This window comes from Hemitrygon akajei, chromosome 16 (assembly GCF_048418815.1).
Source record: "Hemitrygon akajei chromosome 16, sHemAka1.3, whole genome shotgun sequence".
In the NCBI taxonomy this organism is placed as follows: Eukaryota; Metazoa; Chordata; class Chondrichthyes; order Myliobatiformes; family Dasyatidae; genus Hemitrygon; species Hemitrygon akajei.
In genome coordinates, this window is record NC_133139.1 from 72432069 (window position 1) to 72576247 (window position 144179).

Genomic DNA, 144179 nt, shown 5'->3' on the forward strand with positions numbered 1-144179 from the left:
TACTCGTTTTGAGAATGCTACTTCTCGCAAAGTCACTGATGGTTTTTTTTTGGAATTATTATGAATAAGCTCTCATCGCCGTACTTCCGCACTTGGGTTCTGATATTGCCAGAGCACATCGTGAAAGCAGGACGCTGATAAATAATAGACCCAGCATTTTAACATGGGCTGGCTTTAGGTGAAAATGCCATCTATTCTCAAGTCCACGTGCTGAGTTTTTCCAAGTTAACGTTCCGAGTGTTTCCAGTATACTTTCTAAGTCTCCCCACCCGAGCTTCTCAAGTCTATGTTCTGTGTTTCTCTGGTGTCTGTGCCGAGATTCTCAAGTTGTAAGTACCTGGGTTCCCAGCTTCAGGGTCCCGTGACTCAGATCTGCATCGCGCCACGAGCAAGCTTGTTGATAAAGTTCGTTTGATTCAACAAATCAGCATTCAAGTCAACGGTGTAAATTTTATAAGAACTTGCCCTTTCCTGATGTTGTTCCTTGCAAATAACTCTATCAAGAGCAAGCTGCCTTATATTTAACCTCTTGATGAAAATCATGGTACAGACTATGAAAACTGAACTTTCATACAACAAATGAAACAGTAATTTGTGATTGCAACCCGGAAGAAGAGCGTGACTGTGTGGTCTCCATCTGTAAGTGTCAGAGTACAGCCCTGTATCAGGTTGTGTGTGGATCCCAGGTACGTGGGCACCAAGTACCACTACATGCCCAGGTTCTACCTGTCGTCTTGGCTATGAAGGATTGGTCTGGCCCTTTTCCCGCGCAACACCCCTGTCAGCTGGTCGTTGCCGCCATACCTTTCCTTCGTAGAGAAGTTCTTTCAGGTCAACACCTTTGACCACAGGGCCATCAGGCAGTGGTCAGCTCATAAGGTCCTGCAGGCACTGCAGGAGAAGGACGAGATGGACACGGTGGGGTGGTTCCCTGAGCAGACCGTCCAGTTCATCTCGTAAAATGCCTCATCGCCAGACCTCACCAACAGGCACCAAGACCTCGCCTGGCTGGCGGTGAGAGGGGCCCTCCCAGTCCGATCCCTCCTGTATGCCCGGAACATCGTCTCCACACCCCTCTGCCCGTGGGAGGACTGCAGTGAGGAGGAGTCGGTGACCCACCTCTTTGCACACTGTGGGTTCGCGGAGAAGGTGTGGAGGTGGATGGAAGGGGCAATGTCGAGGTTCATCCCCAGCAGCTGCGTGACAGAGGACTCTCTGATCTACGGGCTGTTCCCGGGGACACACACTGAGACCAACTTCCGGTGCTGCTGGCAGATCATCAACCCGGTGAAAGACGCTCTTTGGTCGGCCCGAAACTTGATGGTCTACCAGCACACGGAGATGTCCGTGGGGGAATGCTGCAGATTGGCACATTCTCGGCTGCAGGAGTATGTGCTGAGGGACGCACTCAAACTCAGTGCAGACACCGCAAGGGCCCGGTGAGGAAGGACCACAGTCTAGGGTTCTTCTCCAATGGGAGTTGAGGGGTAGGGGGGTTGGGGGTATACCCCCTGAATGTAAATAGGAAAGAACAAAGTGCCACGTGGGTGGCAAAACTTTTGAACTTTGAAAATGTAAAAACAGTAATGGTACCAACTGTAAAGAATTGAAAGTCTTGGAATGTTTATTGTATTTAATTTTAATTTTGAATAAAGTATATTTTGTTAATTAAAATATTTTGAATAAAGTATATTTTGTTTAAAAAATTGGACGATCCGGCGGCGCCGACGGCAGGCTGGATAGTTCCTCCAGACTCCTGATGGAAACTGTTAAGACAACCAAGCTGTGCGACGCCTTTGGCACCCCCACAGGTGGAGCTCAGCCGCAAGCCAGCTGGACACGATCGGACGGCTCAGCCTTGTCCTCTCAGAGTCCGTCACGGTCATGCTGGTGATCTTCTTTGACCACTGCCTCCTGCGAGCCACCTGTCACTTACGGGAGGACCGCAAGACAGGCAGGGAGGGGGACGCGGAAGCTGAACGTCAAGCTGCTGACCCCAGAGAACATCGAGGAACTAAAGAAGGAGTACACAGGTTGGAGAACCTTGAAAGCCTTCTTTGATTCCCTGGTTCAATGGTGGGAAGCCACCAAGGAGAACATCACGAGGTTCTTCATCCGCAAGGGTATCTAGAGAGCAAGGCAGGGGCAGAGGGAACTGCGTAAACTCCAGTCAGAGTTGCAGCAACTCCTCCTTCTGCAGTCAAGGGGGGTGGATGTCAGGGAAGAACTACGGCAGGTGAAGGGCCGGCAAGCCCAGCACTTCGCCGCCGAATCCTCCAAGATCATCTTCCGATCGAGGGTCCGAACTGTGGAGCAGGACGAGACATGCTCACGATTCTTCTTCCAAAAGGTGCACGGGGGGAGCTCTGTGATCCACCACCTTAAGGAAGAGGACGGCTCAGTCGCGTCCTCGCAGACAGACATACTGAGGATCTGCAGGTCCTTCTATGCCGGTCTGTACGGAGAAAAGGCCACAGACTCCACAGCCTCCCTGATGCACCATCAATAACTCACTCTGAGACGTAAAAGCGAGGTATCGGCTATTATTGACTGGAAGAAGGAACAAGCAGTGGTTGACCACCATACTACATCCTGGAGACAGAGAGGCCGGGCTCAGACCTCAATCACCTTCATACAGGGGTCTGTGGGAGGAGCCACAGGAGCAGTCAGCAGGGGGCGTGTCCAGACTGGTATATGTAGTTCACCACACTCCCGCAACTTCCTGTCGTCTATCACACAGGTCTTAGACGACGGCAAGCGGGAGAGTTTGGAGCAGCCACTGACCCTGGAGGGGCTGACAGGCTCCGTCCGTTCCTTTGGGTCGAATAAAACTCCCGGAGGCAACGGCTTACCGGTTGAGTTGTATTCCGCTCTGTGGAACCGGGCGGGCCCCGACCTGCTGGAAGTGTACAACGCTACGCTTCTGGCCGGCTGCATGTCAGAATCCATGAGGAAGGGCATCATCACCCTCATCTACAAGCAGAAGGGGGAGAGAGAGGACCTGAGGAACTGAAGGCCCATATCACTCCTGAATGTGGACTTCGAGATCCTGTCCAAGACTATCGCCAACAGGGTCAAGTCTGCACTGGAGCAGGTGATCCACCCGGACCAAACCTGTGCTGTACCGGGCAGGAAGATCTCAGACAGCCTCGCGCTGCTGAGGGACACCATCGCCTACGTGCAAGACAGGGGGGTGGATGCCTGCCTGGTCAGCTTGGGCCAGGAGAAAGCCTTAGACAGGTTATCACACATGTACGTGGCGGATGTGCTCTCCAAAATGGGATTTGGGGAGAGAATCAGGAATTGGATCAAACTGCTCTACACAGACATCCGTAGTGCAGTCCAGGTCAATGGGTGGGAAACAGACAGCTTCCCTATCAAGTCTGGAGTCAGGCAGAGCTGTCCTCTCTCCCCTGTCTTGTCTGAATGCTGCATAGAACCCTTTGCCGAAGCTGTCGGGAAGGATGAGGGCATTAAGAGGGGTGACGCTGCCGGGCAGTGGAAGGGCCCAAGTGAAAACCTCCCTGTACATGGACGACGTCACTGTCTTCTGCTCTGATCCGAGGTCGGTTCGCAGGCTGATCAGTACCTGCGAACAGTTCGAACTGGCGTCGGGGGCCAGGGTCAACCGCACGAAGAGCGAAGCCACGCTCTTCAGCAACTGGCCCGACCGATCCAGCGTCCCCTTCATTATCAGGTCTGATCACGTGAGAGTGTTGGGGATCTGGTTCGGAGGGAGGGGGCGAGGCGTGCAATAAGGATTGGCTGGAGTGGACCGCCAAGGTAAAGCAGAAACTGGGACTATCGATAACGGGAAAGAACCTGGTCATCAGGTGTGAGGTGCTCTCAGGGCTGCTGTACTTGGCGCAGGTGTGGCCAGTACCCCGCTCCTGCAGCTCGGAAATCACCCGAGCCGTCTTCAGGTTCATCTGGGGATCGAAGATGGAGCGAGTCAGACGGGCCACCATGCACAAGTTACTGGACAATGGGGGCAAAAACGTCCCCAATGTCGCCCTCATCCTAAAGACCAGCTTCGTGTGTGGCTGTATCAGGCTGTGTGTGGAACCCAAGTACGTGGGCAGCAAGTACCACTATGTGCCGAGGTTCTACCTGTCGCCCTGGTTACGAAGGATGGGTCTGCCCCACTACCGCGCATCGCCCCAGTCAGCTTGTCGTTGCCGCACTACTTGTCCTTCGTGGAAAAGTTCTTCCAGAACAATGCCTTTGACCACAGGGCAGAGGTCAACACGGAACGTCCTGCAGGCACTGCAGGAAAAGGACGTGATGGACACGGTGGGGTGGTTCCCTGAGCAGACCGTCCAGGTCATCTGGCAAAATGCCTCATCGCCAGACCTCACCAACAGGCAACAAGACCTCGCCTGGCTGGCGGTGAGAGGGGCCCTCCCAGTCCGATCCTTCCTGTACGCTCGCAACGTCATCTCCACACCCCGCTGCCCGCGGGAGGACTGCAGTGAGGAGGAGTCGGTGACCCACCTCTTCGCACACTGTGGGTTCGCAGAGAAGGATGGAAGGGGCTGTGTCGAGGTTCATCCCCAGCAGCTGCGTGACAGAGGACTCTCTGATCTACGGGCTGTTCCCAGGGACACACGCTGAGACCAACTTCCGGTGCTGCTGGCAGATCATCAACCCGGTGAAAGACGCTCTTTGGTCGGCCCGAAACTTGATTGTCTACCAGCACACGGAGATGTCCGTGGGGGAATGCTGCGGACCGGCACATTCTCGGCTGCAAGAGTACGTGCTGAGGGACGCACTCAAACTCGGTGCAGCCACCGCAAGGGCCGGGTGAGGAAGGACCACAAATTAGGGTTTTTCTCTCGTGGGAGTGGGAGGGGTTGGGTGGCGGGAAGTTTACCCCTCAAACAATGGTTGTATGATATGAACCATCAGAGTGCCACGTGAGTAGCTGAAATTGTTGAACTGTATACAATGTAATGGTAACGTCTGTAGTCAGAGTTATTGAATGGTTTATTGTAAATAAGTTTATTGTGAATAAGGTATATTTTGTTAAAAAAATTAGCTCTGGAAAAATAGTGAAGAGTAAAACACTGAACAAGCTCCTCCCAGGATCCTTCCCTAGATTTCGAATTTCACATTTTCAAGATCTCAATTTGCTGGGTCTTGGAGCTCCCTCTGTGTCTGAGCATTCGGCCCAAGTGTCCAGACCCAAGCGACCCAGCCCAAGCGTCCATACCCAGGCGTTCTAGCCCAAGAGTCCAGGCGTAAGCGTCCAAGACGCTCAAGGATCTTTAGGTTTTCCAAGGACCTTTCCCAATGTTTTTGATTTTTTTTTCAAAGTTTCCGAAGTATTTCTTTAAGATTTCCAAGCTGTTTTTAAAGTTTCCAAGATTTTTCAATGTTTCCGAGGTTTTCTGTCAAGACTTTCAACGTTTTCTTTCAATGATTCCAAAGTTTTTTCAATGTTTCAACTATTTTTTCCAAAGTTTTTTCAAGATTTCTAAGATTTTTTTCAAGATTTCCATTTTTTTTTGATATTCCAAAGAGATTTTTCAATGTTTCCAAGGTTTCTTCAATGTTTCCAAGGATTTTCCCCCAATGTTTGCAAGGAATTTCCCCCCAATGTTTCCAAGGTTCTTTCAAGAGTTCCAAGATGCTTTTTATTCAAGCTTTTCTGTGTTTTCCCCCCAATGTTATTTATTATTGAGTAAGCCCTTTCAGCCCTTCAATCCAGCAAACTCCGATTTAATTGTTGCTTAATCATAGGACAATTTACAATGATCAATTAACTTACCAACTGGTTTGACTTTGGACTGTGGAAGGAAACTGCAGCACCCGGAGGAAACCCACGCGGTCACAGGGAGAACGTACAGGCAGCGGTAGGAATTGAATTCAGGTTGCTGCTACTGTAAAGCGTTCTGCTCACCATCATGCTACCGCGCCACTCACGTTCCCAAAGTTTTCCCCCCAAGATTCCCAAGGTTTTTTTCAATGTTTACTAAATTGTTTTTTTTCAATGTTTCTTAAGTTTTTTAAAAAAATGTTTTCAAGACATTATTCAAAATTTCCCAGGCCTTTTTCTTTCAATGTTTCTACAGCATTTTTTTTTAATGTTTCCAAGGCTTTTATTCAAAGTTTCCAAGGATTTGTTTTCAATGTTACCACGGTTTCCAAGGTTTTTTTTTCCATGTTTCCAACTTGTTTTAAGTGTTCTCCCTGTCTCAAAGGCTCTCAAGCCTCCCTCTTTCGGCTGTGCACAAGACTCCTTGGTTTTGCTTGAGGTTCCCAGGTCTCAGTCTCTCGTGGCTCCTAAGTGTCTCAACCTCTCAGGGTTCTCTCGCCTCTCTGCCTCTTGGGGTCCCCAAGTCTTTCTGCTTTTCGAGGTCCACGGACCTCTGCCTCTCTAGATCCCTCCTGAGTTTCCCAGGTCTTCCGAGTTGTCCCTGGATTTTGAGTTTTCAGGTCTCCCTGGGCCTGTCAGGTGCCAGCCATAGGGAGGGGGCCCCTGTAATGAGTTCTTCGGACCTGTGCAAGGCACAGGAGAGCATTGGGCTCTGAGCTTTTTAGAGCATCTGTATTGGTTAATTGTTGTTTAATGCCAGTTGTTAATCATTTAGACTTCCTTGTGCTTATCTTGAGTAACTCACTCCTTGTAAGGTGGTCTCCTGGTGCCTTCTGTTTAAACTCGTTAAGTTCATTTTGATCTGTTCAGGGATTCCATGTTACTTGTATGATTTAAGTGGATGCCCAGTTAGTGCTAACTACAGGGTACTAGTTTTGAGATTGTTACTCCTCGCGGTGTCGCTTCCCAAGCCACCAATGTTCTTTTAGAATTATTACGAATGAACTCTCGTCACTGACTCTACCAAGTCTGTCATTCCTCCGCACTTGGGTTCCGCCAATGTCAGCGTACATGGCGACATGTGGTATATGGTTTAGAGGAATTTGGTTCATGGGTCGGAGGGGCTCAGAAGAATATGGATCCAATGTGGACAATTGGGACTTGCATCTGGGTTAGCTTGAATGAGCTAGGCCAATGTGCCTGTTTGCATGCTATCTGAGTTATGTCTCTCTGACCTTTGATGCCAGGATTTCTCCTCGCAGCCGGGATATGGATAACTTGTCCTCACCTTCCACTTCTTCAGTTCCCACATTCAACACACTGTAACATCCCTACCTTTCCCACCTTGCTATTCTGAAAGGCCTGTTTGCTGTGAGACTCCCACCTTTGCCCACTCCCTTTGCCATGTTGTCATTGGAGGGGCAACATTTGACATTTTATCCCTCGCTTTGCATCTCGCAAGGATCCAACACTGAGTCCTGGTGAAGGGTGTTGGCCTGAAATACCGACGGTCCATCTCCCTCTACCGATGCTTTCTAACCTGCTGAGTACCTCCAGCTCCTTTTGGTCTTGTTCCAAACACTCCTTCTCTCTGAAGCCATTCGCCAACCTTCCCCCTACTTTGGTGTACTGGTGATCTCACAACACGCTCCCCTCTGTGCCCTGGAGAATTTCAAGTCTCTCCCAGCCCCGTGTGTTGGTGCCTGCTTCTCACCCTCTCCCCACAGCCCACAAATTAATTCATCTTCCTCCCATTTGAACACTGCAGTTGAATCTGCTCCACTAGACCCCCGACCACATATTCCAGACTCTAATTGCTGCACATCTCTCCTCTCCTTTGGTCCTTTTCCTTAACTGTTATTATTTGATATCTCTTGGTTGCTGACATCTCTAACAATGTCCCTCTCCCCTTCTCTCTCTCCTCCCACCTCCCCTCTATCCCCCATTCCCTTGTCGTAACCACTTCTTTGCCCCACCCCCTCACCTGCACACTCCCTCCGCTCCCACACCCCTTTGCCACCCCCTCTCTCGGCCACCCACACCCTCCACCACCCCTGCTCTCTGCCCCCCCATCCTCTCTGCCACGAAAAAACGTTTCAGTTCTAAGACCCTTCAAAAGCCAATCTGACAAACGATCATTGATTTGAAACTCTTCTCTTTCCACAGATGGTGGTGACAGTCTCCAGGATTTTCTGCTTTTCACTCAGATTTCCATCACTGCAAATGTTGTTCCTTTTGCCACTAACAGAGAGTTCTGTGGCACAGAGGTGCTGTCTCTCAGCCCCAGGGACCCAGGCTCATTGTGATGAAGGCCCGTCACTGATTTCGGACGGCACATGGCACATTCAGTAAAACACTCCAGGGGTCATCCACACACATTATTCCGCTCTGTCACTGTGGTGAGTGCACCCATCACGATAAAGCAACAGTCACAATGTTACACTCATCCCCAGCAGTAACAGGTATGAAAAAAAGAAACTCACTATGTCACAATTTAATTATCTCAGGTCAATTTATTCATATTCATCTTTCCAATAAGTGTTTTGCCGAAGTGTCGTGATAGTGTGACGTTTCTCTCCTCCACAGTCACTGGGTCTGAAACAGAGCTGCTGCATCGAGCTGTCTGATATCGAGGCAGCAACATCCTGCTCAAGAGTTATGTTACCTAATTACTCATCTTGTGGTAAAGTTTTGGGGTTCATTTAAGTTATTTAATCGGGAAATGGTGACTCCTATAATGAGGTATGTGTGTCTATTGTGAGAACTGGCAGTAGAGTTTCAGATTGTGTGACATGGAAGATAATTGAGTTAATTAGCTTCTGGTTGGTCTAGGGGGAGGGGCTTAGCAGGTATGAGCCTCGGGTTACCAAGGCTTTGGGTTGTTTTTTTCTGTTTAGTCTGAGGGTGGCTGTTAGCCAGACAGGTGACAATTGCAAGCTGTATATATATTGTATCTTTTTTTCATTCTTTTTCTTGTTTTGATGTGGACGTCCAGGTTTTTGTTTTTCCACTATTTTTGTAAATAAAAGCACCTCAATCTATTTTTTGCGACTCAAGCCATCTGGTTATTCTTCTAAGGCAGTTGACCCACGGTTATTTGTGACACCCATGCTGAAGTCTATGACAGTCTGGGTAGTTTACACATACTGTGATGCATGGGTTCGTTCTCACCCCCTCCCAAAACTGAGCAGATTAATTGGCCAATGTAAAGTGCCCTATGCACATAGGAAAGGGTAGAATCTGGGGCCAGATGTGGGGAGGATAAAGATGAAGGTGCAGATGGTGGACCTGCTTTCATAGATCTCTAGGATTAAATGAATCCTGTTGAACTGAAATCATTGTCTTGCAAGTCGAAACTCTTCCTCTCACTCTAGTCCTTGAGCCACTCAATGAGCCTACTGAAACCAAAACAACCCTGCAACATACGTGAAATATTATGACCAGTCTCTCAAGCAAAGGTGCACCACGCCTGGAAGAAAATGCACTGAAAATTACAACTGAGAAGGTGCTCAGGAAGCTTAATGGTCTGAGGGTGGATAAATCTTCTGGACCTGATGGAATGCACCCTCGGGTTCTGAAGGAAGTAGCTGTAGAGATTGCAGAGGCATTAACGATGATCTTTCAAGAATCAAGATTCTGGCATTGTACCAGATGACTGGAAAATTGCAAATGTTACTCCGCTACTTAAGAAGGGTGGGAGGCAGCAGAAAGGAAACTATAGACCAGTTAGCTGACATCAGTGGTTGGGAAGTTGTTGGAATCAATTGTTAGGGATGACATTACAGAGTATCTGGAGGCACATGACAAGATAGACCAAAGCCAGTATGGTTTCCTGAAAGGAAAATCCTGCCTGACAAACCAACTGCAATTCTTTGAGGAAATTACAAGCAGGATAGACAAAGGAGATGCAGTAGATGTGGTGTACTAGGATTTTCAGAAAGCCTTTGACAAGGTACCATACACAAGGCTGCTTAGCAAGATAAGAGTCCATGGAATTACAGGGAAGTTACTAGCATGAGTGGAGCATTGGCTGGTTGGCAGAAAACAGAGAATGGGAATAAAGGGATCCTATTCTGGCTGGCTGCTGGTTACCAGTGGAGTTCCACAGGGGCCGGTGTTGGGACTGCTACTTTTTATGATGTATGTCAATGATTTGGACTATGGGATTAATGGATTTGTGGCTAAATTTGCAGATGATACAAAGATAGGTAGAGGACCGGGTAGTGTTGAGGAAACAGAGAGCCTGCAGAGAGACTTAGATAGTTTAGGGGAATGAGCAAAGAAGTGGCAAGTGAAATACAGTGTTGGAAAGTGTATGGTCATACACTTTGGTGGAAGAAATAAATGGGCAGACTATTATTTAGATGGGCAGAGAATTCAAAATGCAGAGATGCAAAGGGACTTGGGAGTCCTTGTGCAAGATACCCTAAAGGTTAACCTCCAGGTTGAGTTGGTGGTGAAGGCGGCGAATGCAATGTTGGCATTCATTTCTAGAGGTATAGAATCACAGGGATGTGATGTTGAGGCTGTATAAGGCACTTGTGAGACCACACTTGGAGTATTGTGTGCAGTTTTGGGCTCGTTATTTTAGAAATGATATACTGGCATTGGAAAGGGTTCAGAGAAGATTCACGAGAATTATTCCAGGAATGAAAGGGTTACCGTATGAGAAACGTTTGGCAGCTCTTGGGCTGTATTCCCTGGAGTTCAGGAGAAGGAGGGGGATCTCATAGAAAGATTCTGAATGTTAAAAGGCCCGAACAGATTAGATATGGCGAAGTTATTTCCCACGGTAGGGGAGTCTAGGACAAGAGGGCACAACTTCAGGATTGAAGGATGTCGTTTTAGAATTGAGATGCGGAGAAATTACTTTAGTCAGAGGGTGGTAAATCTGTGGAATTTGTTGCCACGAGCAGTTGTGGAGGCCAAGTCATTGCGTGTATTTAAGGCAGAGATAGATAGGTCCTTGATTAGCCAGGGCATTAAAGGATATGGGATGAAAGCAGGGGAGTTGTGACGACTGGATGAATTGGATAGCCCATGATTGAATGGTGGAGCAGAGTTGATTGGCCAAATGGCCTACTTCTGCTCCTATATGAAATCAGTACCTCAGGTAGCATCTATGAATAAACAGTCAATGATCGGGCCAAAACCCTTTATGAGGACTTTGCTTGGAATTATTGAAGACAGAAGGGCAGTCAATGAACGATAGGTTGATGTGTGTTACTGTCCAAATGCTCCATTGATTAATGTAAGGCCAGGGAGATGGATTCCAGTTAAATGGCAAATGGCAGTGGGTCAGGATGTTTGGAAGGCCGAAGTAGGTGCATGCCATTTTGAGCGTACACAGCCAGACCTGTTGAATATTTTAGTATTCCATCCCTCACAGGGATCTTCCTATGTCAATTTGTGGCCCATTGGCGTTTCCAGGTAAACCTGTTTCTCCGGTTCCAGCAGAAGGGCATGTGATCCCAGCTGCATGAACCGCACTCTCTGATGATTGATAGCACAGTGGGCAGAGGGGCCTAGATTGGCCGATCATCAGTGGCTGAGGGAGGAGAGGCAGGTTTCTGATGGGTGGTAGGATAAAGGGGTGCTGATGGTTAGGAGGAACCTGGGGTACTAGGTGTGGAGGTGTGGTACTAGGTCATGGATGTTGGACTCTGGTCATGTGGGTGACATTCCTGTCAGGCGGGAGGGGCTCTGGCCCAGTGGGCGGAGTTCTGGATTTAGGGGGCGGGGTTCTAGCCCAGTGGGAAGAGTCTTGGCCCAGGGGGCGGGGTTCTGGCCCAGTGGGCGGAGTTCTGGATCCGGGGGCGGGGTTCTGGCCCAGTGGGCGGAGTCTTGGCCCCGGGGGCGGGGATCTAGCCCAGTGGGAGGAGTCTTGGCCCCGGGGGCGGGGTTCTGGCCCAGTGGGCGGAGTTCTGGATCCGGGGGGCGGGGTTCTGGCCCAGTGGGCGGAGTCTCCGCCCCGGGGGCGGGGTTCTGCTGGAGAACGGAGCGGCGGGAACGGGCTCGGGAGCAGCTGCTGTGAGTAACCGGAGGGATGGGTGTCAATGTGGCGTTGCGCCGTGGGGCTCGGGTGCAGGAAACGGCTCAGTCGCCCTGCCGGAGTCGGGAACGTTGAGCAACAGGTCGGCGGCACCAACCGCAGTCCGGGTCTCCCGGCCGGCGGTGAATGGACCCGACACCGATCACTGATCCGACCCCTCCCTGCACACAGACCCTTCTCACGCCCAGCAACCGACCCCACTCGCACACCGTCGCCCCGCTCCTTCACCGCCCGATCCCGCAACACATTTCTGCAGCCGGACAGTTTCAGACAAAAGAATTCACTACCCCCTCCCCCAGCTCCTTGTCCATTCCCCCCCCCCCCCGACCTCGTCTCGACTCCCTCAACACCGTCTTTCTCATCGATCCAGTCCTTTTCTTTCCCCACCATCCCTGCCGTCCTTTTCTCTCCCCACCGTTCGTCCCGTCCTTCTCTCTCCCCACCGTCCGTCCTGTCCTTTACTCTCCCCACCGTCCGTCCCGTCCTTTTCTCTCCCCACCGTCCGTCCCGTCGTTTTCTCTCCCCACCGTCCGTCCCGTCCTTTTCTCTCCCCACCGTCCGACCCGTCCTTTTCTTTCCCCACCATCCTTGCCGTCCTCGTTCCCCTCTAACCTTCCCTCCCGACCATGTCTCTCCCCCCCCCACCTCCTCCGTCATTCCCGGCCTTGTCTTCCCCCTCCCCCACCGACACTGTGTCCCTCCCCCGTTCCAGCTTCCCCTCCCTCCTCCCAAACCCACAACCCCTCCACCCTACCCCATTGGTTCCTGCAAATTCTGTTTCAGTATTTCATCTTTGTGATGTGCTCTCACAGCAGCTAAAGAGACTTTTGGTCCTAACTTGTCCATGCCAGCTAAGGTGAACTCTCCCAGTCCCTTTTAAACGCTCTACCTGCCTCATCTATTTTCACTGGCAGCTGCTGCCACGTTTATACCACCTTGTCTGTCACTCTGGGCAGAGATGTCTCAAGTGCTGTTGCCTTTCTTTGGGAAATGCCTATTTGTTCTCCTGGGCATTGGTGACCTTGGTGGAACAGGCCAGTGGCTGGTTGAGCTGAACCAGTTATTTGGGATTTTCAGAATGTGTTTGTACATTATTTATTTTATCGCTCACATTCCCTCAAACACAGACTCAATTATCAACAAGCCAATGGGTCTGCGGTTATCCACCTCTGGCTGATTTACTGGTGGGCTCTGGTGTATATTTTTATTTGGAGATGCAGTGCGGAATAGTCCCTACGAGCTACGCTGCCCCAATTTCACCCTAGCCTAATCACAGGACGATCTACAATGGCCAAGTATCTGGTACGCCTTTGGTCTGTGGCAGAAAACCGGGAGCACCCGGAGGAAACCCACGCATCCCATGGGGAGAACGTACGAACTCCTGGGATCGAGCTGCGAGCTCTGAGCTGTGATAGCGCGAGTCCGTGGTGTATTCTGTTGGCAAAGGCAGGAAACAGTTCTCACAGCCCAGTGTGTCACCTCCTGAGATACTGAAAGACTGAGTGAGCTGGGGCTTTCCCCTTTGGAGTGGAGGAGGATGAGAGATGACTTCATAGAAGATTGCGTGACCATAAGAGGCAGAGATAAAGAGTGGGCATCTAGCACCAAGGGCGTCAGTGGACAATACCGGGGGAGGAGAGGAAAGATCTCAGAGGTAGGTCTCTGCACGCAGAGTGGTGGGGAACTGGAGTGCACTGCCAGGGTGACGGTACAGTATTGGCTGATGTGATGGGAACATTTAAGAGACTCGCAGAGATGCAAGAGAAATGGAGAGTTTGGAGCTGTGCAGGAGGGGAAAGGTTAGATTGACCATGAGGGTGAAGAGTTCTGCACAGCATTTTGGGCTGAAGGGCTTGTACTGCGCTGTGTGATGTGTAACTGTTAAATTCTTCCGTTCTTTATTCTACCTGAAACAGGGTGTTTATCCAAAAGTTCAAAGTAAATTTTATTTTCAGTGCATATATGCCACTGCATCCAGCCCTGAAATTCAATTCCCTGCAGGCACAATCAGCAAATCTATAGGCCATCAACTATAACAGGATCAATGAAAGATAACCCGGAGTGCAGAAGACCACAGACAGTGCAAATGAAAATATAAATAAACAGCAAGAAATAACGAGATAAAGAGTCCTTAAGGTGAGATCATTGGCTGTGGGAACAGCTGAATGGATAGGCAAGTGAGTGTAGTTAACACCTTTTGTTCAAGAGCCTGATGGTTTGTGGGGTAGTACAGGTTTCCCCCGCAATCCGAAGGTAGAGTGTTCCTATGAACCCGTTTATAATCCGAAATGTCGTAAAACGAAGAAGCAATTACCATTAATTTATACGGGAAAAATTTTTGAGCGTTCCCAGACCCAAAAAAAACCCTACCAAATCAAAGCAAATAACACATAAAACCTAAAATAACACTAACATATAGTAAAAGCAGGAATGATAGGATAAATTTACACCCTATATAAAGTAGAAATATTGTAGGTACAGTGTAGTTTCACTTATCAAACTCAGGAAGGCAGCTCCAATGTGACTTTGACTTGACTTGGGCCTTCTTAAAATTTTCATTACTAACCGTATATTCAGATTAAGATTCATAAAGTCTATCATTTAATTGTATATGGTGTACTGTCTGATATTCTGCGTTGTGGGTTTGTAACTGGGGGGGGACATTACACCGCATCCACACAAACGCGATTACCCAGTTTGGCGGGGCCGATCGCTGTTTTCCTAGATGAACGTGAGCCTGAGGGTTACCCATCTGTAGACGTTTTTCAAAGTTTTAGATGTCATGCTGAATCTGCAGGCTCCTAAGGAAGCTGCCGTGCTTTCTTCACAATTGTACTTGCGTGCTGGGTCGCCAATCAAACTGATTTCTAGGAGTGAATTGAGAAGGAGTTGGTTCTGTTGGTTCCACTTTACCCAATCATTCTTCATACTTTGTTCCCTGCCCCAGCAACTTGTGTTCCTTTTTGGCTGGAACTCCAAATGAAGACATCTGCAAACATCCAGCAACCCTTACGATGTTCCAAAGACCATTAAAGGGAAGTTGAGAATGCGTCCAGTGTTCTGTGCTTTATAATTAGAAGCCTCGAGTACAAAAGCAAGGGGGTTAGTGCTGATTCTGTACATGTAATGGGCTCTGCGTCAGCTGCAGAGTTGCCTTCAGTTCTAATCTCCAAATTGCAGGAAGGACGTGAAGACAAGAAGAAAAGATTATGGTTCTGTGATGGAGATCTAGGGTTGCAAGGACAGATTATAAAGGGTGGAACTTTTGTGAAAGCTGAGGGAAGATTTAATTGACATTTATAGGGATCTGGACAGAGAGGAGAGTTATGGTGGTCTGGAGGTCAGTGACCGGTAGTTTTCTGTAGTGCTGGAACCTCGTGATTAAAATGACCTGGGCCAAAATATAGTTGGGCTGATTAGTAAGTTTGCAGACAACATGAATGTTGGTGGAGCTGTGGATAGGGAGAAAGGTTGCCAGAATTTTTGGCAGAATATAGACCAATGGGAAATGAGAGCAGCGAATTTGTAGATTTTCCTGATGGGTTTCTGTGTCATTAAAGGAATGTTCTGTTTTAAACAACTTGTGCATTATTTTTTTGAATGATAACCACCATTTGTCTGCATCATACCTTCCAATGAACAAAAAAAAACTCTTGCAGAAGTTCAGTGGGTCCCGCAGCATCTTGAGCCATGGATTATTTGCACAGAAAATACTGCAAGGGGAGTTAGTGTGCTTGGAAATTTACAAATGTAAAAGAGCTGAAATGCAGGAAATGAGAGGGTTTTAACATTCCAAATATTGAAAGGCCTGAACAGATTAGATATGGCAAAGTTATTTCCCACAGTAGGGGATTCTAGGACAAGAGGACTTCAGGATTGAAGGACGTCCATTTAGAACAGAGATGCGGAGAAATTACTTTAGTCAGAGGGTGGTAACTCTGTGAAACTTGTTGCTGTGAGCGGCTGTGGAGGCCAAGTCATTGGGTGTATTTAAGGCAGAGATAGATACGTTCCTGATTTGCCAGGGCATCAAAGGGTATGGGGAGAAGACGGGAGTGGGGATGACTGGAAGAATTGGATCAGCCCATGATTGAATGGTGGAGCAGATTCGATGGGCTGAATGACCTACTTCTGTTCCTATATCTTATGGTCTTTACAGACTGAATGTTCTAGTTGTCATGTTCCAGGTTTTGACAGATAGCAGTTTGGAAGGGTGCAAATAAGACTATAACATATCGGAGCAGAATTAAGCCATTTGGCCCATCATATCTGCTCTGTAATTTTCCCCTTAAGCCCCCGTATCCCTTCATGCCCTGATTAATCAAGAATCTACCATCCTCTGCGTTAATTATACCCAATGACTTGTCCTCCTTAGCCACCTGTGGCAACAACTTCCACAGATACACCATTCCTCCTCAGCTCTGTTCTAAAAGGATGCCCCTATATCCTGAGGCTGTGCCCTCTGGTCCTAGGCTCCCCCACCATAGGAAACATCCTCTCCACATTCTCTCTATCAGGGCCTTTCAATATTCGATAGGTTTCATAATGCACCCTTGCCATTTCAGAAAGGAGGGAGAAAATGGGGAATCACTGACCTTTGGCCTCGTGAGTGGCACAGGGAACTTTGGGATCTAAAATGAAGGTTGAAGTAACAGAAAAATAATAGGACCGATAGAGTCAACGTGGACTTAAAGACAGATTCTGCTTACTTCTATGAAGATTGAATAACCAGAGTGATCAGGGAGCCAGTAGGTGTGCTGTATTGGGATTTTTGATAGAGAATGGATGGAGATGGACATTGTGTCAGCATAATGTGTTTAGTTAGGCTTTTAGTTACTAGTTTAAATAGTTTGGTACAATCAAGCTGTTGTGGGCTGAGGGGCCTGTTATAGCACTGTTCCATGTTTGGAAAGTTCCCATTAGAAGAGCGAGATGAGCAAGCCAGGAACTGATTATTGAGCAGAAAGCAAGAGTGGGGTAAGTGGATCTTTCCCAGTTTGTGGGATACTTCAGGGATCTGTGCTTATCTACAGTATTCAACGTTTGAGTGAGGATGTGGGTTGTTTGTATTGAGGGATACTGCGCACCTAGACGCCATTCCCAGAATTTTCATTTAAGCCTATGGCCTGCAACGTCATATCGGGTTGATGCTGAGAACCAGACTTAAGCAAGTCATTTTTAAGATTAACTCTCATCTCTTCTCTGCCAACAACTCTCACTGCAACATCCCTTATCCCTCAACTCGCCATTCAACCCAATCACCATTTGACAACACCCCAACTATCAACATCCATATTTCCCCAACTCTAATAACCCCTTCCTGGTTGCTAATGTACAAGCTCTCCTCTCAACCATTGCAACCCCTCCTAAATGTAGATCTCCACCACTGACTTCCCAGTGACTACCTTCATCCTGACACCTCTGCTCACTAAGTGCACCAACAACTCTGTCCAATGTTCATCCTATTCACCGTACCTCATCTCTGGACTACCTGCTTCAACTATCTTTACACAACCCAGCTTTACACAATTCTTTAATGGCAGAATATAGGACAAATTCTTGAACCTCCCATGCACTACTAAATTCCCTTCGAATGGGCCCTGGAAAAAACATCTGTTAACTATTTCATAATCTTGACTGTTTAACTAGGCTTTACCCATGCTAGTCAATTTCTACATATACATCGCCTTTCATATTTCTAAATTACAGAATTTAATTAGTACCGCACAAGGCGATTGTGAAGTAATTAACAGCTGTGAGGTGAGGGGGTAAATGGATTGATGCCGGGTTTCAGGATACTGCAGGAATCTGAGCTCATCTACTGCCGATATCGGACAGTTGATTCTGTGGCCAAAGTGTTGTATTTCCAGCTTCACTGACGATACAGCACGAGACAGGATTGTGTGTCAGGGGGAGGTTGTAACAAGACTTCACAGGGAGTGAGCATAACATGGCAGATGAAGTATTCAATGGAAAAATGTGGGCTTAGAGTCATAGTAATACACAGCATGGAACATACTGTAGTACAGTACAGCACAGGAACAAATCCTCAGCCTGCGATGTTTACACTGAACATAGCACTGAATTAAACTGAATCTCTCTTCCCTGTACATGATCCACATCCTTCCATTCCCTTCATATTCATGTGACTGTCTAACAGTCTTTTAGACACCACCACCCCAGCGGCCTGTTCCAGGAATCCTCCGGTCTCCGAGTGAAATTAAAACTTAATTGTCCGTATCTCCTGTTACCTTAGCACATAGCCTCAGGTATTTGACAATTCTACCCTGAGTAAATGATTCTGACTTCCTAGCATATCCGTGCCTCTCACAGATGTGTGCACTTCTTATCAGGTCAAACCTCAGCCTCCGGTACTAGGAAATATAGCCCAGGTTTGTCCAGACTCTCTATAGCACATGCCCTCTATCTAGACCTGCACCCACTCCAAATCCTTCACGCCCTTCCTGTAACAGGCAACCAGAATTGTACACAGTACTCCAAGAGTAAGTTTTCATGATTTCATCACTTATGTCTATATCTAACCAATAAACGCAAGCATATCATGTACCTTCTTTACCCTATCATGGCCACTTTCAGAGCGCTATGGACTTGACCCCAAGATCGCCCTACATTAATGCTTAAGGCCATTGGCTGTGCCCTTTCACACCTCACGTTTGCCCAGACCAGGCTCCATTTGCCATTCCTCTGCCCATATCTGTAACTGACCTATGTCCTGGTTTATCCTTTGACAGTCCTACATTCTGTCCACAATTACAATCTTCGTGTCACCTGCAAACTTACTAACCCACCCACCTGCCTTTTTATCCGTCAGTTATATACATCACAAATAAAAATCAGGGAACGCACCCTTCGGTCCAAGTAATTCATGCTGGCCTAGATACCTACATGAGCTTGTCCATTCTGCTTGTGTGTGGTTCATAGTCCCCCGAATCTGTCCCACCCTTGTACTTGTCCAAATGTCATTCAATATTGTAATTGTACCAGCCTCTACCGCTTCAAGCTTCAAAGTACATTTATAAGCACATATACTATATACAACCTTGAGATTTGTCTACTTACAGGCAGCCACAAAATAAGAAATCCCAAAAAACCTATTTTTAAAAAAAGGCCAACTAACACCCAGAAAGCAGAGAAAAAAAGGCACACACTTTGCAAGCAATGAAAGCAAGCAGTGGCGTTCAGATCGAACGTCTATCTGTCACTTTCTCTGGAAAAGCTTCTCAGTTCCCCTTTGAATCCTGCCTCTCTCACCATAAACCTATGTCCTTATAACAAATTTCACAACACATGCTGGTGATAATAAATCTGATTCTGAAGTTCTCCAGTTCCAACAACATGGTTGTGAAACTTTTTTGCTTGTTCACATCCTTCCTATAGTGCGGTGACCAGAGCTGCACGCAGCGTTCCAGCGTGTGTTGTCTGGTATGTCTTGTCCAGCTTGGCATGCAAATAATGTACTTGTTCAGTGGCGAAGCATTTGGCAGTGTTAATATTCAAAGGGAGTGGTGTGTGCTTGTATAAAAGTCACTGTCGGCCAACTTTTAAGAGCAGCAAGGTGTACTTTGTTAAGTGAGGAACTGAATGAAGGGATGGGGAAGTGCAGAGTTGCCTTCTTGCCAGATAGAGGACACAGACTGTGCAGTGGAGATCAGCGCAGGGGTGGTGGTTTGCAGGATGAGATGGTGAGAAGACCAGAGCTGTTTTCTCCAAAGTCAGGGATGAGAGGGAGCTTCCAGAATTCACAGTTTTGCAGTCACTTCTTCAGTCTTTCACTTATAAAATAAAGTGTTGCTCAATGAGGGGATTCTGATTTCCTTCGATCACTTCTTCCTCATGTCTCCCACCACTCGCACATTGTCTGCAACCTGCGCCGGGCCAACTCACCGACCCAGGAGGTCTCTGAGGGAGGAAAATGCAATACCTGCGGGACAGGGGCACGCCATATAGCACCAGAGGCTGCTGGAGGTCACCGAAAGTCAGGGTTAACCCTGGGTCACTGATTGTCACCAGAGGTCAAGGATAACCCTGGGTCAACGGTGGTCACCAGAGGTCAGGGTTAATCGTGGGTCACCAGAAGTTACCAGAAGTCGGGGTTAACTCCAGGCTCCTAGTCCTGTGTGGCAGCAGATTTCCCCCGATACTGAGGACCAGTGGGCACAGTTTGGGAAATGAGGGTGATGAGATGTCTTCACTTTGAAACTCTGTACCCTCGAATCTGTGGAGGCCCAGTCATTTGATGACTTTGAAGATGAGCATATGAATGAGAGCAGGAGAGAGAAATGTTCTGGAGCAGTAAGACCCAAACACTGCAGTCACTGGAAATGTGTTGTAAATACTCGTGTGATAGATAGATAGATAGATACTTTATTCATCCCCATGGGGAAATTCAACTTTTTTTCCAATGTCCCATACACTTGTTGTAGCAAAACTAATTACATACAATACTTAACTCAGTAAAAAATATGATATGCATCTAAAACACTATCTCAAAGAGCATTAATAATAGCTTTTAAAAAGTTCTTAAGTCCTGGCGGTTGAATTGTAAAGCCTAATGGCATTGGGGAGTATTGACCTCTTCATCCTGTCTGAGGAGCATTGCATCGATAGTAACCTGTCTCTGAAACTGTTTCTCTGTCTCTGGATGGTGCTATGTAGAGGATGTTCAGAGTTTTCCATAATTGACCGTAGCCTACTCAGCGCCCTTCGCTCAGCTACCGATGTTAAACTCTCCAGTACTTTGCCCACGACAGAGCCCGCCTTCCTTACCAGCTTATTAAGACGTGAGGCGTCCCTCTTCTTAATGCTTCCTCCCCAACACACCACCACAAAGAAGAGGGCGCTCTCCACAACTGACCTATAGAACATCTTCAGCATCTCACTACAGACATTGAATGACGCCAACCTTCTAAGGAAGTACAGTCGACTCTGTGCCTTCCTGCACAAGGCATCTGTGTTGGCAGTCCAGTCTAGCTTCTCGTCTAACTGTACTCCCAGATACTTGTAGGTCTTAACCTGCTCCACACATTCTCCATTAATGATCACTGGCTCCATATGAGGCCTAGATCTCCTAAAGTCCACCACCATCTCCTTGGTCTTGGTGATATTGAGACGCAGGTAGTTTGAGTTGCACCATATCACAAAGTCCTGTATCGGTTTCCTATACTCCTCCTCCTGTCCATTCCTGACACACCCCACTATGGCCGTGTCATCAGCGAACTTCTGCACATGGCAGGACTCCGAGTTATATTGGAAGTCTGATGTGTACAGGGTGAACAGGACCGGAGAGAGTACGGTTCCCTGCGGCGCCCCTGTGCTGCTGACCACCGTGTCAGACCTACAGTCTCCCAACCGCACGTACTGAGGTCTATCTGTCAAGTCTGTGTCTATCTGTGAAGCAGCATCCAGGGGGAAGTAATGTTTCAGTAAATGACCTTCTTTCAGGTCTGGTCAGTATGACACAAATGGGGAAGTGGTTTCTGTCATTATTCAATTCTGTACCAAGGCCTAAAGGCTGGAGAGTGCCTGTACATGAGCGGGTCAATAGATGTGGTGACGGGGCTGGAGACTGGTGCTGAGGGAGAGGCTAAATTATGATATGGACTGCAGGTCCTCCACCTCTGCCTGTTTCTGATGACCTCATAGGCAGTTCCTCTGGTCCATCTGCAATATTGAGCTGAGTGTTAATTCTCTATCAGATTTCCAGTCAGACCTCAGCTCCTGCACTGGACAGCAAAGACCACCATATGCTGAAGAAGTGTTTCTCATATTCTCCATTTGTAACAGGGCTGGGGAGGAATTCCTTTAGCAGAGAATGGTGAATCTGTGGAATTCGTTGCCACAGGTGGCTGTGGAGGTGAAGTCATTGGGTATATTAAAGGCAGAGGTTGATAGATTCATGATTATTCAGGGAATGAAGGGATACGGGGAGAAGGCAGGAGATTGGAGCTCACAAGAAAAATGGACCAGCCATGATGAAATGGCTGATGAGATGAGGCGAATGAGCTAATTTGTCCCATTCTGCTCCTATATGTTATGGTCTTATGTTAACCTTCCTCTGAGAACACCCCTCCGAATGTTCAGCTGTGAGCAACAAGAATTAGATAGATAGATAGATAGATAGATACTTTATTCATCCCCATGGGGAAATTCAACATTTTTTCCAATGTCCCATACACTTGTTTTAGCAAAACTAATTACATAAATTACTCAGTTCCTTCTCTGTGGCATCAAAGTTGTCGCTCAGGCCACTGTGGTCTCCTCCTTCCCAAGCTGCCCTCCCCCTTCCCCCAATTGGTTCTCTCCACCAGCCTCATTCTCATCAGTTTGTAGAAGAGGGAAAGAGGAACACTGGCCTGTCAGCTTGAGCTGGGGACCTTCATAGTCTGGGAGACATTTAATTCACTTTGTTGACCCTGGGTGGCTTTTTCTACTGCTGGTTGTAGATTGCTTGTTCTGCAGTCAGTTCTTTCTTTAGCTTGCAATGCCACTCATGCATAGGGCAACAATGAAGGTTCTCCTCATCTGGTGATGTTTATGGCTTCCTTCCTTCCTTGGGTCAGTGGCTTTCTTTCGGTTTATTGTCAGTCATGCAAGTCCCGGGTGGAAACTGAGATGTCGTGCAGAGATGTAGAAAGGTATCTCATTGTTGTTTCTGTAACATTTTTGTTTGACCAGGTCAGAATCAGAATCAGGCTTATTATCACCGGCGTGTGACATGAAATTTGTTAACTTAGTAGCAGCAATTCAATGCAATACATAATCTAGCAGAAAGAGAAAAAATAATAATTAATAAACAAGTAAATCACTTGTGTATGTTGAATAGATTTTTAAAAATTGCAAGAACAGAAATACTGTATATTTAAAAATAAGTCAGGTAGTGTCCAAAGATTCGATGTCCATTTAGGAATCAGATGGCAGAGGGGAAGAAGCTGTTACTGAATCGCTGAGCGTGTGCCTTCAGGCTTCTGTACCTCCTACCTGATGGTAACAGTGAGAAAAGGGCATGCCCTGGGTGTTGGATGTCCTTAATAATGGATGCTGCCTTTCTGGGACACCGCTCCCTAAAGATGTCCTGGGTTATGTTGTAGGCTAGAGTCCAAGATGGAGCTGACTAGATTTACAACCTTCTGCAGCTTCTTTCGGTCCTGTGCAGTAGCCCCTCATACCAGACAGTGATGCAGCCTGTCAGAATGCTCTCCACAGTACAACTATAGAAGTTTTTGAGTGTGTTTGTTGACATACCAAATTTCCTCAAACTCCTGATAAAGTATAGCCACTGTTTTGCTTTCTTTACAACTACATCGATATGTTGGGACCAGGTTAGATCCTCAGAGATCTTGACATCTAGGAACTTGAACTGCTCACTCTCTCCACTTTTGATCCCTCCATGAGGATTGGTATGTGTTCCTTCGTCTTACCCTTCCTGAAGCCCACAATCAGCTCTTCCATTTTACTGATGTTGAGTGCCAGGTTGTTGCTGCAGCACCATTCCACTAGTTGGCATATCTCACTCCTGTATGCCCTCTCGTCGCCACCTGAGATTCTATCAACAATGGTTGTATCATCAGCAAATTTATACATGGTATTTGAGCTATGCCTAGCCACGCAGTCATTTGTACAGAGAGAGTAGAGCAGTGGGCTAAGCACACATCCCTAAGGTGCACCAGTGTTGATCGTCAGCGAGGAGGAGATGTTATCACCAATCCGCACAGATTGTGGTCTTCCGGTTAGGAAGTCGAGGATCCAAATACAGAGGGAAGTACAGAGACCCAAGTTCTGCAACTTTTCAATCAGGGTTGTGGGAATGATGGTATTAAATGCTGAGCTATAGTCGATGTAATGGGTCCAGGTCCTTGCTGTGGCAGGAGTTCAGTCTAGTCATGACCAACCTCTCAAAGCATTTCATCACTGTCGATGTGAATGCTACCAAGCGATAGTCATTAAGGCAACACACATTACTCTTCTTAGGCACTGGTATTATTGTTGTCTTTTTGAAGCAAGTGGGAACTTAGCAGTGAGAGGTTGAAAATGTCCTTGAATACTCCTGCTAGTTGGTTGGCACAGGTTTTCAGAGCCTTACCAGGTGCTCCATTGAGACTTTCCACCTTGCGAGGGTTCACTCTCTTTAAAGACAGCCTAACATCGGCCTATGAGACAGAGATCACAGGGTCATCAGGTGCAGCAGGGATCTTCACAGCTGTAGTTTCCCTTTCAAAGCGGGCATAGAAGGCGTTGAGTTCATCTGGTAGTGAAGCATCGCTGCCATTCATACTATTGGGTTTCACTTTGTAGGAAGTAATGTCTTGCAACCTTGCCAGAGTTATCGTACATCCGATGTCGCCTCCAACCTCATTCAAAATTGTCTCTGCGCCCTTGAAATAGCCCTCCGCAGGTCACACCTGGTTTTCAGGTACAGGCCTGGGTTGCCAGACCTGAATGTTACAGATCTCGCCTTCAGCAGACGACGTACCTCTTGGTTCATCCAAGGCTTTTGGTTTGGGAATGTACAGTAAGTCTTTGTAGGCACCCACTCTTCCACACAGGTTTTAATGAAGCTGGTAACAACTGCAGCATACTCATCCAGGTTCGAAGATGAATCTGTGAATACAGTTCAGTCCACCAGTTCAAAGCTGTCCTGTTGGCGCTCCTGGGCTTCCCTTGTCGATACCTTCTTGGTCCTCACTGCTGGTGCTGCAGTCTTCAGTCTCTGCCTGTACTCAGGGAGCAGAAGTACAGCCAGGTGATCCGACTTCCCGAAGTGAGGGCATGGAATAGCACATTAGGCATCCTTGATGGTGGTGTAGCAATGGTCCAGTGTGTTGTTTCCTCTGGTATTGCAAGTGATCTGTTGATGGTAGTGGCTTAGTGATTTTTTTTCAGACTGGCCTGGTTAAAGTCTCCCAAAACAATGGTGAAGGTGTTAGTGTGCGCTGTTTCATGCATGTTGATCCCATTGCTCAGATCATCTAAAGCCTGATTTACATTGGCCTAAGGTGGAATGTAAACTGCTACAAAATGACCCTGGAGAACTCCCGTGGTAGGTAAAAAGGACAACACTTTACTGTGGGATATTCCAGGTCTGGTGAGCAGAATTGGGACAGCACTGATATATTCGTTCACCAAGAAGAGTTGATCATGAGGCATACTCCTCCAGCTCTCCTTTTGAGAGACTCTGTAGATCTATCTTGACAGTGTACAGTATAGTAAACCTGTTGATCTGGATCGCTGCATCCGGTACGGAAGGGGTTAACCAGGATTCTGTGGAACAAAGGACATGCGCGGTCCTCTGTTTCAGCACCTTAGCTCTATTCACCAGAGACTGCACGTTCGCCAGCAAGATAGTCGGCATAGGGAGTTTAAAATCCAGTTTCCTTAAACGCACTTGTAACCCTCATCTACACCCGTGCCTCCTCCGTGGGCACTTCTGACCACAACTGGGGTTGTTTCCATTGGTTTTAAGCAGCAATAGTTCACCCCGGAAGTAGAAAAGGATTGTTAGCCTAGGCTGAACACCTGAATGTGGAGGATCAGTGGGCATCTCTTAGTCTGGCCTCTACCTGTTTGGCATGGGTGGCCCTACCAAGAGCCAAAGCATAAAGCCCTGATTCCAGCTGGGTCAACGAAGCATGCAAGCCTCCAAACCACGACAAGGCTGTGGGACTCTTGGAGGCCTGCAGTCAGTCCGTGGTTGTTTTGGATGATCAGATGCTGATTTACTTTGCTGTGATTTGGTATAATGTGGGTGTGTAATTTCAGATAGCTGTAGATGCTGCTTCCCAGTTATGGCTGCTATAGTGGAGATTGCAAAGAACCCTATAAATATGTGTATGACTGTATATTCATCTTTAAATAACTTTGTACTTACTGGTGCGTCCTTATTTTTCAACACTTTAATTTTATTCCTCTTTCAGGATCTGGGCACATGAGGCAAGGCCAGAATTCACTGACTACCTGAAGTTGAATGTGAACTTGGTCTACGCCAATTTGGAGGGCGCTTCAGAGTTAAACATGTGAGTGGGACTGGAGTCATAGAAAGGCCTAACTTGGTAAGGATATTGGTGAACCAGAAGGCTTTCTGTAAGATTTTTGGTTAGCGATCCAAATAAACAATTTGTTTTAAATTGGGGATTTTACTCTGCAGATGGTATCTGTGGTCCCTGTAGTAATTGGGGGTGGGGTGGGTTTGAACCGGGCTTCTGAATTTATGGTCGAGGCTGCTCTCCTGCAGAATTAGTGGAACCAGTGTAAGCAGGTACGGCGTATATTTGCAGTGACTTTGAGCTGTGGGTGGGGCAGAGGGTGGTGAAGGCGTCATTTACTGCACTGTTTTCATGATGTGTGTTGGCCCCTATAGAGTGAAGCTGTGGGTTTCACAGCCACTTTCAAAAGGAATTGTAAACTTTAAGTGAGGGAAATGGAAGTCAGCTGCGTGGTATGTGTTGGCGAGAGAGGGATTTATTCTCACATTGAACAGGTTCTCCGCTGTATTTACAGCGGCCGCTGACGCCTTGTTTGCAGCATTTGTCCAGACTGGTAACTTGGCAACAGCCAGGGCTGAGCTCTTGACAGAAAGGGCCTGGCATTCGCTGTTTGCATTCAATTCATAGAGAAAGGAGACAGGTCCTTTGGCTCATCTGGTCCATGACTTGATCTGGACCTATTTGCCAGTGTTCAGCTTGTATCCTTTTAAATGAGGGGTTCCCAATCTGGGGTTGACAGACCCCTTGTTTTAATGGTATTGGTCCATGGTATAAAGGAAAGCTGGGAACCTCTGCTCTAAGCCTTTTCTATCTGTATACCTGTCAAAATGTCTTTTAAATGTTGCAAGCACGCACACCTCTATCACTTCCTCTGGCAGTTCATTCTTTGATTTCCCCCCCCCCCCCCCCCCATACTCTAAGCTGACTCTCTCAAACTTTTCCCTCTCAAATGTCAGTTTTAGACTCCCCTTTCCTGGGGTAAATAAAAACTGGCCCTTCTCAATGCTCCTCATGATTTTATAAACCTCTATGAGGTTGCACCTCACTCTCATATGCTCCAGAGAAAATATGCCATTCTGTCCACACTCTCCTTGTAAATCAAGCCCTCCAGTTCCAGTAATGTTCGCGTAAATATTCTCTGTGCCAATGCCAGCTTATATTTCCCTAGCTGAGCAACCAGACCTGCACGCAGAACTCCGAGTGTAATGTCACCTATGACTTATTAAGTTGTAACATGATATGGCAACTCTTATACTCAGTGCCCTTAATGATGGAGGCCAGTGTGCCAAGCATTTCCTTCACCACCCTGCCTACCTGCATTATTACTTGCCCGGAGCCATATACTTGGATTTCTCTATTGCCAGGGACACTGTCACATTCATTGTGCAAGTCCTGCCCAGGTTTAATTTCCCAAAATGTAACTCCTCCCACATGTGTGAGTTCAGTTCCATCTGACAAACCCTGGAGCACTCTCCCAGTTAATCTTGACCCAGTTTTAATCTTCACTCTCTACAATGCCACCAATTCTGGCATTATCTGTAAAATTTCCCACCATGTTAAGCATGTTCTCATGCAAGTCATTTATGTAGAATCCAGTCGACAGAGGACCCAGCAGCCATCTCTGCAGCACGCCCCTGGTTACAGACCTCCAATCTGAATTATCTGCTTGTCTCCTTACACCAAACCAAATTTGTTGGATCCCATGTAGTTAAACTCTCAGACCAGCTTCCCATGCTGGACCTTGCTGACGTCCGCGTAGACAGTATTCATTGCCCTGTCCACTTCAATCTTTGCCACTTCCTCAATTAAACTCAATCAGATTCATGGGGGGGTGATTTCCCACACACAAGTCCAGAGTTGTGATCAGTTCAGGAGGTCCTCTGCTGGCAACAGTGCTGTGCATGGATTAGGTGCCAGTTTCACTGTAGGGGTCAGGATGGAATGGTCCTGCCATACACTCCTTGTGTCCCACACCTCAACTGCATCACCTGACACTTAATAGAACTAAATCCCCTCTCTATTATACTAACTGATCAGTATTATCCTGTCCCCTACAACCATCCTCCTCACTCACACCACCGATTTTTTGTATTATTCCTGCCTCCAATGTAAATATGTCGACTTCCTAACCAGAAGACCACAATCTGTGCAGATTGGTGATAACATCTCCTCCTCGCTGACGATCAACACTGGTGCACCTCAGTGGTGTGTGCTTAGCCCACTGCTCCACTCTCTATACCCATGGCTGTGTGGCTAGGCATAGCTCAAATACCATCTACAAATTTGCTGACGATACAACCATTGTTGGTAGAATCTCAGGTGGTGACGAGAGGGCATACAAGGGTGAGATATGCCAACTAGTGGAATGGTGCCACAGCAACAACCTGGCACTCAACGTCAGTAAAATGAAAGAGCTGATTGTGGACTTCAGGAAGGTTAAGACGAAGGAACACATACCAATCCTCATAGAGGGATCAGAAGTGGAGAGAGTGAGTAGTTTCAAGTTCCTCGGTCAAGATCTCTGAGGATCTAACCTGGTCCTAACATATCGATGCAGCTATAAAGAAGGCAAGACAGCGGCTATATTTTATTAGGAGAGTGAAGAGGTTTGGTATGTCAACAAATACAGTCAGCCCTCCTTATCCACGAGGGATTGGTTCTGGGACCCCCCCCACGGATACCAAAATTTGCGGATGCTCAAGTCCCTTATTCAACCTGTGTCAATGCGGTGGACCTTAGGACCCAGCAGAACCCCAGACTTTATTTAACCTGTTTCAGTGCGGTGGACATTAGGACCCAGCGGTAGAGATCTGAATCCACAGTGTTTCTGTTCACGAAAATAATCACGATAACGATTGAAAATAAAGTGGAAATAATAAAGCGATCGGAAAGAGGTGAAACGCCATCGGTCATTGGAAAAGGATTAGTCTACGTCGGTCAACGATCGGAACAATTTTAAAGGATAAAATGAGAAAGGCCCTGCCCTGATGAAAGCTACAATTATTACTAAGTAATGCAGTGGTTTAATTATTGGGTTTTGGGTTTTTGATCCTCCACATCAACCCGACATGGTGGAGAGCGCACTCCGTAGCGATCTGTCACTAGATGGAACTCGGCACTGAAACATACATAATTAAGTTTTTTATATGCATAGAAAGGTGAAATATATACTATATACAAAGATAAACGTTTGACTAACTGACGCTAAATAATACCGGATGTACCTGTTCCGACTTACTTAGTAAGAGAACTTCCAATTTTTTTCGATCCCGCTTCACGATAACCCATGCACATCTTCCCATATACTTTAGGTCATCTCTAGATTACTTATAATACCTAATACAATGTAAATGCTATGTAAAATAGTTGTTATACTACATTGCTTAGGGAATAATGACAAGAAAAAAAGTCTGTACATGCTCGAACAACAAGTGCTGGAAGAGCACTTCTGGGTTTTCGCGATTCGCGGTTGGTTGAATTCGCGCATGTGGAATTCGCGGATAAGGAGGGCCGACTGTACATTCAAAAACCTCTATAGATGTACCGTGGAGAGCATTCTGACAGGCTGCATCACTGTCTGGTATGAGGGGGCTACTGCACAGGACCGAAAGAAGATGCAGAGGGTTATAAATTTAGTCTGCTCCATCTTGGGTACTAGCTTACAAAGTACCCAGGACATCTTCAAGGAGCGGTGATTCAGAAAGACAGTGTCCATTATGAAGGGTGATTGATAAGTTCGTGGCCCAGGGTAGAGGGAGTCAATTTTAGAAAACCTAGCACATTTATTTTTCAACATAGTTCCCTCCTACATTTACACGCTTAGTCCAGCGGTCGTGGAGCATACGGATCTTGGACCTCCAGAAAGTGTCCACAGCAGGGGTGATTGATAAGTTAGTGGCCAAAGGTAGAAGGAGATGAGTTATTAACTTCAAACTTTATGAATAATCACTCAGTGTGACCACAACACTTTCTTACCCTGATAAATTCTCTTGGATCATTTAGACAGATCTACCCCCAACAATAGGGCAGCATGGTAGAGTAGTGGTTAGCACAGCGCTTTACAGTACTAATGACCCAGGTTCGATTCCCGCCGCTGCCCGTAAGGAGTTTGCATGTTTTCCCCATGACCGTGTGGGTTTCCTCCGGGTACTCCGGTTTCTCTCATGGTTGTACCAGTCTGTAGGTTAATTAGGCATTGTAAATTGTTTTATGATTAGGCTAGGATTAAATTGGGGAATTGTTGGGTGGCACAGCCCAAGGGGACTCAGTGAATAAATTAAGCGTCACCTTTGATCAATTCCTGCCTTTCCACATGCAGATTAATCCTGTCCGGCTGAATTTCTTCTGGTAATTTCCCACTACTGACTTCCCAGGTCTGCATTTAGCTGCCTTTCCCCTGCTCTCAGCGCTCCTCCCCCAGTCCAGACTCCTCTCATCAGGCCGTGTCCACCTTTAAACTAGTGCATCTTCTGTCTGCTCCATTTCAAATTTGTTGTGGAATTTTACCTCACACCAGTCTCGTCCCCATCTACATCCTTCCCCTCTGATATTACTTCCACCGGTGGTGTCTGTGATTCCTTTGTCACACTATTCAAATGGTGTGACTGTGCCGGAAGGGACTGTTTACCAAGCTATTGTTTTACATCCTCTCTTAGTTACAGGGCAGGGACTCCTTCGCGTTACGCTGTTCATTTGGCTTTAGCCTGTAGTTCTTCCCCCACTTCCTGAGGGATTTTACAGCGCTCTTGATTTACTGTGGCATCTCTCTGCCTGGTCTGAGCTTGTATTGATTACCCCTCCGCCGTTCCGTGCTATGCCCTACCATCCCCCTCTTGCAGAGCTGAGCAGAATCGTTGCTTCAGCAGGGCATGTGGGTTGAAGATCTGACGAAGAGCTGACTGTGGCACTGTACGTGCAGGACTTAGCGATTCAAGGGCTTTGCCTGAGTCTTAAATAACCCAAATGTAGCATCACAAACAAGAGAAAATCTGCAGATGCTGGAAATCCAAGCAACACACTCACACAATGCTGGAGGAACGCAGCAGGCCAGGCAGCATCTATGGAAAAGAGTAAACAGTTGACGTTTCGGGCCGAGACCCTTCGTTGCACCCTGTTTACTGTACTCGGTGGGTGATAGGCTGGGCGGGTATGGAATGGATTCTGCTTTAAAGAATATGCTGGTATCCCTTAAAGCTGAGGGCAGACATTCAGAGGATGTTTCAAAGGGGAAGCTTGGAAACTGATTGAACGTCAGAACATAAAATGATGTGTCGGAAGAACTCGGCAAGTCGAGCAGCGTTTGTAGGGGAAATGATTCAGGTTGAGAGCCTTCAGCAGGACTGAGGGTGTTGAAGGGAAATGGCTGGAATCACATTGACAAAGAGATGTAGAAACGACAGTGGGAGAGAGGCTCACAGAACTCCCATTGGAGACAGCAGGAGAACTTCCTCAAGGTTGATATGTCCTAAGAACTTTGAGAGTCTTTCTTTCTGTTGTTTCTACTGCTCTTGGGCACCCTTCTCACCTGTACATACTGACCATCTCCAGTCTCCTCTAGGTCCTGATATAGGGTAACCATCCAAACAATTGGCTCACTATTTTCAGCCACCGCAGATGTTGTTGGAACTGCTGCGTCCCTCCAGAAGTTTGTGGTGTGGTCCAGCTTCCGGTGTCTGAATCCTAGAGAAATTCTGAGTCCCGGTACAGTGTCACAGTACTGTGGCTGAGAACGGAAGGTATTCGGACACGGGCTTGTATCTCAGAAACTTTGTGATGTCCCCACCCTCCCGGGGATTGCCCGGGGAGGTGGGAAAGTAGCTGTAATGACAGCGGGAGAAAACTGAGAACAAATTGACTCATGGTGCCTTGTTGATAACTGCGATATGTGAAGCAGGATGTTATCAAGTGATAATGCAAAACTGGGGCAGTTACTGCACTTGTTGAATAATTCAGTGTAAAACTGCTGTTAAAGCAATTTAGAACATAGAACAGTACAGCACAGGAACATTAGTCCCACAGTGTTGTGCCAAACCAGCTGAAAAGCAAATCAAAAATACCCAAACACTAATTCCTGCTACCTACACAATGTCCACATCCCACCATCTTTCTCACATCCATGTGCCTTTAAAAGTTATACATTAAAAGTCTCTGATGTATTTGCTTTTACTGGGCAGCGCATTCCAGGCATCCACCACTCTCTGATAAAAAAAAACTTGCCCCTCACATCCCCTTTAAACCTACCCCCTCTCAATGTATGCTCCCTAGTGTGTTAGACATTTCAACCCTTCTACTCCATCTGTGCTTCTCGTAACCGTATAAACCTCTGACAGCTCTCCCCTTGCTCCAAAGTATTTGTTAGCCTGGAGCAAAGAGCACGTCTGTAAATCTGACGGGAGTGAAGGATGTTGGGAATGGCGAAGCTGGGCCGCAACGGGAGGGGTGTGGAGTAGGTGGTCGAGGAGGAGTGTCAGGGGCGTGAGGTGGCGTGGGTGTAGACACGCCCAGCCCTGAGACATCAGGCAAGGTCATTTGATTCCCCTCTTCCCACTCTCAGTCCACAGTAGAGACCCATATCAGAATCAGGTTTCCCATTACTCTCATATATCATGAAATTTGTTTTTTATTTGTATTTATGGCAGCGGTACAGTGCAATACATAAAATTACTGCAGAACTGTGCAAAAGTTTGTTTATCTATATGGCTAAGATTTTTGCACAGTACTGTAGATTTGTGATTTAAAAGGGATCTGAGGATGGTGAATGCATGGAACGAGCTGCCAGAGGAAGTAGGTGAAGCAGGTAAGGTAGTGTCATTTTAGAAGGACTTGGTTGGTTCCACGAAGGGGAGGAAAGTGAACACAGGAAACTGGGACAAGCTGGATCGGCAATGTGGTCAGCATGGATTGGTGGGGCCGAAGGGCCTGTATCCATACCGAGTTGCTCTGTGACTGTATTGAGGCGTACAGGCACTATACATCTGTCCCTGCATTGCCTGTACATCCACCCGGCGGTGTACGTGGAGTGCTGGGGTGGACAGTGGAAGGGAGTAAGGGTTGATTTCTCAGAATGGTACCACAAGTACAAGGGTTAAATTACACAGATTGCAGAAGATAGGGCTATAATCTGTGGAATTTAGATGGAGTAATTTGTTTGGAGTTTAAGATAGCTTGAGCTGGCCCTGCTGGCCTTGGACATATGCTCGGTTTGGAAGCCGACCAAAACATCTGCAGGATGTTGGGGTGGGGGAGGTGTGGGGAGTTGGAAGAGGCTTCCACAAACAGCAGCCGATGATGAGTTTGAATTTGAGTCGGATGCGTCTCGGTTAGCCGAAGGGTGAGTTTCTGGACCAGCTATGCTATGGTATATCACTGAAATGGGCAGGCATGGCCAGCTTTGTTCCCACCCATGCTGTCATCTCTCCCACAGCAAAGGCAGAATTCACTGAAACCCCAAATGCTGAGTTTTTGAGTTTTGAGATGAATTTTGGTCAATTAGGCAACATGTTTCACTGACTCACTCATTCCAAAGGTGCTCACCCACAAAGAAATAAGGATGATTTTATTCATCAAGCGAATACAGAAAATGCTGTTAGGACTCTGCAGGGGCAGTATCTGTGGAAGTGAACCAGGGCTGATATTTCTCTCTGGCAGAACAGGGTAATCAGTACAAGTAGGAACAGGTTAGTGGGGGGGGTGATTGGATGAATTGGACAAAGGAAATCTACTTGACCGTGAAGAGCCAGGGTTATCCTGAGGATAAGCTGCAAATGAGGATGTCTGGTGGACAGTGAACTCAAGAAACTCGGAGCAGGAGTAGGCCATTCAGCCCCTCGAACTTCTTCGTCATTCAGTGCGATCATAGCTGATACATGCTGGCCTCAAATGCTCTTCTGTGTCAGTTCCCCAAATGCCATCAATTCCTTGATCGTTCGAATATTTATCTACCTCCACTTTAGATACAGGTAATGACCAAGTCTCCACCACCCTCGTGGGCAGAGAGTTCCAGATATTGACTGCCCACTGAGAGAAGGAAGATCTACACACCCCATTTATATATTGAGATACAGTGTAGAACAGGCTGTTCTATTCTACACACTGGCCAGCAATCCCCTGATTTAACCCTAGCCTAATCACGGGACAATTTTACAACGGCCAATTAACCCATCAACCACTACATCTTTGGAGGAAACCCACGCGGTCACGGAGAGAATGTACAAACTCCTTACAGAGGGTGGTGGGAACTGAACCTGGTACTGTACAGTGCTGTGATAACCACTAGGCCACTGTGCCGAACAAAATATTGACTGCCCGTTTCCCTCCACAGGAGCTGCCAGAGCATCGGAGGAAAGAGATTTGCGTTATTTATGCTTATAGAGCAACATGAGAATGTTGAATAATTTAACTTCCATGGGGTAGGCGTTGTTAGCAATCTGCAGATGCTGGAAATAGAGGCACTAAATGCTGGAGCGGTTGATAATACAGAATCTGAGGCCACAAACCAGGCACGCCCGGGATCCGCTTCAGTTTGCGTATAAGGAGAAGGTGGGAGTGGAGGATGCTATCACGTATTTGCTGCACAAATCACTCTCTCACCTAGATGGGGTCAGTTGTGCTGTGAGGATTACATTCCTTGACTTCTCTAGTGCCTTTAACACCATCCAGCCCAAGATCTTAAAGCACAAACTAACGGAGATGGGAGTAGACTCTCACATGGTGGATTGGATAGTGGACTACTTGACAGATAGACCTCAGTATGTGCGGTTGGGAGACTGTAGGTCTGACACGGTGGTCAGCAGCACAGGAGCGCCACAGGGAACCGTACTCTCTCCGGTCCTGTTCACCCTGTACACATCAGACTTCCAATATAACTCGGAGTCCTGCCATGTGCAGAAGTTCGCTGATGACACGGCCATAGTGGGGTGTGTCAGGAATGGACAGGAGGAGGAGTATAGGAAACTGATACAGGACTTTGTGATATGGTGCAACTCAAACTACCTGCGTCTCAATGTCACCAAGACCAAGGAGATGGTGGTGGACTTTAGGAGATCTAGGCCTCATATGGAGCCAGTGATCATTAATGGAGAATGTGTGGAGCAGGTTAAGACCTACAAGTATCTGGGAGTACAGTTAGACGAGAAGCTAGACTGGACTGCCAACACAGATGCCTTGTGCAGGAAGGCACAGAGTCGACTGTACTTCCTTAGAAGGTTGGCGTCATTCAATGTCTGCAGTGAGATGCTGAAGATGTTCTATAGGTCAGTTGTTGAGAGCGCCCTCTTCTTTGTGGTGGCGTGTTGGGGAGGAAGCATTAAGAAGAAGGACGCCTCACGTCTTAATAAGCTGGTAAGGAAGGCGGGCTCTGTCGTGGGCAAAGTACTGGAGAGTTTAACATCGGTAGCTGAGCGAAGGGCGCTGAGTAGGCTACGGTCAATTATGGAAAACTCTGAACATCCTCTACATAGCACCATCCAGAGACAGAGAAACAGTTTCAGAGACAGGTTACTGTCGATGCAATGCTCCTCAGACAGGATGAAGAGGTCAATACTCCCCAATGCCATTAGGCTTTACAATTCAACTGCCAGGACTTAAGAACTTTTTTAAAGCTATTATTAATGCTTTTTGAGTTAGTGATTTAGATGCATATCATATTTTTTACTGAGTTAAGTATTGTATGTAATGAGTTTTTTGCTACAACAAGTGTATGGGACATTGGAAAAAATGTTGAATTTCCCCATGGGGATGAATAAAGTATCTATCTATCTATCTATCTCAGGACAAGATTAACGACAGCTTCTATCCCACTGTCATAAGGTTCTTGAACAGATCTTTTGTACAATATGGATGAACTCCTGATCTCTCCATCTACTTCCGCCAAAAGCGGAACATCCTGGTTTTTAAATTCTGGGTTCCCATTCCCGTTCCGACTCGTCAGTTCATGGCTGCCTCCTGTGCCACGAGGCCCTTAGGGTGGAGGAGTAATCCATGTATTCCACCTGGGTAGCCTCCAGCCTGATGGTATGAATACCAATTTCTCCTTCTGGTTAAAAATAAAAAATACCCTCCCCTTCCCCTCTTCTATTCCCTATTATGGCCTCTTACCTCTTCTCATCTGCCCATCACCTCCCAGTGGGTCTCCTCCTCCATCTCTTTCTCCCACGGTCCACTCTCCTCTCCTGTCAGATTCCTTCCTCTCCAGCCCTTTACCATTCCCACCCACCTGGCTTCACCGAACACCTTCTACCTATCCTTCCCCCCCTCCCCACCTTCTTTTTATTCTGGTTCCTTCGCCTTCCCATTCCAGTCCTGAAGAAGGGTCTTGGCCCAAAATGTCGATTGTTTATTCATTTCCATCGACGCTGCCTGACCTGCTGAGATCCCCCAGCATTTTGGATGTTTCTTGCACCTTATTGTCTTCATGCACTTCACTTTATTTGTAATATATTCTATTAGAAAGTACAGAGTGCACTATATCCTGCACTCTGTTACTGTATTTCCTTTTTGTATTACCTGCATTTGGAGTTATCCATCTGGACAGTATGCAAAACCAAGCATTTTGTTTTGACACGTTGTTATTGCCAAACATATCTCAGTACATGTGACAATGGAGTGTATGGGGTGTCCAGGAGGGGTTGCAGCTCTAGTGTAGGGGCTTGTCTGGGGCAGCTCACTCATCTTTGGTCCCCACCGGGCACTCAGTTCTCACCTGTGGCTCCAAGTAGCTGTTTGCATGTGACGGGGGGCTACACCCGGATGCACCTCTTCAACAGGTGGGCTGAACCAGGTGAGGGTAGCCGGCAGCCTCGTTACCCGGTGAGTTAGGGCCATGCCTGTCCAAGCACGTGAGATCAGCAGTGTGATCCACTGGCCAGGGAGGTGGTACTGCGACGCTCCGTGGAGAGCGAAGGGCTTGACAAGGCACAGAAGACGTCGTGGTCGTCCATTGCGACCAAGGAAGACCCCAGTTTGTGATGCTTGTTCATACCACTGGACCCTGACTTCAGAGGTCGAGAGAGCGGAACTGCCCCAGTGCAACAGTATTTCCACTTTAAAAGTTCTTCCGCTCAGGAATGGATGGCGACATAGACGACCACAATAAGGACATGAAAATGGTGTTAGATCTGGAAGTGGAGCCACTATTATTGCTTTCCTCCTTTGTCGGGCAGCGACTAGTTCGGCTCGGCATCTCTCCTCCAGGTTGTTGTGGGCGATTATAGATGGCAAACCCCTTAACCTGCAGCTCTGTCCCCTTTTTCATGATACCACCCCCCCATTACCATAAACGCATCCCAACATTTACACTGCAACACCCCCTTAGTATCTTGTATATTGGACATGTCACCTCAAATTCTTCCAAACTCCATGGAATACAGACGAAAACATCTGGCAGGACACCCTTCCAACTCATTCAGATTCACTAGGAACACACACAGAATGCTGGAGGAACTCGCCAGGCCAGGCCAGGGAGGTGGTACTGCAACGCTCCATGGAGAGCGAAGGACTTGACAAAGAATCTATGGAAAAGAGTACTGTTGATGTTTTGGGTTGAAACTCTTCGACAGGACTGATACTGCCTGGCCTGCAGACGTCCTCCAGCACTTTGTGTGGGTAGCCTCCAACCTGATGGCATGAACATTGACTTCTCTAACTTCCATTAATGCCCCTTCTCCCCTTTTTACCCTATCCCTTATTTATTTATTTATTCCCCCCCCCCCCCCCCCCCCCCCGGCTCCTTTTTCCCCCTCTCTTTCTGCCTGTTCTCCATCTCCCTCTGGAGCTCCCTTCCCCCTTTCTTTCTCCCTAGGCTTCCCATCCCATGATCCTTTCCCTTCTCCAGGTCTGTATCCCTTTTGCCAATCACCTTTCTGGCTCTCAGCTTCACCCCACCCCCTGTGGTCTTCTCCTATCATTTCGCATTTTCCCCTCCCCCTCCTACTTTCAAATCTCTTACTATCTTTCCTTTCAGTTAGTCCTGACGAAGGGTCTCAGCCCGAAACGTTGACGGTGCTTCTCCCTATAGATGCTGCCTGGCCTGCCGTGTTCCACCAGCATTTTGTGTGTGTTGCTTGGATTTCCAGCATCTGCGGATTTTCTCTTGTTTCAGATTCACTAGGAATCTTGTTTGGAAGGCCTCTAGAGATACTGTATCCTTTTTTTTAAGATAAGGGGACTATGCCTTACCTGTGCACTGTATTTCCTAACACCCTGTAAAACTGGAACAAAATCTCCCTATTAAACTGCAGCCTCATTACCATAAAGACCAACATGCTGTTTGCCTTCCTTGTTGGGCCTGTTTGCTAATGTTTTGTGATTCATGCTCTAGAATACACAGTTCACACTGAACTTTACTCTCTAGCCGTCTCTGCCTTCTGTTCCTCTTACTGATGTGTGTGACCTCACACTGCCCCACCTTAAACTGCAAATGTCAGATTTATTCCTCAGTCAGTCCACCTCTGTCTGACCATAGCATCCCCTTGCACCTAATTTCATTTCATTGGCATACCTGGTTTCATCCCCCAAATCATTAATATCAACAGTGAAGGGCGAAGGGCCGAGAACCGATCCCTGGGGCTCTCCTCTGTGTTTGATTGCATTGACCTGTCCTAAATCATTGAGCAGAGACACAAGAGGAAAGATTTAAAGGGGTATGGGCCAAATACAAGCAAACTGGAGACCATGGTTGGCATAGAACAGATAGGCCAAAGGACTTCTATGATTGATTACTTCCTCTTTGATTTTTGATTCTAATATTCTGTTAACAGTGGATCTTGAACTAACTGGCTCATAATTTCCCACTTTTCCCACTTTCTTGAACAAGGAAGCCACATTGTTTGGCCTGCCGAAGGGTCTCGGCCCGAAACGTCGACTGTACTTTTTTCAGTAGACGCTGCCTGGCCTGCTGAGTTCCTCCAGCATTTTGTGTGTGCTGCTCAGATTTCCAGCATCTGCAGTTTCTCTTGTTTGCACATTTTTTTTTAGTTTTTTGGTTTCCTCCAGAAATTCTTTGAATTAGAAAATATTTAACTAATGGTTCTACCTCCTTTAAAGCCCTTGTGGCAATTTGTTTGCTGTTGGTCCCATGGGTTTCTCGAATATTGGAATTGGTTTATCATTGTCACAATTACCAAGATGCAGTCTTGTAAACTATCCATGCAGATCAAAATCATTATTCAGTGCATAGAGGCAGAACAAGGCAAAACAATAATAATGCAGAATAAAATATAAAAGCTACTGAAAAAGTAACTGAAAGCAACAAAGAGCAAGATCATAACGAGGTAGATTGTGAGGTCAAGAGTCCAACTCTTTGCCCAAGAGTTTAGTAGCAGAGTCTGATAACAGAAGCTGTCTTTGAGTTTGGGAATGCCGCTATTTTGAAATCTTCTGCCCAATGGAAAGGGAGGGAAACGTGACTCCAGGGAGGTCTTTGATTATGCTGTCTGTTTTACTATGGCAGAGATAGTTTATCAATTGGAGTTTTTAAGTTCCCGTCCCTGTTATTTGAAACTAGTCGATTTGTTATCTAGAGTATTTGTATTTATTGTGTATTCCATGGTGAAACCAATTCAACATACCTGCTTTGAATGTTTCTTTGTTCACTGCTGTTAACTTACTCCTCCTGTTCTCTGGCAGTCCCACGTTCTGCCTAGCTGCTTGCTTCTTATTTATACATTCACAAAAACTCTTACTGCTTGGCTTGGTATTTTTTCTTAAAGTCATCAATTCTCTCTCTGATGAAATGTATAGTCTTTCACTGATGGATCTTAAAATCTTCCCTATATTTCAATTTAACATTGCCTCTGACTTTTTTCTAAACCCCAGATTTTCATGGAATCCCTCCTTCCGTTTGGGACAATTCCTGCTAAGTGTGATGGACCAGATACCTAAATATCTCCCGGATTTCCTCCACAATTGTTACTAATTCTGGATTTTCTGTGTATCCTTCTGTTTCCTTTTCTACACCTTCCCGAATGACTTGTTTTCCTCTGTAACATCCTGCCACATTTCCTCTTGATTTATTAAACATCCTGGATTTAGAGCTCTCACCTCTCCTATTTAGGGTGTGTAAAGTTGTAAATCTTTGGAAAATAGTCTACCTCTTCTACCAATGTGCATAGCCATACACTTTCCTGCACTATATTCTATAGAAAATAGAAAACCTACAGCACAAAGCTGTGCTGAACATGTCCTTACCTTAGAACTACCTAGGCTTACCCATAGCCCTCTATTTTTCTAAGCTCCATATACCTGTCGAGGAGTCTCTTAAAAGACCCTATCGTTTCTGCCTCCACTGCCGTCACCGGCAGCCCATTCCACGCACTCACCACTCTCTGCGTAACAAACTTATTCCTGACATCTCCTCTGTACCTGCTTCCAAGCACCTTAAAACTGTGCCCTCTCAGGCTAGCCATTTCAGCCCTGGGAAAAAGTCTCTGAATATCCACATGGTCAATGCCTCTCATTATCTTGTACACCTCTATCAGGTCACCTCTCATCCTTCTCCGCTTCAAGGAGAAAAGGCCGAGTTCACTCAACCTATTCTCATAAGGCATGCTCCCCAATCCAGGCAACATCCTTCGTAAGTCTCCTCTGCACCCTTTATATGGCTTCCACGTCCATATCTAACACTTCTTTTTCCATTCTCCTCATCTGTCCAAGTCATTCTGCAGACACCTGCTTCCTCAACACTACTTGGCCAGAAAGCCATCAATTCGGTCACCCAAATCATACCGACCTCTGTGGAACATCACTAGTCACAGGCATCCAACCAGAAAAGGCTCCTTGTATTCCCACTCTTTGCCTTCTGCCACTCAGCTACTCCTCTATCGATGTTAGCATCTTTCCTATAATATCAGACTTAGTAGCCTCATGTGCGGTTCCTTGTCTTCTTAAAGCCCAAGTAAACAGCATTCACTGACAAGGAAATCTGCAGATCCTGGGACCTGTTGTTACATGACTTTAATGGGTAGGTTAATAACTTTGCAGTTGACACAAAGATTGGAAGTGCAGACAGTGAAGAAGGTCGTCGAAGGGTGCGGCAGGACATGGATCAGGTGCAGATATGAGTGGCGAAATGGCAGATACAGTTTCATCCGTGAAGTGTGAGGTGTTGCTCTTTGGGAGGTCAAACACAAGGGGACAGTACACAACCAAACCAATAGCCTTGATGCCAATTAATGTCAAAGCCTTCACAGCACCGATGGTCAGAGGGATTTTGGTATTCATGTCAACATCTCCCTGAAAGTGGCCACACAATTCGATATACTGGTAAAGAAGGTAGTTTAGTACCCTTGCCCTCATTCATCAGGGTTTTGTGCATAGGAGTCAGAAAGTCATGCGGCAGCTTTCTAGAACTTTGACTGGGCTGCGCTTGGAGTGTTGTATACGGTTCTGGTACAGGGAGGATGTGGTTGCTGTGGAAAGGCTGCAGAAGAGGTTTACCAGCATGCTGCCGGGATTTAAGGGTGGAATGTCAGGATATTTGTCTCAACGTCAAACTGTCACATGCTGGACGGTATGCCTTTGAGCTGAGAGGGGGGAAGTTTAAAGGAGATGTGTGGAGGAACTCAGCAGGTCAGGCAGATGATAACTGAAGGCAGGTGGGTGGGGAAGGTCAGGGGCTGGGGGAGATGATAACTGAAGGCAGGTGGGTGGGGAAGGTCAGGGGCTGGGGGAGAAAGAATCTGATAGGAGAGGAGAGTGGACTATAGGAGAAAGAGGAGGAGGAGTGATCAAGAGTAAAGTAATAGAGAGGTGAGAGCAAACAGAAGGTCAGGGTGGGGAAGAGAGGGGGTGGGGGAGAATTTGTTCACTGGAAGAAATTGATATTCATGCCAACAGGCTGGAGGATACCCAGAGTGAATATAAGGTGTTGCTCCTCCACCCCGAGGGTGGCCTCATCTTGGCACAGGAGGGGGCCATGGGACATCAGAACGGGAATGGGAATTAAAATGTTTGTCCACCGGGGAATCCCGCTTGTGGCAGATGGAGTGGAGGTAGTCTGTGAGGCAGCCCCCAGTTTACGACGGGTCTCACCGATGTGGAGGACGCTGCATTGGGAGCACTGGACACAATAGATGACCCCAACATATTGGCAGGTTAAGCATTGCCTTAGCTGGAAGAACGGCTTGGGGCCCTGACTGGAGGTGAGGGAGGAGGTGTGTGGCCTGGTGTAACACTTGGGCTGCTATAAGGAACAAGTGGCAGGAGGGAGATTGGTGGGATGAGACGAATGGACAAGGGAATCAGAGAGGGAGCGATCCCTGTGGAAAGTAGTGAGGGGAGGTAAAGCTATGTTTAGTAGTAGGGTCCCTTTGGAGTTTACAGAAGTTGTGGAGGGTAAAGTTTGGGATATGGAGGCTGATGGGGTGGTAGATAAGGACAAGGGGGACTGTCTCACTGTTAAGGTGGTGAGAAGATGGGGTGAATGCAGATGATCAGGAAATGGAGGAGTTGTGGGTGAAGGCAGCGTCAATAGTGGAGGAAAGGGAATCCCATTCTTTAAAGAAGGAGCACGTCTCTGTTGTCTGGGAAAGGAAAGTTGCATCCTGGGAACAGAGGCGAAGAAACTGAGAGAAGGGGAGCAGCATTTTTAGAGGAGGTAGGGTGGGAAGAGCTATAGTCAAGATATCCGTGGGAATCAGTAGGTTTATAAAAGCAGGTTTTCTTCGGCGTGATGGATGTCTGAAATTGCGTGCTGGGGGTCGATGACATAGTGATGTTGGAAAGGCTCTTCGATGGACACATGGTTATGTGGAGAACGGAGAGACACGGGTCATACTGAGGCAGAAGAGTTTTAGTTTAATTTGACATTGTGTGTTAATTGGAGACAGTATGGGCTGAACAGCTAGACTGCTTCATTGTCTCTGTCTCAAGCAAATATGGACGTATACAACTGCAAACTTTTCTTCATCAACATCACCATTGCAGAGCCTCGCCCTGCTGCCTGGACACAGAGCTGGGGGGAAGCTTGCCCCTGGCTCAGCCCTCAAGCCGGCAGGAGTTTGCAGGTGGGAGATGGAACAGCGAAACCGCAGTGTGGGCATGAGGAAATGTTACGTACTGCCCAGCTCATGTGGCCCAGACACCGCTCGTCAACGCCCAGATCTATGGGGAGCAGGAAGAACAGCCACACGACGGTGGACAGGATCAACAAGGAAACCGAACACAGCCCAGACTGGGCGAGAGTCTCTGACCCCACCACAAATTATTAAAAAAAATGAGCTCAGATTAAAATCGGCCTTATTCAGAGCCGGTGTGAAGTGCTTCTCCTGGGAGCAGCAGAACCAGTTGCAAAACACTGGGCTTTTTATTGCTCCAGTCTGCAGGCTGCCCAGGTCACCGTGATCCTAATGGAAGACTCTGCTCCTGTAGTGGCTCCCAAAAATGAACTGCCCCCCCACCCCAGCAGTGTGAAACTGTGCTGAGCGAGACCCCTGCTCACGGAGCAGCCCCGGAGCTGTCTGGGTGGCTGATTGTTCAGTGTCAGAAGTCCGCTCGCTCACTCAGAGCTGCCTGTGCAGGCTCCCCTCTGTGGCTACGTCTTTCAGTCTCGCGTCCGGGCCTAGTCCATGTTCCACCACTCCGGCAGAGCGTGCTGGCCAGGATGGGAGGAGAGGAACAAAGTGCGTAAGCAGCAGAGAAGACTGGTGACTGTAAACCTGGAAGACGTGTCCGGTGCAGTCTGAACCTTGGGCTGAGACATGACGGGAAGATTTACTGCTACAGCTACTGTACTTCTGTGTTGAGACAGAGCAAATGAAGAAAGAGGGAGCAGAGGAAAGCCTCTTGTGCCTGGGCCATGGGGCAGAAACTGTCCCAGATGAAAGCAGTAATGCATGCATATAGCATTGCCTTATCTAACAGGGAGAGAGATAGTGAGTGTTTGTGGCATTTGTGGGGGAGACCAAACTAAAGGGATAAAGATATGTGGATAAGAGACAGAAGAATTGAAGTCCAGCTGATTCTGCTGGTTGTTCAACTCTGATTATAACATCCTGTCCCACATTTACAGCTGCAAATAAAAACCGCATGTGCTGGTGAAACTTAGCATTGCTGAGAGTTAGTCATACCATTATATAGCAGAGAACTAGAGCAACACGTCCATGGTATCATCCTGTTTGTATTTGGCCCTCATCTATCTAAACCTTGCTTATCTCTGTATCTGTTCAGATGTCTTTGACTGTTCTAATTGTATTCACTATACCTTCATTCCACTTGCCCATCACTCTGCCTGACAGATTCGCTCTCAGTTGGCCTGTGCTCACCACAGCTGATGTAGTCCAAGCCATTGACTGTATCTTGACTTTCGCCTGCCTGGCTTAACCATCACCAACTTCCCTATACTGTCTTCTGCCAAAGACACCTGAAATCAGAGCCCCTGTGGCCTCGGTATTCCCCGTCCGGGTAATGTCCACCGGTCCTAGCTCTTGCAGCTTCTCTCTCGCTCTCCTCCCACTCCAACACCCCTCCACTCGCATCATCCTTCCTCCTCCCTTCCTCCTCCCTCCCCCCTTCCCCTCCCCTTCCCCTCCCCTTCCCCTCCCCTTCCCCTCCCCTTCCCCTCCCCTTCCCCTCCCCTTCCCCCTCCCCTTCCCCCATTCCCCCTCCCCATTCCCCCCTCCCCTTCCCCACCCTCTCCCCATACTCCCTCCACTTCCCCATTTCCCCTCCACTCCACCTCCCCTCCCCATTCCCTCTCCCCTCCCCGTCCCTATTCCCCCTCCCCTCCCCGTCCCCATTCCCCCCTTCCCCTTCTCCCTCCCCCACCCTCTCTCCCCTCCCCATCTTCCCCCTTTCCCCTTCCCCTCTTCCCCTTTCCCCTTCCCCTCCCCCCCAATCTCTTCCCCCACCCCCATCCTCATCTCCTCCCTATCCTATTAATGTTGTCATCCAGCTCATTTATGTTCTGCAAGTTCCAGTCGGGACAGTTATGAATGACAATATTAAGAGCAGAATAAAAACACAAAATGCTGGCAGAACTCAGCAGGCCAGACAGCATCTATGGGAGGAGGTAGTGATGACATTTCGGGCTGAAACCCTTCATCAGGAGCAGAAGTTTATTTTTGAGGTGGAGAAGAGAGAATGTCTCATCACCCATTCAGGATGGAAGCAGGCTCTTCTGCCCACTGTATCCAAACTGGACATTTGAGAACCTATCTCATTCTCCAGCACTGGGCAGTATTGTGTGTCTTTCTTTGGGTTTCCAGCATCTGCAGATTTTTCTCATGTTTGTGTTTTGAGAATACTTGCCTTTATCTTCACTCAGATTATTTCTAGATTTTAATCCCACCCCCACGTGGTGAAAATAAATCCCCTCCTTCCAACTGAACCTCCTGTACCATTCCTAACATGTGCCCTCTCTGTTGGGGGAATGTTTCCTACCAACCATGGACCCCTCAGTTAATGGTTGGGGTCCATGGTATAAAGATGGTGGGGAACCCCTGATCAAGACCATAAGACAGAGGAGCAGAATTAGACCATTCATCCCATCGAGTCTGTTCCACCATTCCATCATGGCTGATCCCGGATCCCACTCAACCCCACACACCTGCCTTCTCACCATATCCTTTGATGCCCTGACTGATCAGGAAACGATCAACTTCCGCCTTAAATATACACACGGACTTGGCCTCCACTGCAGCCTGTGGCAGAGCGTTTCCACAGATTCATTATTCTTTGGCTAAAAAAATTCCTCTTTACCTCTGTCCTAAAGGGTTGCCCCTCAATTTTGAGGCTGTGCCCTCTAGTTCTGGATATCCCCACCATAGGAAACATCCTCTCCACATCCACCTTGTCTGGAACTTTCAACGTTGGGTAGGTTTCAATGAGATTTCCCCCCCTCCCCCCACATTCTTCTAGATTCCAGTGAGTACAGGCCAAAAGCTGCCAAACGCTCCTCATTCGCGGAATCATCCTCACGAGCCTCCTCTGGACTCTCTCCAATGACAGCACATCCTTTCTGAGATAACAGGGCCCAAAACTGTTGACAATACTCCAAGTGCAGCCTGACCAATCTCCTTGCTTTTATGTTCTATTCCCCTTGAAATAAATGGCAACATTGCATTTGCCTTCTTTACCACAGACTTAACCTGTAAAGTAACCTTCTGGGAGTCTGGCACTAAATCCCTCTGCACCTCTGATGTTTGAACCTTCTCCCCCGTTGGTCTCCACTACTGCTCCTTTTTGCAAAATGCATTATCATACATTTCCCAACACTGTATCCCATCTGCCACTTTTTTGCCCATTCTTCCAGTTTGTCTAAGGCCTGCTGCAATGGCATTGCAATTCCATGATCTAAATCATTGACAAGCAATGTGAAAAGCAGCGGTTCCAATACTGACCCTTGAGGAACCCCACTAGTCACTGGCAGTCAACCACAAAAGGCCCCATTTATTCTTCTGTCTTCTGCCTGTCAGCCATTCCACTATCTATGCCAGTATCTTTCCTGTAACACCATAGGATTTAATCTTGTTAAGCGGCCTCTTGTGTGATACCTAATCAAATGCCTTCTGAAAATCCAAGTAAATGACACCCACTGCCTCTCCTTTGCCCATCCTGCTTTTACTTCCTCAAAGAACTCTGTTAACAGATATGTCAGGCAAGATTTACTTTACAGAAACCATGCTAACTGACTTATTTTATCTTTAGTCTCCAAGTACCTCAAAACCTCATCCTTAATAATAGACTCCAACATTTTTCATACCATTGAGGTTAGGCTAACTGGCCTATAATTTCCTTTCATTTGCCATCCTTCCTTTTTAAAGAGTGGAGTGACATTTACAATCCTCGAGACCTTCGGGACCATGCTAGAATCAAGTGAGTCTTGAAAGATCATGACCAATGCATCTGCTATCTCTTCAGCAACCTCTGTCAGGGCTCTGGAATGTAGCCATCTGGTCCAGGTAACTTACCCACCTTAAGACATAGAACATAGAAATGGAGAAAACCGGCAGCACAATACAGGCCCTTCGGCCCACAGTGCTATGCTGAACATGTACTTACTTCAGAAATTACCTGGAGTTACCCATAACCCTCTATTTTTCTGAGATCCATGTACCCATCCAGGAGTCTCTTAAAAGACCCTATCATATCCGCCTCCAGCATAGCCACCGACAGCCCATTCCATGCACTCACCTCTCTCTGCGTAAAAAACTTATCCCTGATATCTCCTCTGTACCTACTTCCATGCACCTTAAAATGGTGCCTTCTCACGTTAGCCATTTCAGCCCTGGGAAAAAGCCTCTGACTATCCACATGATCAATGCCTCTCATCATCTTGTACACCTCCATCAGGTCACCTCTCATCCTCCAGGCTCTGAGGAGAAAAGGCCAAGTTCACTCAACCTATTCTCATTGGGCATGCTCCCCAATCCAGGCAACACCCTTGTAAACCTCCCCTGCATCCTTCCTATAGTTTCCACATCCTGAGTTTGCCTAGCACTTTTTCCTTTGTAATAGCAATGGCACTCACTCCTGCTCCCCGAGACTCACAGACCTCTGCGAGTGTCTCCACAGTGAAGACAGATGCAAAGTGCCCATTAAGTTCATCTGCCATTTTTTGTCCCCCATTACTACCCCATCAGCATCATTTTCCAGTGGTTCATCATCAACTCTCACCTCCCTTATACTCTTTAAATAACTGAAAAAACTTTTGGCATCCTGCTTTATATTATTGGCTAGTCAGCCCTCAGAGGGTCAAGCAGAGAACTGTTGACTTTTTGGGTCAAGACCCTGCATCAGCACTCTTGTTGCTCCAGACTAACCTGTCTCTCCTCACAGCTGAATCCCTGGTAACATCCTGGTGAATCTCCTCTCCACGCTCTCCAATGTCATCACATCCTTCCTGTAGTGTGCTGACCAGAACGATGGACCATACCTTTGTTGTACCATAGCCTACCCGCTGTATAGTATATGTCCCAGCTCGTGAAGGCAAACGTTTCCTGTATGCCACCTTCACCTTATTGGTCTGTCCTGACTGCAGGGATCGTAGCACTAACACCTCTCTGTTCCTCCGGACCCGAGGACCTGTCCAATCTTCCAACACTCACCACCTTTTACATTCCTTAGGATTTCCCTGCCCATCTTGTTAAGCTCAGTCTGCAGCTGAAGTCTACCCTCCTCACAGCCAACATGGCACTAGATTTTCTATTGAATGCGAACTGAATGATTATACCTGGAGCACTTACATCATTAATGTACATTCGATGGCTACTAATAAAGTGGCCACTGAATGCACTGTAGGTTTGTTGTCTGCTGCTGTGTCCCATCCACCTCACACTTCGATGTGTTGCGCATTCAAAAATTCTCTTCTGTGCGCCACTGTTTTAACGTGTGGTTACTTGAGTTACTGTCGCCTTCCTGTCAGCTTGAATCATTCTGGCCATCCCCCTCTGACCTCTCTCATTATCAAGTTGTTTCTGCCCACCATCACTAGGTATCTTTTGTTTTCTTGCACCATTTTCTGTAAACGCTGGAGATCATCTTGAGCGCTTGAAAATCCCAGTTCAGCAGTTTCTGATATACGCAAACCACCCCATCTGGCACCAGCAATCATTCCATAACCAAAGTCACTTAGATGACATTGCTTCCCCATTCTGATGTTTGGTCTGAACAACAACTGAGCTTCTTGACCATGTCTGCATGCTTTTATGTTGCTTCCGCACATTTGACTGATTAGATATTTGCATCAACGAGTAGTGCAAAGGGCAAGGATCTCTCTGGGACATGTCTGGTCACAGGCCCCCAGTCACAAAAACAACCCTACACTGTCACCGTCTCTCCTGTGATCAAGACAATCTCAGATCGGTGTTCCATCCTGGTGATATTGATCCAGAGGTTATTTGAAAGTCAAGTACGAGGCATAAAACATTTTGCTTATTTGAGTCATTTATTGAGTGATGTAGGAAAGTATGGACAGAAGAAAATACGCAAAGAACAAAAAAAGTCATGGTTGTCCCAATTCTTACAAATGAGCTCAGACTAGACAAAAACAATACATTCCAGAGATTAGAATAACCTATGGAATAGCCAGATTTAGTGGTGTGACATCTGCTCCAGAGAAACTTCTAGAAAAATACAGAATCAGCTTATACTAGAGTTACTGAAAGCCTTGCTGAGCAATTCAGATATCCCACCCTGCAAAAATTCATTTCAGGCAGGTAGCACCGCCGCAACCCCATATCCACCCCCCCCCCCCCCACCCCGTCGACCTCCAAGGGTGTATGTAAGTATGTAAACACAAAGTACACTGCAGATGTTGGGGTCAAAGCAACACGTACAACCAACTGCAGGAACTCAGCAGGTCGGGTAGCATCCATGGATATGCTTGTTTCCACGGATGCTGCCCGACCTGCTGAGTTCCTCCAGCTTGTAGTAAGGGTGTATGTAATACTTTGTTTAGTGATTTTGTCTAATCTGTAAACCAATTTGGGTATATGCAGAAAATGTGACATTAAAGTATGTACTTATATTATCATGCAGTCGTTTTTTTTATTCTATTACAACTTTAAGCAAGTCTACAGGGAGTTCGGCCTCATCACGTAGGACATCAATAGAGTAGCTCCTTAGCAGCTAGCCAGCTAGTTTAAATAACGTTAGCTATGCTAATGAATGAATGACAGCTGTTAAACTCACCTCAACATGTCTTTTACAGTCATTTAACCCGCCACAGGTAATAGAAAAGCCACTGTTGCAAACAGTGCAGCGAGCAACACTGTCATTATCTTTTGAGGCCCGCCCACAGAGAAAACTGATAGGTCTACTGAGCACGAAGAGAGACCAATCAGGATGCTCCCTCTCGCTCTTACTCCTCCCCTTCCTCTCCCTCTCAAAAAAAATTGATTTCTGGGATATTGTATATAGTTTGCAGGCCTCAGGGAGCTCCTATCAATATGCGGGAGACTCCCGGAACTTCCGGGGGAGGTGGGTGTACATAGGTGATTATATGAAAGTACCAGCAAGCTAAGGCAGGAGATTAATTACGATTTTGCACACTGTAGTTTGTCAAATTGTCCCAGGGCGCTATCCTTTTGGACCAGTCTCCCATGTGAGGTCTGTCAAGGTCCTTTCATCAACGACTCTGCACTGACAGGCACAATCAACGCCTTGATCAAACTGGTCCGACAAGATTTTCTTGCTGACTTTTTCTGATGGATTTCATTCTCTTCAAAACGTGATTTATCCAGTAACTCCCCCAGCACTGGTGTCAGGGAGAGTGGGATGGTTTAGAATGGTTCTTTTCTAGCCCGGGGGCGCCCACCTTGCGCGCTGAGCGACACTGATAAGAGTGGACATGATGCTGTTTTCATTGCAGGTACACTTGATCCCACCTGAGAGGGAAGGAGCCATGGGGAGCTGCCACTACAACCTGACCATCCCCCTCTTCTACAAATCAGCCGGCAAAGACTTGACTGACAGGTGGCGGACGAAGGATGTGCTGGTGGTTACCCTGGGCCTCTCGGTATGTGTGATAGTCATACTGGCCAACTCGCTGGTCATCGCGGCCATAGCCCTGAACCGCCGCTTCCACCAGCCCATCTTCTACCTGCTGGCCAACCTGGCTGCCACGGACTTCTTCTCCGGCGTGGCCTACACGTACCTCATGTTCCACACGGGCCCGCGCACCGCGGAGCTGACGGTGCACACCTGGTTCCTGCGGCAGGGGCTGATCGACACCAGCCTGACGGCCTCTGTCGCCAACTTGCTGGCAGTCGCCGTGGAGCGCCACCAGACCGTCTTCCAGATGCAGCTGCACAGCAACATGAGCAACCAGCGCGTGACCTTCCTCATCGTCTGCATTTGGATCACCGCCATCCTGATGGGGCTCATCCCCCAGATGGGCTGGAACTGCGTGTGCGACCTGGACACCTGCTCGCGGATGGCTCCCCTCTACAGCCGCAGCTACCTGGTCTTCTGGGCCATCTCCAACCTGGTCATCTTCTGTGTGATGTTGCTGGTGTACATGCGAATCTTCTGTTACGTCCAGCACAAAGTGCAAAGGATGTCCCAGCACACGTTCCACTCCAGGCACAAGGAGACCATGATGAACCTCATGAAAACGGTCGTCATCATCCTGAGTGAGTCTGCTGTTCTTTATAGAGATAAGTCACACTGGGTGTAATGTAGTTCATACACCACCGCACCTGTATCGTGCAGCCTTCCCCCTCCCACTCACCATTAGCAAATCCACTGTCCCTCAGGCCTGCCTACAAATTTATCATGCTGATTCTAATCTTGAGAGGAGCAATTCCTCCTGCATTCACTGGTATTTACAGCCAGTTCCAGAGTCCCAACCAGTCTTGAAATATAAGACACACAGGTAAACAGGTGGGTCAGACCCTGAGGTCGGCACTGTGAGTCACCAGAAAACCTGGGACAAGGGCCAGGTGAGAGGTAATCAAAGCCTTGAGAGATCTCTTTGAATAATGGGCATTGGACTGATGGATCCCAAAGGATCATATAGCGATCATATGATGACAGTAAATCTGTATCAGTATCCGCCCACCCCCCATGCCCCTCCCCGCCCCTGACTCCCCCGCCTCTCCGCTCCTGCCCCTCCACAGCCTTCCCACCCTTTTCCCCACTCCTTTCCCCCACTCCTCACCCCCCCACTCCTTCACCCCCCACTCCTCACCCCCCACTCCTCACCCCCCCCACTCCTCACCCCCCCCACTCCTCACCCCCCCACTCCTTCACCCCCCCACTCCTCACCCCCCCACTCCTTCACCCCCCACTCCTTCACCCCCTCACTCCTCACCCCCCCACTCCTTCACCACCCCACTCCTCACCCCTCCACCTTCACGCACTCTCCTCCGTGGCCCCCGGAATCAGTGCTGGGACCCTTACAGTTTGTGGTATACATTAACTATAGATGTGACTGTCGGAGCCACGACTGGTACGTTTGCAGAGGGTGTGAATATTGATGGGGCGGTTATCAGAGAGGATGGTGATGGTAGGAGAAAGTTTTTTCTCAGCATGCAAGGCAAACGAAGCAATGCCAGATGGAATTTAATCCTGAAGTGCCAAGTGATGCTCTTTAGGAGGGTACAGTATGACCTTGGATTCTGGAATATGGACTGTGAAGAAATAAACATAGTGAATGTAGTGACTGTCTTCAGGCAAGAGAGGATGACGGAAGGAGGAGGAGTGAGATCGGCTCAAGAGAAATGTGGAGTCCAGGGCTTTTGATAAGTTGGTTTATCATTGTCTCACGTATTGAGGTATAGTGAAAAATATCGTTTTGCATGCCATCCAGACATCACTTCTTCATATCAGTGCACTGAGGCAGTAATAAATACCTTCGCCTGACCTCAGTGATAGAAAAATACTGAGAAAGCATCTGAGGAATAGTCTAAATAATCACTTAAAATCAAGGACGGCACAGTTTGTTCTGGAAAATGTGCTGAACTAATTTGAGTGGGACAGCGACAAGGAGAGCTGGGGAGGGGGATGCGGTGTTGTAAGTGCAGTTACTTATGTGGGTATTCAGTGAGGCATTTGAGAAGGTCTCACATTAGAAACCGATCAGAGTACAACGAGAACTGGCCAAATGACGGTCAAGTGACAGCAAGGCTGAAGTTGGGTTTGCAGGGCTAATTTCAGGTCACTGCTCATTGTGTGTTATTAATGATTTGAATTTAATAGGATCCACACTGCATGCAGATAAATCAGCGTGGATCATGTGACTGATGGGGAAAAATTGTGGTCAGGAGATCTGATATGGAAATGTGACAAGTTCTAAGAACTTGGCATGAATGAAAAACTATTATTAGGGAAATGAGTGTGTTGGAGGAGCAAAATTGCCAGAGATCAGTGACCTATGTCCTTCAAAGTGCTGGTGTATTTTTGTTGAAACTGTATAAGATTTTGGTAAGGCCTAATTTGGAGAGTTGTCTGTTTTGGTCACCGACCTACAAGAAGGATGTAAATAAGGTTGAAAGAGCACAGAGAAAATTTACAACGATGTTGCCGGGTCTGGGGGACTTGAGTTATGTGAAAGGTTGAATAGGTTCGCACCTTATTTGTTAGAATGTAGAATATTGAGTGGAGATTTGATAGAGGTATGCAAAATTATGAAGGGTATAGATAGGGTTTTTTCTACCGAGATTGCATGAGACTTCGACCAGACGTCATATGTTAAGGGTGAAAGGTGAAAAGTTTAAGAGGAACATGAGGGAAAACTTCTTCGTTCAGGGTCATGAGAGTGTGGAATGAGCTGCCAGCACAAGTGGTGCATGCGAGCTCGATTTCAGTGCTTAAGAGAAGTTTGGATGTATATGTGGAGGGGTATGGAAGCCTGTGGTCTGGGTTCAGGTTGATGGGACTAGGTGGTTTAAATGGTTTGGCGTGGACTAGATGGGCTGAAAGACCCGTTTCTGTGCTGACTATGTAATTGAAGTTATCCCTACTGGTTCGGAGCCTAACTGTTCTTGAACCTGGTAGTGTGGGACCTAAGACTCCTGTACCTCCTTCCCGATGGCAGCAACGAGAAGAGAGCGTGGCCTCGATGGTGGGGGTTCTTGATGAAGGATGCTGCTTTCTTGTGCCAGCGCTCCTTGTAGATGAGCTCAATGATGGGAAGGACTTTTTCTGTGATGGACTAGGCTGTATCCACTACTTTTTGTAGTCCTTTCCGTTCTTGGCCATTGGCGTTAAGATCCTCCTATTGGTGTATCTGTAGAAGTTTGTCGAAGTTTTAGAAGCTTTACCGAAACATGATTTACAGAGTTTTATTTTGGGACAGGAGGTAAAGTAGTGAAACTCATGCCCGTTGAAGTGCCTGGCTGAGTCTTGTACAGCTGTGTGGTTTTGAACCAAGAAGCCAGAAATGGGACTGCCCTAAATAACTGGTTATTTCTGGCCATCTCTAGATTTGCAGTTGAGGAATAACTCTTCCACACTCGTTGGGCACTGACTGTTTTCCTGTGGTGGGGAATGTATTGAGCAATCCAGGTCTGTCTTGGCTCAGACCCAAGCCCAGGGGAGGTTTTGTTGCAGCTCCTTCACTGTCTCATCCAGTGTGTCTCTTGTCAGGATAGTCAAGCAAAATACAACAGCGGTTGTGGTTTGTGTTTGTGCTTAGATTACTATTTAAGACTTAATGAGGCCTTTGCAGTTCTCTGGGCTCCACGTGGAACAACAGCCTCTCAAGCGGTGTATTTTTAGCACTTGTTTGCTCTTTGATGTAAATCTGTGTACATCGGATGGGATCGAGCAGTGCTGGAACAGCTGAGATCATGCAACATGTGGGGCTGAGAAGTTACTGGGAGAGCTGCATGCAGGGTACCTAATTTTAAACTGACGTACGACTGGCTGGGTGCACCATTGTGAGGGCAGGGAGTTATTGTGGTCTATTGGTCATTATTTCTCCCTGAATTTGTATAACCATGATCTCATTCTATTTGTGGAACTTTGCTGAGTGCTAATAACCACTTCTTAGAGGCCAGCTGTGTCAACACTTGAAGAACATCTTCCATGCTGTACAGCATTGCGTCAGTCAGATTCTCAAAACCCCTCATCCCACCCCACCCCATTACCAGAACTAATCTTTTTTTTAGAATGCCTTGCAAGAAACAGCTTTGTGCAGCAAGATTTCCCCTTGGGATTCAAACAGAATGAGTCTCAGATTTGCTTGAACCAAAGTGGCTGTCTTAGTTCTGTTAATTCACTGAAAGGCTAAGGACTAGCTCATTAAGCCTGAGGAAAAGCCAAGGTTCTGTATAAACCTCAAAGAGAGTGTGGGCGGTGAGGCTCTACCTAGCAAGGAGCCAAAGTGGATCAGATTCAGGGTCAATGTTGCCGGGACAGGGTCACTCCTGAGGGAGAGGTTAGGCTGTGGAATTGCCTGAGAGTTTCTGGTGGGAGTTCAGTCGATAAACTGACCTGTAAGCACAAGAGGTTCTGCAGGTACTTGAAATCCAGAGCAACCCACAAAATGCCGGAGGAACTTGGCAAGTCGGGCAGCATCTGTGGAGAGGAATAAACAGTCAACGTGTCCAATGCGGTCCTTCATCAGGGTTGAAGAGGAAGGGGGAAGAAAGAATAAAAAGGTTGAGGGAGGGGAAGGAGTACAAACCAGCAAGTGATAAGTGAAACCAGGTGAGGGGGATATTGGATGAAATAAGAAGCTGGGAGGTGATAGGTGGAAGTGGTAAAAGGCTTAAGAACAAGGAATCTGATAGGACAGAACAGTTGACCATAGTGGAAAGAGAAGAAGGAGGGGCACCAGAGGGAGCTGATGGCAAGTTAGGAGAAAACATAGAAATCTACAGCTCATTACAGGCCCTTTGGCCCACAATGTTGTCCCAACCATGTAACCTACTCTAGAAACTGCCTAGAATTTCCCTACTGCATAGACCTCTATTTTTCTAAGCTCCATGTACCAAACTAAGAGTCTCTTAAAAGGCCTTATTGTACCCGCCGCTACCATCTTTGCTAGCAGTGCATTCCACGAGCCAGAATGGGGAATGGAAAAGGAGAGGAGGGGGAGAGGGAGGTATCACCGGAAGTTAACAAGATCAGTTATCTTGTCCTCAGGTTGGAGGCTACCCAGATGGAACATGAGGTGTTGCTCCTCCAACCTCCTTCCTGACAGTGGAGGAGGCCAGGGACCAACATGTCGGAATGGGAAGTCAAATTGAAGTGGCGGCCTTTGGGAAATCCCACCTTTTGAGGTGGATGGAGTGGAGGTGCTCGGCAAAGTGGTTCCCCAATTTAAATCAGGTCTCGCCAATGTAGAGGAAGCTGCACCGGGAGCACCGGATACAGTAGATGGCTTCAACAGATCCGCAGGCAAATTGTCGCCTCAGCTTTGGGGCCTTGGTGAGGGAGAAGATGTAAGGGCAGATGTAGCACTTGTCACACTTGCAGGTGTAAGTGCCAGGAGGGAACGATGTGTTTAGTGGTAGGATCCCATTGGAGAAACTACAGAGAACGATGTGCTGGATTTGGAGGCTGGTGGAAGAGTAGGGAAGGACAAGAGGAACTCTACCCCAGTTCTGGTGGTGGAAAGATGGAGTGGGGGCAGATGTCTGGGAAATGAAGGAGATGCGGGTGCGGGCAGCGTCGATGGTAGTGGAAAGGGAGCCCCATTCTTTGAAGGTGGAGGACATCTTAGATGATCTGGAATTGAAAGCTTCATATAGGTGTGGAAGAGGTGGAGGAAGTGATAACTAGAGGCAGGATGGGGAGGGGTATAATCAAGGTCATCAGTAGGTTTATAAAAATGTCAGTCGATAGTCTACGTCTGGAGATGGTGACAGACAGATTGAGAAAGAGGAGAGGGGTATCAGATGGATCAAGCAAATTTGAAGGCAGGGTAGAAGTTGGAGCAAATTGATGACAAGATTGATAAAATTGATAGCATCAATAAAATTGCTGAGCTCAGTATGTGTGCGGTTGCTGATAGAGTGAAGAAACTGAGCTTGTATTCTGATTATTGCTCTGGCAATGTGAACTGCAGTGAGTTCAGCAAGATTTGGACATGTTATCTGTCTGCTCGGTGTCCTGTGTCGGCCAATGCTTATCAAGTCATATGGCGTGAAACAGACCGTTCGGCCGAACTTGTCATTGCTAACCACGGTGCCCGTCAACCCGCTCCCGTTTGCCTGCGTTTGGTGCGAATCCCTTTAAGTTTTTCATACCCATGGACTTATCAAAATGTCTTTTAAATGTTATTGTCTCAGTCACTTCCTCTGGCAGCCCTGTAAATGCATCGCCCTCTGTGTGAATGTAGAATAGTACAGAACAGTACAGGCCCTTTGGGCCACGATGTTGTGCTGACCTCTGAACCTACTTGCGGACCAATCTAACCCTTCCCTCCCACGTTGCTCTTCTTTTTTCATTCATCCACCTGTCTATCTTACAGTTTCTTAAATGCCCCTACTAATGCATTTGCCTCTATCACCACCCCTGACCATGCACTTACCACTCTCTGTATATTAAAAACTACCTCTGACATCCCCAAGTTATTCTCAGATCCCTTTTAACTCTTTTCCTCCTCAATGTCCACTAGATTTTGGTTCCCCTTTCCTGCACAACAGATTGTATGCATTAACCCTATCTATGCCCCCCATGATTTTATACCCGCCCAATAAGATGTCCTGTCAGTCTTCTATGTTCCAAGGAATAAAGGGCTAACCTGCCCCAGCTCTCCCTGCAGCTCAAGTCCTTGTAATATCCTGAGATGTGACACACCATTTGGTTTAACTCTGCTGTTCATTCTCGCGTCTCCTCTGCCTTCCACCACCGGCTGCCAGCAGGAGCAGGCCGAGGATACTTAGCCAGTGGTGTTTACCTATTTGCTGTGGACGTTACTCCTCACTTCAGTCCACTCTGGGCAGCCTCCCATGCCCTTGCGTATCTGCTTCTGCTCCCACCATCCTTTGAACAGATTCCAAATATTCTCAGCCCTCGAGAGAAGTTTGCCACCTTTGAACAGTGACCCTCAGCTCTGGGTCCTTCCCAAAACAAAATATGATCTCCAGTTTTCTCCGTCACCCTCTCCTCCCCTTTTGAACGTATGCAAACCTGTCCCGCCACTGCAAACTGCTTCTAATGAATGACGTACTTGTGGAGATCAGGGCAGTGTGCTGGGGCTTCTCTCCAGCCCCTGCCTCCCTTCCTAGTTCTGAGATCTCCTCAGTGTCTGATAGAGCTGCAGGTTACCACTCAGTTAAATTTGATTATTATTGTCACACGTACTAAGGCACAGTGTAAAGCTGGTCTTATACACTGGTCATAAAGATCGGATCATTCTACAGTGCTTTGAAGTAAAACAAGGTATAACGATGACAATGCAGAATAAAGTGTAACAGCTACAGAGAAATTACAGTGCAGGTAAACAATAAGCTGTAAGATCTTAACAAGGCAGATTGCGAGGTCAGGAATCCACGTTATCGTACTAGGGAACCATTCAATGGTCTTATAACAGTGGGGTCTCTGCACTCGTTTGGTTTCTTCAGAAAATGTCTCCACCATTTCCCAAGGCCATTCCTGTAGCAGAGTTCCCTGTTCTATTCTAAGGAAAGAATTCCTCATTTCCTTTTTGGTTTTGTTTGTAATTATGGCATATTTATTTCATTCTCTGTAGTGTCTCCCGGTCCATCCCCAGCTCAGCAGCTTCTGCCCCGGAATTCTGTTATGGGAAGAGGGATGGGGGGCGGTGCGCCAACGATTACAGCAAGTCTGTGAAGCGTTAAGAACATTGAAGTAATTTATTTCAAATTTCGCAAGGTAAACAGTGCTACCCTGGGCCAGGAATGTCCAGGGCAGTCCCAGTCTGTAGGAGACTGTCAGTTGTCGGGTGGTTACAGCAAGGGCTGCACTTCCTTGAGAGTGAACAAACAGGTCTTTCATTCAGGACGACGGGAAAACACGCGACTGTCTTTCTCCTTTTTCAAGAGAAACAAACTGTCGCCCTATAGCTGTAAACTGATTTGGAACGCAGAGCAACACCCTTCTTCCTTCAGTCAGGCTGAGACAAGTCTAACGTTGCTTTTGAATTTCTTCTACCCAGCGCTTCATACAGTTGCCTATAACTGTGTTAGCCTGTGATACTGCATTATTGATCAGTTCACCTGTAGCCCAAGGTGTGTGTGGTGTTTCAGCCACTGTTTTATTTAAGGTGCATCTGAACTCTCTTCCCAAGGCCCATCTCTCCTCCCTCACTGCACCAGTACTCAGCTGTCAACTGATGTCCCAACTTGTAAGTTTTCTTTTTGCAAGATTGTCTTATTAGGAAGAGCGATGAGTGCAGAAGGGGACATCCTCAGCTGGGGAGATGCTGAACCTTTTGTGCATTGGTTTTTTGTCAGTCTTTGCTCATGCATAGTTTTTCATAAATTCTGTTGTATTTCTTTATCTGTGTATAAATCCCTGCAGGAAAATGAATCTCAAGGCAGTATATGGTGTCATATTCATACTTTAAGAATGAATTTTACTTGGACCTTGACTTTGGGACAGAACCCACTGAGGTTTTACTGGAGGACCCTCAAGAACCACACTTCTGGACTTGGGTAGTTTGAAAATTGGTCCTGAGAGGATGTGGAGCTGGTAGGATGTGGGACCAGGCCGGGCATGACCTGTCTTGAGTGGGGGGGTGTGACAAACTCCCCAACCTGTCTCCACTTGTTCTGGGAGAAAGTGAGTGTGTGGGTGAGGGCTAGAATCTGGAGGAGTTTTTAAGTAAATGGGATTAGTGTTGATAGACTGTGGAAGGATTGGGTGAGGGTGAGACAGCTGGGGGGGCGGGGTTGGCTGGACATCAGAGTAGTGTGCAGTGGGTCCCATCAGTGGGTGGAGTGCCTTTGGCCCTGTACTTAGGGCATAGTTGGAGCCAAGTTTGGCAGCCTGGGTCATAAATCTCGGAACACTGAGTGCCGAGCAGAGGCTGACTGCGTGCAATTACTTGCTACCCTTCACTACGCCCTATGTGAGTCATTACAAGCACACTGCCTTACACCCGTGGGTCCTGGGAAACTCGCCAGGGGAGCCGAAGATAAGGAGTGGGGAGGCTGAGTGAAGCAGGGTGCAGGGGAGGAGGGGATTGTAACCATGGGTTTCTGCACGTCTTCACACTCTGTGCTGTATGAACCATCGCTCCAGTGAATTTCAGACTAAATAGTCATTTAGTCTGTGCTGAATCATTAATCTGTTTCGTTCCATCGACGTGATTCCGGACAATAGCCCTCCATACCCATCCGATCCGTGTTCCTATCCAAATTTCTCTTCAATGTTGAAATTGACCGCACGTCCACCATTTGCGCCGGAAGCTCGTCCCCCACTCTCACCGTCCTCTGAGTGAAGAAGTTCCCCCTCATGTTCCCCTGAAACATTTCACCTTTCACCCTTAACCCATGACCTAACCTCAGTGGAAAAACCTACTTGCATTTCAAAGGTTCATTTATTATCAAAGCATGTATCCAAATAAAACTCTGAAATTTGTCTTCTCCAGATAGCCACCAAACAAACAAAGAACATGAAGCTTATTCAGAGAGAGACATCAAACCCACTGCCTCCCCTGCACAGAAAAGAATAGCATCCCGATCATCAATCCCCAAACCCCCTTTCCCCACACTAAACAGAACAATAACATCGACCCCCCCAAAAAAAACTGTCCCCACACAAAAAGCTAACAGAACACAACAGAACATCAACCTCCAAATACCCCCCCCCCAACACACAATAAAACGGAAAGGGAGCAGGCGATTTAAAAAAAACACACAGAATATAAAAACCGTAAGTCTGAAGTCCACAGTCCAATCCATAACCGCAGAACCCCGATACCATCCTATGATATCGTTGACATTCAGCTAAAGAGAGGGACACCACATGAGGCAGAGAGGCCTACTGTGTGTCACTGCAATAGTCTGCTCACAGTCTCCTCCTCCGTCGGTGCTGAAATTCTCGCTCACCTTCTGCATTCACCTTGATCTCAATCTTCCTCAGTGCTTTAGTTGGCAATTAATGGATGCTTTATCCGGTTAAATCAGTGGTTCCCAACCTTTTCTATGCCCCACACCCCTAGGAAATGTTTGATTAATGTTCACACCCCCTACAAAAGTAATATCACATTTGAAGATGAAGACGTCTTAATTTCTAATTTTTGAACCACAAATTGAACCACATACAAATTCGGTATACAAATGCGGGTGAACCACATACAAATGCGGGTGACCAAATTAAACTTAAAAAAATAAGCTTTTAACTCAGTGCATAAAAGCAAATATAAATTGAGCAGTTAGATTCTAATTTATTCAGAAAAAATTGTAAATAGTAAATTGATGAGACTCCTCAACTCTGAGGTGTAACTCCCAGGTAACACTGATGAGAATCCTCAATGCTGACTCGGGCAGCGGGAGACTGGAGTGTGCTTGGGACAAACGTTACTACCACTTCTCAAGGCACACTGGCAGCTGGTTGAGTGACAATTTGTGACTCGTCACTCAAGGACACAAGCCACTCTTTGTCACACCCCCTGGGGGTGTGGGCACCCCAGGTTGGGAACCCCTGGATTAAATGGAGTCGATATCAGCTCACGCCCCGTCTCGAAGATTCTTCGCATCTAGGCCGGCCGAGTACGCGCTCGCTTCCCGGAATCTTCTGGGAGACAGCAAAGCTCTGGATCACTCGAACGATCCTCAAGCTGTAAATCGCGGGCTCTAACAGTCCCAGAAACACATGTAAGGTGAAAAACAAATGTAAAAGTAAAGAAGGCACTTTCGTGACCTATCTGGAAGATGTCGACTGAGGGAACGTTGTATGCTGGTGCCATCTTCACCGGATACCCCTCAATTTTGTGCTCCGTTACCAAATCTTCCCTCAGTCAGAATCAGGTTTAATATCACCAGCGTATTTATTAACTTTGCTGCAGCAGTACAATGCAGTATGTAATAAAGGAAAAGGAACTGTGAATTACAGTATGAATATATATATATTAAATAGTTAAAAAAGTAGTGCAAAAAAATTATTGAGGTAGTGTTCATGTGTTCAATGTCCATTCAGAAATCAGATGGCAGAGGGGGAAGAAGCTGTTCCTGAATCATTGAGTGTGTGTCTTCACTCTCCTGTATCTCCTTCCTGATGGTAGCAATGAAATGAGGGCACGTCTTGGGTGAAGGGGGTCTTTAATGAAGGGCACCACCTTTTTGGGGCACCATCTTTTTGAGGCACCACTCCTTGAAGATGCCCTGGATACTACAGATGGAGCTGACTAATCTTACAACTATCTGCAGCTTACTTCAATCCTGTGCAGTAACCCCCCCCCACCCCCCCATACCAGATGCAGCTGGTTAGAATACTCTCCATGGTATATTTGTAGAAGTTTGCAAAGTTCAAGGTAAATTTATTATCAAAGAACATACAGTATATCGCCATATACAACCCTGAGATTCATTTTCTTCTGGGCGTACTGAATAAATCCAGAATTGTAATAGAAAGACTGCACTGACTGGGTGCTCAGCTAGGGTGCAAAAGACAAGAAACTCTGCAAATGCAAACAGAAATAACTAATAATAAATATTGAGAACATGAGATGACTTCATAGGTTGTGGGAACATTTCAGTGATGGGGCAAGTGAAGTTGACTGAAGTTATCCCCACTGGTTCAAGAGCTTGATGATTGAGGGGTAATAACTGTTCCTGAACCTGGTGGTGTGAGTTCTGAGGCTCTGGTACCACCTTCCTGATGGCAATGAGAGAAGAAAGCATGACGTGTGATGGGGGTCTTTGATGGTGGACGCTTCTTTCCTGCGACAGCACTCTAGGTGGATGTGCCTGATGGTGGGGGGTGGGGGGGGGGACTTTACCTGTGATGGATTATGTTTTGTGGGAATTTCTGTTCATGGGCGCTGGTGTTTCCATACCAGGCAGTGATGTAACCAGACAATGAACTCTCTACCACGCATCTATAGAAGTTTGTCAAAGTTTTAAATGTCATGCAGAAACTTCATAAACTTCAAAGGAAGTAGAGGTACTGTCGTGCTTTTATTGTAATTCCACTTTTGTGCTGGGCCCAGGACAGATCCTCTGAAATGGTACCACTGAGGAATTTAAACTTCGTGACACTCTCTGCCTCTGATCTCCTGATGAGGACTGGCCCAAGAACCTCTGTTTTCCTCCTCCTGAAGTCGATAATCAGCTTCTGGATCTTGCTGACATTGAGTAAGAGGCTGTTGTTATGGGACCACTCAGTCAGGTTTTCAATCTCCCTCCTATATGCTGATTTGTCACCACCTTTGATTTGACCGTCTTCTCTGGTCCAATCTTAACGGGTTAGGACTCCATTCCCTGGAATAATCTTTTATGTTCCAGCGACGAAGGCTTAACCTATTCCACCTTTCCCTATAACTCAGGTCCTCAAGACCTGGCGACATCCTTGTAAATTTCTCTGCACTCTTTCAATCTTATTTACATCTTTCCTGTAGGTAGGTGACCAAATCTGTCCAGAATACTCCAAACAAGGGTGTGGAGTTGGAGGGGGGAAAGGGGTGTGGATGGGGCAGAATTTGCTAAGTCTGTTGAGGAGAGTTTTCTGAAACAATATGTTGGGGAATGAGTAGGGCAAGTGGCTGAAGTGTCAATGGGGGCACTAGTGGCCAGAATTCCTTTAGATTTAAATTAGTTATGGAATGCAATACTACTGGTCCGCACTGTAAAGCCCTACGTTGGGACAAAGCTAATTCTGTGGGTGTTTGACAGCATCTTACAAAGGTTGATTGGGAGAGGTTTGCAGATAAAGGGACATGTGGCAAGTGATAGGTTTTTTGCAGTGAGATAGGAAGAGTACAGGGCCAACATGTTCCAGTTAGAGTGAAGGACAGGGCAGGGAGGATTAAGGAATTCTGACTGACAAATGATTTTGTAGTTCTCATCAGGGGAAAGGAAGAGACATATGTTAGTATAGACAACTGGGGTCAAGCAAATCCATGAGTATAAAGTCTGAAGGAGTAGACACGGGTAAAAAGAGAACATATGGTAGTTTTGACAGGTAGGTAAAGGAGAATCCCCTAAGAGATTCTTTGAGTATAATAAGGGCAAAAGGGGAAATCAAGAAGAGAATATGTTCTCTAAGGATTTGCAAGACCATCTATGAGTGGAGCCGTAGGAGATGGGTGAGATCTTAAATGATTTTTTCTCATCTGTACCTATTGAGGGGAAGGTCACAGAAATTCAGTAATTCAGGGAATTCCTGAAACATTTCCACATTATAACTGAGATGCTGGTGTTCTCAACGCACGTAGGGTGGATGCGTTTCTGGAGCTGACCGTCTATCCTTGGAGGGAGGGAAGAAATTTTTGAGGCCCTGGCAGTTAGTCACCCTCCTAGAAGACTAGAGGGGGGGGAATGCTGCCTTTATTTAAGAAGGGCTACAAAGGGCTCTGCTGGCTAGTACTCCAATGTCAGGGTTTGGGATATTATTGAAGGGGATTCTGTGAGACAAGATTGACCTGCATTTAGAAACCAAAGACTGATTAAGAATAGTCAGCATGGAGAATTGTCTCAAATTTGATTAAGAATTTAGAACAAGAGGACTGACAAGAGTAGGGTGACAGATATTAGCTACGTAGGCTTTAGCAAAGCCCTTGACAATATACAGCATGGTAGACTGGTCTGGAAGACAAGGTCACATGGAGACCAGCGTGAACTAGCCAATTGGATACAGAAGTGGCTGGGTTGGATTTGATGTTGTTTTCATTAGCAGGTGATTTGTGAGGCTGGGCTGACGGAGGAGAAAGCTCATAGTGTTTGCTCCTACAACCAGAAGTGCCCTCTGGTTTTACAGCAAAGGTGGCCATGATGTGAATCTGCCTTGACAAATGAGATTGAGTTGTATCTTGCCACCTTGTTCTTGATGATCTCAGTGATCTCAGTCACCATCAACCAATACTTTCCCAAACCATCTTCTACTTGCTGGCCAATCTGGCCTCACGTGGGCACCTGTCCGAAAAAGGAAGTCCATGGATCCAGGGCAAGTTGAAAAAAAATCATTCTAAAATTGGCTTGGTAGTAGACAGTGTGTGATGGAGGGTTGTGGGTGTGATTGGATGTCTGTGACCAATGGTGTTCTACAAGGATCAGTGCTGGGGAACTTTGCTGTTTGTTATATATTTTCTCCTAGAGGGGGAATTGGAAGTCTGAGTGGTTGGTGGAGGCTGAGACTCTCTAAACGGTTAAGTATTAAGATGAGGATTTAAGTCATCACTGCTCAGAAGGCATTGGAGCAAGTGCTAGTAAATGGGATTGGTGTGGTCTCAACTCACCTCTGTACCAGTTACCCCTAACGCTCAAATTTTTGATCTTTGAAGTATTTACCAATCTCTATCTTAGATATATTTGATAATCTGACCTTCACAACCCTTGGACAGACAATTCCAGAGATTGATTCATCCTCTGAAAGAAGAATTTTCTACACATCTCAGTTTTAACTGACAAACTCCTTATTTTGTGCCCTTGTCCACCTTTGACTCTTCCACTTGTGAAAATATCTCAACAGCTATCCAGTCATGCCCCCTTAGGATCTTCTGTGTTTGAATATTCACCCCTCATTCTGTTGAACTCCAAACTGAAAAGCCTCCCAGTAGAACATCCCCCAGGGTTGTCCTCATCACAGGCAGGCGGGCTGCCGGACAGTGGGACAGAAGGATCTGCTCCGGCATGTATCTCTAAACAAAAATAAAAATAATGCCAAGCCTCACCTCTTGGAACTTTTCCATTTTCCTTCCTGTCCTGCTGCGTGTTAGTGATGGAGAGAGTAAGTCACTGAGGGCCAGAAACCAGTCCCTGAAGATTTGCTGCCAGTTTGCTTGAAATGGTGTTTTTTTTGGAAAAGGTCCAATTTTTTCTAACTCGCTGCTGTCTATGAGATGGCCAGATTTTCATCCATATTACCACCCTGTCAAATTCCTCTTGAAAATCTAAATAAACTACATCAACAGGTTCCACTCTTTCAACTCACCCTGTCATAACCTCAAAGGTTTCAAGCAAATTTGTCAAACATGATCTACCTTCCATTAAACTGGATTGTATTCAGCTTTATAGAACATTACAGCTCAGTAAAGGCCTTTTGGCCCACAATGTTGTGCTGACCTATTAACCTATGTGTCTGAAATGCTTAGTTACTTTCTCTGTAGTTAGTAACTCTATCAGCATACCAACAATACACGTTGAACAAACTGGCCCAAAGTTCTTCACCTTTCTTGAAGAGATGGGTCACGTTGGCTGTTTCCCAATCTCTTGGAACTTAGTTCTGAAAAATATCATCCAATTGGAATATTATGTCCATAATTTGTGGGAACGCACAAGTTTACATGCAGAATGCTAGAAACGGGCAAATTTCTCCAGCAAACATGTTTGTTATTGCTTTGGAGGAGTGGGGGTGTGGGCTGTTTTGACTGCCTTTCCTGAGTTTTGGTTTGTATTGTGAGTGGTGTTTGTATGTATTTTACTTCTGTGCGAATTGGTGCAATTTGTGGTCAATTAAAAGATGGTGCAGCGGTCTCACTGTAAAGTGGGCCACTTGGCCCCTCATGTCTGTTTGCCCATTTAATGAGGTCATGGCTGATCCAACTGTAGCCTCAGTTCTCTATGCCAATGCACCCTCTATCATCTTTCGCCTACTTTTATCAGAGTACTGTTCTAGCTGTGCTTTAACCTTATCAAAGGCCCCATTCCCACAAAGTTTTGAGAAAGAAGGTTCCAAGGAATCAAAAATAAAATTCATTCTCTGTCTGGGCTTGGTGAGCCTTTAGAGAAGCAACACATTTTCCAGTAAGAAACAGTGAGGATATGTCAGTTGCCCCACTCCAGGCCCTGAATCTATTCAGGAATAGGGTGATCATTGATCAGAATCAGAAATTTGATGAAATGGAATGGATTAATTCTTTGAGTACTCTGGTAGCAAAGCAGATGGATCATAGGAGAATACAAATCAAAGTAACTGTGAGTGCTGGAAATCTGAGGCACTAACCCAGCAGGTCAGGAAGCACTTATGGAGGAGGGGAACCATTATCTTGAGGTTGAAGACAAAACACTGACAAAGACTCCCAGACCCAAAACTCTTGTGTCTCCTTCCACGTATGCTGTCTGACCATTCCTGCTACCTTCTGGATAGAGGGAGCTTGTGGCTGTGGGTTTTACTTTGGTATTTTCAAAAAATTTCGGTAAAGCACCGCACAGGCACCCCCTGTGTCTCAGGGAGGGCCTCTGACGCAAGGGTCTGGGCCTACAACTGGGAACCTGCAGAAGCTATTTTCAAGGTGACACTGTCAGCGTGCAATGGGATTGGAGCTTACAGTCTGTACTCAGGACTTCAAGGGAATGAGTTGCTTCTCCGTGTTTGTGTAAGAGTGGTTGTGTGAAGGGCACTGGAAAGCAATTTAGAGGTTAATGGGACGGGCACGTGAAGATTAACGGAGGGCAGTGCTGAGCCAATTCATTAGCCGACAGGACAGAAAAACACTATTCTTTAAGAAGTGTTGGATGGGTCCCTCTGTTTAAGGAAGGTTTATCTGAGAGGTAGTGAGGAGAGCTCCCACTGCTGATTACTGAGCGAGGCTGGGGTTTCACCTAACGAAAGTCTGAGCGGAGTAAGTTTGCTTCTCCAGACCCAGTTCGGAACGGACTGAGGGGCGTTGCTTCTCTCAGGGGTTAGCGGAGGTTCCTTTCATCTGAAATTTTCTCAGGAGGAGCAAGTTTTAAGCATTCTGTTCCTTGGAATAGTGGATAGAGAAGTAGAGGCAAGGGGAGCAGAGAAGGAAGAGTTTGTGAATAGCAGGGTGGTTTCAGGGGGATGTGTGGTTCCATCTATTTTGGTTCCCGTTAGTACTACAGTGTGATAAGGACACCAGCTGCACGTGCTGAATGGTGCTCAGAGTTTTCAGGACCTCAGCCTCTCAGGGGCAGATCTTAGTTCAACATTCAAAATCAGCTTATTATCAAATGCAGTATTGTATACCTGTATGTCACCATATTCAACCCTGAGATTTAATTTCTTGCAGGCATGTCAATAAATGAATACCAACCATAACAGATCATTAAAAGACCAAAACCAACTTAGGCGTTCACCCAGGGTGCAAAAGGACAACAAACAGCGCAAGCACGATAATAAATAAACAAGACCATAAGTGATAGGAGCAGAATAGACCATTTGGCCCATCGAGTCTGCTCCATCATTTCATCACAGCTGATCCATTTCCCCCTCATCCCCATTCTCCTGCCTTCTCCCCATAGCCTCTCGTGCCCTGACTAATGGTTAAGTTATCAACCTCTGCCTTAAATGTACCCAGTGGCCTGGCCTCTACAGCCGGTTGTGACAACAAATTTCCCAGGTTCATTACCCTCTGGGTAAAGAAATTACTCCTCATCTCTGATCTAAATGGGCATCCCTCAATTTTGAGGCCTAGACCCTCTGGTCCTAGACTTCCCCATCACAGAAAACATCCCCTCCACATCCAGTCTATCTAGGCCTTTCAACACTTGAAAGGTTTCAATGAGATTCCCCCCCTCCCAGCCACAGTCTTCTAAATTTTAGTGTCTACATGCCCAGAGCCATCAAACGCTTTTCATTTGTTAACTCTTTCTTTCCTGGAATCATTCTCACGAACCTCCTCTGAACCCTCTCCAATGTCACCACCTCCTTTCTTAGTAAGAGGCCCAACACAGTTCACAACACTCCAAGTGAAGTCTCAGCTTTACTTCCATGTTTTCTTATTCTAGTCCTCTTGAAATGGATGTTTACGTTACATTTGCCTTCCTTACCTTCAGTTCAAACTTCAAATTAGCCTTTAGGGAATCCTGCATGAAGATTCCCAAGACCCTTTGCACCTCAGATTTTTGAATTTTCTCTCCATTTAGAAAATAGTCTGTGGTCTTATTCCTTCTACCAAAGTGCACAACCATACAGTTCCATTTGCATCTTCTTTTGCCCATTCTCCTAATCTGTCCAAGTCTTTTACAGCCTCCCTGCTTCTTCAAAATTGCCTGATCCTCCACCTATCTTCATATCATCCACAAACTTAGCCACAAAGCCATCGATTTCATCATCCAAATCATTGGCGTACAACATAAAAGAAGCGGTCCCGACACAGACCCCTGTGGAGCACCACTAGTCACCAGCAGCCAATCAGAAAAAGATCCCTTTAGTCCCATTCTTTGCCTGCTGCCAATCACCCAATGCTCTATTCATGCTAGTGTCTTTCCTGTAATACCTTGGGTTTTTATCTTGTTTAGCAGCCTCATGTGTGGCACCTTGTCAAAGGCCTTCAGAAAATCCAAACACACATTAACTAATTCTCCTTTGTCTATTCTGCTTGCTAATTCTACAGAGAATTCCAACAGATTTGTCAGGGAAGATTTCCTCATAAGGAAACCATGCTGTCTATTTTGTCATGTGCCTCTAGATATCCTGAAACCACATTCTTAACGATCGAAACCATCATTGTTTTAACCACTGAGGTCAGGCTAACTGGCCTATAATTTCCGTTTTTCTATCTCTTGCTTTTCTTGAAGAGTGTAGTGACATTTGAAATTTTCCAGTCATGGAACAACACCCAATGCAGAGTCGCTGATCTACTCAGCCACAAGCTGCTCCAAAAAGCCATCTCGTATGCATTCTACAGATTCTTTTTCTTGAGGTCCAGTATCAGCTTGATTTTCCTAATCTATCTGCATATTGAAATACCTCCGACTAACATAACACTGTCTTTTTTACATGCCTTTTCTATCTCCCACTGTAATTTGTAGACTGCATCCTGGCTACTGTTTGGAGGCTTGTAAGTAACTCATCAGGGTCTTCTTACCATTGCAGAGTCTTAACCCTACCCACTAAGATTCTGTACCTTCTGATCCTGTGTCACCCCTTTCTGAAGATTTGATTTCAATTTTACCAACAGAGCCACTCCTCCTTTGCCTGCCTGTCCTTTCGATAGATTGTGTATCCTTGGATATTAATCTACTTATTTTGTATACGGCGTGCATTCAAATATTATAACTTCAGTCCTGTATTTGTCACCCTTTTCAATAAACAACGTGTATATATATATTGATAACATGAATTGAAGAGTCCATGAAAGTGAGTCCATAGCTTGTGGGAACATTTCAATGATGGAGCAAGTGGAATTGAGTGAAGTTTAGTTCAAGAGTCTGATGCTTAAAGGGTAATAACTGTTTGGAACCAGCTGGTGTGTATCCTGAGGCTCTTACTACCTTCAATGTTTAAAGTGCATTTATTATCACAGTATGTATACTATATACAACCTTGAGATGCATCTCCTTGCAGGCAGCCACAAAACAGCAAAACAATATAGAATCCCCATTTTAAAAAAACGTCAAACACCCAATGTACAAAAAAGTACATATCATGCAAATTACATTCAGAGCTGAAATTCATGAATATGAGTCCTTAGCCATGAAGCCAGTCACAGCTGATCCAGGAGCCTGTTAGTTGCTGGCCACAGTCTTAGTTCAGCAGAGAGCCAAGTAGACCTTGTGGAGCTGTGAACTGAACCACCCCATTCCTCTCTTCTGGCCCCAACATCCTGACCTTTACAATTTGGCCTGGCATTTAAATCAGCCAAATCTTGCATCGTTCCTCACTCTCAGGCCCAGACCGCGCTGTTTCGATACACTCTTGGGCCCAGGCCTCGCCGTCTCGATTTGGCCTGTACCTGACCTTTCCGATCTGGCCCAGTGCTTAAATCGGCCAAGCAGTGGGTCGTTTCTTGCTTTGGGGCCCGGGCCCTGCTGCCTTGCCTCTCCTTCACTTGGCTCTTAGGCCCTGTCTGCCTGGACTCAGGCCATGGGCTCTGGTTCCCAAGAGGACTATAGAGCCACAGGAGAAACAGTAAAGTCTAGGGAGCTAGGGGTGGGGGTGGGTGGGGGGGCAGCTTTCCTGCCTGTGTCAGACGTAAAGTAAAAAGAAACACTGAGCAGGTCAGGCAGCGACTGTGGGGAGAGAGAGAGAGAGAGAAGGGATTTTTCCTCCAGAGAGTCAGCTCTGCCCCACCATTGGTGCTGCCCAACCCGAGCCATTCCTACATTTTCCGTTTGAATTTCAGATGTGTTGTGCTCGTTTTCTGTATCTTGGATCACTCAAGGCATCGTTCTTCTCAGATTAAATCCATAATCCTTTACAAAACTGAGTGCTTCATGTCCAAGTCGAAGGTTTCCCAGTCTCAGAAAAGCTCAGAAGCACTCAATTGAAAAACAGCTAAGAGAACTAGACTTCGTTGTTTAGTTTATTGCTAAGCTGGTTTCTGACCAACCCACTCAGCTCCTGCGTAACTTTGACTGCAGCTGCTGAGTAGTGTGAAGGTCAGGGAGACTGGGCTCGGTGTGGGCGTTTACGTCCTGGTGCTCCCGTCTGCCTCATCTGAAGGCCGTCCTTTGTGCCGGAGATGGGAGATATCCAGGATCGTCTGGGGCTGAGAACAGCACACTGTCATGGAATCGCTGGGGAGGATTGGCACAGAACCTTGTGCAATGTGAACAGGGATTGTGAAATTACCTTTCTGCCCTTCTATACTGTTCCTTAAGAATATAAAAAATAAGAGCAGGAGTAGGTCGCTGAGCCTGCTCTGTCATTCAGTGAGATCATAACTGATCTGGCTGTAGACTCGGCTCCACTCACCTGCTTTTTTCTTAACTTCCCTGCTATGGAAAATCTATCCAACTGTGTCTTAAATATATTTAATGAGGTAATCTCTATTGCTTCGCAGGGCAGAGAATTCCACAGGTTCGTTACTCTCTGGGAATAGCAGTTTCTCCTCATCTCCATCCTCGATCTTGAGGGCACGTCCCCTTCCCCAAGCTCTGGTTTCACTCACCAGTTTCCTGCCTCCCATTTTGTCTATTTCCTAGATTGGGTCTAATCTGTACCCCACGTGTCAAGGACTTCAGCAGGACAACAGGGTTGTTCCCAACCCCGGATCCAGCTCGTACAATGCGCCCTTTGGATATTGTTGTTAACAGGAACCTCCAAACCCGTACAGTCACAGACTGTGGCCATTGTTTTGCTTCGAGATGGAGCCTCCAAATTTCAAAGTAAATTTAGAGGATGTGCGAGTACGTCACCATATAACAACCCTGAGATTCTTTTCCTGTGGGCATACTCCACAAATCTGCAGAGTAGTGACTATAACAGGATCAGTGAAAGATCAGCTACAGCATAGAAGACGAACTGTGCAAATGCAAACATTAATAAATAGCAATAAATATCGAGAGCATGAAATAACAAGATGGAGAGTCGCTAAGGTGGGAACATCTCAATAGATGAGTGTAGTTATCCTCTTTTGTCCAAAGGCCTGATGGTTGAGGGGTCGTAACTGTTCTTGAACCTCTGGTGGCACCAGTCCAACACTCAGGCAAAAGAGCTCCTCCAGACAGTGTGGAGGCTCAGTCGTCGAGTTCTCTCAGAACCCAGATCGTTGGCTTCTGGCTAGGTGATTGTGGGATGTGGCAGAGGCCCACTCAGGTGAAGAATGGGTGTGACAGGACTGAGGGGCGGAATGGTCCTCCTGATTCTTCTATCAGTAGGGGAGGGGATGTGGTTAGGGTAGAGTGGATACAGAGCACGGGGGATAGCGGGTTCGGAGAGCGGAGGGTGAGAGTCGGAAGGTGGAGTGGGAGAGGGAAGGGTGAGAGATCAGGAGGTTGGTGGAGTGGGAGTTTGGAGGTTAGAGGAGGAAGAGTGGGATGTGAGGTCTGTGGACAGGTTGGAGAGTGGGGTGAAGCAGGCGGGCAGTGTGGGCTGGGAGTTCGGAGGTTGGAGGGAGGGAGAGCTTCCTCGTTCCGTGGTCCATGTGTAACCGGTTCCCTTTCCCTTTAGGTGCGTTTGTCATCTGCTGGACGCCGGGGCTGGTGGTCCTGCTCTTGGACGGGGTGGACTGCAAGACATGCAATGTGCTGATGGTGGAGAAGTATTTCCTGCTGCTGGCGGAGCTCAACTCCCTGTTCAACCCGCTGATCTACTCGTTCCGGGACAACGAGATGCGGCAGACCTTCAAGCACATCCTGTGCCTCCCCTGGCGCAGGGGCACCAGTTTCACCACCACCAGCAACCGGGCACATATCCTGATGCAGAAGGTGCCCTCTCCGAACACGAACACTGACTCGCAGGGCGTGAACTCCACGGTGTAGGCTGTACCGTCGCGTCGGGAGGGCAGAGGTCATTAAAGGTCAGGGATGATTGCACGTCGGGGAAGGGGTTCGGGGGCTCAGTGATTGGTTACTGCTGATACGAGGTAACTTCCTGCTGCCCTTGACTGAGGTGACACAAGTGGGTGGACCACGGGTGGAATGGCTCTCCCTGTCTCACCAGCTAAGAGGGGGTCTGTCTGGAGAGTTCCCCACTGTCACCTGTGCCATTTATTCCACTACCGCGGTCCCCGTCCTAAGCACCGGTTGTACGTCTGCAGTCCATTACTATGGAGACACCATTGAAGTTCCGTGGTTGGATCCCAGTGCCTTCAGCGTGAGGACATGTACCCTTCGACCAGGCACCTACTGCCTTCTGTGTGGCCCCAGACACTGTGCATCAGTCACCTGAGGCCAGTGATCGTGAGATCTTACACCTATCATTTGCCCTTTCCCCATTCCTAATTCCCTCAATCCCCCTCCTCCTCCTGACCCTCTCCCTTGCCCCTCTCTCCTGCCCCTCCTCCTTCTCCCCGCCCCTCCCCCTCCCCATGCCCCACCCCCACGCCTCCTCACCCTCTCCCCACCCCTTTCCCTCACTCCCCCCTCTCCCACGCCCCTCTTCCCCCTCTCCCCGCCCCTTTGCCCCCTCCTCGCCCCTTCCCCATTCCCCCTCCCCTCTCTCCTCGCCCATTCCCCCTCCCCTCTCCCCTCCTTCCCTTTTACCCCTCTCCCACTCCCTTCCTCACCCTGCCCCTTTCCTTCCCTATCCCCCTTCTCCTTCACCTGCCCTTCCCTGCTCCTTGCCCCCTCTACCCCTCACCCCTGCCACTCTTTCCCTCTCCCCTTTCTCAACCCTTCGCCCCTTTCCTTGTCTCCCGCTCCCCTGCCCCCTGATCCTCCCTCTCCCCCTCGCTTTCTCTGCCGACCCCTTCCCCATCTAGCCACCACCCCACCCCTCCCCCTCCACACCCACTCTGTGTCCTTTGAACCACCAGGGCATCTGTATTTTTTAAACCTGAAGGTATTTTAGCTGATGTACAGTTTGATGTATAATTATTGAGTTTTTATTAAAGGAAGAATACTTTGACCTGATATGCGAAGTTATTTCTGTTCAGCCGGTGCTGTCAGTCCTGAAATGTATAACGTGAAGTTTTCAGTAGGGTGAGCGTGTGCTGAGTGTTATCTGCGGGCTGCGTGCATGTTTCCCATCACACAGACATCTGTGCAGGAAATGCACGCGATTGTTTTCTCTCCACACACTGAGGAAGTGTTTCGGTGAGAATTGATATGGCCTCTGTGATTGAGGGCGGATGTGGTGTCCATCGGCTATCCGTTCCAGACGCAGCCAGCTGGGTACATTGCGACTGCCGGCTCTCACACCGGGGATTGGTCTCTCTGCGTGTGGTCACGTCCCCGGCTCTGCGGTCAGGGGCTTCATGGGGAAGGGCCGCTGGAAGAGAGGAGCTGCAGGTGTTCACTTGGCAAGGGATACAGACCAGGTACAGGAGAATGAGCCTCTCCCGTTGCAGATCTCAGTGTGATGTGGGAAGGATGTGTGGCCAGCAGCCAAAGTTCCGATGGGGTACGAGACATGCAAGGGGAAGGTCACTGGTACTGCAGGGCTCATCGTAGTTGGTCAAACACTGTGCTGTGACCACAAGAGACGCACCAACAGTGAACCTTGAGCATGTCCCCGTGCCGTTTCACAGGCCAAGTAGCCCAGCTGTGCCTTGCATAATATCAGAAGGCACTCAGTAGATGATAAGGCTACAGGGAAAGTTGAGGGGTTTGCTTATCTGGTCACATGGTTATGAGTCAGAAACCACGTCCTGTAAGGGTTGTGACCACAGCCAATCGGGGTTCTCACGGAATGCAGGCTCGGTCAGGACACGGGTGACTGGATGGGCTGAGTGGGTCAGCGCGGGGGGAGTGGGGTGGAGAAAGCCCTGAGCTGTCTCAGGTGGAGATCAGGCCCTGTGAGGAGGCAGCACCGGCTGACCCAGTCCCTGCTCCCCTCAGACGCCAGGGGGCAGCAGTGGTCGGCCCTGTTGTGGACCACACCACCACCTGCATGCCCACTCATCATTGGTCCTATGCAGCTGCCAATCAACAAGCTGCACCCAATCACCAACCTTCTTCAGAGGGAGGCAGACTTCAGTCTCTGGGGTTGTCGTGGTGGGGGTGGGGCTTTGGTGAGACCGGTCAATCCTGGAGAGCTGCAGCAAAGATACAGTTTGCTGGAAGTGGCAGAGGCGAGGGGTGAAGGGAGAATTCTGGACTGATGTGTTGGGGTCTACTGTGGGTGCAGACCGAGTTCTGGTTAGAGCCCCATCTTCCGATCCACAGCCGTCCTTTCTGGGCTTGCTGAGGTAGTGAAATGGGGGCTGCAGCAGGAATAGGGAAGGAAGCAGAGACTGAATGACTGGACACTGTGTTGAGAGAATCGAAGTCGCTCCAAGAACTTTACTCAATGGAGACAGGAGACAGGAACTGAGGAAAACACTGGAGACTCGGTGAGAGAGTGTGCCTTGGAAACCAGAAAACCTTGTGAACTGTGTCCAGAGTAGCAGGTAGGAGAGGCTGGGCTTGTCATCCTGCCAGGACAGGGTCATAGAGCATAGGGCACTACAACACCAGGGCAGGCCCTTCAGCAGATGTCTGTGCTAAACATGAGGCTTAACTAAACCAGCCCCTTCTGCCTGCACATGATCCATATCTCTCAATTCCCTGCACTGTCATGTGTTTATCTTACAGCCATTTAAATGCATCATACCAGCTTCCATCACCACTCCTGGGAGTCCTTACTTGGCACCAGCCACTTTGGTAAAAGGAAAATCTTATCCCACACATCTTTAAACTCCTCCCCCCCACTTTAAAGCAACTGCCTCTAAAACCTGATGTTTCTACTCTAGGAGTCTGACTGTCTATGCCTCTTATAATTTATATATTTCTTTCGGGTCTCCTCCCAGTCTCTTGACTCCGCAGTTTGTCCAAGCACTCTTATCTTCACATCCAGGGAACATACTGGTAATCCTCTTCTGAGCCCTCGAAACCTCTACATCCTTCTTGTCATGATGAAACCAGCCCTGCACACAATTCTCCCAAGTGCAACCTAGCCAAAGTTTATGCAGCTGCAATGTGACACCACAAACCTTCTCATTATCTGCAATCTTATTGACCTACCCACCTCCAAATCATATCACAAACAACAGAAATCCCAGCACTGATCCCTGCTCACAGATCTCCAGCCTTTCTCCACTGCCCGCTGGCTTTACCGAGTGAATCTGTTCTGAGTACAGACTGTAACTCTGGAACCCAGTCTTGTGCATGGACCTTCCATGAGGGACCTTGACAAGATCCTGTGATTAGGCTCGGGTTAAATCGGGGGTTTCTGGTGGTGTGGCTCCAAGGACCCGTTCTGCGCCCTACCTCTAAATAAATAAATAAAGTCCACGTAGACTACAACCACAACCCTACCTCTATCAATTACCTTAGTCTCTCTTCAAAAAAACTCAAATCAGTTTTGTAAGACATGACCCCCCTGCACAAGGCCATGTGCCTGTCCTTAATAAGTCTACCCTTAATCAGATGTGAGTAGATCCTATCCCTAAAACTCTTCTCCAGTAGTTTCCTCACCTCTGATATGAGGTTCACCAAGCTACAAAATCCAAAATTATCACTACTGTATTTCCCTTCGTGATCAAAGGGATGCCATTGGCTATTCTCCAGTCCTCTGGGACCTTGCCTGATGCTAGAGTGAAGAGAAAGATCTTCATTAGGGCTCCAGTGACCACCTCTGTTGCCCGTTTCAATAATCTGGGGTAGAACCTGTAAGGAACCTTATTGCCCCGGCACGTCACCACCTTGATCTCAGCACACCTTAACTCCTTAGCACATCCCACGCTACTTCCTTTCCCTCCACGCCCCTCTTGCTGATGAATACAGAGTACTCATTTAGGACACCATCACTGACCTCACCTACTCTGGAGAACTCCCAGCCACTGCCGCCAAGCTCATAGTTCCCTCACTCTGCACTGCTCGTTTCTACCTCCTACCCGAGATCCACAAATCAGCCTGCTCCCGCCCCACTGAACTCGTGTCCTTATACCTCAATTCCATTCGATGCCCCTTGATTCAATCCATTCTCACCTACATCTGTGGAACTTCTCATGCTCTTGGTCTCCTCACTAACCTTCAGTTCCCTGACCCTGACTGCCTCACCCAGAACTGGTCTTCGCGATCAACAATTTTTCCTTCGGCTCCTCCCTCTTTCTCCAGACTCAACGGATAGCCATGGGTACACACACGAGCCCCAGCTATGTCTGTCTCTGTTGACTATGTACCACAGGCCATGTCTGAAGCCTTCCCTGATCATGCTCCCCAACTCTTCCTCCACTACATTGACAACTGCATTGGTGCTTCCTCATGCACCCATGCTGAGCTCGTCAATGGTATCAACTTTGCCTCTGAACTCCTACCCTGCCCTTAAATTGACTTGGTCCATTTTGGATACCTCTTTCTCCCCTTTTCAATCTCCATCTCCCTAATTGAATACCAATTCCACAGGTAATTTGACTATACTTCTTTCCTCCCTATTTCCTATAAAAATGCTGTACCCTTTTCTCAGTTCTTTTGCCTCTGCTGCATCTATTCCTAGCATGCAGCCTCCCTTTTCAGGATATCTGGTGATTTCTTTCTTCAAAGAATGGGGTTTTCCTTCCTCCATTACTGATGTCACCCTCACTCACATCTCCTGTACTTCATGAACATCCACGCTCACCCCATCTTCCCTCTGCCTTAACAGTGAAAGGGTTCCTCTTGTCCTTGTCTACCATCCGCCCATGAGCTTCCATATCATTGTCCACAACTTCCACTCTCCAATTCCTCTGTGTTTCCCTTGTCCTTTCATCCCTCCTGGCACTTATCCCTGCAAGCAGCCTATGCCCTACACCTCCTCCCTCACCCCATCCGGGGCTCCAAACAGTCCTTCCAGGTGAGGCAACACTTCACCTTTGAATCTGCTGAGGTCGTCTATCGTACCTGGTGCTTCCAAAGTGGCCTCCTCTACACAGGTGAGACCCATTGTAAATTGGGGGGGACCACTTCATCGAGCATCTCCACTCCAACCGCTAAAAGCGGAGCTTCCTGTTAGCCAAGCGTTTTAATTTCCTTTCCTATTCCCATTCCGATGTGTCAGTCCATGGTCTCCTCTTGTGCCACACTGAGGCGGCCATCCTCAGGGTGGACAAGCGACATTTTGTTTTCTGTCTGGGTAGCATCCAACCTGAGGAATATAGATTTCTCATTCTGATATTTTCCCTCCCTCTCCCCTCTTCTTCTATTGCCCACTCTGGCCTTTTACCTTTTCTCACCTGCTTATCATCTCCCAGTGGGTTCCCTCCTTCTTCCCTTTCTCCTATGGCCTACTCTCCTGTCCTATCAGATTCCTTCCTCTCTTACCCTAGACCTTTCCCACCCACCTGGCTTCACCTATCACCTTCCAGCTATCCTCATTCCCCTCCCCTACCTTTTTGTTCTGGCTTCTTGACCCTGAAGGCCCAGAACTTCAACTGTTCATTCATTTAAGTAGATTACTGCCTGACCTGAGTTCTCTCAGTATTTTGTGTGTGTTTATTTAGGACATTGCTTACGTTTTTCACCAACAAGCTCGTGTTCCTCCTTTATCCCTGAATGGCCCTACCCTCTCCTTCGTTATCCTCTTGTTTTTAATGCCAGTACAAAAAGTAAGTTTGGACTGGGTTAATGGACCCTTTAAAATTTCTGAGGGTTTAGACAAAGTAAATGAGGAGAGTGGTTGCCTAAGGCAAAGGTTTAGTGTAATAAGTGCGTTGAGGACAGGCCATGTCATGTAATCAACAGGATCTCGAGCTCAGGAGCATAGTTTGTTCATGTGGTGAATTGTAATTGTGGAGAGACCAGTGCAAACAGATTCAAAGATAATGTTAAAAAGGGAATTGGATAAACGCTCATGTTTAGCCTCTGGGGTGGGTGGGACCACTCCCAGAGTTGGTACAAGCGCAACGCACCACAAGATCTTGGTGTGGCAATTCTCTTGGGGTATATTTACAGGTGTCTTTAAAAGTCTCCATTATCCAAAGAAAGTTGTTGTATTACATCGGGGTCTAAGTGTGAGTGTTGGACCCACTCCCTGTCAATGAGAGCAGAGGGAGGTCATACCAGCTATTGTTCTGCCAGCACTGTGGGGCTGCTTCAAGTGTTGCCCCTCTGCTACATGGACTATAATCTCCACACTGACTTTGACTTTCTTTCAGTTTCGCTCCTGACAGCTCATGGCTTTGGCAGTGGCTTCCGGCCCCGGTCACTGGTGCTTTCCTGAGTGTGTGAGAGGATGGAGCCACCTACTCCTCACCTGAGCACGAGGGGGAGCTGGGTGCAGCTGCTGGAGCAGGGTCTCAGCTCGTCCCGTCGGAAGCAGGTGACAGGCAAAGATCAGTCTCTCAGTGGTGCAGTGAAATATTCCATCATAAGATCATACGACATCGGAGCAGAATTAGGCCATTCAGCCCATCGAGTCTGCTCTGATATTCCATCATGACTGATTTATTTTCCCTCTCAACCCGTTCGTCTGCCTTCTTCCTGTATCCTTTGACACGCTGAGTAATCAAGAACCTGGTTTAAATATACCCAATGATTTCAACAATGAATTCCACAGATTCACTACCCTCTACCTAAAGAAATCCCTCCTAAAAAGACAACATTGTATTTTGAGGCCACACCCTCTGGTCCTAGACACCCCCACTGTAGGAAACAAGCTCTCCACATCTCCTTGATGTAGTCTTCTCAATATTCAATAGTTTTCAATGACGTGGCCCTTCATTCCTCTAATCTCCACGTCCAAGCCTAGAGCCATCCAAAGCTCCTCACACATTAACCCCTTCATTCCTGGGACGATTCCTGTGAACCTTTTCTGACCCCTCTCCAAAGTCAGCAGATCCTTTCTCAGATAAAGGGCCCAGAACTGCTCACAATACTCCAAGTGAGGCCTCATCATCATCAGGTACCATGCCCAGTTTGAGCTTTGAATGCCATGGCCCACTCACTCCTGTTTCGGGTCAAGTGGATCAACTCATTGGTATTCATTTCCAGTTCTCTGGCTGCTGTCTCCATCATCATTTGTCTTTGCCTTCCTCTTGCTTTCTTCCCTTCAACCTTTCCCATAATTACCATGCATTCTAACTCCTCTTTCCTAATCACATGTCCAATGAAGTCACATTGCCTTTTCATGATCTCATACATTATTTCTCTTTTTGTGTTTGCTCTGTTCATGATATCCTTGTTAGATATTCGTTTCGTCCATGATATTCTTTGCATCGTCCTCAAAAACCACATCTCTACTGCTTCAATTCGTTTCCTCATGTTACTAGATATTGTCCAACATTCTGAGCCATGTAACATAACTGGATAAACGTAACATTTCAGTACTCTGAGGCGGGTTGTCATGCCTGGTTTAGTCTTGGTCAGTATACTCTTCATTCTCGTAAAGGTGTCTTTTGCCATCCCTATTCTTCTTTTGATGTCACCCAGCTTCCTAAGTAGCAAAACTTCTGTACTTGTTTTATGTCTTCCCTGTTTATTCTCAGTCTGCAGATAGGATTCTTCTTTTTTGATATCTCCATACATTCTGTCTTTTTGTAATTGAAAGACAGACCCATTTTTTCATTTTCTTCAACAACTATATCAATTAAGTTTTGTAGTTCTTCCTCCATACTTGCAATTAACACAGTGTCATCCACATATCTGAAATTATTGATATTTTCACCGCCAACTTTGATTCCCAAGATGTCTCTTATTTTTTGCAATATTGTTTCCACTGTACACATTAAATAAATCAGGGGAGAAAACACACCCTTGTCTAACGCCTCTCCTGATTTTTGTAAACTGACTCACTTCTCCATTTAGTCTTACAGCAGCAGTTTGTTCCCAGTACAGATTTCTGATTAGGCGGAGGTCTTTCGAATCTAGATCTAGAGCTTCCTGTAAAATTTCAAATAACTTATTGTGCTTCACTTTATCAAATGCTTTTGTGTAGTTGATAAATCAGGCAAAAAAATCTTTTTGCACTTGAATAGCTCATTCTGATAGTATCCTTAACATCAATATTGCGTTTCTTGTACCTTGGTCTTTCACAAAACAATGTTGTTCTTTACATATTTCAGACTGTGAATTACATAAGACCATAAGTTTAATGAGTCATATCACCAAGATACTTATAAGATTTTTGATGACAAGAAAATTAAGTGAGGTCTCACCAATGGTCTACAAAGTCTCAGCATTACATCTTAGCTTTTGTATTCTAGCTCTCTTGAAATGAATGCTCATATTGCATTTGGCTTCTTTGCTGCTGGGTCATCCTACAGGTTAACCTTTACAGAATCCAATGCAAGTACTCCCAAGTCCCTTTGCATCTCTGATTTCTGAATTTGCTTCCCTTTTAGAAAATTGTCTACACCTTTAATCCTTCTGCCAAAGTATGTGACCATACACTTCCCTACAGTGTATTCCATCTGCCACTTTCTTGCCCATTCTTCTAACCTTTCCAAGTCCCTGCTTCCTCAGCATGCCTGCCCCTTCACCTATCTTCGTATTGTCCACAAACTTGGCCACAAAGCCATTAATTCTGTCATCCAGATCGTCGACCTATGAGGTCAAAAGAAGTGGTCCCAGCATTGGTCCTTGCGGCACACCACTCATCACCAGCAGCCAGCCAGAAAAGGGCTCCTTACTCCCACTCTGCCTCCTGCCAGTCAGCCAATCTTCTGTCCATGCTAGTATTGTTCCTGTAATGCAATTGGCTCTTGTTTTTAGCAACCTCGTGTGTGGCACCTTGTCAAAGGCCTTCTGAAAATCCAAATAAACAGCACCCATTGACTCTCCTTTGTTTAACCTGCCTGTTATTTTCCAATAGATTTATTGGAATTCCAATAGATTTATAGGGCAAGATTTCCCCTGAAGGAAACCATGCTGACTTTGTCCTATTTTATCATGCCCCTCTTAGTATCCCAAATCCTTAGTACCCTTAATAATGGAGTCCAACCATTGGTCAGGCTAACTGGCCTATAATTTCCTGTCTTTTGCATCCATCCCTTAAAGAGTGGAGTGACATTTGCAATTTTCCAATTATCTGGAACCGTTCCAGAATCTAGTGATTCTTGAAAGAATGCTGGGATGTAGACCATCTGGTCCAGGTGACTTATCTACCTTCAGACCTTTCAGCTTCCCAAGCACCTACTCCTTAATAATAGCTTCTCACTTCTTCCTTGGCACTTAAATTTCTGCCATACCGCTGGTGTCTTTCACAGTGAAGACTGATGCAAAATACCTATTGAGTTTGTCCCCCAGTGTTATCCAGCATCATAAGCTCCAAAACATGGCCCTCTGCACTTCCCTCAAAGAGTTGAATTGCACGTGCATATAACGAGATCGTCTTGGACCTCCAGGTAGCCCACAGCAGGGGTGATTGATAAGTTCGTGGCCTAAGGTAGAAGGAGATGAGTTATACAGCTCTCATTACATGCACGTGCAGTTCAACTCTTTGAGTGAAAATGCAGAAAGTTTGAAGTTAACTCATCTCCTTCTACCTTAGGCCACGAACTTATCAATCACCCCTGCCGTGGACCACTTCTGGAGGTCCAAGACGCTGACTTCTACAAAGAAGAATCCGTATGCTCCACGACCGCTGGACTAAGTGTGTAAATATAGGGAAAATAAACATGCTAGGTTTGCTAAAATTGACTCCTTTTACCTTAGGCCATAAACTTATCAATCACTGCTCGAATATCTAACAAAATCTTTTTGCATCTTCTTTTCTATTATTAGCTAGCTTAACTTTATACTTCATCTTTTCTCTCCTTACTGCTATTTTGATTTGCTTTCTGTTAGTTTTGAAATGTTTCCCAATCTAACACACAAAATGCTGGAGGAACTCAGCAGGTCAGGCAGCATCCATGAAAATGAATGGAAAAGGGTCTTGGCCCAAAATATCAACTATCTATTCATTTCCATGGACGCTGCCTGACCTGCTGAGTTCCTCCAGCATTTTGTGTTTGTTGCTTTAGATTTGCAGCATCTGTAGACTTTCTCATGTTTATGCTCAACAATCCTCCAGCTTCCTACTAATTTTTGCTATATCATAAGCCCTCTCTTTTGCTTGTATCTTTGGGATGAGCTAATCCTAACCTTTTGAATTGCCGCCAGAAACTCCAGGCAATTGATGCTCTGCTGTCATCCCTGCTAGCCTCCCCTTCCAATCAACTCTGGCCAGCTCCACTCTGTGCCTCTGTAATTCCCTTTACTCCGCCACATACTGATATATCGTTTTTTAGCATCTCCCTTTCAATCCGCAGGGTGAATTCTATCATATTATGATCACTGCCTCCTAAGGGTTTCTTTACCTTAAGCTCCCATCAGCTTTCAGAGAGGTTTGTCTCAACCCTCTGCACGTCAGGGGTTGCATTCAAACCAAGCCATCTGCCTGAGAGCTGGCAGCCAAAGGCCTGGTGATTGGGACAGCTTTTAAGAAAGCTGATGGAGAAGGAAGAGACCAGCGTTTGTGGAAGGAACTGAAGAGCTGAGGATCTAATATCTTGATGACAGGCAGCAGCCAGTGCCACAGTGTGGAGCTGCTGCTGTGTCAGAAGCTCTTCTACCACCTTCAGACTCTCCTCTCTGATCTTCTCGGTGAAAACCTCTTAGAACCCTGACCTAAATACTGCTATCCTTCCATGCAGGACTGGCTGTGAAGTTGCCCAGTGACACCGGCTCTGAATGGCTTCATTCCTGACGATGGGAAAAACGTTTCAGAAATCCTGCTGCCGGACTTGGGGAATAAACTGTTGAACAGTATGACAGCAATTGGTCAGTTACCCACATGAGCCCCTTGGTCAGTTCACTCAAGATCTCCTCAGTCCATGCCTGACTGTAAAATTGGAACACTGGATAATTATTTTTTGAAGTGTTGCTTCCTCACAAATTGTTTTGTTTATGATAGACCACTTGAAGTTGAACACAAATATAATTTCGGACTACTTGTAGTAATTTGGAGAAATTAGCATTTTTGAATATAATGCTTCTAAATTGCATAATGGCGCTGTTGCTTTTCAATAGTTCAACCAAGCTGAAATGTTTTGTTGATGATTTTCATTTGTATGCAGTATCAGAGGCTTCTCGCTTCGGTGACTAACTATAGTCAGCCGGCATTGTTGGATTCCAGTTGCCCTGATACCATTTCTCCATGACTGCAATGTCCTGGTGAAACCTTTCCCCATGCTTGTCACTGACAGCGCCAAGATTTGCTGGGGAAAAGTCTAGATGGGAATGCAGAAAATGAATCTATAGTGACATGTTGCACTTCATGGTTTTGTATGTTTGAAGCATGTTGGCAACCGGCTGCACGTAGTTTGGTGCTCTGTCGTTGCCAAGGAAACTTTCAGCAGCATCCTTGAATGTCTTCCATGTGATTTTCTCCTGTCCCACTAGTTCTTCGAATTGCCTGTCATTGATGACCTGTTTGATTTGTGGACCAACAAAAATGCCTTTATTCTGACTTGAATTATGAATTGAATAGGTGATTTTTAAAAAAAAGAGTGAAATTTAATGGTGATGTTCATGATCAGCTGCCCAAAATCCAAAAGGTACTCCCGAAAGTATTCAGTGAGCAAAATCTTTGTTGCCAATGTAAATGGAGGGAAGCTGAAAGCTGCTCCCCGGTGGGTGAGCTGATGTGGTCATGCTGTGCTAGGTGCTGGTAAGGTCTGTGGTCAGAATCAGAATTGGAATTAGGTTTATTATCACTGACATGCCATGGAATTCGTTTTGCTGCAACTGTACTGTGCAATAGATTAAAAAAAAACTATAAGTTACAGTAAGAAATATATTAATGGATAAATTATGCAAAACGAGAGCAAAATAGTGATGTAGAGTTCATAAGTTTGTTAGAAACTTACAGCAGAGAGGAATAAGCTGTTCCAAAAATGTCGCGTGCGCATCATCAACTTCTGTACCGTCTCCCTTATGGTAGTAATGAGAAGGGGGCACGTCCTGGGTGGAGAGGGTCATTCAAGATGGATGCTGCTTTCTTGAGACATTGCCTTTTAAAGATGTCCTTGATGGTGGGGAGGTTTGTGCCCACGATGGAATGGGCTGAGTCTAAAACCCTCTGCAGCTTTTTTTCAGTCCCACACATGACAGGTGATGATGCTAGCAGACAGAGAAAGTCTGGAGAAACGGTAATACCAAAGAAACTTCAGTGGCTTATTCTTCCCTTCTGCTGTTCAACTAAATAACGGCTCCTGGCTGTTATATCTCAAGCTGCCTTCTTAAATGGAAAAAAAAAACATATGCAGTGGCATGCAAAAGTTTGGACACCCCTGGTCAAAATTTCTGTTACTGTGAATAATTAAATGAGTAGAAGATGAACTGATCTCCAAAAGTCATAAAGTTAAAGATGAAACATTCTTTTCAACATTTTAAGCAAGCTTCATATATTACAGTATTTTTGTTTTGTACTATTTTAGAGTGGGGAAAAAAAGGGAAGGACCACCATGCAAAAGTTCTGGCACCCAAGAGATTTGAGCTCTCAGATAACTTTTACCAAGGTCTCAGACCTTAATTAGCTTGTTAGGGCTATGGCTTGTTCACAGTCATCACTAGGAAAGATCAGGTGATACAAATTTCAAAGCTTTATAAAAACCCTGACTCCTCAAACCTTGTCCCAACAATCAGCAGCCATGGGCTCCTCTAAGCAGCTGCCTAGCACTCTGAAAATTAAAATAACTGATGCCCACAAAGCAGGAGGAGGCTATAAGAAGATAGCAAAGCGTTTTCGGGTAGCCACTTCCTCAGTTCGTAATGTAATTGAGAAATGGCAGTTAACAGGAACAGTGGAGTTCAAGTTGAGGTCTGGAAAAGCAAGAAAACTTTCCAACAGAACTGCTCAAAGGATTGCTAGAAAGGGATATCAAAACCCCCATTTGACTGCAAAAGACTTTCAGGAAGCTTTAGCAGACTCTGGAGTGGTGGTGCACTGTTCTACTGTGCAGCGACATCTGCACAAATATGACCTTCATGGAAGAGTCATCAGAAGAAAATCTTTCCTGCATCCTCACCACAAAATTCAGTGTCAGAATTTTGCAAAGGAACATCTAAACAAGCCTGATGCATTTTGGAAACAAGTCCTATGGACTGATGAAATTAAAATAGATCTTTTTGGCTGCCACAAGCAAAGGTATGTTTGGAGAAAAAAGGGTTAAGGATTTCATGAAAAGAACACCTCTCCAACTGTTAAGCACAGAGGTGGATCGATTATGCTTTGGGTTTGTGTTGCGGCCAGTGACACAGGGAACATTTCACTGGTAGAGGGAAGAATGAATTCAATTAAATATCAGCATATTCTGGAAGCAAACATCACACTATTTGTAAAAGAAAACTGAAGATGAAAAGAGGATGGCTTCTACAACAGGATAATGATCCTAGACACATCTCAAAATCCACGAAGGGCTACCTCAAGAGGCACAAGCAGAAGGGTTTGCCATGGCCCTCATAGTCCCCCAACCTAAACATTATCGAGAATCAGTGGATAGACTCAAAAGCAGTGTATGCAAGACGGCCCAAGAATCTCACAGAACTAGAAGCCTTTTGCAAGGAAGAATGGGCGAAAATCCCCCAAACAAGAATTGAAAGACTCTTAGCTGGCTACAGAAAGCGTTTACAAACTCTGATACTTGCCAAAAGGGGTGTTACTAAGTACGTACTGGCCATGCAGCGTGCCCAAACTTTTGCTTCAGGTCCTTTTTCCTTTTTTGTTATTTTGAAACTTTAAAAGATGGAAATAAAAAAATGATCTTGATTAACATTAAAGAAATGTGTCATCTTTAACTTTATGCCTTTTGGAAATCAGGTCATCTTTTATTCGCTTAGCTATTCACAGTAACAGAAATTTTGACCGGGGTGCCCAAACTTTTGCATGCCACTGTAAATGAGGAACAAAATTAAGAATAAAAATATTCTTTCTTTGGGACGTGGCAAAGCCAGAATTTATTCCCCATCCCTAACTTGAAGTAGCACAGTCCGACTGGTAAAGGGGGCTCCTCTGTGCTCCTGGGGAGGGATACAGACCCAGTGATGATGGTTTAGGATACTGATATTCAGTACAGTCATCCTCGTTGCCCCGAGAGGTGCTGAGTGTGAGGAGTGGTTGTGTGAGTGACTGCACTGTGTTCTGTAGACATCCACACTGCTGCTGCAGTGAGCTGGTTGTGGAGGAGTGGGTGCAGCGGCATTCACACGAAAAACATAAACGTAAATTATACAGAATTTTTACAGAAATGAACAATTTGAAAATCAAAGTCCATTTCAGGCAAAGTAGTCACAGTGACGTTAAACTCCAGTAATGATTTAAAACCTTGGCCTCTGTACCGCTCTGTGCAAATAAACCACAGTCGGAACAGATCAGAAATAACATCTCCTCGCTGGAAATCAACACAGGTGCACTTCAAAGATGTGTGCTTAGCCCACTGCTCTACTCCCTCTACACTCACGACTCTGGAGCTGGCCACAGTGCAAATGACATCTATAAATTCAACGAAGACGTAACTGTGGTTGGCAGAATCACAGGCGGTGATGAGGAGGTGTACAGGAGTGAGATAGATTGGCTGATGGTGTCACAACAGCAACCTTGCAGTAAGACCAAGGAATTGATTGTGAACTTCAGGAAGGGGAAATGCAGAGAGTACATGCCAGTCCTTATCAGTGGAAAGGGTGCACAGCTTCAAGTTCATGGGTGTTAACATCTCAGAAGATCTATCCTCAATCCAACATATTGATGCAATTAATGAAAAATGCATGCCAGTGGCTATACTTCATTGCGAGTTTGAGGAGATTTGTTACCTCACCAAAGTATAATATGGAGGCACCGATGTACAGAGTTGGAAAAGTTGTAGAGTATTGAAGTCTTAGCCAGCTCCACCAGGGACACTAGTCTCCACAATTAAGGACGCCTTCAAAATCTGAAGACTCAAGAAGGTGGTATCCATTACCATCCATGTCAAGTCCTCTTCTCATTACTACCTTCAGGGAAGAGGTACAGGAACCTGAAGATGCACACTCAATTTTTTGGGAACAGCTTCTTCCCCTCTATTGGATGTCTGATTTCTTAATTTCTCCTCTGATTAGCGGGAAGTTAGAGGATTGCAAAGCTTGGCAACTAAAACCCTCATTAAGAAGGAAAAGGTGGAACATGAAAGTAAGCTAGCCAACAGAGGATACCAAAGTTGTCTTCAGATACTGTATATAACGTGTAAAGGAAAGGTGAGAATTAACATCGGACTGCTGGATAATGTTGCTGGAAAGGTAATAATAGGGGACAAGAGAATAACAGGTGAACTGAATAAGAATTTTCCATCGGTCTTCACTGTGGAAGACACTAGCAGTACGCTGGAAGTACAAGAGTGTTAGTGGGCAGAAGTGTGTGAAGTTGCCATTACTGGGGATAAGGCTCTTGGGAAACTGAAAGGTCTGATGGTAGATAAGTCTCCAGGTCTGGATGGTGTACACCCCAGAGTTCTGAAAGAGTGACTGAAGAGATTGTGGAGACATTAGTAATAATCTTTCAAGAATCAATTGATTCTGCCATGGTTCCCGAGGAATGGGAAATTGCAAATGTCACACTACTTGTCAAGAAAGGAGAGAGGCAGAAGAAAGGAAATTATAGGCCAGTTCGTCTGACTCAGTTGTTGGGAATAAATTTGAGTCGATTGTTAAGGATGTGGTTTTGGGGCACTTGGAGGCACATGATAAAATAGGCCATAGTCAGTGTGGTTTCCTGAAGGGGAAATCATGCCTGACAAATCTGTTAGAATTCTTTGAAGAAATAACAAACAAATCAGACAAAGGAGTATTGGTGGATGTTGTGTACTTGGATTTTCAGGAGGCTTTTGATAAGGTGCCACAATGAGGCTGCTTAACAAGGAAAGATACTAACATGGATAGAGCAGTGGCTGATTGGTAGGAGGCAAAGAGTGGGAATGAAGCAAGCCTTTTCTGGTTGGCTGCTGATGACTAGTGGAATTCCACAGGGGTCTGTGTTGGAACTGCTTCTTTTTGGGTTATATGTCAAAATCTGGATGGCAGAATTGATAGCTTCATGGCAAAGTTTGTAGATGATATGAAGATAGGTGGAGGGACTGGTAGTTTTGAGGAAGTAGAGAGGCTACAGGAGGATTTAGACAGATTAGGAGAGTGGGCAAAGAAGTGCAGATGGAATACGGTGTCGGGAAGTGTATGGTCATGCACTTTGGTAGCGGAAATAAAAGGGTTGACTATATTCCAAATGGAGACAAATTCCAAACGGAGACAAATTCCAAACTATGAGGTGCAAAGGGACGTGGGAGTCCTCATGCAAGATTCCCCAGGGGTTAATTTGTTGGTTGAGTTGGTGGTGAGGAAGGCAAATGGGATGTTAGCATTCGTTTCAAGAGGACTAGAATATAAGAGAAAGGGTGTATTGTTGTGGACTTGTAAGATACCGGTGAGGCCTCACTTGGAGTATTGTGAGCAGGTTTGGCTCCTTATCTAAGAAAAGATGTGCTGACACTGGAGAAGGTTCAAAGGAGGTTCACAAAAATAATTCAGGGATTGAAAGGCTTGACCAATGAAGAACATTTGATGGTTCCAGGCCTGTATTCACTAGAATTCAGAAGAATGAGGGGTGACCTCATTGAAACCTATTGAACGGTAAAAGGCCTTGATAGAGTGATGTGGAGGATTTTCCTGTGGTGGCACAGTCTAAACCAGAGGACACAGCCTCAGAATAGAGGGGCATCATTTTAGAACGGAGGTGAGGAGGAGTTTCTTTAGCCAGAGGGTGGTGAATCTGTGGAATTCATTGCCACAGGCGGCCGTGGAGGCCAAGGCCAAGCCCGTTTGCCTAGGGTGAACCGCTGTCGCCCCCCCAATAGTGCAATACTTCGTTGTAAGTACGGTGTGATACCCCCCCAGTACACGCTCGCAAGACAAATACCAGACAATACCCAAAAGCGAGTAAATAATTGCAACTTTATAGTTATTTCTTAGTGACGGGTTAGTAGGAACAGATAACCTAAAGGCACCAAAGTAGTAATCAGTTTGTCAGTTTGTGCACATATTTTAATACGTTGGAGCTCATGCCTCCGGTTCCTTCCACAACGACCTTCTGAGCCTTCGGCCACCGTCCGAACCGCCGACGTCCAGTATCCATCGCTCTGGAACCGCTGCCTGCTCCACACACGTCCGTCCTCCTTGCTCTCCTCCCGAGAAAGACCGCGAACTCCCACTCAGCTTACACAGACAAGATAGCATAACAATTCTCCATTGGTTATTTTCCCCCTTATCAGTAGCCTTAACCCAAACATACCAGACACAGAATCCCACTGCAGCATTACAGAGAAGCCATTTCACTATAAAATACAGAGAAGCCATTTTGTTAGCCTGAACAGTTAACACCATACTGGTTCTGAGAAACCTACATTCTCCCCCTACCAAATTTAGTCATGCCCTCATGACACCCAGATAATTTTCCAACCCTTCCTGCAAAGCACAAAGCCCAACCCAAGTGCAGAAAGCAGTGCCATAACTCCCCAAAATAGTGGAGATCACACCCTGTTCCCCGGGTGCAACATAGGCCGACCTATGATTTGCTGAGTATGCCCACAAGGAAGTAAATCTCAGGGTTGTATTTGGTGACATGTACAGTATATACTTTGATAATAAAACTTATTTTGAGCTTTGAATTGCTGGCGAGTTGTTTCACAGTTTGGAGGTCTTTGACCAGCGATGTTGCATACGGATCAGAGATGGGTCCTCAGTCATTTGTCATTTATACTAATGATTTTGGGCAGGAATGTCACTGGCATGGTTAGCTAGTTTGTGGATGATACCAAAATTGGTGAAATGGAGATGACTGGCCAATTTTACAATCGAATCTCAGTCACCTGGGAAAGTGGTCCAGGAAATGGCTGACGGAATCAAGTGTGAAGAGTTGAATTTTGGGAAGTTAAACCAGGACAGGGCATACACAATAATGCACTGGGGAGAGTTATATTACAGAGAGACCTAGAGGCTAGTACATAATTCGCTGAAGGCACTGGGACACTGGCCCGCGTCAGTCTTGGTGCTGTGACCAACAATGAGGACATCAGGTTACAGCTGTATGAGATGTTAGCGAGACTGCACCAGGAATATCGTGTACAGCTCTGGTCACAATACAACAGGAAGAAAGATGGAAATAATGCAGAAGAGAGTCACAAGAATGTAGCTGGGACTGAAAGGCTTGAGTTATAAGGAAAGACTGGATAAACTGGGGTTGTTTTCCCCTCTGTGAAGGAGGCTAAAATGATGTAGGGCATGGTCAAGGTTAATGGTCACGGTCTTTAACCTAGGGTAGAGTGTAAAACTATAGGGCATAAGGGGAATAATTTATGGGGACCTGAGGAGCATGTTTTTCACACAGAGGGTGGTGGGTGTGTGGAGTGAGCTGACAAAGTGGTAGAGGTGGGTACAGTTAAAATATTGAAAATATACTTGGGCAGGCATATGGATAGGAAAAGTTTGGAGGGATTTGGCTCAAGTGTGGCAAATGGGCCTAGCTGCGAAAGGCACCATGGCTGGCATGGAGGATTTGGGCCAATGTGCCCGCTCCATAGTGTGCAGCCATGACTCTGCAATGGGTTGGCCATTTGGCTCTGGGGAAAGGAGAATTCTCTGCACGCAGAGAATGGCGAACTTTGGAGTTCTTTCCTTAGGACGTGGACACTCTGGCAATGAAAGGAGTTGGGCAAAGACTGATAAGTATTCTGACGTCAGGGCATTTGATGGATGTAGGACCAGTGTTGAGGTGAATGGTGAGCTGTGATATTATAGAATGGCAGGGAACAGGACAAGGGACAGAATGGCCTCTGCCTGCTTCTCTTACTCAGTCGTCTGCTTCAAATACTTTAGAACTGAAAATTCTCCCTCGTTCGTTTTTTCTCTGGTCGTCAAGTGTTGCCCTCTAATTTACTGGGTGTGAGGGGTGAGGGGCCCGTGTCTCTGCTTGGATCACATATTTATCCACTGTGCTGTCGCGTAAATCACTCCCCCTCGAGGCATTCGCCCGTGGTTTTCCCTGATGACCCAGGAACTATGTGAAGACCAGCTGCAGGTCAGTTGCCAGATGTTTCTTCAATCACATGGTGCTATTTTTTCACTGGACCACAAGAGGTGGCAAGGAAAGTTAATGGAAGACAGCTGGAAGTTCAGGCTCTGAGTCAACAGTGACACAAGACACTGCTCACAGCACGAGCAAGCACGGCTCCTGCAATCGACATTGAGAGCACTTGTATTTAATGCTGTAAAATATCCCTGAGTGCTGCATAGACTGTTACCAACACAGTCAATATTGAACTCAGGCAATATCTGGATAAAACATCCAGCAAAAGGGAAGGGGGAATCAGGAAGCAGAGGGGCTGGGAGGGGAATTCCGGTCGGTGCCTGGAGACAAGGCAACAAAACCGTTGATATTAAAGTTTCAAACCTGAGCCATATTGATGCACGCAATTAAAGCTTAGATCAGTTCCGCGACTTACAACAGCAAGGTTCTCTCTCCGTGCTGGACACAAGGCACAGGATTTGTCGGATGGAATGTGTTGGTTGAAGCCTCAGTCAATTTCTGATGTCATCCCCTGTGGTAAAAGAAGAGAAGCGGCAGGGTGTGCTTCATACAGAGAGAGCTGAAAAGCGGTGGTCACTTGGAGTTTCTTGTACAAATATCATTGGAAGTGAATGTGCAGGAAAAGCAGGAAATTAGAAATGGTATGTTGTCCTTTACTGCGAGAGAATTTGAGTACAAGAGACGCTCTGTACCAATTATATAGGGCAGTGGCGAGAACGCACCCAGAGAATCATGTACTGGCCCCTCAGCCTAACTACACTGCAGCAGAGAGACACTAAGGTTCGCCACATTAAATCCTAGGCCAGCTCCACTGTCCTGTCAGAAAATGTTAAGCAGTGTGGCTTAGTATTCTCTCCGGAGTGGAAAATGAGAGAGGATATCCCATCAAAATATTATTCTGGGGTTGACGGATGGAGCTGTGCTGCCCCCTGGCCCCAGTGTCCAGATGTAAAGGCCTAATCTCTATGTAAAGGTCAGCCATTCAAAGCAGCTCTAAGAAGGAATTTGTACACTCCGAAGATGGAGAATCTTTGGAACTCTTAACCCAAAGGGGCAGTGGAGGCTCAGTCACTGAGGGTGTTGATAGATTTCCAGGTACAAAGGGTTGTGGGCTCGGTGAAGGAGAGTGGGGCTGAGGTCAAAGATCAGCTGTGATGCCACCAAATGGGCGAGCAAACACAATGAGCTGAACGGCCCGCTCCTGCTTTTCTCCTTTATCTTCTCATGACTTTGTTTCTCTGCTTTACACGCCTGTGGTCTAAAACATTTCCAATTTTAGTTGTTTAAAGGTGAAACGTGACAGATTTGGGGAACCTGGTATCTGATCGAAGGTGATTGAAATACTCAGCAGAGTCTGTGTGGAGGGAAACGGTTAACGTCACGGGCCCATCATCAGTTTTCCTTATATCATGTTAACTGCATGTGTCCCAGGCTCCAGCAGGAGGTAAAGAGTGGGAATAAAGGGAGCCTTTTCTGTTTGGCTGTTGGAGAGAAGTGGTCTTCCGCAGGGGTCGGTGTTGGAACTGGTTCAAAGTAAATTTATTATCAAAGTACATATATGTCACCATATACAGCCCTGGGGTTCATTTTCTTCTGGGCATACTGAATAAATCCATAACCAGGGTGCAAAAGACAACAAACTCTGCAAATACAGAAAGAAAGAAATAATGATAATCAATCAATAAACAAACAAAAAAACAAAGAAATAAGTAGGTAAATAGGTATGCAAGTAAATAAATAAATAAGTATTGAGAACATGAGATGAAGAGACCTTGAAAGTGAGCCTATAGGTTGTGGGAACATTTCAGTGATGGGGCAAGTGAAGTTGAGGAAAGTTATGCCCTTTGGTTCAAGAGCCTGATGGTTGAGGGGTAATAATTCTGTCTCCTGTACCTTCTCCCTGATGGCAGCAGTGAGAAGATACCATGTCTTTGATGGTTGGGTACCTGCTGATGGATGCTGCTTTCCTGCCACAACACTCCGTGTAGGTGTAGTGGGGAGGGCTTTACCTGTGATGGACTGGGCTGTATCCAATACTTTTTGTAGGGTTTTCTGTTCAAGGATATTGGTATTTCCTTGCCGGGCTGTGATGCAGCCAATCGATATACTTTTCAGCACACATCCATAGAGGTTTGTCAAAGTTTTTAAAATGTCATCCCAAATCTCACAGCCGGGTTCGATCTTATGGTTTTTTGCCAACATCTTCCTTAGATCACCACTTCAACCAACATCCGCATTTCACTTTCATTCAAGAGAGCCCCATTTTGGATTATTAATACTGATACCAGTAATCATGATGACACAAACAAAAAGTTACGTCAGGAAACCGGACTCCATCGCATCGGTCTTGTGGACTTGAAAGGTTGTTCACTCTCACTTTGTGGATAATTATTCCTGGGGCAGCAGCAAGCCCTCACTTGCCCTGATTGCCAGTAGGGTGAGGTGCCTGCACATTCCAGGAGGGTGTGCTGAGGGACTCACTGAAGCTCAGTGCAACGATGTGGTGGAGAAGGTCTGCAGTGTCTGGGTTCTTCTGCTTCCAGACACGGAGGAGCTAAGACCAGTGTGAAAGCCTCTCTCTGCCAGAAGTTTTGTATTCTATCGCACTTGTTGCTTAAGTTAAAAGGGACCACGCCGGTGACAATCATGCATGGTATACAGAGGCACTCACGCAACAGATGCATAGAACCAATAACATGAGCAATGTCTCGTCGGGACAACATTAAGAGCGTGAATCATGCACTCTTCTTTCGATTTCTTGTACATACTTTCTGAATTAAGTTCATTCTGAAATAGGAAAAAAGGTCTAGATTTATGATAAATGTAGCCATTGCTTTTTGACTAATGTGCAAACCTGATGTGGTTTTAAGGTAAGAATGAGTTTCATTCTTTGTAATGTGTCAGTCTGTTTCCAGCTGCACACGCAGTTACATCGGACACGTCATTCAGGAGGCTGACGACAGAGTCCCAAAATAGTCACTCCATTTCTAACATGACCACACAGAAAGCATACAAGGTGGGCACCATCTCCCACACTATAAACGTCCCCATTGCAAAAATAAGTCCTGCCAGTCAGTGGAGGAAGCTCAGGATCCCACATTGACCTCACCAGCCACCAGAGCACTATCACCACTGGTGAGGAAAGAAGTCCCCTCTAACCCCAGGGACTGACTAAGAAGATTTTAATCACACAGGCCCACAAGGTCCTCTGCCCACACTGAAGTTTCAAATGCCGTGTCTCTGAGCCATACAAACGATTTCATGTAACTAAGGAGAAATGAACCCCGTTCTTCAATGCAAAAACACTGAGCATTTCCCCAAGCAGTGGCTCGATAAACAACAAATCACATTTCTGTACACACAGCAGGAACAGTCACATTGTACACACCCACCAGGATCCCTGTGCCACATTGTACACTCTCACCGGAACCCCAGTGTCACATTGTACACACTCACCAGGATCCCTGTGTTACATTGTACACACTCACCAGCATCCCTGTGTTACATTGTACACACTCACCAGGATCCCCGTGTCACATTGTACACTCTCACCAGGATCTGTCACATTGTACACTCTCACCAGCATCCCTGTGTCACATTGTACACTCTCACCAGCATCCCTGTGTTACATTGTACACTCTCACTAGGATCCCTGTGTCACATTGTACACTCTCACCAGGATCCCTGTGTTACATTGTACACTCTCACCAGGATCCCTGTGTTACATTGTACACTCTCACCAGCATCCCTGTGTTACATTGTACACTCTCACTAGGATCCCTGTGTCACATTGTACACTCTCACCAGCATCTGTCACATTGTACACTCTCACCAGGATCCCTGTGTTACATTGTACACTCTCACCAGCATCCCTGTGTTACATTGTACACTCTCACTAGGATCCCTGTGTCACATTGTACACTCTCACCAGCATCCCTGTGTTACATTGTACACTCTCACTAGGATCCCTGTGTCACATTGTACACTCTCACCAGCATCTGTCACATTGTACACTCTCACCAGGATCTGTCACATTGTACACTCTCACCAGCATCCCTGTGTTACATTGTACACTCTCACTAGGATCCCTGGGTCACATTGTACACTTTCACCAGCATCTGTCTCATTGTACACTCTCACCAGGATCTGTCACATTGTACACTCTCACCAGCATCTGTCACATTGTACACTCTCACCAGGATCTGTCACATTGTACACTCTCACCAGGACCCCTGGGTCACATTGTACACTCTCACCAGGATCTGTCACATTTATGTACGTACACAAGGATTGTCAGGGAATATAGAGAAGGTTTGACCCAAATGCAGAGCTGATTTAGAAGTGAGTGATGACTTTAATAAAAAGCTGCAAAATAAGAAGGCATGCAGGGCCGCAAAACAAGAGAGGATGCATAAGTAACATGACGAGGTAACGAGCTAGCCAAATGCTTAGAGCAATGAGCTGAGGCTGGCTAGGTCAACAAGTGAACAAGGACTGGTGGATGAGAGTTGGGTTTAAATAGGCTGCCGGTGAAGAGCTATAATCAAGTGGCAGGTGACGCCTATCAGCTAGATTGAGAATGTGCAGGCCTGCCAGGACACCAGCCCCTCACCCCCACCCCTGCAGCCCGCACCCAACGGTGCAGGATGATGGATGGGTCCGGTGGGACACCTCGATGAACGAGGGATCCAAGGTAAAACTGAACAGCAACCAGGACCTCTCCTCTGGGCTGCACCCTTGCCAGTTGTTACCAGGTACTGCACACACTGTCCATGATGATGTGAATCCGGCGCACAGCATACTGTGTCCCACCATCCTAGGTTCTGGAGCTGCAGGCTCAGCTGGGTTGACTTGTCCGTGGACAAGGGGCTTGCGGCAGGACACGTGGAAGATAGGTATGACCCTGAGGGATGGTGGCAGCTGAAAATGGTTAGTGGTCAGTGGTCAGTGGTCAGTGGCTGGATTGATGCAAAAGGTTACCTTGAAGGAATTGATAAACCAGGGCGAGAGCTTGTGGGAGCCAGTGTGCTCGAGCAGATCAGGGGTGAGCAACCAGACACGGTCCCCAGGCTGGAGTAATCTGTCTGGATGGTCCTGGGCAGCTAGGGATAGTCCTCTATCCAAGCATCACAGAAACTTCACTTGCCAATTGGCTCTCTCCGACTGGCCGTTAGTTAACCAGTGACAGCCAGGAGGCAGACTCACTGAGGTGCGGAGAAGGGAGCAGAAGGCTCGCTGGAGATGAACTGTGTTGCCCCGGTCTGACACAATGTCCTGAGAGAAACCATGGAGGCAAACTACGTGTTGGAGAACCAGGTGTGCCGTCTCAGTGGCTGACAAACGCTTGGGGAGGACGACGAAGTGGGTTCCATGTTGGAGAATCGGGCAACCACTGTCATGGTCACTGGGGTTCCACTGGAAGGTGGTGAAACTACGATGAAAGCTCTGGTGATGTGGGGACACCAGGCATTGGACTGCAGGAGCCCAGAGGGTCGCTGGCTGGAAGAATTAGACTGGCACGTCGAGGGCAGGCAGTGAAGAACTGACGTACATCTGCGATCATACTTCTCCACCAGAAATGACGCCACAGCAAATCCAGAGTTGATTGTACACCTGGATGGCCAAAGAGCGGTGAAGAGTGGGCCCACTGGAGTGTCTCAGAGTGCACAGTCGCTGACACGTACGTGAGGCTGTCAAGTGTGCCGTCCGGAGCAAGCTCGTGCTGTAGGGCTCTCAGCACCCCAGACAATCAGGGTGAGGATCTGCGAGGATGGGCTGAGGGTCGATCTCCGTTTCAGCCAGATCCAACTGCTGTGACAGGAGGTCCACCTTGGTGATCTTGCAGCCGGGTCAGTAGGAGATGGTGAAGTTGAGATGCTTGAAGAAAAGGGACCAGTAAGCCTAATGTGGGCTTGCTGAATGGATATAAGGTTCTGATGGTCTGTCCAGATCAAGAAGGGCTCAGTGTTTCCCATCAGCCAATCTCTCTATTACTCCAAGGCCCATAATAACGAGTAGCTCCCTGTCTCCTACTCATAATGGTGCTGTGTGGAATTGACCTGCGCAATAAAACACATGGGTGTGTCTTTCCATTTGGTCCTCAGTGGCAGAAGATGGCCCCCTTCTACCAGATGCATCTGCTTCTACCACAGAAGGTCTGAAGGGGTTTGGATGGCTGAGAACGGGAGCAGTGGTGAAACATCTCTTGAGCTCCTTGAAAGCATGGTCCATGGCAGTAGACCAGGTTATTCCTGAGCAGGAGATTCTGTGAGGGAGGTGAAAGAAGCATGATTTGGCTGTAGTTTCTGATCAAATGGCAGTAGAAGTTGGAGAAGCCCAAGAACTGCTGTAGTTTTCAGGGAGCGTGGCTGGACCATTCAGTAAGGGCACATACTCTCTCTGGGTCCGTAGTTATGCCTTGGGATGAATGGATGTAATCCAGGAAGGAAATGCCTGGGGTGTGGATCTGGCATTTCATGTGTGGAACATGCCAGTTAGTAGCTGGCATTACTAACTTACAATACAGCTGGTTTTCTTGGAGATGCTGAAGGAGTGAATAGACGTGACCTTGGAGATCCTTGGAGAAGATGAGGTTGATGTTGTGGTTGACGAAGGCTTAGTTGCGTAGTTTGTCTTGGATTATCTCGTTGATGGAGGCTTCTAAAGCAGCTGAACTGTTGGAAAGTCTGAAAGGCATTAGCCAGTATTTGTAGTGGCCAGTGAATGCCATCTTTCACTCATCCTCCTGGCTAATAAGGATCCGATTGTACACAATTCCATAGATCGAGTTTGGTGAAGATCTGGGCCCACAGAGTGTTTTGAATGCACAATCCATCAAGGGGAGAGCTTAGCAGCTTTTAATGGTGACTTTGTTGAGTGAATGGTAGTCAATACAGGGAAAAAGACTCGGATCTTTCTTTTTGACAAAGAAGAATTATTTAAATCGCAGCATGAGACGGAGAGGGAAGAGGTAAAAGAAGCTCGGAGAGAAGCTGGTTTTTTTTAACTGATCGTGGCAAAGAGGCTGGACTGCGCAGGCGCGTGATGTAGCGCACCAAAGGTTTAAAAAGAAAGACTGCCATATACAGCGGCCATCGTCGGAGTGGACTGAGGCAGAGTGGGTCGGCTTTGGCTCAATCAGGCTTCGTCGAGAGCAGGCAGAGGTGAGGTTTGAACGGGGCACGACTGCGCAAGCGTGTGAAAGTCAAGAGTGTGAGGCAGCGGGAGAATTTTAAAAAGTGAGCAGAGGCTGAGTACGAGCTTCACTCCAGGTGAGGTAAGGCCTGGTAAGCTCCTTTAATTAATCTAATTAGCTTAGGAGTAGGTAATGGAGGCAGCAGTTAGGGTAGTCAAGTGCTCCGTTTGCAGTATGTGGGAAGTCAGGGCGAGCACAGCTGTCCCTGGTGACTACACCTGCAAAAGGTGCATCCAGCTGCAGCTCCTGACAAACCGCATTAGGGAACTGGAGCTGGAGCTGGATGAACTTTGCATCATTCGGGAGGCAGAGGCAGAAATAGACAGGCGTTTCAGGGAGGTAGTCACCCCTAGGAGTCAGGAGACAGGTAGTTGGGTGACTGTCAGGAGAGGGAAGGGGAATAGTCAGGAAGAGCAGAGCACCCCTGTGGCCATTCCCATCAACAATAAGTATACCGTTTTGGATACTGTTGGTGGGGACGATCACCCAGGGGCAAGTTGCAGTGGTTGCGCCTCTGGCACAGAGACTGGACCCTCAGCTCAGAAGGGAAGGAGGGAAAAGAGGAGAGCAGTAGTGATAGGGGATTTGATAGTTAGGGGGACAGATAGGAGGTTCTGCGGAAGAGATCGAGAATCCCGGATGGTCTGTTGCCTCCCTGGTGCCAGGGTCCATGATATCTTGGATCGAGTTTTCAGTATTCTCAGGAGGGAGGGTGAGCAACCGGATGTCGTGGTCAATGTAGGGACCAATGACGTGGGTAGGAAGAGTGAGGAGGATCTGAAAGGTGAGTTTAGGGAGCTAGGTGCCAAGTTAAAGGACAGGACCTCCAGGATAGCAATCTCAGGATTGTTACCAGTGCCATGTGCAGGTGGGTTTAGAAATAGTAAGATAGTGCAGATCAACACGTGGCTGAAGACATGGTGTAGGACGGAGGGCTTCAGATTTATAGATAATTGGGCAGTTTTCCAGGGAAGGTGGGGCCTGTTGAGGTGGGATGGTTTACATCTGAACTGGAGTGGGACAAATATTCTTGCAGGTAGGTTTGCTAGTGAGGTTCCAGTGGATTTAAACTAGATATGAGGTGGGAGGGGAACCAGAGTGTAGGAACAAATGTATGGGTGAAGGAAGAAAAAGAAGACAGTAAAGTTCTTTGTACTGTTAGAGATAAACAGAGAGGAGGAGGTGGAGAATTTCTTAAATGCATTTATTTTAATGCTAGGAGCATTGTAAGAAAGGTGGATGAGCTTAGAGCATGGATTGATACCTGGAAATATGATGTTGTAGCTATTAGTGAAACATGGTTGCAGGAGGGGTGTGATTGGCAACTAAATATTCCTGGATTTCGTTGCTTCAGGTGTGATAGAATTGGAGGGACAAGAGGAGGAGGTGTTGCGTTGCTTGTCAGAGAAAATATTACAGCGGTGCTCTGGCAGGATAGATTAGAGGGCTCATCTAGGGAGACTATTTGGGTGGAATTGAGGAATGAGAAAGGTGTAGTAACACTTATAGGGGTGTATTATAGACCACCTAATGGGGAGTGAGAATTGGAGGAGCAAATTTGCAAGGAGATAGCAGATATTTGTAGTAAGCACAGGGTTGTGCTTGTGGGAGATTTTAATTTTCCACACATAGACTGGGAAGCCCATACTGTAAAAGGGATGGATGGTTTGGAGTTTGTAAAATGTGTGCAGGATAGTTTTTTGCAGCAATACATAGAGGTACCGACTAGAGAAGGGGCAGTGTTGAATCTTCTGTTAGAGAATGAAATAGGTCAGGTGACGGAGGTATGTGTTGGGGAGCACTTTGGGCCCAGTGATCACAATGCCATTAGTTTCAATATAATTATGGAGAAGGATAGGACTGGACCCAGGGTTGAGATTTTTGATTGGAAAAAGGCTAACTTTGAGGAGATGCGAAAGGATTTGGAAGGAGTGGATTGGAACAATTTATTTTATGGGAAGGATGTAATAGAGAAATAGAGGTAATTTAAAGGTGAAATTTTGAGGGTACAGAATCTTTATGTTCCTGTTAGGTTGAAAGGAAAGGTTAAAAGTTTAAGAGAACCATGGTTTTCAAGGGATATTGGAAAATTGGTTAGGAAAAAGAGAGATATCTACAATAAATATAGGCAGCGTGGAGTAAATGAGGTGCTCGAGGAATATAAAGAATGTAAGAAGAATCTTAAGAAAGAAATTAGAAAAGCTAAAAGAAGATACGAAGTTGCTTTGGCAAGTAAGGTGAAAATAAATCCGAAGGGTTTCTACAGTTATATTAATAGCAAAAGGATAGTGAGGGATAAAATTGGTCCCATAGAGAATCAAAGTGGACAGCTATGTGTGGAGCCAGAAGAGATGGGGGAGATTTTGAACAACTTCTTCAGTATTCACTAAGGAGAAGGATATTGAATTGTATAAGGTAAGGGAAACAAGTAGGAAAATTATGGAAACTATGACGATTAAAGAGGAAGAAGTACTGGGGCTTTTAAGGAATATAAAAGTGGCTAAATCTCTGGGTCCTGACAGGATATTCCCTAGGACCTTGATGGAAGTTAGTGTGGAAATAGCAGGGGCTCTGACAGAAATATTTCAAATGTCATTAGAAACGGGGATGGTGCTGGACGATTGGCGTATTGCTCATGTGGTTCCATTGTTTATAAAGGATTCTAAGAGTAAACCTAGCAATTATAGGCCTGTCAGTTTGACGTCAGTGGTGGGTAAATTAATGGAAAGTATTCTTAGAGATGGTATATATAATTATCTGGATAGACAGGGTCTGATTAGGAACAGTCAACATGGATTTGTGCGTCGAAGGTCATGTTTGACAAATCTTATTGAATTTTTTGAAGAGTTTACGAGGAAAGTTGACGAGGGTAAAGCAGTGGATGTTGTCTATATGGACTTCAGTAAGGCCTTTGACAAGATTCCGCATGTAAGATTAGTTAGGAAGGTTCAATCGTTAGGTATTAATATTGAAGTAGTAAAATGGATTCAACAGTGGCTGGATGGGAGATGCCAGAGAGTAGTGGTGGATAACTGTTTGTCAGGTTGGAGGCCGGTAACTAGTGGTGTGCCTCAGGGATCTGTACTGGGTCCAATGTTGTTTGTCATATACATTAATGATCTGGATGATGGGGTGGTAAATTGGAGTAGTAAGTATGCAGGTGATACTAAGGTAGGTGGCGTTGTGGATAATGAAGTAGGTTTTCAAAGTTTTCAGAGAGATTTAGGCCAGTTAGAAGCGTTGGCTGAGCGATGGCAGATGGATTTTAATGCTGATAAGTGTGAGGTGCTACATTTTGGTAGGAATAATCCAAATAGGACATACATGGTAAATGGTAGGGCATTGAAGAATGTGGTAGAACAGAGTGATCTAGGAATAATGGTGCATAGTTCCCTGAAGGTGGAATCTCATGTGAATAGGGTGGTGAAGAAAGCTTTTGGTATTTTGGCCTTTATAAATCAGAACATTGAGCATAGGAGTTGGGATGTAAAGTTAAAATTGTACAAGGCATTGGTAAGGCCGAATTTGGAGTATTGTGTACAGCTCTGGTCACCGAATTATAGGAAAGATGTCAACAAAATAGAGAGAGTACAGTAAAGATTTACTAGAATGTTACCTAGGTTTCATCACCTAAGTTATAGGGAAAGATTGAAAAAGTTAGGTCTTTATTCTTTGGAGCGTAGAAGGTTGAGGGGGGACTTGATAGAGGTATTTAAAATTATGAGGGGGTTAGATAGAGTTGACCTGGATAGGCTTTTTCCATTGAGAGTAGGGGAGATTCAAACAAGAGGACATGAGTTGAGAGTTAAGGGGCAAAAGTTTAAGGGTAACCCGAGGGGGAATTTCTTTACTCAGAGAGTGGTAGCTGTGTGAAATGAGCTTCCAGTAGAAGTGGTAGAGGCAGGTTTAGTATTGTCATTTAACGTAAAATTGGATAGGTATATGGACAGGAAAGGAATGGAGGGTTATGGGCTGAGTGCAGATCAGTGGGATTAGGTGAGGGTAAGCATTCGGCACAGACTAGAATGGCCGAGATGGCCTGTTTCTGTGATGTAATTATTATATGGTTATATGGTTATAAGAATCCTGCACTGGATTGTTCAAACTAAGCCGTGCTGTAGCAATTCAGCGATGTATTCATTCATGGCTTGGGGAGAGGGAGAACAGATGACCTCGATCAGGACTTGTGCCCAGGAGAAAGTTGACCATGTAGTCGTGTGGTCTGTAAAAGTCAGGGTGTGGGAGCTTGGTGAAGTCAATGTTTCCCCTGTCTCTATCTCCAGGGTGAAGTCTGCTGAGGTTATAGGCATATGGTCTGGCAGGTGGACCCCTAACTCAGCATTGAACCGGATGACCAGGTGAAGTGACAGTCACGAGCGGAGAGCCACGATGAGAGGAGTGTTGGGTCAGTCGATCAGGAGGAATTGGATGGAATTGCAGTGTTCTCCTACGCTCATCGGCACAGGTTGTGTACGTACTCAGTCCATTCTAGATCTCAAGGGACGCCCGTCAATGGTGTGAAACAGAAGGGGTGAGAGAGAGGGTCGGTTGGGAGTCCAAGTCAGGGTCTGAAAGTTGCCTACTGCGCCGGAATCCACCAGAGCCTCCAGTGTGTGTAGGGGGTGTGGAGGAGGGCAGAAAAAGTGAGTCGGGCTATGGTGATGGAACGAGGGGCTGGAGGGAGTGTGCCAGCTGGAAGGGCCCTCATCTCAACCTGTTGGTGCCATTTTTCTGCAAGCAGTGGGCATTTGATGTGTGGCTGATCAGCAGCTCCAAGTAAGCACTCAACTTGTTTCTCCACCATCGCCCACACTCTTAGGGGGCGAGGGGAGCTCTCTCTAACTGCATAGGTTTTGGAGATATTGATGATGAGGGCCCTGCAGGCCAAAAAGGTTCTAGGGTTCTGGTTGATGATCTGGAGGGCAGTTCCCTAAGACGCTTGTCAATATGAAGGGCCGGCGTGATATACACTCTATATTATAGCTATACAAGACCTTGGTCAGACCCCACTTGGAGTACTGTGTTCAGTTCTGGTCACCGCACTTCAGGAAGGCTGTGGATACTATAGAGAGAGTGCAGAGGGGGTTTACAGGGATGTTGCCTGGATTAAAGGGGGTACCTTATGAAAGTAGGTTGAGCGTACTTGGCCTTTTCTCCTTGGAGCAACGGAGGATGAGAGGGGTCCTGATAGAGGTGTATAAGATGATGAGGGGCATTGATCGTGTGGATAGCCGGAGGCTTTTTCCCAGGGCTGAAATGGCCAACACGAGGGGGCTTAGTTTTAAGGTGCTTGGAAATAGGTACTGTGGAGGTGTCAATGGTAAGTTTTTCACACTGAGTGGTGGGTGCGTGGAATACAATGCTGGCGGCGGTGGTGGAAGCGGATACTATAGGGTCTTTTAAGAACCTCTTAGATAGGTACATGGAGCTTAGAAAAATAGAGGGCTATGCCGTAGGGAAATGCTAGGCCGTTTCTAGAGTAGGTTACATGGTTGGTACAACATTGTGGGCCGAAGGGCCTGTCATGTGCTGTAGATTTCTACATTCTGTGTTCCATTTCCAGGGCAAACAGCTCATCTTCCAAGCACTCCGAGAGACCGTGATGGTGATGGGCTTGCAGTGCTACTGCATCCCTGTCGCACTCCGCCGTGACGGTCCTAGATCTCGTGGTATATTTCAGCGCGAGCCTCGTCACTGGTCCGCTGCCCTCTTCCATTTCCTGACAGCTGAAAACCCAGCACGTTTCAGTGGTAGCTTCCTCATCTTCATTGTAGATGGTGGTTTTATTGTCTCAGTTGGCAGCAGCCCACATTGGAGCTCAGCCAGTCGAGAGAGAGGGAGAGACGACGAAGGCAATCTTCGCTCGGTCCGTAAAATGCAGAGGTGGCTGGAGCTCAAAGAGTGAGATGCACTGGCACAGAAAGCTGCGGCATTGTGTTGGGGGATCTATCGGAGCGTTTGAGCACCGGAATCTGCGACTCCAAGGGAAGAGGCTGACTGGTATGCGTTTGCAGTAACGAGATGGAGAGCTGGTTGAGAGTGGTGCACAGACAGTCAGTGGTTTCCTGCTGTTTTGGGATAGTGTGTACCTTTGATGTACGACTTCCTTTATGCTAGCAAACTCTGCTGGGTCAATTGCTGATTCACCCATCCTGTCAGGAAATGTAGACGAGGCTTGATCCCAGTGCAGAGTAGCAGCAAGGATTCAGCAATGAGTGATAAATCTAATAATAATTGCAAAATAAGAAGCCATGAGGGGTCACAATACCAGAGAGACAGGCAGTTAGCATGGCAAGGCAACTGGGTAACTGAAGACTGGGGGCAACTGGTTGAGGCTGGCTTTCGTTGGGTGAACGTACAAGTGGCAGGTGACTCCTGTTAACTGGTTGGAGACTGGGAGGAGCCTGCCTGTGCAGGCCAGACAAGGGTGTCTGTCACGTTGCGTACGCACACCAGGATCTCTGGAATTGTCTCCTGGCTCAACCATTCCCTGAGCTTTAACGTAATCCTATCAGAGAGAAGTCCACGGTCTCAGCTGAAAACTTTGTCCGTCCTGTTGCACATACTATTTACTATAAATGACTAGGAATTGCACATCCCTGAATAGGGATCTTGACAGGATGAAAGCCTGGGCAGACGACTGGAATGTCACCTTTGAGCATACTCAGTGCAAGGCGACGGTGATGTCTAGGAACAGGAATCCATCTACCCCCTGACCTTGTATTTTGGGAACTGCAAGCTGGATTTAAAGAAGGAGTGTTAATATTGACAGCAAGTTGGTGTGGGATAAAATCCTTTCCACTATTTCAAACAAAGCTGGAAAAAGGCTTGGAGTTCTGCGGAAAGCAGCATCCAAACTAGACAAAGAGGGCAGAGCCACGGTTTACAAAGCCCAGGTACGAAGTATCATGGAGTATGCCTGCTTATCATGGATGAATGCCTCACAGAGTGTCCTCAGCCAGCTTGGTTCCATTCAAAGAAAGGCTCTCAGGGTTATAGGTGTAGATGAAGCCACAGCTGGTGTGAAGCTAACCATCAGTAGCTTACACCACAGACAACAGGTTGCTGCAGCTACTGTGCTGTACAAAATGCACACCAGCCACAGCCCTGCAGACCTTCATCTTATGATCAAGTTTATCTTTGCCTGCTCATGCTGTTTCTATGCCTGATGCGAGAACCTACACACTGGATAAAGCTTCCTTCACTGTGCTATCAGAATTGGAACAGCCTTCCAGATGCCGTGGTTGGAAACATCTGCGACGATGGGGGCCAAGCCTTGAAGAGTCAAGTGCACAAACACATATCATCTCTGGGAGGGAAGTCACATGCTTCTTCATAAGCTATCGTGAAGGGGACCAGGATGGTAATGCTTGGTTGTTGGCAGGTAGGGTTAATACCTGACTTTCAAGAGCACTTGTGACATATGATCCGGCTGGACTTAATCCCTAAACTGCTGGAGAACAGTGCAGAAAGATCAGGTGCTGTTTTCTCCCGGTAGGGATTAGTTTTTAGTTCCAAGTGCTCCTGTCATGTTTTGTCACCCTGTAACCTTATCCTTCAATCTCTCTGAATTATGGAGGACAGCATGTGTATAAATGTCTCTCTCCAGCAGACTTCTTCATGATCATCATGGCTCCAGTATTTCTACTATTTTTTAATGTTTCTTAATTGTACATATGATTTTTTATGTTCTTTCGCTGAGCAGCAGTGAACCATCAATTGGCCTATCAGAGTTCTCTTTGGGAACTAGTTGACTTGATCAGCATTTCTGATCTGAGTATTGCTCACGACTGCACATAATAAAAAAAAATTTAGACAGAGACGTAACATAAAGAATTTTACTCCTCATGTATGTGAAGGATGTAAGTAATAAATCCAATTCAAGTTAACTCCCTCTGGACCTTGACAGTCCATTTCCGTCTCCATTCCCCGCTACCTGACCCACTGAATTTCTTCAATATCCTGTTTATGAAACCTATCTAATAGTCAGGGTTGATACTGTACCCTTGGCCTGTGTCAGCTCTGAGCACCAAATCAACAATTGCAGGTTTCTCAAAATGTTCTTAGACAAGAATGCAAATACCTAAGGCTAGCTGGTAGGGCTGCTGCTGTACAGATGGGGGGAGTAACCAGGGCAGGACTGACACAGTGAGGGACAAGGCACTGTGGGGGGTTGACCATAACCAGGGCAGGACTGACACAGTGAGGGACAAGGCACGGTGCGGGCTTGACCATAACCAGGGCAGGACTGACACAGTGAGGGACAAGGCACGGTGGGGGGTTGACCATAACCAGGGCAGGACTGACACAGTGAGGGACAAGGCAGGACTGACACAGTGAGGGACAAGGCACTGTGCGGGGTTGACCGTAACCAGGGCAGGACTGACACAGTGAGGGACAAGGCAGGACTGACACAGTGAGGGACAAGGCACTGTGCGGGGTTGACCATAACCAGGGCAGGACTGACACAGTGAGGGACAAGGCACTGTGGGAGGTTGACCGTAACCAGGGCAGGACTGACACAGTGAGGGACAAGGCACTGTGGGGGGTTGACCGTAACCAGGGCAGGACTGACACAGTGAGGGACAAGGCACTGTGGGGGATTGACCGTAACCAGGGCAGGACTGACACAGTGAGGGACAAGGCACTGTGGGGGGTTGACCATAACCAGGGCAGGACTGACACAGTGAGGGACAAGGCACTGTGGGGGGTTGACCGTAACCAGGACAGGACTGACACAGTGAGGGACAAGGCACTGTGCGGGGTTGACCGTAACCAGGGCAGGACTGACACAGTGAGGGACAAGGCACTGTGGGGGATTGACTGTAACCAGGGCAGGACTGACACAGTGAGAGACAAGGCACTGCGGGGGGTTGACCATAACCAGGGCAGGTCTGACACAGTGAGAGACAAGGCACTGTGCGGGGTTGACCATAACCAGGGCAGGACTGACACAGTGAGGGACAAGGCACGGTGCGGGCTTGACCATAACCAGGGCAGGACTGACACAGTGAGGGACAAGGCACTGTGGGGGGTTGACCATAACCAGGGCAGGACTGACACAGTGAGGGACAAGGCACTGTGCGGGGTTGACCGTAACCAGGGCAGGACTGACACAGTGAGGGACAAGGCACTGTGCGGGGTTGACCGTAGCCAGGGCAGGACTGACACAGTGAGGGACAAGGCACTGTGGGGGGTTGACCATAACCAGGGCAGGACTGACACAGTGAGGGACAAGGCACTGTGCGGGGTTGACCGTAACCAGGGCAGGACTGACACAGTGAGGGACAAGGCAGGACTGACACAGTGAGGGACAAGGCACTGTGGGGGGTTGACCATAGCCAGGGCAGGACTGACACAGTGAGGGACAAGGCACTGTGGGGGATTGACCGTAACCAGGGCAGGACTGACACAGTGAGGGACAAGGCACTGTGGGGGGTTGACCATAACCAGGGCAGGACTGACACAGTGAGGGACAAGGCACTGTGGGGGGTTGACCATAACCAGGGCAGGACTGACACAGTGAGGGACAAGGCACTGTGCGGGCTTGACCATAACCAGGGCAGTACTGACACAGTGAGGGACAAGGCACTGTGCGGGGTTGACCATAACCAGGGCAGGACTGACACAGTGAGGGACAAGGCACTGTGCGGGGTTGACCGTAACCAGGGCAGGACTGACACAGTGAGGGACAAGGCAGGACTGACACAGTGAGGGACAAGGCACTGTGGGGGGTTGACCATAGCCAGGGCAGGACTGACACAGTGAGGGACAAGGCACTGTGGGGGATTGACCGTAACCAGGGCAGGACTGACACAGTGAGGGACAAGGCACTGTGGGGGGTTGACCATAACCAGGGCAGGACTGACACAGTGAGGGACAAGGCACTGTGGGGGGTTGACCATAACCAGGGCAGGACTGACACAGTGAGGGACAAGGCACTGTGGGGGGTTGACCATAACCAGGGCAGGACTGACACAGTGAGGGACAAGGCACTGTGGGGGGTTGACCATAGCCAGGGCAGGACTGACACAGTGAGGGACAAGGCACTGTGGGGGATTGACCGTAGCCAGGGCAGGACTGACACAGTGAGGGACAAGGCACTGTGGGGGGTTGACCATAACCAGGGCAGGACTGACACAGTGAGGGACAAGGCACTGTGGGGGATTGACCGTAACCAGGGCAGGACTGACACAGTGAGGGACAAGGCACTGTGGGGGATTGACCGTAACCAGGGCAGGACTGACACAGTGAGGGACAAGGCACTGTGGGGGATTGACCGTAACCAGGGCAGGACTGACACAGTGAGGGACAAGGCACTGTGGGGGGTTGACCATAACCAGGGCAGGACTGACACAGTGAGGGACAAGGCACTGTGGGGGGTTGACCATAACCAGGGCAGGACTGACACAGTGAGGGACAAGGCACTGTGGGGGGTTGACCATAACCAGGGCAGGACTGACACAGTGAGGGACAAGGCACTGTGGGGGATTGACCGTAGCCAGGGCAGGACTGACACAGTGAGAGACAAGGCACTGTGCGGGCTTGACCATAACCAGGGCAGGACTGACACAGTGAGGGACAAGGCACTGTGGGGGGTTGACCGTAACCAGGGCAGGACTGACACAGTGAGGGACAAGGCACTGTGGGGGGTTGACCATAGCCAGGGCAGGACTGACACAGTGAGGGACAAGGCACTGTGGGGGATTGACCGTAACCAGGGCAGGACTGACACAGTGAGGGACAAGGCACTGTGGGGGGTTGACCATTACCAGGGCAGGACTGACACAGTGAGGGACAAGGCACTGTGGGAGGTTGACCATAACCAGGGCAGGACTGACACAGTGAGGGACAAGGCACTGTGGGAGGTTGACCGTAACCAGGGCAGGACTGACACAGTGAGGGACAAGGCAGGACTGACACAGTGAGGGACAAGGCACTGTGCGGGGTTGACCATAACCAGGGCAGGACTGACACAGTGAGGGACAAGGCACTGTGGGGGATTGACCGTAACCAGGGCAGGACTGACACAGTGAGGGACAAGGCACTGTGGGGGATTGACCGTAACCAGGGCAGGACTGACACAGTGAGGGACAAGGCACTGCGGGGGGTTGACCATAACCAGGGCAGGTCTGACACAGTGAGAGACAAGGCACTGTGCGGGGTTGACCATAACCAGGGCAGGACTGACACAGTGAGGGACAAGGCACGGTGCGGGCTTGACCATAACCAGGGCAGGACTGACACAGTGAGGGACAAGGCACTGTGGGGGGTTGACCATAACCAGGGCAGGACTGACACAGTGAGGGACAAGGCACTGTGGGGGGTTGACCATAGCCAGGGCAGGACTGACACAGTGAGGGACAAGGCACTGTGGGGGATTGACCGTAACCAGGGCAGGACTGACACAGTGAGGGACAAGGCACTGTGGGGGGTTGACCATAACCAGGGCAGGACTGACACAGTGAGGGACAAGGCACTGTGGGGGGTTGACCATAACCAGGGCAGGACTGACACAGTGAGGGACAAGGCACTGTGCGGGCTTGACCATAACCAGGGCAGTACTGACACAGTGAGGGACAAGGCACTGTGCGGGGTTGACCATAACCAGGGCAGTACTGACACAGTGAGGGACAAGGCACTGTGCGGGGTTGACCATAACCAGGGCAGGACTGACACAGTGAGGGACAAGGCACGGTGGGAGGTTGACCATAACCAGGGCAGGACGGACACAGTGAGGGACAAGGCACTGTGGGAGGTTGACCATAACCAGGGCAGGACTGACAAGGTGAGGGACAAGGCACTATGCGGGGTTGACCATAACCAGGGCAGGACTGACACAGTGAGGGACAAGGCACGGTGGGAGGTTGACCATAACCAGGGCAGGACTGACACAGTGAGGGACAAGGCACTATGCGGGGTTGACCATAACCAGGGCAGTACTGACACAGTGAGGGACAAGGCACTGTGGGAGGTTGACCATAACCAGGGCAGGACTGACGCAGTGAGGGACAAGGCACTGTGGGGGGTTGACCATAACCAGGGCAGGACTGACGCAGTGAGGGACAAGGCACTGTGGGGGGTTGACCATAACCAGGGCAGGACTGACACAGTGAGGGACAAGGCACTGTGGGGGGTTGACCGTAACCAGGGCAGGACTGACACAGTGAGGGACAAGGCACTGTGGGGGATTGACCGTAACCAGGGCAGGACTGACACAGTGAGGGACAAGGCACTGTGGGGGGTTGACCATAACCAGGGCAGGACTGACACAGTGAGGGACAAGGCACTGTGGGAGGTTGACCATAACCAGGGCAGGACTGACACAGTGAGGGACAAGGCACTGTGGGAGGTTGACCATATCCAGGGCAGGACTGACACAGTGAGGGACAAGGCACTATGCGGGGTTGACCATAACCAGGGCAGTACTGACACAGTGAGGGACAAGGCACTGTGCGGGGTTGACCATAACCAGGGCAGGACTGACACAGTGAGGGACAAGGCACTGTGGGAGGTTGACCATAACCAGGGCAGGACTGACGCAGTGAGGGACAAGGCACTGTGGGGGGTTGACCATAACCAGGGCAGGACTGACACAGTGAGGGACAAGGCACTGTGGGGGGTTGACCATAACCAGGGCAGGACTGACACAGTGAGGGACAAGGCACTGTGGGGGGTTGACCATAGCCAGGGCAGGACTGACACAGTGAGGGACAAGGCACTGTGGGGGATTGACCGTAACCAGGGCAGGACTGACACAGTGAGGGACAAGGCACTGTGGGGGGTTGACCATAACCAGGGCAGGACTGACACAGTGAGGGACAAGGCACTGTGGGAGGTTGATCATAACCAGGGCAGGACTGACACAGTGAGGGACAAGGCACTGTGGGAGGTTGACCATAACCAGGGCAGGACTGACACAGTGAGGGACAAGGCACTATGCGGGGTTGACCATAACCAGGGCAGTACTGACACAGTGAGGGACAAGGCACTGTGCGGGGTTGACCATAACCAGGGCAGGACTGACACAGTGAGGGACAAGGCACTGTGGGAGGTTGACCATAACCAGGGCAGGACTGACGCAGTGAGGGACAAGGCACTGTGGGGGGTTGACCGTAACCAGGACAGGACTGACACAGTGAGGGACAAGGCACTGTGGGGGATTGACTGTAACCAGGGCAGGACTGACACAGTGAGGGACAAGGCACTGTGGGGGATTGACTGTAACCAGGACAGGACTGACACAGTGAGGGACAAGGCACTGCGGGGGATTGACTGTAACCAGGGCAGGACTGACACAGTGAGAGACAAGGCACTGCGGGTGGTTGACCATAACCAGGGCAGGTCTGACACAGTGAGAGACAAGGCACTGTGCGGGCTTGACCATAACCAGGGCAGGACTGACACATTGAGGGACATGGCACTGTGGGGGGTTGACCGTAACCAGGGCAGGTCTGACACAGTGAGGGACAAGGCACTGTGCGGGGTTGACCATAACCAGGGCAGGACTGACACAGTGAGGGACAAGGCACTGTGGGGGGTTGACCATAACCAGGGCAGGACTGACACAGTGAGGGACAAGGCACGGTGCGGGCTTGACCATAACCAGGGCAGGACTGACACAGTGAGGGACAAGGCACTGTGGGGGGTTGACCATAACCAGGGCAGGACTGACACAGTGAGGGACAAGGCACTGTGGGGGGTTGACCATAGCCAGGGCAGGACTGACACAGTGAGGGACAAGGCACTGTGCGGGCTTGACCATAACCAGGGCAGGACTGACACAGTGAGGGACAAGGCACTGTGGGAGGTTGACCGTAACCAGGGCAGGACTGACACAGTGAGGGACAAGGCACTGTGGGGGGTTGACCGTAACCAGGGCAGGACTGACACAGTGAGGGACAAGGCACTGTGCGGGGTTGACCGTAACCAGGGCAGGACTGACACAGTGAGGGACAAGGCACTGTGGGGGATTGACCGTAACCAGGGCAGGACTGACACAGTGAGAGACAAGGCACTGCGGGGGGTTGACCATAACCAGGGCAGGTCTGACACAGTGAGAGACAAGGCACTGTGCGGGGTTGACCATAACCAGGGCAGGACTGACACAGTGAGGGACAAGGCACGGTGCGGGCTTGACCATAACCAGGGCAGGACTGACACAGTGAGGGACAAGGCACTGTGGGGGGTTGACCATAACCAGGGCAGGACTGACACAGTGAGGGACAAGGCACGGTGGGAGGTTGACCATAACCAGGGCAGGACTGACGCAGTGATGGACAAGGCACTGTGGGGGGTTGACCATAACCAGGGCAGGACTGACGCAGTGAGGGACAAGGCACTGTGGGGGGTTGACCATAACCAGGGCAGGACTGACACAGTGAGGGACAAGGCACTGTGGGGGGTTGACCATAACCAGGGCAGGACTGACACAGTGAGGGACAAGGCACTGTGGGGGGTTGACCATAGCCAGGGCAGGACTGACACAGTGAGGGACAAGGCACTGTGGGGGATTGACCGTAACCAGGGCAGGACTGACACAGTGAGGGACAAGGCACTGTGGGGGGTTGACCATAACCAGGGCAGGACTGACACAGTGAGGGACAAGGCACTGTGGGAGGTTGACCATAACCAGGGCAGGACTGACACAGTGAGGGACAAGGCACTGTGGGAGGTTGACCATAACCAGGGCAGGACTGACACAGTGAGGGACAAGGCACTATGCGGGGTTGACCATAACCAGGGCAGTACTGACACAGTGAGGGACAAGGCACTGTGCGGGGTTGACCATAACCAGGGCAGGACTGACACAGTGAGGGACAAGGCACTGTGGGAGGTTGACCATAACCAGGGCAGGACTGACGCAGTGAGGGACAAGGCACTGTGGGGGGTTGACCATAACCAGGGCAGGACTGACACAGTGAGGGACAAGGCACTGTGCGGGGTTGATCGAGGAGACCCAGAGTTCCGCTGTATAGTTCCCTGAAAGTGGTGACGCATGTCGACAGCGTGATGCGGAAGCTGTATGGCATGGTCGCCATCAGTGGATGGGGCACCGGGATGTCATGTTACAGCTGTACAAATTGTTGGTGAGGGGGACGTCACGTGATGACGTAGGATCGAGACGTGGAATTCCAGCTCTCCCGTAAAAATCCAGTAAAATAATGTTTAAGTGAAGAAAAGTTAGTAAATACTTTTTAAAAATTGCTTATAAACTACTCAGGATTGTCTTAAGATATGTCTCCTAAACAGAAGCAGAAGAAAACTACTACTTTGAAGACAACACAAGTTGGAAAATAATCAAGGCCGTCTGCCATGAAAGAGCCTCGGGCTCAAGTGCATTTTACCTCCGGCGATACAGAACAGGAAACTGCGGCAACATCAACCGTTTCCAAAAAAAAGAGCAACAGGAATTGCGCATGCGTGAAGGAAGGGGCATGCGCAAACACGAGCAACCCAAACTACAAATCCCAGCTATGATCGGAACTGAAAGTGAAGTAAATATGAGGTGGAATCAGATTCTCTGGATAAATCAGACGAAGATGAAGAGACAAACAAAGAAGAGCAACAGGAAGAGGTTGGAGGTGATATTGGAGACATAAAAAAATCTTTGGTGCAAATAATGCATGAATTAAAAGCATTAAAAGTAATAAAAAAGATATTAAAAATATGAAGATTATGTTTGATAAAATGATGAAAAGACAGGACAAAATGGACAAGAAAATTAAAAACTTGGAAGAAACAATGGGAGACACCATTGATAGAGTGAATAAAATGGAAGATAATATTTCTGCCTGGACATCAGAAAGAAAATGGTTGTTGGAAAAAGTGGATATACTTGAAAATTTTAGCAGACAAAATAATATTAAGATTGTTGGACTTAAAGAAGGTATAGAGGGAGAGGATCCAATAATTTTTTTTCAAAAATGGATTCTGGAAATTTTGGAAATGGAAGAAGGAACCCAGTTAATTGAAATTGAAAGGGCTCACAGAGCCTTAAGATCAAGACCTCAAGTTGATCAAAACTCACGATCAATCTTGATAAAATGCTTAGTTGCTTCAGGTGTGATAGAGTAGGAGGGGCCAGAGGAGGAGGTGTTGCATTGCTTGTCCGAGAAAATCTTATGGCAGTGCTTTGGAAGGATAGATTAGAGAGCTCCTCTAGGGAGGCTATTTGGGTGGAATTGAAGAATGGGAAAGGTGTAGTAACACTGATAGGAGTGTATTATAGGCCACCTAATGGGGAGCGTGAGTTGGAAGAGCAAATGTGTAAGGAGATAGCAGATAATTGTAGTAAACACAAGGTGGTGATTGTGGGAGATTTTAATTTTCCACACATAGATTGGGAAGCTCATTCTGTAAAAGGGCTGGATGGTTTAGAGTTTGTGAAATGTGTGCAGGATTTTTGTTTGCAACAATACATAGAAGTACCGACTAGAGATGGGGCAGTGTTGGATCTCCTGTTAGGGAATGCGATAGGTCAGCTGACAGATGTATGTGTTGGGGAGCACTTCGGGTCCAGTGATCACAATAGCATTAGCTTCAATATAATTATGGAGAAGGACAGGACTGGACCTAGAGTTGAGATTTTTGATTGGAGAAAGGCTAACTTTGAGGAGGTGCGCAGGGATTTAGAGAGAGTGGATTGGGTCAAGTTGTTTTATGGGAAGGATGTAATAGAGAAATGGAGGTCATTTAAGGGTGAAATTATGAGGGTACAGAATCTTTATGTTCCTGTTAGGTTGAAAGGAAAGGTTAAAGGTTTGAAAGCGCCATGGTTTTCAAGGGATATTAGAAACTTGGTTCGGAAAAAGAGGGATGTCTACAATAGATATAGGCAGCATGGAGTAAAGGAATTGCTCGAGGAATATAAAGAATGTAAAAGGAATCTTAAGAAAGAGATTAGAAAAGCTAAAAGAAGATACGAGTTTGGTTTGGCAAATAAGGTGGAAGTAAATCCGAAAGGTTTCTACAGTTATATTAAAAGCAAGAGGATAGTGAGGGATAAAATTGGTCCCTTAGAGAATCAGGGTGGTCAGTTATGTGTGGAGCCGAGGGAGATGGGAGAGATTTTGAATGATTTCTTTTCTTCGGTATTCACTTAGGAGAAGGATATTGAATTGTGTAAGGTGTGGGAAACAAGTAAGGAAGTTATGGAACCTTTGACAATTAAAGAGGTGGAAGTACTGGCGCTTTTAAGAAATTTAAAAGTGGATAAATCTCCGGGTCCTGACAGGATATTCCCCAGGACCTTGAGGAAGTTTGTGTAGAGAAAGCAGGAGCTCTGACAGAGATCTTTCAGATGTCATTAGAAACGGGGATTGTGCTGGAGGATTGGCATATTGCTCATGTGGTTCCATTGTTTAAAAAGGGTTCTAGAAGTAAGCCTAGCAATTATAGACCTGTCAGTTTGACATCAGTGGTGGGTAAATTAATGGAAAGTATTCTTAGAGATAGTATTTATAATTATCTAGATAGACAGGATCTGATTAGGAGTAGCCAGCATGGATTTGTGCGTGGAAGGTCATGTTTGACAAACCTTATTGAATTTTTTGAAGAAGTTACGAGGAATGTTGACGTGGGAAAGGCAGTGGATATAGTCTATATGGACTTCAGCAAGGCCTTTGACAAAGTTCCACATAGATAGATAGATAGATACTTTATTCATCCCCATGGGGAAATTCAACATTTTTTCCAATGTCCCATACACTTGTTGTAGCAAAACTAATTACATACAATACTTAACTCAGTAAAAATATGATATGCATCTAAATCACTTTCTCAAAAAGCATTAATAATAGCTTTTAAAAAGTTCTTAAGTAGTTTACTTAAATACATTAAATACAATCAACCCCGGCACTTTAACATATCTTACTCCTGGCGGTTGAATTGTAAAGCCTAATGGCATTGGGGAATATTGACCTCTTCATCCTGTCTGAGGAGCATTGCATCGATAGCAACCTGTCGCTGAAACTGCTTCTCTGTCTCTGGATGGTGCTATGTAGAGGATGTTCAGGGTTTTCCATAATTGACCGTAGCCTACTCAGCGCCCTTCGCTCAGCTACCGATGTTATACTCTCCAGTACTTTGCCCATGACAGAGCCCGCCTTCCTTACCAGCTTATTAAGACGTGAGGCGTCCCTCTTCTTAATGCTGCCTCCCCAACATGCCACCACAAAGAAGAGGGCGCTCTCCACAACTGACCTATAGAACATCTTCAGCATCTCACTACAGACATTGAATGACGCCAACCTTCTAAGGAAGTACAGTCGACTCTGTGCCTTCCTGCACAAGGCATCTGTGTTGGCAGTCCAGTCTAGCTTCTCGTCTAACTGTACTCCCAGATACTTGTAGGTCTTAACCTGCTCCACACATTCTCCATTAATGGTCACTGGCTCCATATGAGGCCTAGATCTCCTAAAATCCACCACCATCTCCTTGGTCTTGGTGATATTGAGACGCAGGTAGTTTGAGTTGCACCATATCACAAAGTCCTGTATCAGTTTCCTATACTCCTCCTCCTGTCCATTCCTGACACACCCCACTATGGCCGTGTCGTCAGCGAACTTCTGCACATGGCAGGACTCCGAGTTATATTGGAAGTCTGATGTGTACAGGGTGAACAGGACCGGAGAGAGCACGGTCCCCTGCGGCGCTCCTGTGCTGCTGACCACCGTGTCAGACCTACAGTCTCCCAACCGCACATGGAAGGTTAGTTAAGAAGGTTCAGTCATTAGGTATTAATGCTGGAGTAATAAAATGGATTCAACAGTGGCTAGATGGGAGATGTCAGAGAGTAGTGGTGGATAGTGGTGATACAGGACTTTGTGATATGGTGCAACTCAAACTACCTGCGTCTCAATATCACCAAGACCAAGGAGATGGTGGTGGACTTTAGGAGATCTAGGCCTCATATGGAGCCAGTGATCATTAATGGAGAATGTGTGGAGCAGGTTAAGACCTACAAGTATCTGGGAGTACAGTTAGACGAGAAGCTAGACTGGACTGCCAACACAGATGCCTTGTGCAGGAAGGCACAGAGTCGACTGTACTTCCTTAGAAGGTTGGCGTCATTCAATGTCTGTAGTGAGATGCTGAAGATGTTCTATAGGTCAGTTGTGGAGAGCGCCCTCTTCTTTGTGGTGGCGTGTTGGGGAGGAAGCATTAAGAAGAGGGACGCCTCACATCTTAATAAGCTGGTAAGGAAGGCGGGCTCTGTCGTGGGCAAAGTACTGGAGAGTTTAACATCGGTAGCTGAGCGAAGGGCGCTGAGTAGGCTACGGTCAATTACGGAAAACTCTGAACATCCTCTACATAGCACCATCCAGAGACAGAGAAGCAGTTTCAGTGACAGGTTACTATCGATGCAATGCTCCTCAGACAGGATGAAGAGGTCAATACTCCCCAATGCCATTAGGCTTTACAATTCAAACGCCAGGACTTAAGAACTTTTTAAAAGCTATTATTAATGCTTTTTGAGATAGTGATTTAGATGCATATCATATTTTTTACTGAGTTAAGTATTGTATGTAATTAGTTTTGCTACAACAAGTGTATGGGACATTGGAAAAAAAGTTGAATTTCCCCATGGGGATGAATAAAGTATCTATCTATCTATCTATCTATAATTGTTTATCGGGATGGAGGCCGGTGACTAGCGGGGTGCCTCAGGGATCTGTTTTGGGCCCAATGTTGTTTGTAATATACATAAATGATCTGGATGATGAGGTGGTAAATTGGATTAGTAAGTATGCCGATGATACTAAGGTAGGAGGTGTTGTGGATAATGAGGTGGGTTTTCAAAGCTTGCAGGGAGATTTATGCCAGTTAGAAGAATGGGCTGAACGTTGGCAGATGGAGTTTAATGCTGAGAAGTGTGAGGTTCTACATTTTGGCAGGAATAATCCAAATAGAACATACAGGGTAAATGGTAGGGCATTGAGGAATGCAGTGGAACAGAGAGATCTAGGAATAACAGTGCATAGTTCCCTGAAGGTGGAGTCTCATGTAGATAGGGTGGTGAAGAAGGCTTTTGGAACGCTGGCCTTTATAAATCAGAGCATTGAGTACAGAAGTTGGGATGTAATGTTAAAATTGTACAAGGCATTGGTAAGGCCAAATTTGGAATATTGTGTACAGTTCTGGTCACCGAATTATAGGAAAGATATCAATAAATTAGAGAGAGTGCAGAGACGATTTACTAGGATGTTACCTGGGTTTCAGCACCTAAGTTACAGAGAAAGGTTGAACAAGTTAGGTCTCGATTCATTGGAGCATAGAAGGTTGAGGGGGGATTTGATCGAGGTATTTAAAATTTTGAGAGGGATAGATAGAGTTGACGTGAATAGGCTGTTTCCATTGAGAGTAGGGAGATTCAAACGAGAGGACATGATTTGAGAGTTCGGGGGCAAAAGTTTAAGGGAAACATGAGGGGGTATTTATTTACTCAGAGAGTGATAGCTGTGTGGAATGAGCTTCCTGTAGAAGTAGTAGAGGCCTGTTCAGTTGTGTCATTTAAGGTAAAATTGGATAGGTATATGGACAGGAAAGGAGTGGAGGGTTATGGGCTGAGTGCGGGTAGGTGGGACTAGGTGAGATTAAGAGTTCGGCATGGACTAGGAGGGCCGGAATGGCCTGTTTCCGTGCTGTGATGGTTATATGGTTATAAAGAAAAGATCCTGAAGGCGGCTGCCAAACATGCCAGAAAGAGAAACGGGCCATTGATGATAGTAGGGAAACCAGTTCTTTTCTATCTTGATATAAGTTATGACCTTTTGAAGAGAAAGAAGGAACTTAACCCAGCGAAAAAAGTTTTATGGGAAAAGGGTTATAAATTTATATGAGTGTTATAAATTTATATTGCGCCACCTGGCAACCCTAATAATTTTTTTGGATGACGGAAAAAGATCTTTTACTGATTATCGGGACGCGGAAGAATTTGCACAAGAACTTCCAAATATTCGCTAACCACAGCCAAAGATTTAAAAGTGAAACGGATTAAAGATGAAGACAGGGACAGTGAATGGAGTTGATGGATGTTTAAGGACAGAAGAATATTTAAATATATTCTTAATTATATGATACAGGGGGAGAAAGGTAAAAATTTGAGAAATATTAATCGAGAGTAGTGATATTATTTTTTCTTCTCTTATATATATTTTTTATGTTACAGGGGAGCTGGGGGAACTTCGGATCGATTGCTACGGGATTCACGTGTGTAATCATGGTGATTGCCATGACCCGTACAATGGAGGGGGGTAATGTTGTGTTTTTTTTATTCACAACATTAGTAGGGGGGTATTTTGTTATTTTTTTCTTTATAATCCATTTTTCTTTAATCTTTCTTTCTTTGCCTGGACAATCGGGGGGGCGGGGGGGGGGGGAGACACATAGCAACACGGAGAATTTTTAAAAGATTCCCCAAGGTACTACGAAAGTTGAAAATTTAGGTATTTCTATAGACTGGAGTAACCCTGTTAAAAATAATGATTAATTTACTGAATTTTTAAAGTTTTAATGTTAATGGGCTTAATGGACCGGTAAAAAGAAAAAGAATTCTAACATACATTAAGAAAATGAAAATAGATATAGCTTTTAGCTGCATTCCATTTGAAAAAATTACTTATAATTTAAGAGATAAATATGAAATACTTCTGAAAATTTGGTGCCCTTATTTACAAAAAATAGGATTAAATATATAGGTGCTCCGAAGATAAAATTATTGGTTATTTGGAGAAAGAAATAAGTATATATACTAAAGCTATTATGAACTCCATAGAGCATGTGGGGATCTTTCGATATCCAGGCATTCTTTCTTTCTTTTTCTCTTTTTTTTCCTTTTTCTACAGGGATATGTTGGGGGGGAGGGGTGATAATTTTTTTTCTTCTGTAACCATTTGAAAATTCAATTAATAATTTTTTTTAAAATGTTGGTGAGATCGCACGTGGAGTTTTGTGCACAGTTCTGATTACCACACTTATAGGAAGGTTGTGATTGAAGTGGAGAGGAACGATGAGGATCTTGTCAGGACTGGAGGCACCTTGGTGAGTGTGGACGAGCTGGGGTGAAAGGTCTGCTTTTGTGCTGTATAACTCCAGGACTCTATGGTTTTATGGGAAATATTTTCAAGTTTTCTAGTAAGCTCTTCTTAAGCATATTTCTTGACATCAGATAAGATTGATATTAATGAAGTGATCTTAAAGCAAGCGCTGGGATTTTCCAGTGTGCACCATTTATCTTCAATGACGCTGCCAATAACATTTCATCTGGCAAGAGCCCAGGAGGAGATTCCTTCCTCTCCAGCCCTTTACCTTTCCCACTCACCTGACTTTACCTATCAACTTATATCCTCCCCTCCCCCACCATTTTATTCCAGCATTTTCCCCCTTCCTTCCCAGTTCTGATGAACGGTCTTGGCCCAAAATTTTGACTGCTTATACATTTCCATAGTTGGTTTCTGGCCTGCTGAGTTCCTCCAGCACTTTGTGTGTGTGTGTTGCTCTGGATTTCCAGCGTCCGCAGAACCTCTTGAGTTTATGATTTGTTCTCCACTGTGAAGTCTCTTTGAGGAGCACCTAACCTGAGGAAGTTTAGATCTTCTCTCTGGCGGCCGTTCAGCGAGACACTCTCTCACTGATCCCCCTCTATGACTGCTTTCACTCTCGTACTCACCCAGCCACATATCCTTCCTGGGAACTTGTCTTTGCCTCCAGCCTGAAGGTATGAACATCGATTTCTCCTTTCGGTAATTTTTCTCCTTCCTCCTTCCCTCATCTACTCCCCAACTGACCTCTTGTTTCTTCTGCTTACTAGCCTTTCACCTCCCCCGGCGCCTTCCTCATTCCCTTTCTCCCACGGTCCACTCTCCTCTCCTATCAGATTCCTTCTTCTCCAGCCCTTTGCTTTTCACACCCACCTGGCTTCACTTAACACCTTCTAGCTTTCTTCCTTCCCCCCACCACAGTTTTATCCTGATGTCTTCTCCCTTCCTCCCCAGTCCTGAAGAAGGGTCTCGGCCCGAAACTACCACTGTTTATTCGTTTCCATAGATACTGCCTGACCTGCCGAGTTCCTCCAGCATTTTGTGTGTGTTGCTCTGGATTTTCAGCATCTGCAGAACCTCTTGTGTTTTCGATCTTTAGTCCAACGTTTAAGCTCCTGGTGAAGGACCGCAGGGAGAATGCGCCAAGGTTGGCATTGGACTCAGCTCACCGCAGCTGTGTGGCAAAAACACAATTCACGGCGTTGTCTATTGCCGGCCACACCGTAACACCGTTACCCAATGCTAGACCCTGTGCAGACACCAGTCTCATCGGACTGACAGGTTCAGTTCGTGTTTGCTTTGAGTTTGCCAAACAAAGACAAGCTGGCTGGGATGACAGCAGCCAGCCGACAGCATAGCCCATTTTTCCAATGAAGAGCTAATGATCGTTTCCTCCGGTCCAACTCCCACTTCACCCGGAGTTACAGAGACATGTTCACACACTCAGAGCAGGTGTTTTGTCCAGCATGGTGGTGCCTCCGTTACCTGTCTGAACTACCAGCATCATTGCTACAGCCACTGTCATACCTTGTCCAGGTGCTTCTTGCGGTGCCCGTTGCTACTGCCACTGGGTCCTACTGCTCACCCTCAATCAACAACAACCCCTACCCACCCCTAGTGCCCTTGTCTTCTGAGACCCCTAATGCACCATCAATAACTCTCGGAGACTGGAAGTGAACAATAGGCTTTTATTAGCAGTAAAAAGGGAGCACAATGTCTCGGAGACTGAGGGAGGAGCAGTGCCTCAGTCGCCTTTATACAGGGGTCTGTGGGAGGAGCCACAGGAGCAGTCAGCAGAGGGGTGTGTCCAGACAGGTATACATAGTTTACCACAACCCCCACTACCTTCCTTGAGCCCTCCACCTCTGTGGCCCACCCCCACTAATGCCACACCAATTTACCCCCTCCCCATAACACTGAGTGTTATATTGCCCCATCTTTGTACCCTGTACCTACAACTCAGTAGGTTCCAAGCTCAACACAATTCCAAGATTGTCGTCTGTCACCTCCACTTCCGAGGAGTCCTCCCCTGATCTCCACCCACCACCGACCCGCTACCCCTTTTATCCCTACGGCCATCTGTAACCTTCCTTTCTGTACTCCTAATGCATGGTTTGACCCAAAACGTCAGTTCCCTCTGCCGTCGCTCACACAGATGCTGCTCTAAACCCCTCTCGGCTCTCATTTCCACCTATGCAGGCTCACTGGATGAATCTGCAGGAATATCCTCTCCAAGTGCCAGCGCTAATCAAGAGCACCACCCTTCCTTGACTTGTGCCTCCACTTACCTCGAGTAGCTCCCGATACTCAATGTGCAGGGTATGATCTCCCTGTGTCATTGGTACCGATGCGTATGTCGACCCCTGGCTGCTCACCCTCCCTGTTGAGAACATTCTGCAACTCCTCGGGGGCACCCAACAGGCTACACTACTTCCTGACATCTCAAATGAACCACAGAATGTCTTGTTTGTTCCCTGAACTACTGAGCCTCCTATCAGTGCAGCTCCACTGAGCTGGGGGAAGGGGTGGAGAAAGATTGCTAGTAAGTTAACACCACTTTGCTGTGAGTTAACCCCTCACTCTTCCTATTCCTTCCCTATTTAGGCGTCTGTCTAAATCATCTTAAACATAGAAATTGTACCTGGTTCCAGATATCAACCACTCTGTGCAAAATAAAACACTAACCCCTCTAATGTTCTTTAAATCTCTGACTTCTCTCCTTAACCCTCATGTTTTTGGTACGGCTACCCATAGAAGAAGATTCTGTATATCCTGGTTTCTTACACCTCTCTGTCGGGTCAGCCCCCTGTGTCTTTTTCTCTGGGGAAAGTAAGCCCATTTCTTTAATCCAGGCACATCCTGGTGAACTTCCTTTCCCGTCCTCCCTGTAGCGTGATGGCCAGAAATGCACTTGATATTCCAACTGCAGCCTGACCACTGTTCGTAGAAGCTGCCAAATAATGTCTCGGGTTTTACATTCCATGCTCAACCCACGAGCATTCTTCACCACCCGATCTACCTGCATTGTTGCTATCTTCAGGGAGATCTGGACTTGGACACCAAAATTCTTTTGTTCATCGACATTCCTCAGCACTCTGCTATTTACTGTGTATGCCGATCACAGTCTGGCTTCCCCAGATGCATCTCCTTGCACTTGTCAAGTTTAAAATCCATCTGCCAGCCTTTGGCCATCTGAGTGTTAACTCCTGTTGTGAAGTCACTCCTTGCAGGTTTATGGGGATCTTGAGCATTTCTCAGATTCATTAACATATTTTTCAATTAAAAAGAATCAAATTCCATTTTGCTCATTGCTCAATTTGTACAATATTATCTGAAATAATTGAAAGATGATAATTTTCAAAGCATGAGCCAAATACACATATTTTAAATCCGTTGTACAAAATTTTAAACCAGTATTCAGATATTCAGACCCGAGAAAACGCTTGAAAATGTCTCCAGATGTTATCATCCGGCTTCAGTGGATTGCTCCAGGCCTCGCATTCTACAACCGAAGTTTAGAAAATACCTTCAGTCAACCCAACTGAAGAATGCCAACAATTCTCAAGATTGTGGAGATGCTGAAAATCTGGAGCACACAACAAAATGCAGGAGGAACTGAGCAGGTCAGGCAAGATCTGTGGAGGGAATTGGACGGTCGATATAGCCGGTTGACACTTTTCAAAAAGAAAGAAAGAAAGAAGACAGATAGCCAGTATAGAAAGGTGAGGGGAAGAGCTGGCAGGTGATGGGTGGATCCAGGTGGGGAGGGCGGTGCCATGGGAGGGTGAGAGTGGGATTGACGTATGAAACTGGGAGGTGATAAGTGAAAGTGAGAAAGCACAAAAGAAAATGTAACTGGCTAAGAGAGGACTGGACCGTGGAATAAAGGGAAGGAGGTGGCGAAAGGAACCAGGAGGAGGACTGTAGAATAGGCAGATGGAGAGGGTAGGGAAGGGGAATGAGGTTGTGTTATGGAGGCCAGTGGGTAAGGAGATAGAAGGTGACAGAGAGGAAACAAGAGAAAATCTGCAGATGCTGGAAATCTGAGCAACACACACAAAATGCTGAAGGGACTCAGCAGACCAGGCAGCATCTACTGAAAAAAAAGCACAGTCAACGTTTCGGATCGAGACCCTTCGGTGACAGGGATGAGTGGTTACCAGAAGTTATAAAAATCAATGTTCATGCCTTCAGGTAGGAAGGTAATGCCTGGAAGTGGAGGAGGTTGACAGATGGAACAGAGGAAGTAGGGAAGGGATAGGGAAGGGAGTCTCCAGGCTCCTCCAAGCCCAGTCCCTCAGATAACAAAATTACAATCTCCTTTTGATTTCCTGGATTTCAACAAACCCCAGTCCCTCCGGCAGAGATTTCTAAAGATCCACAGATCCCCCAAGCTCAGTTCAAATGATTTAGCCACTAAGCGGACAAACTCTTGTTGGATTTTAACAAAGTAATTTCCAATTCCCGGACTGGTGACTCAAAACTGAACAAATAATAAAAAACAATATTGTTAAAATAACTACACTCCCCTACAATCACCAAAATCCTTTTCCGTAGTAAATATTGAAGCAAAGTATTCATTAAGTACCTCTGCTATCTCCTCTGGTTCCATACACACTTTTCCACTGTCACACTTGATATGTCATGAAATTTGTTGACTTTGCAGCAGTAATACAATGCAATACAGAATAATAGAGAAAACATGAATTACAGTAAATATATATATAGTTATAATTAAATAAGTAGTGCAAAAATAGAAATAAAAAAATAGTGAGGTTGTGTTCACAGGGTCAATGTCCACTCAGGATTGGATGTCAGAGGGGAAGAAGCTGTTCCTGAATTGTTGAGTGTCTGCCTTCACGTTTCTGTACCTCCACAATCAGAACAAAGTATGACCTGGGTGACGGGAGTCCTTAATGATGGACGCCACCTTTTTTGAGGCATTGCTCCTTGAAGATGTCTTGGATACTGATGCACCATCAATAACTCTCGGAGACGTGAGGCAAGATATAGGCTTTTATTGGCTGGAAGAAAGAACAAGCAGCAATTGACCACCACACTGCATCCTGGAGACTGAGGCTGGGGCGGTGTCTCCAATCGCCTTTATACCGTGGTCCGTGGGAGGAGCCACGGTCTGTGGGAGGAGCCACAGGAGCAGTCAGCGGGGGGTGGGCGTGTCCAGACAGGTATATGTAGTTCACCACAGATACTGAGGAGACTCGTGTTCATGATGGAGCTGACTGAGTTTACAACTCTCTGCGGCTTACCTCGATCCTGTGCAGTAGCCTCTCACACCCATCCCCCTCCAGAGAGTGATGCAGTCAGTTAAAATGCTCTCCATGGTTCATCTGTAAAAATCTTCAAGTAGTTTTGGTAACTCAGAGATTTTGCCACCCAGGAACCTGAAATTGCTCTCTATTTCCACTTCTGATCCCTCTATGGGTACAGGTGTTTGCTCCCTCATCTTACCCTTTCTGAAGTCCACAATCAGTTCTTTGGTCTTACTGGTGTTGAGCGCAAGGTTGTTGCATCGTGGCCTGGAATGGGAAACATGAACAGAAAAGATTGCAGAGAGTGGTGCGAGGCAAAGCCCCCTGCACGTCGAGAACATTTAAACGGAGCAATGCCACAAAAAAGCAGCATCCATCATTAAAGATCCCCATCATCCAAGCCAGTTTTCTTCTTGCTACTAATGTCAAGCAGGAGGTACAAAGGCACTAGGTCCCGCACCATCGACGTCAGGAGCACTTATTACACTACAACCTTCAGGCTCCTGAGGTGGCGGATAATTTCGTTCACTGTTACTCTGAACTGATTCAATGATCTACTGACTCACTTACAAGAGTTCTTTACAGGTCATGTTCTCAATATATTTTTTGCACAGTTTGTCTTCTTCTGCACCTTAGTTGTTTGTCAGTCTTTGTTTATAAATTGTTATTTGTAAATTCTATTTTTTTTTGTCCCTGTAAATGCTTACATGAAAATTAATCTCAAGGCAGTATATGGTAAATTGAACTTTGAACTTGAAAATGTTCAAATTGATTCTGAATATTTTTTTACTTTAAATAGCTCAATGTACTTGCAGTTTCTAATTAAAATGTGAGAATTTATTAAGTTGCATTGATCAAAAACATGCAGCATTATAGAATTTTAACCTGTAATTCTCCAAAGCCAAATATTGTTCTCTATAAAACTTCTTTTGTACCTTTGTGGCTTTAGCAGTCCTAATTCAAAATAAAAACACATCAATATCACAAGTTCAAAATATTCCACTTATCCTAATTCCAGATGACAATTTTGAACAAACTCATCCACACTTTCATACTTACATGCAATTTCTCATCTGTATAATTATCAGTAACAAGTGCAAATCTTTAGGTAAAGTTCCTGCAGATGGCCTAAGAAACTCGGACCAAAACCAGAAGAAAAGCCCTTATCTCAAAAGCAACATCCACGTGCATACAGAGAGAAATATAGAACAAAATTAAGGAGACTGGATGTTCCCAGGATGATGTTTAATTAAGGCACACAGCACATGCAACTCCTGTCTGTCTGTGTTTTCTCAGCTCTGTGAACAATGTGCGGATGTGGTTTTCAGATCCCCTTCAGACCACTTGTTTCAGATCAGTCTATGTTCCTCTAAAAGAGAGGAAGTGGTGCCATTGAGGCACGTTTGCCTCTCCAGCTCCCACTCACTGCTCAGGTTCCTAAATTTCCATTCCCCTTGTGGTTTCCTTCCCTGGACACAGACCTTTCCAGATCTACCCCTAATGGGACCCCCAGAGTGGGACCATATCTGCTGGACCATGAGCCTTGGAAATAATAGCTGCTCAAAATCTGAAATAAAAATCAAGTGAAGATTATTCTCATGTGCAAAACTGCAGAGAGGCCCAGGTACAATGACAAAAATTGCTTACAGCAGCATCACAGGCACCTAGGCACAGATAAGTTCGGAGTTCAAAATAAATTTATATCGAAGTACATGTACGTTACTATATACAACCCTGAGATTAATTTTCTTGCGGGCATGCATATTAAATCCATAATAGACTAATAACCATAACAGGATCAATGAAAGGCCACACCAATTTGGGCGTTCAACCAGTGTGCAAAAGACAACAAACTGCAAATACAAAAATAAATAAATAATAATAATAAATAAATAAGCTATAAATATCAAGAACGTGAGATGAAAAGTCATTGAAAGTGAGTCCATTGGTTGTGGGAAAATTTCAGTGATAGAGCACATGAAGTTGAGTGAAGTTTTCCCCTTTGGTTCAAGATCCTGATGGCTGAGGTGTAGTAACTATTCCTGAACCTGGTGGTGTAAGTCCTGAAGCTCCTGTACCTTCTTCCTGATAGCAGCAGTGAGAAGAGTGCAGTCCCTGGGTGGTGGTGAGGCACCTGATGGTGATGATGCTTTTCTGCGACAATGCTTTGCGTAGCTGTGCTCAATGGTAGGGAGGGCTTTACCTGTGGTGGACTGGGCTGCATCCACTTCATAGGGCATTGGTGTTTCCATACCAGGCTGTGATGCAGCCAGTCAATACAGTCTCCACTACACATCTATAGAAGTTTGTCAAAGTTTAAGATGTCATGCCAAATCCTCACAGGCGCCAAAGGAAGTAGAGTTGCTTCTGTGTTTTCTTCATAATTCCACGTACAGACCCAGCACAGGTCCTCTGAAATTATAACACTGAGGAATTGAAAGTTGCTGACCCTCTCTACCTCTGATCCTCCGATGAAGACTGGCTCATGGACCTCTTGTTTCCTTTCCCTGAAGTCAATAATCAGCTCCTTGATCTTGCTGACATTTGGAGTAAGGGGCTGTTGTTATGGCACTGCCCAGCCAGATTTTCAGTCTCCTTCCTATAAGCTGATTCGTCACCACCTTTGATTTGGCCAACGACAGAGCTATCATCAGCAAACTTCATTATGCCATTGGAGCTGTGCTTAGCCACACTGTCATAAGTGTAAAGTGAGTAGAGCAGGGGGCGAAGCACACAGCCTTGTGGTGCATCTGTGCTGCTGGAGACTGTGGAGGAGATGTTGTTGCCAATCTGTACTGACTGGGGTCTGCATGTGAGGAAATTGAGGATCCAATTGCACAAGAAGTTATTGAGGCCAAGATGTTGACACTTGTTGATTAGTTCTGAGTAGTTGATGGTACTAAATGCTGAGCTGTAGACAATAACTAGCATGTGGAGGTAGGTATCCTTGCTGTCCAGATGTTCCAGGGTTGAATGAAGAGCCAATGAGAAGGCATCTGCTGTAGCCTGTTTCTCTGGTAGGCAAATTGGAGCAGATCCAAGTCACATCTCATGCAGGAGTTGATGCGTTTCATCAGTAACCTCTCCAAGCTCTTCATCACTGGGGGTTTAATTACTACTGGCTGATAGTTATTGAGGCAGGTTACCAGGTTCTTCTTAGGCACTGATATAATTGAAGCCTGCTTGAATCACACTGCTGAAGGAAGTGGTTAAAGATCTCAGTAAACACTCCAGCCAGTTAATCAACACAGGTCCTCAGTACATGGCCAGATACTCTGGGCCGGAAGCCTTTTGTGGTTCACCCTCCCATAGGCTTCCTGTACGTTGGTCTCAAAGACTGAAATCACAGGATCATTGGGCGTTGTGGGATTTCATGATGGTTACTCCATGTTTTGATGGTCAAAGCAAGCACAGAGGTATGAGCTCATCTGGAAGCAAAGCCCTGTCATCACCTCTGTTGCTTGATTTTACATTATACGAGGTGATCGTATTCAAGCCCTGCCACAGCTGTCGAGCGTCCTTCACTGATTCAAGTTTAGACTGGAATTGCCACTTCTCCCATATGAGACGGCTTTCCAGATTCATACATGGACCTCTTGTAACTTTCTTGGTCACCAGACCTGAATGTCTCTGATCCTGCCCTCAGCAGACTGCAGATCTCATGGTTCAGCCAGGGCTACTAGCTGGGGAATACTCTGAATGACTTTGTGGGGATGCACTTGTCTACAACAGCTTTAATAAAGGTCATGACCACCACGGTGGATTCGTTCAGATCCACAGATGAGTCTATAAGACCATAAGACATCGGAGCAGAATTAGGCCATTCAGCCCATTGAGTCTGCTCTGCCATTCCATCATGGCTGTCCCATTTCCCACTCAACCCCACACACCTGCCTTCTTGCCATATCCTTTGATGCCCTGACTGATCAGGAAACTATCAAATTCTGCTTTAAATATACCCACAGTCTTGGCCTCCACTGCATTCTGTGGCAGAGCATTCCATAGATCAAGTCAAGTCACTTCTATTATCATTTCAACCATAACTGCTGGTACAGGACATAGTAAAAATGAGACAACTTTTTTTCAGGACCATGGTGTTACATGACACAGTACAAAATCTAGACAGAACTATGTAAAAACAACACAGAAAAAAACTACACTAGACTTCAGACCTACCCAGGACTGCATAAAGTGCACAAAACAGTGCAGGCATTACAATAAATAATAAACAGGACAATAGGGCAGTAAGGTGTCAGTCCAGGCTCTGGGTATTGAGGAGTCTGATAGCTTGGGGGAAGAAATTGTTACATAGTCTGGTCGTGAGAGCCCGAATGCTTTGATGCCTTTTCCCAGATGGTAGGAGGGAGAAGAGTTTGTATGAGGGGTGCATGGGGTCCTTCATAGTGCTGTTTGCTTTGTGGATGCAGCGTGTAGTGTAAATGTCCATGATGGTGGGAAGACAGACCCCGATGATCTTCTCAGATGACCTCACTATCCGCTGCAGGGTCTTGAGATCCGAGATGGTGCAATTTCCAAACCAGGCAGTGATGCACTACTCTTTGACTAATAAAATTCCTCCTTACCACTGACCTAAAAGGTCACTCTTCAATTTTGAGGCTATGCCCGCAAGTTCTGGATACCCCAACCATAGATCCTCGAGAATGACCCAATCCTCCAACTCGAAGCAATCCCAAAACTTCTTGCCTGCAATCTCTCCTTCGTCAAATAGTAACGATGTACAATTTCAAATTGAATCAGTGAATGACTAGCACAGATCGAAGAAAAGTTAACCAACATCAGAATCCGTGTCCAGTCCTCCGTCATAAAAGTCAAATTTTCCGAATCTTGTTTAATCTTACATAAAGGACGCTTATCCCATTGTTGTTCTAATCTCTGGAGCTTTGCTCTTTAGCCTCTGCCGGAATGCAGGTAGGAGAAGGTCAACTAAGTGATGAAATTCCTTATCTTCATCTAGTGAGTTGAAACCTCTGGTGCTACAGGTTATATGCTGATGGAAAATGGGCCGGGTTTTCTTCAAGTAAGCTTGGTTGAAGTCCCCTACTATGATTTGAAATGCTTCAGGATGGACTGTTGCTTGTCTGGAGATGGCATCATGCAGTATCTCAAGCACTGGATTACTGTTGGCTGCTGGTGTTGTGTAAACTGTGATCAGGCTGATGGAGGAGACGTAACAGAACGGATGGCATTTGACCATTAGGTGTTCAAACTCGTGTCCGAGGGGACACGAGTTTGACAAATCCGCTGCATCAAAGCAACACTGAGAGTTTATGATGAAAGCCTTTTGTCTTTTCTCAACCAGAAGCTCGATCCTTTCTGTGAATCGAGAAGACTTTGGGTCTGGTGGCCGTATCTGGCATGCTGGGAGTAAGGCATGACTTGTGGAACACAACAATCTGTCATTTCCCTTCGATACAGCAGTCTTGCCCTCAGGTCCTCCCTTGTTCTCCTGCAACTTACATGTTCGCTAACAAGATGGTGGGTAGAGGGGGTCTCATTCCTGTGTGTTTCAGCCTGGCTTGAAATTCCCCCCACAACCACCCCCACCCCGAACACTCTTGCCTAGATTCTGGTGATGAATCTTTGTGATAACACAGAACATAATTTATACATAAAGTATACTAGACAGTGACAGTGAAGAATTTATAATTTACTATTACAATGGGATAAGCGTCCTTTATGTAAGATTAAACAAGATTCGGAAAATTTGACTTTTATGACGGAGGACTGGACGCGGATTCTGATGTTGGTTAACTCTTCTTCGATCTGTGCTAGTCATTCACTGATTCAATTTGAAATTGTACATTGTTACTATTTGACGAAGGAGAGATTGTCTAAAATCTTTCCTAATGTTGATCGTTATTGTGATAGATGTAAAACTGAGACAGCTACACTGGCACACATGTTTTGGTCTTGTTCTATTCTGGAACAGTTTTGGAAGTCAGTTTTTTCTACAATTTCTAAAACACTTAAAATTAATTTACAACCTAACAAATTAACTGTGCTTTTTGGAATAATTCCTCAAAATATCCGCGGTATTTCTTTGTCTGACCAACATGTCATTGCGTTTGTTACGTTGATAGTTAGGAGGGCCATTCTGTTGAAGTGGGAGGAAACGTCGGCTCCCACTCTGTCACGACGGTTCTCTCAAGTGATGTTACGTCTTAGTTTGGAGAAAATTAGAAGTCAAACCTTTGAACCTATGTTTGATTTTGAAAAGAGATGGGGTTCATTTGCTCGTTACTGCCATTTGAGTTAATTGTTAGATTTCCTCCATGATCTAATTGTAAATTTTGGTATTTTTTTTTGCTGGCGGTTTGATGTTTATCTTTAGAAGCTTTTGTATGACGCATGGCTCCGGGGTTGAACACCTAATGGGTTTTTTTTCTCACTTTTCTTTGCTTCAGTAGGGGTTTTTTTTCTTTTCTTTTTTTTTGTGTCACCATATTTTTCAATCTTTAAAACATTTTTCTTCCTTTGAGACATTAGAAGTGTTACCTACTTCGATGTACTCTTGTTATTTTGGATAATAATAATAAAAAGATTTAAAAAGAAAGAAAGACAGTGACGAGGAGAGGAGAAAACAGACCTGAGTGCAAAAACAAGACAAGACGAAATGGAATCCTACAAAAGAAGATTCGGCAGTAGTTTAGTGGGAGAATAGTAGCCAAATGCTCTAGCTTGACTGTGCATCAGAGACAGTCAGATCTGACCGTGTTCCATCAGAGACAGTCAGATCTGACCGTGTTCCAGCTCGATGATTGTGCATCAGAGACAGTCAGATCTGACCGTGTTCCATCAGAGACAGTCAGATGTGACCGTGTTCCAGCTCAACTGTGCATTAGACACAGTCAGATCTGACCGAGTTCCATCAGAGACAGTCAGATCTGACCGTGTTCCAGCTCAACTGTGCATCAGAGACAGTCAGATCTGACCGTGTTCCATCAGAGACAGTCAGATCTGACCGAGTTCCATCAGAGACAGTCAGATCTGACCGTGTTCCAGCTCAACTGTGCATCAGAGACAGTCAGATCTGACCGTGTTCCATCAGAGACAGTCAGATCTGACCGTGTTCCAGCTCAACTGTGCATCAGAGACAGTCAGATCTGACCGTGTTCCATCAGAGACAGTCAGATCTGACCGAGTTCCATCAGAGACAGTCAGATCTGACCGTGTTCCAGCTCAACTGTGCATCAGAGACAGTCAGATCTGACCGTGTTCCATCAGAGACAGTCAGATCTGACCGAGTTCCATCAGAGACAGTCAGATCTGACCGTGTTCCAGCTCAACTGTGCATCAGAGACAGTCAGATGTGACCGTGTTCCATCAGAGACAGTCAGATCTGACCGAGTTCCATCAGAGACAGTCAGATCTGACCGTGTTCCAGCTCAACTGTGCATCAGAGACAGTCAGATCTGACCGTGTTCCATCAGAGACAGTCAGATCTGACCGAGTTCCATCAGAGACAGTCAGATCTGACCGTGTTCCAGCTCAACTGTGCATCAGAGACAGTCAGATCTGACCATGTTCCATCAGAGACAGTCAGATCTGACCGTGTTCCAGCTCAACTGTGCATCAGAGACAGTCAGATCTGACCGTGTTCCATCAGAGACAGTCAGATCTGACCGAGTTCCATCAGAGACAGTCAGATCTGACCGTGTTCCAGCTCAACTGTGCATCAGAGACAGTCAGATCTGACCGTGTTCCATCAGAGACAGTCAGATCTGACCGTGTTCCAGCTCAACTGTGCATCAGAGACAGTCAGATCTGACCGTGTTCCATCAGAGACAGTCAGATCTGACCGAGTTCCATCAGAGACAGTCAGATCTGACCGTGTTCCATCAGAGACAGTCAGATCTGACTGAGTTCCATCAGAGACAGTCAGATCTGACCGTGTTCCAGCTCAACTGTGCATCAGGACAGTCAGATCTGACCGTGTTCCATCAGAGACAGTCAGATCTGACCGTGTTCCAGCTCAACTGTGCATCAGAGACAGTCAGATCTGACCGTGTTCCATCAGAGACAGTCAGATCTGACTGAGTTCCATCAGAGACAGTCAGATCTGACCGTGTTCCAGCTCAACTGTGCATCAGGACAGTCAGATCTGACCGTGTTCCAGCTCAACTGTGCATCAGAGACAGTCAGATCTGACCATGTTTCAGCTCAACTGTGCATCAGAGACAGTCAGATCTGACTGTGTTCCAGCTCAACTGTGCATCAGAGACAGTCAGATGTGACCGTGTTCCATCAGAGACAGTCAGATCTGACCGAGTTCCATCAGAGACAGTCAGATCTGACCGTGTTCCAGCTCAACTGTGCATCAGAGACAGTCAGATCTGACCATGTTTCAGCTCAACTGTGCATCAGACAGTCAGATCTGACCGTGTTCCAGCTCGATGACTGTGCATCAGAGACAGTCAGTTATGACCGTGTTCCAGCTCAACTGTGCATCAGGACAGTCAGATCTGACCGTGTTCCAGCTCGATGACTGTGCATCAGGACAGTCAGATCTGACCGTGTTCCAGCTCAACTGTGCATCAGAGACAGTCAGATCTGACTGTGTTCCAGCTCAACTGTGCATCAGAGACAGTCAGATGTGACCGTGTTCCATCAGAGACAGTCAGATCTGACCATGTTTCAGCTCAACTGTGCATCAGAGACAGTCAGATCTGACCGTGTTCCAGCTCAACTGTGCATCAGAGACAGTCAGATCTGACCATGTTTCAGCTCAACTGTGCATCAGAGACAGTCAGATCTGACCGTGTTCCAGCTCAACTGTGCATCAGGACAGTCAGATCTGACCGTGTTCCAGCTCAACTGTGCATCAGAGACAGTCAGATCTGACCATGTTTCAGCTCAACTGTGCATCAGAGACAGTCAGATCTGACCATGTTTCAGCTCAACTGTGCATCAGAGACACAGATCTGACTGTGTTCCAGCTCAACTGTGCATCAGAGACAGTCAGATGTGACCGTGTTCCATCAGAGACAGTCAGATCTGACCGAGTTCCATCAGAGACAGTCAGATCTGACCATGTTTCAGCTCAACTGTGCATCAGAGACAGTCAGATCTGACCGTGTTCCAGCTCGATGACTGTGCATCAGAGACAGTCAGTTATGACCGTGTTGCATCAGAGACAGTCGGATCTGACTGTATTTCATCTCAACTGTGCAACTTTAAATCGCAGCATGAGACGGAGAGGGAAGAGGTAAAAGAAGCTCGGAGAGAAGCTGCTTTTTTTTAACTGATCGTGGCAAAGAGGCTAGACTGTGCAGGCACATGACGTAGCGCGCCAAAGGTTTAAAAAGCAAGAATGCCATATACAGCGGCCATCGTCAGAGTGGACTGAGGCAGAGTGGGTCGGCTTTGGCTCAATCAGGCTTCATCGAGAGCAGGCAGAGGTGAGGTTTGAATGGGGCACGAATGCGCAAGCGCGTGAAAGTCGGCACGTGAGGCAGCGGGAGAATTTAAATAGCGAGCAGAGGCTGAATACGAGCTTCACTCCAGGTGAGGTAAGGCCGGGTAAGCTCCTTTAATTAATCTAATTAGCTTAGGAGTAGGTAATGGAGACAGCAGTTAGGGTAGTTGAGTGTTCCGTTTGCAGTATGTGGGAAGTCAGGGCGAGCACAGCTGTCCCTGATGACTACACCTGCAAAAGGTGCATCCAGCTGCAGCTCCTGACAAACCGCATTAGGGAACTGGAGCTGGAGCTGGATGAACTTCGGATCATTTGGGAGGCAGAGGCAGAAATAGACAGGAGTTTCAGGGAGATAGTCACCCTTAGGAGGCAGGAGACAGGTAGTTGGGTGACTGTCAGGAGAGGGAAGGGGAATAGACAGGAAGAGCAGAGCACCCCTGGTGGACTTTAGGAGATCTAGGCCCCATATGGAGCCAGTGATCATTAATGGAGAACGTGTGGAGCAGGTTAAGACCTACAAGTATCTGGGAGTACAGTTAGACGAGAAGCTTGACTGGACTGCCAACACAGATGCCTTGTGCAGGAAGGCACAGAGTCGAATGTACTTCCTAAGAAGGTTGGCGTCATTCAATGTCTGTAGTGAGATGCTGAAGATGTTCTATAGGTCAGTTGTGGAGAGCGCCCTCTTCTTTGTGGTGGCGTGTTGGGGAGGAAGCATTAAGAAGAGGGACGCCTCACGTCTTAATAAGCTGGTAAGGAAGGCGGGCTCTGTCGTGGGCAAAGTACTGGAGAGTTTAACATCGGTAGCTGAGCGAAGGGCGCTGAGTAGGCTACGGTCAATTATGGATAACTCTGAACATCCTCTACATAGCACCATCCAGAGACAGAGAAGCAGTTTCAGTGACAGGTTACTATCGATGCAATGCTCCTCAGACAGGATGAAGAGGTCAATACTCCCCAATGCCATTAGGCTTTACAATTCTACCGCCAGGACTTAAGAACTTTTTAAAAGCTATTATTAATGCTTTTTGAGACGGTGATTTAGATGCATATCATATTTTTTTACTGAGTTAAGTATTGTATGTAATCAGTTTTGCTACAACAAGTGTATGGGACATTGGAAAAAAAGTTGAATTTCCCCATGGGGATGAATAAAGTATCTATCTATCTATCTATCTATCTATCTGTGGCCGTTCCCATCAACAATAAGTATACCGTTTTGGATACTGTTGGTGGGGACGATCACCCAGGGACAAGTTGCAGTGGTTGCGTCTCTGGCACCGAGACTGGACCCTCAGCTCAGAAGGGAAGGAGGGAAAAGAGGAGAGCAGTAGTGATAGGGGATTTGATAGTTAGGGGGACAGATAGGAGGTTCTGTGGAAGAGATCGAGAATCCCGGATGGTCTGTTGCCTCCCTGGTGCCAGGGTCCGCGATATCTCGGATCGAGTTCTCAGTATTCTCAGGAGGGAGGGTGAGCAACTGGATGTCGTGGTCCATGTAGGGACCAATGACGTGGGTAGGAAGAATGAGGAGGACCTGAAAGGTGAGTTTAGGGAGCTAGGTGCCAAGTTAAAGGACAGGACCTCCAGGGTAGCAATCTCAGGATTGTTACCAGTGCCATGTGCAGGTGGGTTTAGAAATAGTAAGATAGTGCAGATCAACACGTGGCTGAAGACATGGTGCAGGAGGGAGGGCTTCAGATTTATAGATAATTGGGGAGTTTTCCAGGGAAGGTGGGACCTGTTCCGGTGGGATGGTTTACATCTGAACTGGAGTGGGACAAATATTCTTGCAGGTAGGTTTGCTAGAGAGGCTCCAGTGGATTTAAACTAGATACGAGAGGGGAGGGGAACCAAAGTGTAGGAACAGATTTATGGGAGAAGGAAGAAAAAGAAGACAGTAAAGTTCTTTGTACTGTTAGAGATAAACAGAGAGGAGGAGGTGGAGAATTTCTTAAATGCATTTATTTTAATGCTAGGAGCATTGTAAGAAAGCTGGATGAGCTCAGAGCATGGATTGATACCTGAAATATGATGTTGTAGCTATTAGTGAAACATGGTTGCAGGAGGGGTGTGATTGGCAACTAAATATTCCTGGATTTCGTTGCTTCAGGTGTGATAGAATCGGAGGGACAAGAGGGGGAGGTGTTGCGTTGCTTGTCAGAGAAAATATTACAGTGGTGCTCTGGCAGGATAGATTAGAGGTCTCGTCTAGGGAGACTATTTGGGTGGAATTGAGGAATGGGAAAGGTGTAGTAACATTTATAGGGTGTATTATAGACCACCTAATGGGGAGCAAGAATTGGAGGAGCAAATTTGCAAGGAGATAGCAGATATTTGTAGTAAGCACAGGGTTGTGATTGTGGGAGATTTTAATTTTCCACACATAGACTGGGAAGCCCATACTGTAAAAGGGATAGATGGTTTGGAGTTTGTAAAATGTGTGCAGGATAGTCTTTTGCAGCAATACATAGAGGTACCGACTAGAGAAGGGGCAGTGTTGGATCTTCTGTTAGGGAATGAAATAGGTCAGATGACGGAGTTATGTGTTGGGGAGCACTTCAGGTCCAGTGATCACAATGCCAGTAGTTTCAATATAATTATGGAGAAGGATAGGACTGGACCCAAGGTTGAGATTTTTGATTGGAGAAAGGCTAACTTTGAGGAGATGCCGAAGGATTTGGAAGGAGTGGATTGAAACAATTTATTTTATGGGAAGGATGTAATAGAGAAATGGAGGTCATTTAAAGGTGAAATTTTGAGGGTACAGAATCTTTATGTTCCTGTTAGGTTGAAAGGAAAGGTTAAAAGTTTGAGAGAGCCATGGTTTTCAAGGGATTTTGGAAAATTGGTTAGGAAAAAGAGAGATATCTGCAAATAATATAGGCAGCATGGAGTAAATGAGATGCTAAAGGAATATAAAGAATGTAAGAAGAATCTTAAGAAAGAAATTAGAAAAACTAAAAGAAGATACAAGGTTGCTTTGGCAAGTAAGGTGAAAATAAATCCGAAGGGTTTCTACAGTTATATTAATAGCAAAAAGATAGTGAGGGATAAAATTGGTCCCATAGAGAATCAGAGTGGACAGCTATGTGTGGAGCCAAAAGAGATGGGGGAGATTTTGAACAATTTCTTTTCTTCAGTATTCACTAAGGAGAAGGATATTGAATTGTATAAGGTAAGGGAAACAAGTAGGGAAGTTATGGAAACTATGACAATTAAAGAGGAGGAAGTACTGGAGCTTTTAAGGAATATAAAAGTGGATAAATCTCTGGGTCCTGACAGGATATTCCCTAGGACCTTGAGGAAAGTTAGTGTGGAAATAGCAGGGGCTCTGACAGAAATATTTCAAATGTCATCAGAAACGGGGATGGTGCTGGAGGATTGGCGTATTGCTCATGTGGTTCCATTGTTTAAAAAGGGTTCTAAGAGTAAACCTAGCAATTATAGGCCTGTCAGTTTGACGTCAGTGGTGGGTAAATTAATGGAAAGTATTCTTAGAGATGGTATATATAATTATCTGGATAGACAGGGTCTGATCAGGAACAGTCAACATGGATTTGTGTGTGGAAGATCATGTTTGACAAATCTTAATGAATTTTTGAAGAGGTTACGAGGAGAGTTGACGAGGGTAAAGCAGTGGATATTGTCTATATGGACTTCAGTAAGGTCTTTGACAAGGTTCCGGATGGAAGGTTAGTTAGGAAGGTTCAATCGTTAGGTATTAATATTGAAGTAGTAAAATAGATTCAACAGTGGCTGGATGGGAGATGCTACAGAGTAGTGGTGGATAACCGTTTGTCAGGTTGGAGGCCGGTGACTAGTGGTGTGCCTCAGGGATCTGTACTGGGTCCAGTGTTGTTTGTCATATACATTAATGATCTGGATGATGGGGTGGTAAATTGGATTAGTAAGTATGCAGATGATACTAAGGTAGGTGGTGTTGTGGATAATGAAGTAGGTTTTCAAAGCTTGCAGAGAGATTTAGGCCAGTTAGAAGAGTGGGCTGAACAATGGCAGATGGAGTTTAATGCTGATAAGTGTGAGGTGCTACATTTTGGTAGGAATAGTCCAAATAGGACATACATGGTAATTGGTAGGGCATTGAAGAATGCAGTAGAACAGAGTGATCTAGGTATAATGGTGCATAGTTCCCTGAAGGTGGAATCTCATGTGGATAGGGTGGTGAAGAAAGCCTTTGGTATGTTGGCCTTTATAAATCAGAACAATAGACAATAGACAATAGGTGCAGAAGTAGACCATTCGGCCCTTCGAACCTGCACCGCCATTTTGAGATCATGGCTGATTATCTACTATCAATACCCGGTTCCTGCCTTGTCCCCATATCCCTTGATTCCCTATCCATAAGATACCTATCTAGCTCCTTCTTGAAAGCATCCAGAGAATTGGCCTCCACTACCTTCCGAGGCAGTGCATTCCAGACCCCCACAACTCTCTGGGAGAAGAAGTTTTTCCTTAACTCTGTCCTAAATGACCTACACCTTATTCTCAAACCATGCCCTCTGGTACTGGACTCTCCCAGCATCTGGAACATATTTCCTGCCTCTATCTTGTCCAATCCCTTAATAATCTTATATGTTTCAATCAGATCCCCTCTCAATCTCCTTAATTCCAGCATGTACAAGCCCAGTCTCTCTAACCTCTCTGCATAAGACAGTCCAGACATCCCAGGAATTAACCTCGTGAATCTACGCTGCACTTCCTCTACAGCCAGGATGTCCTTCCTTAACCCTGGAGACCAAAACTGTACACAATACTCCAGGTGTGGTCTCACCAGGGCTCTGTACAAATGCAAGAGGATTTCCTTGCTCTTGTACTCAATTCCCTTTGTAATAAAGGCCAACATTCCATTAGCCTTCTTCACTGCCTGCTGCACTTGCTCATTCACCTTCAGTGACTGATGAACAAGGACTCCTAGATCTCTTTGTATTTCTCCCTTACCTAACTCTACACCGTTCAGATAATAATCTGCCTTCCTGTTCTTACTCCCAAAGTGGATAACCTCACACTTATTTACATTAAACTTCATCGGCCAAGTATCTGCCCACTCACCCAGCCTATCCAAGTCACCCTGAATTCTCCTAACATCCTCATCACATGTCACACTGCCACCCAGCTTAGTATCATCAGCAAATTTGCTGATGTTATTCTCAATGCCTTCATCTAAATCGTTGACGTAAATTGTAAACAGCTGTGGTCCCAATACCGAGCCCTATGGCACCCCACTAGTCACCACCTGCCATTCCGAGATACACCCATTCACCGCTACCCTTTGCTTTCTATCTGCCAACCAGTTTTCTATCCATGTCAATGTCTTCCCCCGATGCCCTGAGCTTTGATTTTACCCACCAATCTCCTATGTGGGACCTTATCAAATGCCTTCTGAAAATCGAGGTACACTACATCCACTGGATCTTCCCTGTCTAACTTCCTGGTTACATCCTCGAAAAACTCCAACAGATTAGTCAAGCATGATTTACCCTTGGTAAATCCATGCTGGCTCGGCCCAATCCTATCACTGCTATCTAGATATGCCACTATTTCATCCTTAATAATGGACTCTAGCATCTTCCCCACCACCGATGTCAGGCTGACAGGTCAATAGTTCTCTGTTTTCTCCCTCCTTCCTTTCTTAAAAAGTGGGATAACATTAGCCATTCTCCAATCCTCAGGAACTGATCCTGAATCTAAGGAACATTGGAAAATGATTACCAATGCATCTGCAATTTCCAGGGCCACCTCCTTTAGTACCCTAGGATGCAGACCATCTGGACCTGGGGATTTGTCAGCCTTCAGTCCCATCAGTCTTCTCATCACCGTTTCCTTCCTAATGTCAATCTGTTTCATTTCCTCTGTTACCCTATGTCCTTGGCTCATCCATACATCTGGGAGATTGCTTGTGTCTTCCTTAGAGAAAACACATCTAAAGTACTCATTAAATTCTTCTGCCATTTCTCTGTTTCCCATAACAATTTCACCCAATTCGTTCTTCAAGGGCCCAACATTGTTCTTAACTATCTTCTTTCTCTTCACATACCTAAAAACGCTTTTGCTATCTTCCTTTATATTCCTGGCTAGCTTGCATTTGTACCTCATTTTTTCTCCCTGTATTGCCTTTTTAGTTAAGTTCTGTTGTTCCTTAAAAACTTCCCAATCATCTGTCCTCCCACTCACCTTAGCTCTGTCATACTTCCTTTTTTTAATTCTATGCAATCTCTGACTTCCTTTGTTAACCACTGTGGCCCCTTTCCCCCCTTTGAATCCTTCCTTCTCTGGGGGATGAACTGATTTTGCACCTTGTGCATTATTCCCAAGAATACCTGGCATTGCTGTTCCACTGTCTTTTCTGCTAGGCTATCTGTCCAGTTAACTTTGGCCAGCTCCTCCCTCATGGCTCCATAGTCTCCTTTGTTCAACTGCAACACTGACACCTCCGAGCTGCTCCTATCCTTCTCAAATTGCAGATAAAAACATCATATTATGATCACTACCTCCTAATGGCTCCTTTACTTCAAGATCGCTTATCAAATCCTGTTCATTACATAACACTAAATCCAGAATAGCCTGGTCCCTGGTCAGCTCTCGTACAAGCTGTTCCAAGAATGCATCCCGTAGGCACTCTACAAACTCCCTATCCTGGGGTCCAGCACCAACCTGATTCTCCCAGTTCACCTGCATGTTGAAATCCCCCATATCTACTGCGACATTACCTTTGCCACATGCCAATGTTAACTCCCTATTCAACTTGCACCCAATATCCATGCTACTGTTTGGTGGCCTGTAGACAACACCCATTCGAGCATGTGAGCATTGAGTATAGGAGTTGGGATGTAATGTTAAAATTGTACAAGGCATTGGTAAGGCCGAATTTGGAGTATTGTGTACAGCTCTGGTCACTGAATTATAGGAAAGATGTCAACAAAATAGAGAGAGTACAGAGAAGATTTACTAGAATATTACCTGGGTTTCAGCACCTAAGTTACAGGGAAAGGTTGAACAAGTTAGGTCTTTATTCTTTGGAGCGTAGAAGGTTGAAGGGGGACTTGATAGAGGTATTTAAAATTATGAGGGGGATAGATAGAGCTGATGTGGATAGGCTTTTTCCATTGAGAGTAGGGGAGATTCAAACAAGAGGACATGAGTTGAGAGTTAGGGGGCAAAAGTTTAAGGGTAACAAAAGGGGGAATTTCTTTACTCAGAGAATGGTAGCTGTGTGGAACGAGCTTCCAGTAGAAGTGGTAGAGGCAGGTTCGGTATTGTCATTTAAAGTAAAAATGGATAGGTATATGGACAGGAAAGGAATGGAGGGTTATGGGCTGAGTGCAGGTCAGTGGGACTAGGTGAGAGTAAGCATTCGGCATGGACTAGAAGGGCTGAGATGGCCTGTTTCCACGCTGTAATTGTTATATGGTTATATCAGAGACAGTTAGATCTGACCAAGTGTTCCATCAGATACAGTCAGATCTGACCATGTTCCAGCTCGACTGTACATCAGAGACAATCAGATCTGACCAAATGTTCCATCAGATACAGTCAGATCTGACCATGTTCCAGCTCGACTGTACATCAGAGACAATCAGATCTGACCAAGTGTTCCATCAGATACAGTCAGATCTGACCATGTTCCAGCTCAACTGTACATCACAGACAGTCTGATTTGTCACAAACAGGAATGCTTGGCGATGTGCTGAGTTCAGTAATGATGTCTGAAACGATGCCTCTATTCACCTTCCATTGCTGCTGCCCGACTCGGTGAGCATTTGCAGCACTCTGTTCGAATGTGACACAGGTCAGTGTATTTTTATAACAGAAAAATATTACAATTTCCCGTTGAATGTTTGAGTGCCATTAGCAGCAGAAAGGTTCGCACCTCAGCCTCGGCCAGCAGCTGCAGTGAGTTGTCAGTTGGCCACCTTTGCTGTTTCCTCTCACTTGTTCTGCACTATCTTTTGTGGTGTTTACTAGAGGCTGCTGCTCTTGCACCCTGATTTGTTCCACACCACCCACTCATCACCACATGCAGATCTCACTTTCCCTTCCCTACCTCAGGTGCACCAATGTTCTTGTTCCTTCATCCCTGTTGTTTAACATTGAATATTTATTATAATGTGATTAGCACCTGTCTATAATCCTAGATACTTCAGTTACTCTCCCAGAACATGGTAAATTTGATCAAGCCATTTGAATTATTACAGGAGGAATGACTAACAGCTTGATTAATGTAATGGTTTAGGCTTGAACCAAGCCCCAGCAGGCACTCTCATGCTCAGGGACCTTTGTACCAGGCCTTTTTCTAGCTTAGGGTCTGTGATTAGTACAGGGATCGGTACTGGGACCTCTGTTGTTTGTGATGCATATATGTCCTGGTTGGAAACGTAGATGTGTGGGTTAGTCAGTTGGCAGATGATACGAAGGTTGGTGGTGTTGCGGATAGCATAGGTGACTGGCAAAGGGTACAGCAGGAGAAAGATCAGTTGCAGATATTGGCAGAGAAATGCAG

General features: G+C 46.6%; 1 protein-coding gene across 6 annotated transcripts; it reads left to right on the forward strand.

The window, feature by feature from the left end:
- Window positions 1–8541: 8541 nt before the first annotated feature.
- On the forward strand, window positions 8542–73537 carry LOC140740179 (lysophosphatidic acid receptor 2-like). 6 transcript variants are annotated; one of them, XM_073069165.1, is made up of 4 exons: window positions 8542–8560; window positions 25802–25936; window positions 50175–50937; window positions 72182–73536. In XM_073069165.1, exons 3-4 carry the CDS (start codon window positions 50208–50210, stop codon window positions 72490–72492), a joined length of 1041 nt encoding a protein of 346 aa, XP_072925266.1. In that variant the 5' UTR covers window positions 8542–8560; window positions 25802–25936; window positions 50175–50207; the 3' UTR covers window positions 72493–73536. The 6 variants fall into 6 exon arrangements, with proteins under 6 accessions (XP_072925266.1, XP_072925267.1, XP_072925263.1 ...); XM_073069166.1 differs by lacking the exon at window positions 8542–8560 and adding an exon at window positions 11743–11848 and having other exon boundaries at window positions 25802–25900; window positions 72182–73537; XM_073069162.1 differs by lacking the exon at window positions 8542–8560 and adding an exon at window positions 11743–11848.
- Window positions 73538–144179: the final 70642 nt, after the last annotated feature.

What these genes read in the sequence shown, in the direction of transcription:
- LOC140740179 (XM_073069165.1), top strand. Translation starts at nt 50,208, where the DNA reads ATGGGGAGCTGCCACTACAACCTGACCATCCCCCTCTTCTACAAATCA. An exon ending in AACGGTCGTCATCATCCTGA is followed by an intron (nt 50,938 to 72,181) that starts GTGAGTCTGCTG and finishes CTTTCCCTTTAG; the next exon opens with GTGCGTTTGTCATCTGCTGG.